Genomic DNA, 138,180 nt, shown 5'->3' with positions numbered 1-138,180 from the left:
CTGCTGTGTAGAAAAAAAGGGAAGAAATATGATTTATGGAGAACATCAGGAGAAGGAAGGAAAAGCTGTCTTAGCAGCTGATGGAAGGCTCTGAGGAAGGAAGGCATTGGAGGAACCATGAAATACAACCTTTCTGCAGGAGTTGTCAGAAATACTCAACTGCTCCCAGGCATTTTCTGGCATGCAGAGAAGCATGTATGGATATTTATGTAGGGATAAAAGCTATGCAGGTGCCTACATGCAATGGGAGGACATGGTCCTAATTATGCCTCTTCCCTGAATTTGTATGCAGGCTGGAATCACTCATATTAGCTGATATGCGCTTTCCCTCCTATCCTGCACAAGGATGTAAACTGAAATCCAAGAGAAGACAAAGAAGTCTCTGTTCTGTGTGCTTCCCTGGAGTGAGGCATCATGAGCACCAAACTTTTCTAAAAGGAAAAATGTCCTGTAAATAAAGCCATCTCACATCCAGCGTCGAGGAGCTTTGATTCCTCGTTGTGACCAATTTCATGGGATGAGCCAGTTACTGTTAGTGCCAGAGTAGCGAGAAAAAAGGAGGAGGTACCTGTGCTTATTATCTGTAGTTCAGTGTGCTGCAACAATACTTGGAGAGCTTCTGGTTATCTACAGCCAAAAAGTGCTCCAAGAGATAAGTATCATTATTTGATGTTTCTGCCAACCTCTTCCACTTTCCAAAGGCATATGTAGAGGCTTGCATTAGTTGTGCTCTAACATGGGATCAGGGCTGTCATCCTGGAACAGAGTGCTCAGAAGTACTTGAGATTTGTCTAATTATACTTCAGATGTTTGAAAGATGGAAGTGGTATTTATCTCTAAACTTTGCATTATGAAACTACCGTTTGGCAAATTAAAAGCCCTCCTTTTCACATCAAACATTTAGAGAAAAATTCAGGCAGTGTCATTTCACTACGTCAGTGGCAGCATTACCATTAGCCATCACAGTGAAAAATGGACTCTTGAAAAAAGTCTGAAAAATAGAGACTCAGAATTGGTGTTTAGCTCAGCAACTAAGAACTCATAAGCTGAGCTCTTAGGAGTTTTGAAAGGTGAGCTGCATGGCAAGATATTGGTGTTCAACCAACACAAATCATAGAATCACAGAATCATAGAATGGCCTCAGTTGGAAGGGACTTCAAAGATGATCTATTCCCAACCCTCTATCCATGGAAATTTTTTCCTAATATCTGAAGCAAACCTACCCTCCTTCAGTTTACAAACATTTCCCCTTGTCCTGTCACTACATTCCCTTGCAAACCATCCCTCTCCAGCTTTCTTGTGGGTCCCCTTTAGGTACTGGAATGTGCAATAAGGTCTCCCCACAGACTTCTCATCTCCAGGCTGAACAACCATAACAACAGGTTCTCAGCCTGTTATCACACAAGAAGTGCTCCAGCCCCCTGATCATCTTTGTGGCCTCCTCTGGACTCACTCCAGCAGGTCCATATCCTTCTTTATGTTGGGGACCCCAGAGCTGGGTGCAGCACTCCTGGTGGTGTCTCACCAGAGTAGAGCAGAGGGGCAGAATCACCTCCCTTGGCCTGCCACCCACACTGCTCTAGATACAGCCCAGAACACAGCTGGATTTCGGGGCTGCAGGTGCATATGCCGAGTCATACTGAGGATTTCATCCACAAACACCCCCTAATCTTTCTCCCAGGGCTAGTCTCAATCCATTCTCTGCCCAGCCCGTACTTCTGCTTGGGATTGCCCTGACCCAGGTGCAGGACCTTTCACTTGGCGTTGTTGAACTTCATGAGGTTTGCACAGACTTACCTCTCACATCTGTCCAGGTGTTTCTGGATGGCATCCTTTCTCCAGTGTGTTGACCACACCACACAGCTTGGTGTCACCAGCAAACCTGCAGAGGGTGCCCTTGATACCACTGTTTATGTTACCAATAAAGATATTAAACAGTGCTGGCCTCAGTACTGACCCTGCAGAGCAACACTTGTCGCTGGTCTCACTTGGACATAGAGCCATTGACTGAAACTCTTGGAGCGTGGTCATCCTGCCATTTCCTTCTCCACTAAGTGGCCCATCCTTCAAATTTAATGTCTCTCCAGTTTAAAGGCAGGGATGCTGTGCAGGACAATGTCAAATGCTTTGCAGAAGTCCAGGTAGATGACATCTGTTGCCCTTCCCTCATCCACCCCTGCTGTTTACCTCATTGTAGAAGGCATCCAAGTTTGTCAGACATAGTTTGCCCTTAGTGAAGCCATGTTAGTTGTCAACAATCACCTCTTTGTTTTCCATGAGCCTTAGCACAGTTTGCAGGAGAATTTGTTCCATGATCTCAGCAAGCACTGAGGTGAGACTGACTGGCCTGGAGTTCTCTGCGTCTTTCTTATTTTCCTTTTAAAAAATGAGGGTTATGTTTCCATTTTTCCAGTCAGTGAGAACTTGACAAGACTGCCATGACTTCTCAAATGTGATGGTTAATGGCTTAGCCACTTCATCTGCCAATTCCCTCAGGATCTGTGGATGTATCTCATAAGGTCCTATGGACCTGTGCACCTTCAGGTTCCTTAGATGTTCATGAGCCTGGTCATGTCCTATAGCAGGCAGTTATTCATTCTTATAATCCTTGCTTGGGGATGGCAGTCATGAACTTGAATATGTGGTTTTCTTTCTGGCAGAATATCACAAGTACGGAGTCCATCCCTAGAAACATTATGTGGAAAGACAGAAGACATTTCTAAGTCACCATCCCAAAAGAAAAGGCCAAGTTTAGCCCTGAAACAACATTAAATTCAGATATACAATGTTTATTTTAGCTTCAGTGATTGATATAGTCAGGCTGGTACAGCCCTCTCTGCAGTTCTGTTCAGGAAAAGTCAGATTTCAGAAGTAATTTACATCAATATCTCTTCAGTGTGCTTGACAGAACCATGAAGTTGTTGAAACTCCATAAAAATCCCATGTGTGTGTCATGTGGCAGCTGAATCCATAAAATGTCCTACTAAAGCCAAGAGGACAAAATTACATCTGTAGTGCTGTAGCATCCTCACTGATAGCACTAATGCCCCCTATTTATATGGGAGGGCTTCTGTATTTTAGATGTGCATCAGTGGATATGGATTGTATAAACATGGAGTTAAGAGAAGCACAAGTGTCTTCCAAGCTCCTTAAATCTCAAAATGAGACCCAAGGATTTCAAGAAAACATTCGATCCTGTGTTAAAAGCCTGAACTCCACCTTCTCTGATCAGCTTGAGAAATAAATTATGTTCCTGCACTGAATCACTCCCTTCAAAGGCAGTCAAGATTAACCCAAAAACAGCTAAGGGATTTCAGTGGGTCCCACAGCCATAAACCTCCCTTTACTTATCTCTCTGGTCTTCTTGGGAAAATCTAGTTAAGCTCCCCCACATTTATCAGATTGGGTTTGGGGAGCTTTGTTTTTGCAGGCTACTGTATAATACGTATCCTCAAATGCTTAATAAATCTTGAAATAGAACAATAGTGTAATTTTACAGTGAAAGCTTAAATTGAAATATTATCCCTTTGTGAAAGCCCAGACTGAAGCATAAACCACTGGTTGACTGTGCCCAAAAGGCTGTATCACATCTGCTCTCAGTCACAGCCCTGAGGCTGATGACACTACCTCAATCCCCAAGAAGGGCAGCCACAGCTTTCAATAAAATACCAAGAAAAAAAGAATTTTCTTCAACACAAACAAATTTTGCACAATTAAAGAGAATTCTTGTCTTTGCGGACAAGAAGTCTTTTGCTTATGGATGCCAAAGCCAAAAGATGAAGCATCTCACTAACTGCAAAAGTAAAAGGCTACTATCACTTGCAGCCTAGCACTGGTATCAGAACTAAGCTGCTGTATCCTCTAGTTCATATTCCCTTGTTCCATTTTGCATATTGTGTCCCTTTCAACACCCTTCATTCCAAAATACAGCATCTTCAGAGAATATCAGTAGGACTGGCTATTTTAAGTAGCATTGCTTCACTGCACACAGGCTGAGCTTCTGAAGATCTGAAGTGTGGCTGGTTTACTGGCATTCAGCTAAGACCCTGTGAAAGTGATGAGTGTCCTATTTACTGACTGAATAATAACTCAGAGCCACCAGATCCCACCACCCTCAGGGATCCCACCAACCTCAGGCACAAAAGCACTTAGAAATCCCCCCTGTTCTACTCCAAGTGTGTATGCACTGTGCAAGCCCACTGCTCCCATGTCCTAGAGAAGCTACACACCCCAAATACAACCCTTTCTCAGAGAATACTCTCTTCGCCTTTCTCAGGGAAAACACTGGAAATGTTACCAGCTTTCCCCAGGTCACCACTTTCTAACTACCTATAGAAAGATCTGTCACCAGTATGAGACAGTATTTTTAGCTCTGTCTGACAGTATTTTTAGATCCAGTCAAGGATTCTGGTCATCCCATCCCATCCTGTCCCATCCTGTGCCACCCTGTCTCACGCGTTTCTCACACCAGCTCCCTTCTTTTCTCTTTTGTGATAGCAAACTGTGCAGTGACTGCAGTCCACCAGTATGGGAAAGCATTTCAAGGCATAAGGAATCACCCATTGCTATGTTGCTAGCTTATTTTACTGCTGAAAATGATGTTTAATTATCAGCAGTGCATAACTAATGCAGCTATAAAAAACAACACTGAACTCTGCTTTTCCTCATATATCATTGATAAAGCTGTCAAGCTAAGGCTTTTCCTTTTTACTTTTCCCCCTAGAGATCATGACTGACCTAGAAGGAACTCAGTTCTTTTTAGAAATACTGGTATGTTCGAAGTCATGAAGAAGGGCAGATGGAATTAAAAGAAAATCCCACAGATCTCTTTTTATAAAGTGTCTTCTAATGACAGCTGGATTTTATCCAAGCCATTGTCTCTGTTTCTGAACGTTGACAACAGCAACACTTAGCAAGTACCTGTAACTGGTCACATGACAATCTGAAGAATAAATGCTAACAAATTCAGTTTCCAAATAAAAAATAGAAAAGGGAACAAAAAAAAGAGAAAAGAATTAAAAAAGGAAAGACTGTTAGGTAGTTATTCCTCCTTTTTAAAAGCAGTGTTTGTGCTTCACTGCAGCAGCAAACAAAAAATATATTAGAAAAAATAAAGCTGTATTAGAAAGAAAGTATCAATGGAAAAGGGTATGTGCTTACGAGGTAAGCACTAATCTATTCTATAAAGAAAACTTTGTTCTAAAGAAATGCTATAAGGGAACATGGGATGATGCTTAAAATATCCTTTTTCAACACTCATTTATAGATATTTGACTACTGGCACACAGGCCCCTTTCCTGTTACCTTCAGATGCAAGCAACATTGGTTTTTGGGTCAGACAACATTCAGATTTTCATTTTTATTTTTGGAATCACAAGCATTCTTAACTTCAAATTTGAATCGTTTCTTCTTTGGAGTTATTTTTTCTCCTCTTACCTACAATGAAGTGCCTTTCTGCTTCCATGCATTTTCCATGCCTCCTCTCCTCTCTATCCTTTCTTATTAGAATGCAATGCATAAGTCTCACTTACTGTCAACTCCAGTTTCATTTAAGCCACAATTTGGCTTTATTCTTTGATCAATTTTCTCATATTTCTTTTCCTCCAATCCAAACTTTTCCCAAAGACTGTCTTACAAAAAAAAGCAGAAGACAGGATTAGGAAGTATTAGGATCTACGCTGCTACCCCTGAGTTTGATCCTCTGTCCTCTGCTTGAGCCTTGTGTGTTACTCTTGATGAGATCGCTCATTCCTCAAAATCAAACCAAACTGAGAGATACAAGAACACTATCAGAGTGAATGTGAAAACCTCTTCTGTCAGGATCTTTTTACAAACTTTATTTTTATGAAATTATTTAGATGCTCTGAGTGCCACAATAGCTTTTTCAAAACCATTAGAAACTCAAGAACCCAATTTATTTGAATCAGGTTTCTCCTGATTGTCTCTTTGGAAGATCAGACTGATTTTGCTGTTCCATAGAAAGTTTATAAGCCATTTAAAGGTGTCCTCACATTTCTTTCGTGTAATTACACTGATGAGCAAGGAAGGCCACCTTCTTACCTAACCATTTGAGAAAACCAGAACTACAACACCATCTGAGCAGCTCCAGTTAACAGTGCCCATTATACCAAAAGTGAATTGGCAAGGCTACAGCAAAGTAGCTCTATCAACGAGTTTATCCTTGTGATACAGTTAAGCTGCTGGAATGTGCATTTGTGCTATTTTGTCACCAAAACAAAGTAAACTCCAGTATAAAAGTCACTATTGTTTTTTCTGGTACTGCAAAAGACTTAAACACTTCAGAGCATAATGAGTCCTTTCCAAATAAACCTGTCAGGAGAGAGAGAACTCGACTGTCGGTCAGAGAAAAGGCATAGAAAAAAGTTAAATGTGAGGACTTCACTCCAGATCAACTTTCTTTGCAACCTGTACTAAGAAATATGATCTCTTTTTCAGTGAATTTGACTGTAAAAAACCCAAATGGCTAAAGCTGGACATTTAGAACATTTCTAAATCCTTGCTGTTAAAGTGTAGCAAAGGTTCTCAGGTATGAATAGAAAACTAATTTGTAAAATCCTAAAAATAAGAACCTGGAGGCTATTTATTAGGACAAAATAAACATTTCTCATGCTGAAAAGAACATGACTGAGTCTTCATGTTCATAACACAGACAACCACTGAAGGAATGCTGAAAAAAACAGAGCTTACAGAGACATTCATCAGCTGGAAGCTAAATGTCAAGTCTTGCCATAAAATTCACAATCAATGCTTTTCAGATCTGGCATCAATGTTATTTTCCATGAAACATGCCCCACACCCTAAATACTTTATAGAGATTTTGTGGGTAAGGACATATGTTACAAAAAATGTCTTACCTACAAAGATTAAAGTAGAGGGTGAAAGCAACTTGACTGGGGTCATGAAAGAAAGGCAACTCCTAGCTCTTAGTTAAAGCTGGAGCAGCTCCAAAAACAATCAGTCCTTAGATTTCCAGATTTCTCCCTCTGTCCATAAGAAAACTAAGGCATTGAGAAGGAAATCAAATTACCAGCAAAAGGATAACTGAAGTTAGAACACATTTGCTTATTCAAATATCAGAAAGGTATTGTGTATAGTAGCCAGCATTCAAAATGTGTTGATACATTAAATAAAGACATAATTACTTGATTAATAAAGACCATAATTCCACTGTAGATATATTTATGCTGCATACTAAGTTTAATATATTTTTACTATATTTATATATATTTATTAATATATATTTTAATATATTTACATATATTTATTAAGTACTAGACAAATGGAAGGGTTTAGTAATGATGACTACCAAAGAAAGCTTATATCTGTATGGCCAGAAAAAAAATGTGAAAGAAGTGCTTCTATAATGAAGACACAAAAGAAAAGAAAAAAGTGGAAAATAGACAGGAGAGCCATAGGTGTATTTTTATAACAGGATGAGGAAGTTACATGGCTCAACATAATTTGCAGGTCTTACTGCATGGGAATAGTGTCTGCTTAATACCGTAAAATTGGAAATAAATTTCAGATCCCTTTCTGACAGGAAACATTTTATAAAACAAATGCCAGCAATATAATTTAAAAATTAGCCTACCTTTTGCTTTCTGCTATAAACAAAAAATTTCTTATATGCTCTTTCAATTTTTTTCATTTAAAAAAAAAAAAAAGACTCTTGTAGCCAGTATATTTCCAGTTCACTCATTCAAGTCCCATATACTAGTCTGCCCATGTATGTCTAGCTTATGAGTACCAGTGTAAAAATAGGAAATTCACTCCTGCTAGTAGTGTCTAAGGCCCAAAAGACTTTCCTTCTTTCATAAAAATCTCAGACCTACATTTCTAACAGGTTTTAAGGAGTTCATAATATCATAAATCTCTTCTACTGTATGGCAAGTGCAGCAGAGGGATTTTGTGACTAATTAAGCAAAAGCAGCTCATGAGCATGTCAGTTAAAGTTTATGTCTTGTGATCTGCTGCTTTAAAGGCAATCTGTGGTCACAAACAGGGGCACTTCAAAAGGCAGACTGCATTTCTCAAATAATGGCATTGACAGATGCTGAAAAGACCCTCCATTCTTAGCTCAGTCTCAGAAGGGACGGCAATGGTGTGATCTCACAGCTGTTTATGGCAAGAAATCCCGCATCTTTTGTGCCTGCACTGCGTGCTTAGAAAGAAAAGCAATCTCAGTAACTATAAAGCTTCAGAATTGGGCTGTGAGAAGAGTTTATCACCCTGCAACCTCAGACCTGGCACACAAGTTCCAGCCATTACACGCACTCATCCTCCAAGTGCTCCTAAAAGGGGGCTCCAGGTACTACAGTGAAGAGAAACAGTCTTCACAAAAATCATCATCTTCAAAGCCATTTTCCAAGCATAAATATGGGACCAATTAAGCCAAATTTAAGGACAAGACTGGGTCTAGGCCACATGCAACTTTGAGAACTTGAGCAGCTTCTCCCTGTTCCATCCTAACCATTCCCTCAACTGGTGAGATCTGAGTATGTAGAGAGAGGTTGTAATCATTTCTTGTGATGAAGATAAATGGCAGAAGATACAGCTTTCACTTCTGCATGTTTGAATGACCCTATGATGGTGTAATAGCTCCCTCAGTATCGGGTATTTCCACCACCAGTCCAAGATTTTTTGAGGTACCTTTCCTTAGCTTGTCTATGGAAAGCCTTCTACCTCTGGCTTTTCTTTTTACCTGTGGCTGAAGCTTCTACTGAAAAACTGTGAAAGTTTCTCCCTATTGCTGCAGAGTTCTATGCTGCCATATGTATGAAACTGTGATTTCATGTATACAAATGCATTTTCTCATAAACCTAGAATTCTGAATTTTTGTGGATGCTGAACTAAGTAGTCAAAAAACCACTGTGAGTTACTGAGGAAATCTTATTGCTGGGATTCATTCCTGTCTGGTCTTGATTCATGTGTGACTGCACTGAGTTGCGTTTTTCTTATCTAAAGAGATAGAAAGGCTGCACTGTCCCTAGTGGAATGAGATAAAGACCTGGAAGACCTGAACACAATTGTCAGAAATCTTCAGAAGCTTAGTCAAACGCACAGGAATCCTGCTGAGACTGAACAAGTTGTGATGAGTCTGCAGTGTACACAAATGTCATGCAAGATCCATGACTTTTGGCAGCACTGATCTCTCTTAATGTTTTCAGTTTTTCAGGTCATATCCTGTAGCATCTTCTGTTCGCACATGCAGTCACTGATAAAGATGAGACATGACATTTGTGCTGGGCAGTTTAACTGCAGATGAAAAATTCAATAATTTCTGGCAAGCCTTATCGTTCCTAATTTCTCAGAAGACTTGCAGGTGACCCATTACACTTCCTTCAACTCTACTCTAGAAAATAAACTGATTAAACACTTCCCGCCTTAGCCTGTGATTCTTAAATGCTTGCAGTGCTGGTTTGTGGAGACAGAGCTGTGGTTATGTAAGTTCAAATTAATTTCGTATTTGAGAAGCACAGTCAAGATGCCCCCTGCATACAGTTGTGTTTCCAACTTTTAAAGAAAGCTGATCAACTCTATAATTTCACTTTCATTCACTATTACCAAGCTGCCTACGTGTCAAAGAGCAATATGACCATTGGAAAACTCTGCTTGCCTCGTCATTGCAACAGTGTACTAGAGAGAAGAAAACACAGTGTTTCTTTCAATGCAGCATCTCTAATCTCATTCATTACAATCAGGCTATTGCAGGTAAGGTTTGACTGTGGGCATTTTTTGTTTGTGCTTGAGTTTGTAATTGCAGGCAGAACCCAACTTCCGTGTGCTTTAAAATGTTCCAGTTGTCTTCAGTGAAATCCTGACACAGCTGCCTTGTACCAGTATGCTTCTTGAAAGTCCTTCTGATCCAGGCTGGTAGCACCTGATACATTTAGTAAGCACTGATAAGGGCAGAGATACAGAGGATGGGAAAAGGGAACCAAGTGCTGTACAAGCTAAAAATCTATATTTAATAGAGAAACTAGAATCTATGTGGCTAATAATACAAAGAAAGCTCTTTCCTGCTCACATGCTAAAGCAGGAACTCCAGGTCACTGAAATGTAAAACCACTCTATAACTGGTAGGGCCCATGGAAAAGGCCTATGTGGGAGAGATCAATGGCTCTGGAATTACCGAAACCTCACAAACCAAAGCATACACACATGAATGTTCACTAATATAACCACCTAAAAGGTGGTGAAGGTCCATAAGGAGTGCTCATCTAGAAAATTATGCTGAAACACTTTTTAAACATTCTACTTAGTAAGAAACTGTTTTAATGGTTAAGCATACATGCTGTGTTGGAAGATGTATTCTGGATGCCTTCTGCAGATGCAGAGAAAACATTTTGAAAATTTAAAAAAAGCTTGCACCAAACTGCTTTTGTCAGTTTTCCCCAACTGGATGCTATCTTGCATTTTCAGAAAGAGTTTTAATTTTAAAATAAACATAAAATCATTTTTGTGGATGACATAAAATTAGGGGTGTGGCAAGTAAAAATAGGTTGGTAGAGAACAGACTCAAAATGCTTGGGTGAACTGGATTCCTTCATGATAGAAATTTAAGTGAGTTTAGATGAATGAAAGGAGGGTAAGTTTCCTAGATCAACAAGTTTGAAAGGAAACTCACTAGAAACATCAGTGATGCAATGACAGAACAGTAAAGAAGGAGGAAGAATAGAAAGAAGGAAAATAATTAGTAGTACTGCTTCTATATGTAAATTGCTGAGATCAGTGTCAAAATAATACATTTCTGCAGTCTGCATTCTCAGAACTGACAAGCTTCAGAAAGGTACCTCAAAAAAGTCTTTGATTGGTAGTGGAAATACCCGATACTGAGGGAGCTATTACACCATCATAGGGTCATTCAAAGCAGTGCAGAACCAGGATCCACTCCCCTCTTACTCCTAAAAGATTTGAAAGGCCCAAGTACTCATAGAAGTAATAACAACCTAATGGTTTACTTACACTGTACTAACCCGTAGGGGATTCAAATGACACCAAAAAAGCAACACGAACAAGATCTTTTGATATCCTTCCATTGTGACTGGTGATGGTGACAGATGAAGAACATTTTAGCCAAAATACAAATCACGCATCTGCAAAACCCAGATCACACAGAGTTATGAAATTAAATTTTTAACACATTAGGTCATACAGATTCTGAGATCTGAATTTAATCAAACACTTTCTGGATATAAAAAATCTCCTTTCAACAGCTAATTCTAATACCCCAGATCTTGTTCTCACTGTTTGCTGGTCTTATAACATCTTTCTTTTCTGTCTCTTGTCCATGATGCCCTCCTTGTCCAATATTCATACAACTACACTCTGTTTTCACTACAACAAGGTGAGACATCCACCATTAGGTACATTGTTGGGCAAATTTCAAGGTATCTCTCCAGGCATTTTATTACTGCATGTTACCACAAAGAAAACGTGCAGCTGTGGGCAACCACAAGAGAGTTACTGTGATCCTTTGATCCATCCCCATGAGTCAAAATTAACCAAACCCAGCACAACCACAGACTCTTCAAAGTACATCTAAACATTCACTAGATGCTCAAAGGATTAACACCACCAACTACGCAAGAAAGAAGTAACTTTTCTCTCACTACTACTTTTCTCTTCCCACATAGGATGTTTGGGATTGCTACAAGATGACATTCACTGAGCTCAAAACCAAAAATCTGGTATCATCAAGTTGTCATTCACGTATTCTCATGCAGGATTTATGCATCCTTCAGAAAACTTTCTGGGTGAACAGAATTAGTGAGAAAGCAGATGAGCTGGTATTAAGGTCAGAAAGAGTAGATAACACAGGTTTGCTGAAGGAGTACTTTCCTAGTATGACCAAATGAAGAAATGCTTATTTTTTTCTTTTTGGATAATTACTCAGAAGCATGATTAAGCAAAAAAAAAAATAATTTTTTTATAAGAAGGCTCACTTTCAATGGTGTAAAAAAGAATAAGAGCAAACTATCATACATGTAAAGTTACAAGATGCAAATTAGAAGGCCATTCAGTGTCTGGTACAGGAAATAGAAGTTGACAATGAAGCAGGGTATCAGTAATGATAAAAAAAGTATGGTCCTAATTGATCAGAAAATCACACAGTGCAGAAAAGAAGAGGAGAATGCTGTTGAGGGGAAGTAAAAGAAGAAGAGCATGGCACATGATTGTGTCATCAGTGAGTAAGACTTGGTGTTTCAATTATGTAAATGGATTTAACAGGTAAGTTTTGAGTCATAAACCATGGTAGAAAACGCCCAGTTATCATGAGTTCCCTGGCATAGTCTTGGTGTTACTATGTACCATAGAATAGGAAGAACAATTCTTGGCTAGAGAATGAACCAAAGCCACTTACACAATCTGAAAAAACAAGCTAACCTGTTCAGCAGAATAAACCCAGACATACAAATAATTTGTCCAGTTATTTTAATTGACATTTAATTCACCCTATTACTCATAATTTTTTTTTCCAATCTTAAACCATTTTCTGGTAAATTTGATGGCACTTGAACCTTCTCAGAAATCCACTACACTTCCCACACTCTACTTTTCTGAGATACATCACTTAAGTCTCACAAGTCAATAACCTAAGAATTATCATTGACTATACTCTCCCAAATATTTACTGGCAGGTTAGGTCTAAAAACTAAGCATCCTTTCCATGTAACATCTCCACAGCTTAGGCTCTTCTAACTTTACAGCTAGCTAAAACTCTTCCAAAAAGACTGCTGTCTCTCATGTCAGCACCTAAGAAACTTCCCACTCCAGCCTTGTCCAACTTGACCTGCTCATATCTAAGAAGTACATTATTCCAGCATTTTGTCTTTATCTCTCATTTTGACTGGTAACCTTTCTTTCATTACCACATCACTGACCTTCCCTCCTTGTGATATCAAATATCTTTTCATTCAAGGGCTTTCATGGACTAACTTAAGCACAGACAACCTTGCTGACCCTTAAATCAGAGGGCAAGGAATCACAAGTCACTCACCATATTCCTCAGAGACCTGAGCTGAGAAAGGTCATAGTTCTATAGAGAAGACAGTGGCTCCCCAGAAGACCCATAATTCTGTCTGTGGTTTGGGGTTAAGCTGGGTATTATCACACAGTGCCAGCTTCAGAAGTCCTTGCTGGCTTTCTCCCACAGAGAGGACCTGAGAATGCTCAGCAGCCTGGTCCACCACAGCCCTGGTGACATGACATAGACCTAGAATGGAAGCCATATTTCAATAGCTTGAGAAATGCATGTAGTCTGTTTGCTTCCCTAGAGTAACTTCATACTCAATATCATAAAGTCGTTGAAATGTCAACAATAGCTAGACTGTCATATAATCCTGCTAATGCTACTTATCACATGACAAGTATTTTTCTTAGTTTTTCCCTTTCTGCATGTAATCTTCATCTTTTACTTCAAATTTCCACAACTGTTTGGAATTTACATTTACTTTGTCCAGTATATGTGCAGGACCTGGCACAGAAGACATTGAGGTTCCAGGAGAGAGCGACTCCAATAATTTAAACACTTACCTACTGCTGGCATTTTCATCAGGATGCCTTGCCATTTAAACTCCAGAATATTTCCTCAAACAGCTTTCTGCATGGATCTCTTATGATTACGCTGTATAAAGTGTGTGGACATTTCCTCAATAAAAATGCTTATGGAGGAGGTATTTGCTGTTCTAAAGCAGCATGAGCTTGGTTCACATTTCTTTATACTCATGCAGGTTCTTTCAGTTGCTGTTGCTTCCCTATGGAATACCACTGTTACCTTCCTTTTAGTCTAAACCCGCCCAAAACATCTTTGTAGTGGTTGAAAATGCCGTAAGAAGCTGGCACGGCCCTTGCTATTTATAGGGTAGGAACCCTAGCAGACTACTGCCACAGGGAGTAGGTGTGGTAGCACCTATTACCTAAACCAGCACCTTCCTGAATGCTGTGACAGGACAAGCAGATTATCCTGGAAGGAAGAGGTTACAAATATGAGCTGTGAATGCTGATAGGAGCTGTGTGCTGGATTAGGTTGTTAAGCAATTGCATTTCTACCTCGGGGCAAAGGCTGGCAAAGGCTGTCAGCAGAGACCTTACACCAGTGCTGTCCACACACAAAGGAGTCCATCACACCGAGATGTCTGGAGCTGCCCTATGCTACAGAAATAGATTATAGCAAAGAGCTTAAATCTACCACATAAAGCTTTTCATGGCCTTTAGCTCACTTCAGTTTCCCTCTGTTGTCTTCAGCTTTTATGCTTCCCCTATGTCTCAGAGCAGACAGGAGATATTTTGCTTGCAGGCACTCAGCTCCCAGATTGGTGTTTATAGAGCATTGGCAACTTCCACAAGGCATTTCAGGAGAAGAAATTAAAAAAAATAAAAAGGAAATGGATTTTTCCTACTATCCATTACTGCCTGGATGATAATAGCTTTATTTTGCCAATGGCTGAGAATCTCCTGGAAGGAAGTGAGTTCCCTCATTATTTTAATGTAATTTAAGTGCACTCAGTGCCTTGCAAAGGCACTTGACACCTCACAGGAGCAGATGCTAAATGCTCAGTACATTAAACATCTGACTGTTACCCTCAACCCTTTTGAAACTGGGGTTATTTAAAATGCCACATGCTGCTCCTCAAATATTGGTAACTCTTCTCCTGACCTCTTCTGAATAATATCATCATCATCATCATCATCATCATCATCATCATCATCATCATGACTAGGCTTCACGAATGAAGATTTGAGAAGGGCTCTACCCACGCTTGCTACAAGCGCACTGATGGCTAAAAAGGCCAATGCGAGATAGACAAGTCCGGTTGCAGAAGGCACAGCAGAAAGACTCCCCAGGTGATATCGATGAGACACGATTCTTTCTGCTTTGTCTTTTCTCCTTGAGAGTGATCCTGCGTGTGTTCTCAAAAGCAGCAGCAGCATTATAGATGGTCTGAATAATATAAATAACTCATTAATCATCACTTATTTATCTTCAGCAAATAACAATGCATGAGACAAATACTAATCTTGAACTTTTTATGTAAACAATATTCTCTCAGGAACTTGTAGCAATTTGCTACAATCTAATTTGGTAACAAAAAATATTCCATTTAAAGCTTAGTAAGTAGCTTCACAAAACTGTCCAGGTAGTTCTGAGTTTTTCCAAGCAAAACAGAAATTTTTCACTGCTAGACTCAGCTTTTTTTCATTGTAGATGGAAGAAGTATTGAGGATACACTAATAATATATTTTCAGAAATCTTTCCTTTTCCATAGAGGAAACAGCTGACACTGAAGGTTTCTTTAATGTTTGGTAAGTATTTGGAGACAGTGGTTTATTGGTATACAAAGCATCTATAAACACACTCCTGTGGTATTCAAGAGGGCAGTAGGAACGAAATAAACTCTAATTTTCCCAAATTAGAAGCAGCCAGACTCTGCCCTCAGCTACACTTCTGCTTGGAAGGCAAGGTATAGAACATGAGGAAAGTGCTTATTTTGTTTTGTCCAGAAAGTATCTTGGAAGTTTTCCTTTGTGGACTTTTACTTGGATGAGTATGAAAAATCATAAATCACAAAACCCACAAAGAGCAATAGGTTCTTACACATTAATCAGTGCATCAATATGTCAATAAACATACGAGGCTGTGGAAATTTACAGGAATTTGCAGACCCTAAAACGTCTGAAAAAACTTCAATGCATTAACCTATTGCGCCACCTAGCCTTATTTGGAGGACATTTTCCTCTGGAATCTCTTGTCATGCAATAGCATATCAATCAAGAAGTGTATTTAAAAATTAAGTACACAGTGGAGTACTTCCACGGGTAAAACACTCTAGTATGATCGTGATATTTTCTAGCTTGTGTTTCTTGTCTTGAAAGGCTTTGTAGGTATATCACAAAAAGCTACTCTTTCAGAAAAAGACTTGATCTGCAAACCACGGTATACATCAGCAGAGAGAAAACCATCACACTGCCAAGTGGCACAAGCGTAACCTGTGCAAACACGCCCTACATCAGCAGAAAAGACACCAGATTGCATCATTTCTTTTTCTCAGGGAAGCAGTGTGAACAGGGAAGACAACAGAACTCTTTTGTCCTGGTTTTGTCGGGGATAAGAGGTAGTTTCTTCTCCGTAGTTGATACAGTGCTGTGTTTTGGGTTCGGTAGGAGAATAATGTTGTAACACACTGATGTTTTGGTCTCTGCTAAATCGTGTTTATCCTAACTCAGTGACTTTTTTTTTGTGTGCCTCACGCTCACAAAAGAGCTGGTAGGGAGCACGCCCGTGACAGGTGACCTGAACTGGCCAAGTGATATTCCACACCTTAGAATGCCATCCCCAGAATATAAAAGAGGGAGTTACCTGGAAGCAGGGCTGATCTGAGTGTGGGGACAGGACCTGGCATTGGTCAGTTTCCTTTTTATTTTTTTCCTTTTTTATCACTATTATTATTTACTGTAATTATTATTCACTGTAATTATTATATTTTACTTTTGCATCAATTATTAAACTGTTGTTATCTCAGCCTAAAAGTTTTAGTTTTGATTCTCCTTCCCACTCCACTGGGGTAGGGGGATGAGTGAGAGGCTGCGTGGTGCCGAGAGGCTTTGCTGATACAACATTAGGGCTGGAATAGCTGGTGTTGGAATGACCACAACACCCAGAGGCATGGACAATACTTGTGAGAATGCCCATGAACAGCTTTAATGACATTTTATTTGGGTTGCTCCTTTCAAAGTCTGCCTCCTCCCTACTTAATGGTCATTAACTGGCACTATCAACCACAGAGATCCAAACTCCCGGCACTCCACGCAGTGTCTGATTGCTTGGTGCTCTTAGTCCTCTACTCCAGGATGTGCTTCTAATGCCTCCTCTTCCACAAGCCAGACTTCATCAGCCTCACCTAGATGCACTGTGCAACACAGCACTGTGTTTGGCATAGAATCTTTTATTCTATGTGGCAGATACTGCACTAAATTCCAGCCATCAAACCACTGAGTCTAAGCACACAAAGAATCAAAGGTGCAATTTTCTTTAAATAATATAGCCAGCCTTTAACATATTACATCATGCAATCACAATATGTCATCTATTTTGAATTAATTATTAATTTCTAATTGATTAATTATCTTATTCATTTACTAAATACACACTCAGGTTTCGACCAGTAACACTATTCATGGTGTATAACTTAAATATGAGCATCTCAGCTTATTGAAGAAATAGTACATGACATTAACATATTTAAAATTTCACGACCTCCTGCTCACCAGTTTGTTCTTTCTTTAAATTTCATACATTTTACATTTTGGGGGAAGAAGAAAAAATAACTCATTATGAGGAGAGGCTGAGGGAGCTGGGGTTGTTTAGCCTGGAGAAGAGGAGGCTCAGCACTCTCTACAACTACCTGTAGCCAGGTGGGGGTTGGTCTCTTCTCCCACGCAATCAGCAGTAGGACAAGAGGGCATGGGCTTAAGCTCTGTCAGGGGAGGTTTAGGCTGGATATTAGGAAGAAGTTCTTGACAGAGAGAGTGATCAGGCATTGGAATGGCCTGCCGAGACAGTGATGGCTTCACCGTGCCTGGAGGTTTTTAAGATGAGGCTGGATGTGGCACTGAGTGCCATGATCTGGTAATCACAGTGGGGTTGGATCAAGGGTTGGACTTGATGATCTCAGAGGTCTCTTCCAACCCAGTTAATTCTATGATTCTATTGATTCTCACTGGTGGGAGTTTGAATTTCTGCTTCTAGCACATCCACATACCACCCAGCAGTTCTCATTTTTCCAAGAAATGCATCAGGTTTGTCATATAGTATGTTTCAAAACTTTGTAAGGAATCCTGATTGTTGGTTAGGTATCCTGAATTACACCTGAGAAAGCCTACCTCCTCTTTTAGAGTTTGATTCTGCTTCCCATGGACTTTCTACTGAAGAACATTTTCAGTAACAAGAATGTTGAATGCAGGAATTCAAAGGCAAGACATGGAACAAAACCACCTTTTTTTTTTTCATTTGTGTCACCAAGCCCTGTTTGAATTCTTTTTATTGACTACTGTGAACTGACAAATAAACAGGTATGTAACAGTAGAGTTACCATTTGAAGATGTTACTGCCACCTTTTTATTCCACTGAAAAACTCAGTTGGGTTAAAATTTTCTATGATGGTTGACTGCTTTAGGCTTCTATGTGTTTTCTTAAATTTCAGTCCAAGTGACTTAGCAGTTTCTGGTAATCATATTTAATGAAAACCTGTAGACTGTTTAGAGCTGTTCCACCACCCACAATGCTTGATACAGTGGAAATCCCCACACTCATTTTAAATAACTAGCAGAGGAGCTTGAAAACCATTTGGTTGCAGCAGTCCATGGAAGCTTCTAGTTCAGATCAGTGTAGACATATCTTGAAACTGTGTGAAAACCAACTAATTGTCTTATGGGCTAGAACAGTATAGTGTTAATTCAGGAAGGTGGAACATCTATGAAAAAACCTATTTTTTGTAGCAAGGCAACACTCACCCTGTCAGAAATAGCCCTTTGCCTCAGTCTCATTTGTTTATATGGCAGAGAACCATGCCTGAACTTCATCATGTCAGTGGCTTATTGCATTTGAGAACTCAGGAATGGTTGTAGGCTAGTCCCATGCTACCAGAGGGACTTTTGCAGACAAATAATCTATGTGTCATCTCTTGCTAGCTGTTATCTCCAACTGGCATGCTGGATTTTGCAGTCCGTACACTGATGTAATTTCTCCATCAGAAAAGGGGCAGCGAACTTATCATATGTTCTTACATCAGAGTGAAGGTCCATAGCACAGCAAAAATCCACAGGGAATATTCATACCCTCCTTCTGAATATGCCCAACTCCATTACCCAATCACTCAAAACAGGCTGTTGCACCTGGACATGGGAAATTAGTACTGTATGCACGTCCTGAATAAGTGATGTCTAATATAACCATAAAGGTCCTCAAGTAGCCCTTCTACCACTATAACTAATGCCCTGATCACATAGGCAGAGATACTGTGTCCCTTTTTCATCCTAGCAAACTTCCTTACCGGAAAAAAATTTTAAAAAAATAATAAAATAAAAAAAAAAGGAACAAACCGAATACAGCATACTTCAATACACAACAGAGAGCAGCTACTTTGTTCCAGTTTGTTCCAGCACACCACGCTGTTTACTCTTCTATCCTGAAATGTTTCATCACCCTCTCCATGTTTTCTTAGTCCAACGCTCCAAATACGGAATGAATTTCAATCCTTGACTCTCACGTAGGCTAATGTTTGCTCTTTATGCCTCTTCCTCTAGTTTCCACAAGGTGGAAGCAAAGAGTTTCTCCCGAGAAAAACTGATCTGAAAATATGACCGTAAAGTGTCTCACATTTGGGACCCGGAGAGTGCATGGTTTTGAGTTTACCCTGCTTTGGATGAGCCTGGAAACCACACGATTACATATCGAGGCTCTCAGGCTGAAGCTAATTTCCCCTCTGGAATTCCATGTAGCTATCCATTAACCTGAAAGTCTGAATACACTTGGCCTCTCTACATTCAAATTCCTTGAAGAACTAGACTTCACATGCAGAGAATCGTTACAGTGTGAGGAACATGCAGCTGCAAAAGTGCTTTTGGGGTCAAAAACTATGTGTGGGGATTCCCAGGAAGTTAATTTCTCAGAGTATGACTATCTCATTTTACATACAATTGTCCCTCTCAGAAAGATGTTTAAGACACCTTCTTTTAAAATGTTAAGGCACAGAGCCCTTTTATAATAGCCTACTGACCAGAGTGCTCAACCTGAAAGTAAAGAGAAGGATTCAGTTCTCTCTTCACTGGAAGTGGTTCAAATGCATGCTTGGAACAACCCCAGATATATAAACAGCACTTAATTTAATTAATTATTAAAAAGAATTAAACAGATTTAACAGTAGTGTAAATGGATACAGTCACTGCCCTCCAGCTAAAAGTCATCACTGTTTGAAAAGACACAGAAGCGTGGGAGTTGGAGAGGCAGACTACTTGTGCCTCATCTAATCCAGTGGGAAAGAATAGTTCTGGAACATGATCAGGTTGGAATTTATCTACTCAGAGAAGTACCTAGAACTTTTAAAAGTTCTTGGAAGGGGCTGGTCTCTAAACTGCAAACCACCTCAGCGATAAATAAGTGCACTCAGGATGCACCTGCAAAACAAGTGCAGGCAATTGCATCATTCCTCCCTCCTACATTTTGTGAGAGAGTTCACGCTGGTACCAAGGAATTCTAGCTTGACTCCAAGCTCAGGGCCTATTGAGAAGCAAAGAATATTAGCTCAGTGCAATACTAATATGGCTTTACAGTTTCAATGAATCCTTTGCAGCTGTGGGATGACCAAAATTACTCCCAGAGAAACTCCATGAATACTGCTGAAAATCTCTTGGCATTCTGCCCTAAAAAGTACATCTGAAATTGTTCAGTCCAGTGCAGTTAAGCTATGGGAAATTTTAAGAAAAAGTTCTGCAACTCGGGATGTGGGTGTGATTCATCCTGCTTCGGGCATAAAGATGGCACTTTCACATATCTTAAATATTCATTTACAACTGAAAGAACTTCAGATTTTTTTTCATAAAAATCACTGGCTTTTAAAAAGAGAATCAACATCTCTAGTAAAATGTCCAGAAACCCATGCATATGATCATTAACTAACTGGAATCAGAAACTCTTGAAATACGTACTAATATTTCTGCTTTACTTTAAGTAACATAGTAAAGGAAAGTCCTTCATTGCATTGCTTAATGAGAAACGTTTAATACCCCATTTTTCTTGTAACAAGTCTTGGATTCAGTGCCTGACAGAGGGAATTACCTTTTGTACATTATGTTTGCAGATTTTTTTTATTTTCCTTTGAAATGGTCCTGTTAGCATAGATAGCATTGTTCCAGTGGCTTCCTTTCTTCCTGAAGGGTGGATGAATAAGAAAATTACCTTTTTATTACTCATAAGGGGCAGATTTACTGCACTGTATAATTCAGTATGGGTAAAGATTACTAGTATACAATATCAGTGGTAATTTTGTAAATTATGCAAGTAGATTACAAGAACATTTTTGAACACAGATCTCAATAAAAACAAATCAGTTTTTTATGCCAAGAAAACCAAAAAATGACATACAAAAGGGGAAATATTCTATTTTAGGTACAGCTGATGCTAAAATATCAAAAATAAAGAACTACTGTCAAAAGTATCAGCAAAAGTGGATTTATTGAAACTTGTAAAAATGCTTTTCCAAAAAAGTTCAACAACAAGGTTTACTGTATTACTTATTGCACACAGAATCTAACAGTGACTCAAAGCTGCCAATAGAAAAATCAGAGGTGCCAATACAGAAAGCTTAGTGTGCTGTAATACCAGGTAATGCATGGTATCTGTCACTTACCAAAGACCTGCACTTAGTGGTAGGTCTCTCTGCCTTGAGGAGCAATCTTGAGAGGTGTCCCAGCTCAAGGGAAGATCCCATGCAGCCAGTTGTTCAGCAGAGAGAGCTCAAAAAATGCTCATTCAGGCTGTCATATTCATGGAATAAAGTTGTTGGCTTGTAGCCAAACTGCAAGCAATGGGACGGGTATGCATGAGACTTCTTGCATTCACAACTTTCCTTGTTCCTTGACAAATGAGTCTTAGAAAAGCCACCTGCTATTAACATGTTATTCACGGATCAGTGATCCAAGTTCATATGCACCAATGCTCATCCGCGTCACTCCATTCCTTTGTGGATTTTCAGAGAACAGACTGGAACTACACAAGTTCCCGGCCTTGTTATGGCTTAGGCTGTTACCTCCTTTTGGAGCCTGTACTAGCTACCCCTACTCTGGTTAAAGAGTTGAGTGTATCTGTCACACTCAGCCAGTTTGTCCAGGTACTTTCAGCCAGGCACAGAGACTCTATAAGAAGAATACAGATAATTCAAAATAAATCAGTTAGTTACTGGCTAACAGACAGAAGACTGGGTAGAGTTTAATGAGCTACTAGACAAAGCATTAGTATACTTGCCACTCATGTTAAGCTATCCAAGAAGTCCTTGCTGGGCAGGCAGGCATGAGACAAAAGGGAAGGAGCCACTATCCATCTATCCATGGTTCTCTGTAAAGGAATCCCAACACTGCCAACCTGCAATCCTCTGCCAGCTCCACCAACACTGACAACACAACATAAGGATTGACAAGTCTCCAGTTAGACTGGCTAGCTTGACGAGGTTTGTCCGGGTGATTTTTACCTTTGTGACTTTATACCTTTCCATGCTGGTATTTTCCCTCTGAAACCTCCGAATATCAACATCTCACGTCAACAGCCCAACTTTCAAATTTCTCTACTGATGGCAGACTTTCATAGCAGTCTGGATCAAGATTATGCAGCTGTGTCATATCAGAGATGACACATACACAGTCAACTCAGCACCTAGGAGAGGTGGGGTGAAATTCAGAGCTGTGGTTACAAAGGAGGAGTGTGCCAGGTTGGACTGGATGTCTTCTAGGCCTTTCCAGAGTTATGATTTGGTATACAGAGAACTTTGGTATCTAATTTTAGATTCTGTAGATTCTGTGGTACTTGACACATTGTGCTGCCAGGGTCTTTTGTGGATTTACCTTTGTTCTTCTCATTCTACTTCAGCTGGCTCTTCTCAAATATGAGAAACTTGGTAACCTGCATTTTGAAACACTTTATGACCAGGCATGAAATTCCTTACAGACATTATTCCATAACTTATTAGGGGTTCTGGGTACTAATTGAACATTATTTCTAGATAGCAGTGAATTCATACGTTCATAAGCAAGCATTCAAAGAGTATGCTAACGCATTGTTCATTCTGGATCTTATGGATCATGCGGATCAGTGTGAAAACAGCATCAGAGCCTATCACTGCTACCCAAAAAGAGAGGCAAGAGAGAGCCACAGCAGAGTTAAAATGATTCAGAAAATGTTAAATATATAAATGGATTTTAACAGGTATCTCCATTAGAGACATAAAAGAAAAATATTTTCGAACCAGATGAGAGTGCTCAAAGCAGAAAAATGAGTTAATACATTACCTTTAAAATAGTATGTGCAAAAATTTTCTAACTCACGTTTTATGTATTGCATGTCATTCAAATCCCACTTTCAAATATACAGCTGATAAATTTTCAGGAAGCTTTTCCAATTATACTGCCTAGAAATATTAGAGAAAAGAACTTACTAGCATATTGCAGAGAATTGTTAACAAACATAAGAGATAAAAAAAGGCAAAAATTTTGGCATCCAATTTTAGATATCTGTGATTTGCATTTTCAGTAAAACTAAGCAGTTAGATGACCTTTCAAGTACTTACTGCTCTGAGTCCTGACACAACAGTGAATATCCTGTCGTGGTGCCTCTAGACCAGCAGGCAGGCAATGAAAAATGAGTAACTAGTGACCCTCTGTGAAAAGTTCAGTTTACATGACTCACACAAGATGCACAGGAACTCTTGAAGCAATAGACACAATTCTCCAGAATAAGGCTAGAAGAAGAACAGAACAATCCTTTGTTTGAGTAGAAAGCAAAAGCCTCATAAGAAAATGGAATACCTAACTAAGAAGCAGGGTGTTACTTGACCGAGTGAAGTATGAGAAATCACTGCAATAAAACGTGGTAGGGAACAATTGGCTAGACAGCAATTCAGAAGAGAAGGATCAAGGTGCTCAAGTGATTCACAAGCAAAGTGTAAGTGAGCCACACTATGCTATTACAAAAAAAATGGCAAACTATATATTAGGAGATTTAAAAAGTAATATAACCTATAAGGCTGAACTTTGCAGATCACATCTTCCTGACCAAAAGCAACCAAGCTTCAAGAATATAAGATAATCCAAAGGAAAGTAAGGAAAGCAGTATCCTAATAGGTACGCTATGTTTAACCTATAAACATAGCTGAGGAAAAAGAAAATAAAAGACAGAAGACCTCTTTCATGTAGAAGTGCTACAAACTGGAGAAACCTTCACCACGAACACCATGACAAGGATAAGCAGCAGCTTTAAGCAAAACTTTCTTGTGTCACACTGTACTTCCCTGACTGAAACCAGTCAGCTGGTGACCCTCAGATGAAGGGCTGGGTAACAGATACAGTCAACTCCTGGTCTCCCTTGATGCTTTATGTGATATTGGGAGTGGAGAGTTTAACCTTACTCAACGTGGTTTCTGAGAGAGATTCCACGCGACAGCTGCATGCGAGAATGTGGAGCTGCACCAGACTGGTTACGACCCCGAGCCCTGCTGCAAACACCAGGACACCTCCTCACCCCGTCTGCCTTCCTGGCCAAAGGGACCGCTCCTGCCTCCCGGAGCCAGACCAGGGAGACACAGGTATCCCGGGCCACGACACCAGAGATGAAGGAGCCTTGGAGACATCATTCTTGCCTGCGGTTTCCGTCTGTTGGGAACTTGAAGGGTCGGGAAAGTGTCCATTCTCTGCCCCTCAAGGCTACCCCTGCCTGTCCCCCTGTCCCTGCTCGGCTCCCCCTCCGGGTCCCCGCCCGGACCCTGCAGCCCCTCCACGCCCCGGGGGCACCGCGGGCTCCTGGAGGAGGGGACGGAGGGCAGCCCGTATCCTGTCCTCGGGAAGCCAGCCAAGGGAACAGGCCGCGCTTCCCGGAGAGGGGGCGGGGGGGGAAATTCCCGAAGCTCAGCTCACCCGGCTCGGCGAGGTGGGAGGAGGCGCCGCCCTGCCCGGGGAGGGGCGGCCGAGCCGCTTCCCGGCACTGGCCGAGGGGCCGGCGCGTCCCGGCTCGGGGGTCCCGTCTGTGCTCGGTCCCGAGGTGGCTGCGCTCGGCTGCAGGTGAGTGATGCCGGTGTTCCCTGTCCCTCGTTCCCTCAGCAAAGCCCCCCTCCCCTCCCCTGCCCTCCCTCGGAGGTCCCGTCCGCCCCCGGCGAGCACCGCTCAGCCTGCCCCGCCGAGGAACACCCACCTTTCCACCGCGGCGCTTGTTTTGAAACGCGCGGTGGACTTTCTGCTTTGAATTTTAGCTCTTCTGGTGCCCGCTAAGCCCTCTCCACCCTTTGCTTTTCCTTCAGCCCGTCTTCTCCAGGCACCCCTCGACACGAGTGGGTGGGCTTGAGTGCGGGGAGCCGAAATTTCCATCCTCCCGAGACCCCGCCAGCATCATCACACACCGGTGAATTTAAGGCAGTTTATGATCGCCTAGCCTTTTCTACTTTCAAGATGTCACTGCTTAGCTGCAGCTTAAAAGCTCCTGATTTGACCTGAGCAAAAATTACTTAGGTGAGGTATCTCGTGGGACGAGGATGCTAGACCTGCCAGGTGATTAGGTTTGGTTTTAACATCTCTTGTTCCTGCTGATTCAAGAAGACTTCTGGACCTTTAAATCCAGCATCATACAGAGAAAAATTCTTGCTCTTAATTTCTTTTAAGCTGCTGAAATTGTTTCATTGTTTAATTTCAAAATCATTGGAGTAAGTGAGAAAACATCATAAATTCTAGTCTGGTTCCTGATTTTTTAGTTTGACTTTTTTTTTACTTTTTTTTTCCTTAAAACTTTTTTGGCATAACCTTTTTATTTCTCTTTCCATCTAAATATTGCATGCTTAGACCAGTCCCTACTCCAGGGCGGTAAACTAGATCCTAGCAGAGTTAAGAGTAGATGATGCCTGAAAAACATGGTAAAATTATTTTTCCTGTTGTATGAGTCATACCACCATGTTGTGTGATTCCTTCTCTACAATTTCTCACATTCTTTTTCTGATAGAGCAGGAGAAGAGTAGTTTTACACAGTTTGTTAATTGCTTTGGGTTTAGACCCCGTTTTTTCCCTATTTTAACTTTTTTGGTTTTTTTGTTCAGATTCTAGTCTTTGTGGGACCATGAAGTACATATTTTCTTACTTTGGCAAAGCTTTTTAGAAAATCAACAGAATGCACTAAAGAGCTTTCTGTTTACCAAAACACAGGAAACAAAGCTACCTCTAAGTGGTCAAATTATTATGCACATATCAGACCTTAATTATAGAAACTACTTTCTTCCATGTGCAGCTTTTTAAACTTCTTGCTCACCCATTAGATTTCAAAGGCTTATCAGGAGCTTTAATGGTGTTATACATAGATGTATTTTGTGCACTAAGTGTAGCTGAAAACATCTTTAAAAGAAGAAGGCAAGTACAAGGACTAATGAAATTATTAATCCACTTTAGAATGTGGTATCTCAGCTGTTGCCTTTTTTTTTTTTCATAACTATTGAAAAGCAGATATTCTATAAAAACTGTGATGTTTATTTTGAAGAGGGGTCTATTTAGTTGTAGGATATTTTAGCAGATGTTACTTTACCAACTCTGCCTAGATACCTGATGGTTAGACGCTGCTCCCTGTTTCAGTTAAAGCTGCCTGAGTTGCATGTCAGCTCTGCACTGCTGATTTTGCAAAGGATATACTGGGAATGGCAGGAATCAGGAGAGTGGAGGCACACTACTTTGTAGGGTCTTTTACAAATCACTGATTTGGGGCATTCTGGTCCTTTTGAAACGTACCTAGTTATCTGTTTATTTAAGAGGAAAAAAACCACATCAGGAGGGTAAGTTAATCTACTGGATTGGCTTACTTTCTAGGGGTGCCTGTTTGGAACCTATGGAAAGAGCTTATTAGGTTTTGGCACTTAAATGTCACTCAAATGTTATCAGTCTTGTGTAGTAGGAACTTGGATTGTGATTCCTATCCTCATCCTCATGAAATAGAGGAAATTAAAACATAATATGAACTATGGATTTATATAAATCCAAATTAGTATTATTACAGTAGTTGCCTCACTGACAGTCTTCTTCCATGTCTGGTTTAGAAAAATTTGTTTGATCCATGGTGGTTATGATTTGATATCTAAAACTCTAGTACTTTAAATAGATTAAGTTTTTTGAATGCTAGCCACTGAAAAAATTTCTTTTCCCAGCCGATGTAGAGACTGTGGTTCATTTAAGGATATGGCTTGTGTTGTTATGGCCTTGTTACAGCAGCTGTTTTAAATAAGCAAAGCAAGGGGAACTGAGAAAGGAAAGTTGTATGAAATATGATTTGAAATATGTGCCTGTAGGAAGATTGCTACAAAACAGATTAACACTGCAGTCAACTATGACTAGATGTTCACAGGAGGGGCTTCTTTTCTGTACATATCCAGGTATTCCAGGTACTGCAGCAGTGTGTGCACCATATGGCTCCAGCTCCCAGCCAATGACCCCTGGATACTGCAAGGCTGATATTGTAAAAGGTTTCAGTTGAATTTTGGTGCTTCAAATACTTCAAAGAGGGGTTTGATGAAATGTTTATCTTAGGTGTGTTTCACAGATGAATAATGAGAATTTCTTTTTCCTCTCATCTCTGGCATCACAAAGGCATTGGCCTGGACAGGACTACAGGGATCATCTAAACCAGACTTTTGCTCTGAATGAGAAATAGTTAACATGGAGATACTTATTTAAAATATTCACAAACTTAAGGATATTTCATTTACTCACAGGTAATTTGCTTCTATGCTGTCTCTACTTCTTGAGTGATTCTTCTTTAATTGTAAGGTCTCTGAACAATTCCTGTTGCTTCTGAATATTATTGCAATTTCTATCAGGTCTCCAAAATGATTCTGTTCTGTTGAAGTATCTGTCAGTGCTGATTAATTTCAAGTTAGGCTAGGGAGACCTGAATCCATCTGTATCTGTTTTGTCACACTCCAGGTTACGTTTTCCAACAGGAAGAATTACCAATAGACTATACAGTCATGGTTTTAAAAAAATCTATCAGTGATTTAGGCTGCAGACTGATAAAACCAAAAAGGTCTGCTTTATTTCCCCCACAGATTTTTAATTTTTGAAAGGGGAAAGAATATAGGGTAAAGTGAAAGATTCATTGCTCAGCCAACTTCTCTAGGTCAAACAGATCATTTTGTGCCCAGCTGACTTCAATTTGCAACTTAGTGCTATCCCCCATTTTATAGATCATTTCTCAATGTGTCTCAATAACCAGGTTCAACACAGAAAATAGAGATGTAATTAGTGTTGCTGTTGATGGCAATGAGTTGGAGCTTAGTGATTATTTCCTTCTATTTGGTACATATGAGGCAATGTCTATATTACTGTGTGCAGTTTTGGGCTCACTGTACAAAGAAGGCTGAAAAGACAGAGCTAAGATTTTTGCAGAGGTGCGCAGCAAAAGGGCAAAACAAATGGGTGCAAATTGCACCAAGGAAAATATAAGGAGAAATATGAATATAAGGAGAATATAAAAAGATATTCTCTTTAAATGAACATAAGGGGAAAATGAATGTTTGAATATAAGGAGAAAAAACCCTCACAGGGAGGGTGGTGAAGCACTGGAGCAAGTCACCCAAGGGAAGCTGTGGAATCTCCATTCCTGGAGTTCTTGAAAATACAATTGGACAAACTGCTCTGCAATTTTGTGATAGGCTGAAAAATGCCTTTCCAAAATTATCTCAATGACAAAAGTAGCTAGAAAGGAAATAAAGTATTCAAATAATGTGTTTCCAGACAATATTCAGAGTTGTTGACAAAGAACGTCTTGCTCTTATCTGCAATTCATGGACCTAAGTACACATATGTTTCAGGTTGGAGCATGGTGACAAAACATGTCTTCTCTTAGGCTTAAAAGGAAAGAGCCACCAGTAATTAATTCTCAGATTAACAGTGGCATAATGGTGTGATATTCATGTCTTTTCAGATTGGCCTCTTTCAGGGTGATAAATTGCTTAGACACTTAACCTCCCCTGACTACCTGTCTTCGTTCCCTTTGTTGTTCAATTATTTTCACTTTTGGCAAGGATGTTGTTAATTTATTGTCATCATGTTGTTGTTGTTTTGATGAAATTGATAATGTATTTTATGAAACTGTAACCAAGACACGGATTTTTAAACTATTATTTTATAAAAGTACTTAATTATTTATAAGACAGAATAAGTGCTTGATATTAGTTGGTGGTAAATGTGATGTGTGATTAATTTGCTAGTTGGAGGCAGATGCTTCTGCATAAAGATGATGTAATGCAAAATATTACTCATGTTTCTCTTACCATATTTTTTTTTCCTAAATAATGTTTCATTTATTTAAATTTACTTCATATTCTCTTTTGTTAGTGAATTCTAGGACTTCTCTGATGACAACTGGTTTGTTGCCTACAACTACTCATATTACCACTATTTATTTATTATGCAGTTTTAAACTAGAATAATAACATACTGAATAGTGAAAACCATTGTTATAATCCAAAATATATTTATATTTTGGTAATAATTTATTATATTACACTGCCCTTTAGTAGCATAAGGTGTTTTCACCAGTAGAAGTGATCTAGGCAGTGTCATTTGTGAACTGACAGTGGAAATGACTGGAGCAAGATAGTTACATTAGACATTTGTTTCATAACAATAATAGAGAATACCTCTTAAGAGTGTAAAAGAGTTTAGATTTGTTTTCTAAACAGGATGTAATTTAAACAAATAGTCTAGTATTTCATTACTTCCACAGCACTTTCCCGCTGTATTTGGTGTCAAATTTAAATGATGCCTAATAAATAGGCCAAATTTTGTGTGTCCAACCCGAAAGATGTTTACAAAATTACAAGTCCTGTGAGGCCAGCTTTTCATCATGCTCATATAATAAACTCAGAAGATATATTGCTGAATTAATGGACCACCCTTGTGTTAAATTGTTTTAGAGCAGAAATTGAGTCCCTGGACTTCAAGGCAGTTGTATTTTTACTGGTTTTTTCCAAAGAAAAGAGGAGGGAAAAAAAATATTCAAGATTTGGCTTTGTGTCTCAATATTAATTTCAAACAATTCAAAAGAATGACAATCTACTAAAGAGCTATCAGAAGTTTTAACATAATCTGCTTTGGAAGGACTTTTTGTGTCACTCGCACTCTCTGCTCTGTGAGAAAGAGCCATTCTATCTTGTTTATTCCAGAAAAAACGTAACAAATTATTTTACCTTTAAGATATAAAATTTGATCACGTGACAAAAGAGTCTAAATTTAGAAAATCTAGAAAAAAAATCAGATTCCCCTAAACCAGTTCTTGGAATGGTCTGTTAGTTGCATGTGAATTAGGGCTAGCTTCTCAAAAATATTTGGATTCTTCATACATGTTGATTTTAGTGTTATTTAAATACTTTTGAGGATATTGGTGTAATGGCAAGAAAGACTGCAGAAGCCTATACATCGGGCAAGACAGCACTCACACGTTAAGTACAGGGCCCTCCATGTGAAGCATTTGAACTCACAAGGAGAATTTGGGGCGCGCTGCAGCAAGGATACCTGCTGTGTACATTGAACTCTGGGTTACAGTGCTGTGTGCAGGACTCTTCTACACAGTGTTCATGTGACCTTTAAAAACACATTGAAAAAAAAAAGAAATTGGAATCTGCTGATCCTTTGGAGAAATTCAGAGCTTCTCAAAAACATTGAAGGTAACTAAATTTGGTGAAGAGTCTGTGGCTCTGAGGTATTAAACTGGAGGTTTTCTGCTGGAAATAAATTATGTAGTGAATTCCTGGCCCTTCTGAAATCAGTAAATGTTCTGTCCTCAGCTTTATTTTATGGGGACAGGTCATTCTGGTTATCTGCTGCTAAGCATTTTCAACTTCTGTTATGGAAGCAGTGATAGAAGACTCACTTTATCAGTATTCTACACAGCTCCAGGAATGTAAAACATAGAAGCTCTAAGTTAAAGATAGCTATGTCCATTGTCCTGTTCCTGTTGTTTGTACTCTGGTACCCTCTCTGCCTGAGATCTTTAACCATGCTTCTGCTGAATACTTTCCTCTCCTTTCTGCAGAGGGGAATTTGCAGGTGATTCATGTCTTCTGAGATCTGACATACGATCAGCCCTGCAGAACTGGGCTGTGCAAGTCAAACACAATTTCTCTCATTCTGTCAAAATATGAGTGTAAAAGCTACAAAAAGAATGTTAGATAGAGCTCTGTGTTTCTTGAGATGACAGTCCAGGAATTTGCTAAGACTTTGATATGTGTATTTCAACTCCAGTGTAACTAAAGCGCTCCATATAGTGTCCTCCTGAATACTTTTTTTTCCTTGTTAGGATGGATAACTTGTTACCTGTGCAGGAGGAAAGCCAAAATACATCAGGAGAAATGTTTGATTCAGTATTTCTTTGAAATAAGTGAATGGAAAACTTAGTTTAGTGATTTATTAGTTTAGACTCAATTGAACTTTTTGACTGTAGTGTTTCTCCCTATGCTCTAACCAGGTCCTAAAACCAGGAATGTTTTTTTTATTCCCTATCCTTCTTTGTCCATTCTTCCTGAATTTATCTTAAACTGCCTGGAGTTCACGTGATTAGGTTTTTATTTGTTCATTCTTAAATACTGTAATATTATCTAGTCTATTGTTTGGCATGCATTTTTTCTTAAAAAGAAAACAACAAACAAATAAAAATGTCTTCTTTGCTGATAAATCTTGTGCAGGAAAAGGTGGACAAAGGATGAATCACTTCATGGTTCTGGCACTTCTGCTCCCCCTACAGACTTACTACGCTGCATACTCACAGCAAGGTAAATGTCTGAACGTTTGATTTCTTTTTATTTGAAACCAGCAGTTTGAGTCTTTGGACTTGTTTACTTGTAAGTCTATGATTAAGAAACATGTTATACACTTGATAAATTATTCTCTTTTGTTAGGTGGTGGAGCAACTTGTATTATTACCTTTTGTGACCCCATTATGCAAAATTGCCTGTTGAATCAATAACTTGCAAAGATACGAAGCCAAAGTGTATTTATTTATTTGCTTCCCCTCGTTCTTTTTTTGACTTTTTTTAATGATTCCATTAGAAGAAAAAAAAAAAATTGACTTTTCTGGGACTGTGGTTAAGAAGGCAAACCTTACCTGGTTCTAATCTATATTATGGAAGTTTTATTGCCTTAGTTAAGTTGGCGAAGAAAGAAGTGAGATGGGTTTTTTTTTGTATGAATATATTTGTTGTCATTCTGAAAGGGGTAATGTATCTGTTTCAGACATTTTGCCTCTCTTCAGCCTTGAAATTTGTGTTTTCACATGCCGTTCACCCAAGGTGCCAGCTCTCCAGTTTTGAGACTTTATTACCAGTGCTCCCAAGAGTGGCAAAACTTTGTAATGCAGGCAAGTCCAAACAGTTACTGCATTACAGTAACTTGGTCACTTGTTTTCACATGCAATTGTTCAGGAATAAAATTCATCTCTGCTGTTAATCATTAAGCTATTCACATAGTCTTGAGTTAGCTTTCAAGTTAAAACAAGTCTTTTAAAGAGGCCTTGATCATTTCAGTTTGCTAGGAGGGGAATATTGTAACTGAATGCTACAAACGTTTCTACGTGTTAAAATTATGCTTCGAAATTCTTTCATACCCACATTGTAACTCAATGACCATCAGGATGTTGGATATAACCTTGACTGTATTGTTTCTTCTGTTTGTTGGTACTGTGTGTAAGCTCTGACTGGTGATCTAGACTGTGTTATGCCAGCCTACGTGGAAAACAATATTGTGTGGTGTCTGAGGTGATATGTCATGTAGCTGAAAAGAGATAATGTTTTGCACAGATGGATTGAAAACCAGAAACTAATGAGACCTTTCTGGTTTTTATCAAGTTAACTATATGTGGCAGGGAAAATATTCTCCATCTTGGAAAAAAAGAAAAAATATTTTAGTTTGGACAAAAAGAAACAGATGTAGAGAAGAGAGGAAGGTTCATCATCAATGCAATAGGCATAGTAGTGACACTTGCAATTAGAATTGGCTGAAGAAAGAGCAGAAAAAGGGTAGGGAAATTCAGAAGATACGCTGGGGTTTGTTTTAATGCTGCACCCTGAGAAAGGAAGTGTTTTCTGCCAACTTTTCTTTCAGGTATATTTGTTTCTTTTTCCTGTGCAATTTACCTTGTTCCTGTGAATCTCGTTGAGAGACCAACTGGATCACTTCCTTTTTGCAGTTCCTTTCTCCCCTAGTTGCTTCAGCGCTGCAGACAGAAAACATGATAATGTCAATGCCCAGAGCTCTAGATCAGCCACCTACTTGTGTATGTGAAATGAGATCTCTTAAGAGGCTTGGTGCATGGGGCTTCAGGTCAATGGATGATGAACATACAAGTAAGGTTGATCAGAAAATGAGCAGCAGAATTACGTACTGGAGAGGACCAACATGACAGTCAATTCCTTAGCATAAGTGGGATTTTAACTGCCTTTATCTTGTTTTGATGGTGAAAGTCCATAAAATATGGGGAAATGAAATGTGTCTTGTCCTACCTTCCCAAAATAAAGTGAGATACTCCATTTCCACAGTTAATTTTGTGGCTCATTGTGCTGTTTTGGTTGCTTCGGCTTCTTGCCTAGTCTGTTGTTGGCAGTGAAGCTAATAATATTTCTTTTTTCCAGTAAAACATAAAACTGATGCTCTACCATCATTCAGTGAAATTTATCCCCAGGCCTTCCACCTTGTTTATTCAGCTTCAGGCACTAGTTGTCATAGGTAGTTGGTTTCCTTATGGCAGGATAATACTGATACCTGTCACTATTCAAAAACAGCCATGAAGCAGCAGATATGTTTATTAAGGACGGTGTCATAACTATAACCAAAAAGGAAATTTTTACATCTGCACTTAAAACAATTTGCATGTACCTCACAGAAGACACTAATGCTGTCAAATTCTGCTTTCACATTATTTACACACGTAAGTAATTTCTGAGTAATTATTTAATAAGGCTGCAAGGAAAAAAGATAGAAAGTGTGTTTGCACATACGTATGCCTATATTTCTTCCTCCAAAATGTTTTTTGGATACCAAGTGTTTGAACAGTGAAAACTTGATTTTTCCTTCCCAGTTTATCTGAAGAAGTGTATACCAGTAGTTTCCTCTAGATTGAGAACATAGGGTTTTCATTTCGCTTTGAATTCTAGTACCCTTCAAATGGAATAGGTTAAAAATATACCAACAGAGTTTGTGGATGGTTTGCTAAAAGAGAATCCTTTCTTCCAGCAGGTACTAATAGTATAATGTATTCTTCGGTTATAGGCTGGACTTGTCTAAACAACTAAGCTGTGTCAGTGTCTATATTCTTATAATTATCAAATATGTTTTTAAGGTTTTATTTGCTTCCTTTGAGTGATCAGAGATTGTTACAACTGCAGCTTCTCTAGAGCCTTTCATTCCCTAAGCTAATGTAAAAATACATATGTAGGGAAAATGTTGCACAGAAGTTAGTGCAGAGTAGACACCACAGGATAACCTGTGAAGGTCTCAGGTAATTTAGTGGCTGAAGCCCATCTGGGTAACGAGTGGAGGTGGCAGCTTTGTAGGAAGGATCTACTGAGGTCTCTCAATCCGTTGTGTCCATGGGGACTGTGGTGTCACAGGAATGTGCAGAATGAGTTGTGTTTTATTAAAAGATGCAGCTAATTCTGTGACTTCTTTTCCCTGTTGTAGTCTGTATAAACATTCTGCCCCTGTCATTTGTAACAAGCAGAAGCACCTTGGAAAGCAACTGTGGCAAAAGAAAAAGCCTAGGTACTCGGCCATTCCAGCTCCCTGGCTTTATTAACAACCAGATCAAGCTTAGGGGGTTTCTGTTTGTTAATTTTTCAGGAAGGAAAGAAGTTACAAATCAGTGAGTGTTGTATTTCATCTCTTCTAAGACTCAGGATTTTTTTGGGAGGGGTGACAAAACAAACATCTAAAAAGAGGAACCACTTATGAGGTTATCTGAAGTTTTCAGCAGAATTATGTTCTTACAGGGCCTTTCCTTTCCTAAAAGCAAGAGACTTTAGTCTGACTTTTAAACTTTATTTTGTTATGGGAATTAACTCCAGACCCACAGAATGATGGAGGTGCCATTAGAACTAGGTGTCTAATTCCAGTAGAAGAATCCACAGCTCCAGCTAAGGTACCTAAGCTCTTTGTAGAGCAACCAGGAATGTGCTTAATACTAAAATGTCATCTGAGCTAGCTGCTGGAGGGAATCTCTTGATCTGTCCTCTTCAAATACTTGTTTTGCATTAATTTAATATGAATTATGTCAGAGATCAAAACTGAGCCCAGAGTTTCTGTCCTAAAGATAAGAAGGCTTGCTGGGATTGGGATTTCTTGGGATTTAATCTCTATTAATTCTTTATGTTGTTCCTCTTAAAAGAAAATATGAAATGATGGATCTGTATTCCCATAAAATAGCTAGTAAGTTGAGAACATAAACAAATTAAATAGCATACCAAATGTCATGGTAGGGAGAGCTACTGAGATTCAGGAACCTCTTTTTAGCCTGCTGGTTCTTAAAGATGAAAAATTATCTTTGATTTTTTTTTTTTATCAGCACCATTTTCTTGATCAGTTTTGGTTTTTTCCTTCAGAACCGTCTAGTGGGGAACCTATCTTATCTCTAACCACTGTTGTTTCAGATCTGTTTTGTAATTTAGCTAAACAGCGATGTTTTTGTGTCCTTTTTGTGCTCCTAGGATCCGATGTGTTTCCAGTAACGTACCTTAATGTTTCCAAGGATTTGGCTCTCCAGAAGCTGCTGGTGGAGTGGGATGTTGACAAGTCAGCACATGATGCTAAGCTGGCAATGTCTTTTGAAATACAAGTCAGTCGAACAAGTGAAACTACTGTGTGGACTGTAAGTGTACTTTGAAAAGAAGTATACCAGTCCTTTACAATATAAAGGAAGCTAAAGGAAAAGGAAGAAGTAATGATGTCTCTTTGCAAAGTCCCTATCCTGGTAGTGTTCCTTAACACTTAAACCAGCCAGATTTTCTGAAGAGGAGTAGATCACTCAATTCGTAGGCTTAGGCCTGTTCCAGATGTTTTCCCCTTTTTGTGACTTCAGTGTGAGAACAGTCTCCAAAGAAAATTTCCTTTCCTTTGAGTTTGACAAAACCTTTTGGAAATTAAATGCCTGTTTTAGTCATATTTTAACCTATTATGAGTCACCTGTTCAGTGGACTATGGAAGAATATGAAATGCTCATATTAAAACTTAGGAAAACTGGAAAACTGCACTGGCTCATTTAAAGTTGCTATTTGTGAGAAAGCACATAAAACAGAGAAGGGCTTATTTTGTCAGAAATCAGTGATCAGTAAATAAAATAAGAGAGGCACTGTTAAGAATCACAGTTTACTCTGATCAGCCAAATATTTGGTCTAAAAGTCTGAAGAACCACATTTCACTGCAGATGAGCCCTATGCGGTTGCAAAGATTTTTACCACTTTGATGTGCTGGATAGGATTTTTAACACCCTGTGAGTAGATCTAAACCTGAAGTCAATAACTTGGGCCTTATAGCTACAAACAATTAAGTTTTGGGGGTTTTGGAGTATCCTTCCATAAACTCTTATTAACTTGCTGGAAGGGAGTAAGAGCTTTTCAAATCCAAGGAGGTAGGGTGTTCTGTTACTTGTAAAACATGACAAGGAAAACAAACAGGTTGCTTTGGACGTCACTACCACACAAGAATGTATTTGCTTCTGTGTTTTTCTGAGGAATGCGTACCAAAGAAACTCTGTGAGTTTGCTCCTACCAAAGCACAAACAACCCATGTAACTTCCAAAGCAGTGATTGCATTTCTCAGGGCTGTAACTGAGAAAGTAAATTTTGAACTGATTGCAGAGTTTCTCTCAGAGAAGTAATAGTATGCAAGTGCAGGTGTTGCTGATGGGCAGCAGTACTAGAGAGCAGTTCTCTAGTAGTCAGTGTGAGCCAGGGCTTTGGTACAACCCATACAAATAGCACGGATCTATATGGTGAAAATCTGGTATGGTTGCTTTAAAAAGTACAAAATATATAGAATCATAGAATCCTATAGGTTGTAAAAAAATCTTTAAGATCATTGAGTCAGACTATTAATCTGGCGCCACCAAGTCCACCGCTAAACCAGGTCCCTAAGTGCTGCATCTACATGTCTTTTAAATCACTCCAGGGATAGTGATATGTAACACAGGGTACATTTGTAGGCAACATCTGTGCATGCTACTACTCATGTAATACCAAGCACAAATAACCTACTGAAGGTCTCTGAGAGCAAATCCATGTCATGAGAAGTAAGGCCTGACTCACAAATATGTCAGCATATCAGTCACCCGACTGGTGCTGGTACAGATCTGTAACTAGTTAATTAGCTAATAGTTACTTAGTATGAGATCATAGGTAGTGAGTGAGATTTCAGAGTTTCATTTTTCAAAAGCATTTTCCTCCTTTGAGCTTCCTCTCTCTCACTGCCTTTGATTGTATTTCCAAATGCAATGTCTACACAGTGTCTACACACTGTTGTCTTTTCAATACTTTGTCTTCCTGGTCTTTGTTTGTAGGGGTTTCATAATGTCACACTTGATAAATTAGGAAAGCCTCTTCACTGGACATGGCATTCAGACATACCTTTGGAGTGTATGTCTCATGCAGTGAGAATCAGGAGCAAAGCAGAAAGATCAAAAACCTGGAGTCAGTGGAGTCTGTGGGAAACCGTCTTGGGTAAGTAAAACAAGATTTTGCAATATTCACTTTATATTTTTCTAGTACAAAGCTAGTTTTTAATTCACCAGTGCCTGTAATTGTGAAGGACAGTTCAGGAGAGGTGGCATCAAATCAATAATCCATTTTGAACTCACAAATCTCTAAACTAACCTTTTTGCTGGCAATAATAGCAGTGCTTCAACCATTGTTAGAATTTGCAGACTCTTCCTAAACCAGTAGACCAAAAAGTTTCAGAGCTTTTTTTTGCCCATGCATTGAAGCAGTGTAGTACATGGAGTGGCATGGGATCTTGGATAGCCTGTAATATAATCTGTCACCAGGTCAAACACATCCCTTCCCCGCACCTGGGGAGAGGAGACGAAGTGCATTGCTATGGCTGCATGACCTGATGCATGTGTTGCTTTTGCCTGGCTTCGTAGTTTTGATTAGTGTTACAGAAGCAGAGAGAAAGGAGCAAGTCAGCTCCTTATGTCGCCTGGAATGAATAAGTCAAGTCCTTATGTCACTTGGAATGAACTTCTTACGAATTCTATGAAAGTAAGCAGGGAGTGAACCAATAACGTAATTAATAATAATCAGAAAACACTTTTTTCCCTTGATTACCATGTCTTACTAGAACAGTTTGATTTCCAGAGAATTTTGTTTAAACAAAATATGAAACTGCTTTAATAAAAACTACTATAGTGATTTTATAATGAAACACTATTCTCATTTGGAGCAGCAAAGGCTTTTAGTTGGGATGAGATATGTCATGGTAGGAAGAGCATCACATGTCTTTATGCTTGGATTATGACACTTAAATTGTCCATCTCGTTCTCCTTGTAAAATAGGAAATAGGATGCAAGACTCCTTTTTTGTCTCACTAATCTCAATCTTGAAGATCTTATTTTTTCAATTGAAATTTGATAGGGTTCAAAAATACTATTTCTTGGTCACGAAGTGATCCCACATTACAGACCTGCTTTAGAGCTCTCTGAGACACAGTAACTCTAGATGTCATCAGATTTTTTGGGTCAAATTCTTGAGAGTAGATTTTATCCATGCAACATGTGTAAAAGACTGTGAGTCACTTAAATGCCGCTAATTTTTGCACCCAGCAAGCAGTCCAACATTGAAAGCCATAGGAATCTCATTCCAAGTTGAGTGTCTCCTTACTGATCTGATTCCATCAACGTTGACTCCTTTTAGCTGAGCTCTGCATGAGCTTCAGAACATGAGGTTTTTCTAGCTCCCTGTTCCTAGTCTTCCAGAGCAGGCATTTTGGCTGTAAAACATCAGCCTAGGCATAGGTACAGGAGGTGATAGTGCTCTGTAAAGGCAGGTCTTAACCTCACGCTCTTTTTTTGCCTCCAAGTGAAAAACAGCGAGATAGATTTAGTCTCCATCTTGCTGGACTACATTATATGTTTGTGAGTTTTAATAGGTATTACTGCTTGTGAAGTTCATCTCTCTATGGGGAAGAATACTAAATAAAACTCTGTGAATAGATAATAAAACATTAACAATTTCTTGAATAAATGCTGGTTGAAGGCTTTTGCCCTGAGCAGATCTTGAACTGGTTTTTTATGTATTAATTTTCAGGCCTGGACACTTCAAATAGCAGTGAACCACAAATCTTTCCAAGTAAAATAATTTTAGAGGAAGGCTCTGATATCACTTTTTGTTGCATTGGAAGGAAAGGTCAGACCATTAGGGATTTCTCTGTACTGCCAGCTGTTCGTGTTTTCAATCGCACAAACAGTCAGCTCAGACTTCTCACTGTGAAAAATGTGAGCCATCATGAAGCGCCTCACATCCATCTCTGCTGTACTTACAGTGAAGATCACTGCTCAGCTCATAAAGTTTACCTCGTGGGTAGTAAGTGAACACATCATTACAGTTCTATTTCCCCATTGTTACTAAGTCAAGAATGACTGTGGGGGGTGGGGGGAGTAAACCTTGTAACCTTGTCTTGTCCAGCTGATCTCTGTTAAAGTCTAACTTGAGATCTGTAAACTTATGTATAGAAAGCATTAAAGAATAGCATCAAACATGTTCAGATGCATCTCATTAATTGATGCTAGGACAGGTGATTGATTCTTAAATATACCTACCCATTTAGGAGTTCATCTTCACTGTCTGTGTGCCTGTGGTAAAACTCAGTTTTGGAGGCTAGTAGCAATTTTTACAGATAAAAATCAAAACAGATTAATGAGTATATGAATATAAAAAAAAGTTACTAACAAAAGTGGTTGGATTGCTATTAATTTGTTGTATTATCCTGACTATCTTGCAAACTGGTCATTTAATAAATATAATTTCAATAACATTTGTAATAAACCAGACCTTGCGCTTATCCATTATTTCTTGCTTGTTACTATATTAAACGTTGATGATTTTTGCCTTGACTGCTATGCTGTTGCTGTGTTTTTGGTTATTACCTCTGATAAGGAGCACCTGATGCACCTAAAGATCTTTCCTGCCAAACTCAAGACATGAGAATAGTAACATGTACTTGGAGCCAAGTAGGAAGCACCTATCTCTATGGGAGGTATTCACCAAAATACACCTTGTCTGCAAAGTAAGTCTCATTGTTATATTAACTCTGGTCTGTGCTGTACAGAACTTCTCTTCTTTAGAATCTGTGGAAATGTTTTTTTCTTTTTTTGTAATTAGCTGCCTACCCCTTTACACCTCACTGATCATTTATTTAACAAAGCTTGAGTGATGTAGAACTGCTCTGATTTAGACTAACTATATAAAGTAGCCTGTCCTTTAGAGCAATTTCTGCCCGGTAAAGCTTGTTCTAATGATTCTTTTAGATTAATTTGTTTGGATATCTTCCAGTAGATATGAAGACACCCTGAAATCAGGAAATAGATAACTTAAAAGTGTAATGTAGTTTCTGAGTACAGACACAACAGATAACTAGATCTAATCAGTGGTAGGCTGAGTATCAGTGTGCTAACAATCCATTGACACTAATGCTGACTCAAACTGATGATTCCCAGCTTACTCCCAGTTAGCCTGATTAGCCTCCCTTTTTCTTTAGGATTTCAGGACTTTACATGCTGGTGTTATTCTTCTTGAGTCCTTGAGCTACTGACAATCCTATCTCAAAAATCCTACTTGTGTCTATAATTTCTGTAATTTCAGCTGGCTTCTTTACTTTTTGTTTGTTTGGTTTTGGTTTTTGTTTTTTAAAGATTTCTCTGTAGACTTTCTCACAGCTCTTTCTTAGCACTCTGAGTCAAGGTATGGCAAATCAGACATGGGTCTCAGATGAGGAGAAGGGCTTTACCCCAGAGCCTGCAGGGAAACTCATAAAGCGGGACAAATCATCACAGCAAACTTTAATCAGAAGATCTCAGCAGAAGACAGGTCGTCATTGCACGTACCTTCATGGTCTCTGCATCATTCACTTCTGTTAAGATATTATGATGGTGATTTAGAAATGGAAGGTTAGAAGGTGCACATGAAATTACAGCTTTATTTTAAAGCATAATGGTAGATGTGTAAATGGTCTTGACAAGAAAGTCCCTGGTTTACAATTTCCACGAGGAAATCCCTAAAATCAATTTAGCTGTATCTTAAGAAGAAAAACTTAGACTTTTAAGAAAACTTTCATCTAAGAATACCTATATTCATTGTACTTCAGGCTAAGGGGAAGAACTGGTTAGCTTCTTACATTCCCCCTCAACCTTATTTTTTTATGATGCTGCATTCTAGTTGGACATCAAAAATTTCAACATCTATGTTGATTGTACATTATGGAAAAATGTCTCTCTTTCTCTCTTCGCCTCTGTCCCACCCGCCCCTTTCTTTGATAGATCTTCCCAGAAAATGGTTCAGTGCACACCAAGTCGTTCCAAGCAGTATGCATGTTCTTGGGATATAGGCCAGCAGAGGATCTGGAATGTCACAGTGACTGTGGAAAACCCACTGGGAAAGAAAACTGCCACGGATGTTTTTAATGTAAATCACAGAAGTAAGGTCTTTTCTGTATCTTTGTTGAGGGCTTTTTGTTGCTCCTTCTGAGCTTGATACCTTGAGTACCCTGTTTGAAGTATGGAAGATGTTGATTTTTAACTTTTCAGTTTTGCCACCTGTCCCTGTGCTATAGTTGCTCTCTCTCTCTCTTCAGTTTCAGCTTTGGAAAGTCATATTAATGGTAGAAAACAGCTGCAGGTTTCATCTGACCTCCAAAGGTCAGATTTGGTTATTGAAATGACCCCTTAATGCTTCAAAATCTTCTGCTTTGCTGAAGCTGGTTCATAGTGTAGAAAGCAATAGGATGCAAGGATATAAAATGAGGAGTTTAGAAAAATAACTGTGTAGGTTACTTGGGAATTGGTATGATATGAAATGTGATACAGGTGTAAGCAGCTATTGCCAGGAAAGAAGTGATGGTGCTAATCTGTCTTCGGCCTTGTGGGACAGCAGTGTCCATTGTGCTGCTGTAAGGGAGGAAGAGTAGTTCATCAGTGAAAAAAAATAGGTTGTTCTGTGAGCAGTAACTGATGGGTGTGGTTCCTTCTCCTCTACTAGCTGTGTCCTTTATCACAGTGTGCCCCAGGTCCCATAAGTTCCTTCTTATTCCTGCCTCAAAACAACTGGGTATTTCCTTATGTTTTATACTTTTCTCTGTTACATTTGTCTCAGAGAGGCTTGAGAGTTCTTAAAGTTTATTATTTGATTGTTTCAGAGTGGAAGAAACAGGTCAGGAAGAAAGTAGAGAAGTAAACTGACAGGTTGTAGTGAGACAACACAATGTCATAAGCTAAGTTTTCATGGGAAGTCAGGCTAAAATAGGTTACATTCAATGTGCTAAGTATGGTGGTTTGTTTTTTTTTTGCTTTTACTGCTCAGCTAAAATACCTTAAAATACTTTTGAATATATTTTACATTTTACGAGAGCTAACTAAGATTTTCGATTTGCAGTTTATCCTACTGCACCTTTCCAGGTGTGGGAAAAATGCACAGATACAGAAATCACATTATACTGGAATTATCAAAGCAGTGGAATTGAACTCTTTTGTCAGACTGAAGTGCTCCACCCCGATGGGAAAGTTGAACTGGTATGACACCTGAGTTTCAAACACAAAAATGTAGTGAGGACCTTTCTGATGTGAGATTAAAAAATAATCTCCCAACAATACAAATATACTGTAAATCTTGTAAGCATGTTGATGTGTCCGTTTTCTGGATTTGTTTGCTCCCAGGCTCCACACTGGTTATGTGGTCCATGCGGGCAACCATTGCTGGCACTAATTCACAGTCCCAAAACTGCTTATACTCTGGATGAAGTGCACGGTGTGACTGGTTTGCATGTGTGGCTCTCTGCTCTGCTGGATGGGTTCTGAGATTTGTTGGAAGTAAATGAAAACACTTGTGGATCTTACAATGGTAGTGTTGTGTAATATATATTTTATATATAATGTATAAAAGCAGTAGCTCTTACCTACTGCTGATCTTGATTTTTTATTTTTTTTATTGTTCATGTCATCTTATCCACAAGTGGTGGAGAGCTGTGTTGAAGATTTATTTTTTTTTATATTAGTCCAGGAGCTTTTTGTGTACTCTACTTGATGGTAGTGTGTCTGGTTGGTAGTGAGGGAAAGTCAGAACAGTTTTTCTTCCCATCTTCTTCCATCTCCTTGAAGATTATTTGGGTAGATTCTTTGTCTTGTTCTGCCTCTTTTGCAGACAGTGAGGCTTCTATGTAGTCCTTTCCTTAGAAAGGCATCTTGCCTCTAGCACATTAAAAAGGCATAGTGAAGATCACAGTCAAGCTGCCTTCTGTGCCAGTATTGCTCAAGAGGTCTAGCTCAAATGTGACCATTGTGGGAGATGGTTTTGAGGAGAGGCTTGAAAGCATGCTCACTTTTTTGAGTAACCAGAACAAACTCTGTCTTTTAGGAGGGAGCAGGGGAGAAGGATGGGGAAAAAATGGAAAGAAAAGGTAGCTGTAGATTACTCTGTCTAGATCTTGAACAGGATACTGCTTGCATAAAGTCATAGCCCCAGGCTCTGAGAGGGCAAGATCTCAGTAAATTCCCTCCTTGATAGAAAGAATACTCATTTGGAGAGTTGTGAGTGACTCCTGCTCAGTTACATAGCGATGACTTCCAGACCTCTTTTGGGATCTCCCAGTCTCTTCATCTCATTCATTTTTTTAATTATTATTTTTTGATTGTTGTTTCATGATTACCTTTCCCTAGTCAAGCTGAACTTGCTACTGCGGGATCTAGAGGAAGAAATTTTTTTTTTAAGACAAGAATGTCTTGCTGATGAGACTGAACTGAGCTCTGATTGTTCTGTTTTTCTGTGTTGCAGCACAACAGTTCGGACAGGCATTCCCCTCACAAGAGCATCTCCGTGGGTGGGCTGCAGCCCTACACGGAATACACAGCGAGGGTTCGCTGCGGGGCAGCGAAGCATTTCTGGAGGTGGAGTGAGTGGAGCGAAGCCCGGACTATCAGAACAGAGGAAGCAAGTATGTCCTGCCCCATGAGAAGGGAAGTTAGAGGGATATTCTTTGCTTACCATCCATCTTTGCTATTTGTTGTTACTCTTCTGCTGTGTAGCTGAAGCAGAGCCCTGTTGCGCGCATAAAAGGAGAAGCACACTAGGCAGACTTCAGGAAGGTGACTTCTTAAATAGCTCTGATTCTACCTGCTAGTCTCTGATATTTCATCCAGTGCAGGCAGCGGGAAGGCCAGGTGACTGGGAGGATGGGCAAACTGAGTTACAGTGTCTGTGAGGCCTGGAGAAATGGTACAGAGGTGGGAACAAATATCTGGGAACTGCAAGCAAAGATTTTCTATGGAAGTTAACCAGATCTCAGTTCAGAAAAAAGAATGAAGGGAAAAGATGTTAAAGGATAATGTTTGGGCAAGACCTGGCAGTGATGGGGAAAAAGAGGTATTGGGATTTCTTCGAATGGAAGGAAGCAGTTAAACTGTCTATTCTTTCTGCACCTAAAACATCTTTGTATTTTTGCTGTGTTTATTGCAGCTCCATCAGGGAAACTGGACATGTGGAGAGAAATTGTACCAGTTCTGGGGGGAAGAAATGTGACCTTGTTCTGGAAGGTGAGACATCACTACAGAAATAGAAACAAAACCCTTCATAAAAGGGTTGGAAGTTTTTCCCATGAACCTTAACAACTTTGTGTGTACTTAATAGCAATTCATTATAAAATGTCTTTTACAAATCTAAGACAGATATTATATATAATGCATCTCAGAACACATGTAGTTGTGATGGTGTACTGTCTTGGCATTTCAGACATAATTCTGTTCTTGTAAGTATTATAATATGACAAATATCATTACTGAGATTTCTTCAATTTCCATTTCAACCAGTATGTGTATGCATGTATGGAAAAAACTGTTTATATTCTTACAGAAATAATACACCTGGTTAGTTATTTAAAGTTCTAAATGTTCCTCTCATAGTTTTCCAGCAAAATTTACTAAGTTACTGTTCTCTTCCTTTGTAACTTTTTTTTTCCCAGCAAACACCAGGTTTTCGAGCAAATGGAAGAAGTATTTCATATGAAGTAACCTGGGAAAAAATAGAAGATGGCTCTGTGCCTGAAAGCATCTCCTTGTCATCAGTCTACAATAGCACAAGGATTTTCATTGATAAGCATTCCTACAAAATCAGTATCATGGCAATGAATGGTGTTAATTTTTCACTTCCTTCAGTATTGGTCATCTCTAGAGCTACAGATAACAGTACGAGTATTTTCAGCTAGATTTCCATTATGATAGTTTTGTTTCTACCTGTTTTAAGTGAAGTCATAATTTATCATCTTGGGCAACAAGTTAACCTGGCCTTTAACTCACATCACTGCTGTTTGGAAATTATTACTGTGCTTTCACCTCCAGGGTGGTAATTGTATGTGTGTGAAGTTCAAGTGTACAGAGAGTGTCCACAGAACAAAACACATTTAGCCTAAAACTAGAGCTCAGACCTGTGGCAGGTGCCTTGAAGGTGCAGCCAGTGCCTTGTAGGGAACTCTCTGTGTGATCCTCCTCTTGTGACTCTCTGACTCTACATTTCTTCAACTGAGGGTCTTTTTTATGAATATGTAGTAACTTACTGGATGGTTTCTGAGCTATGTATGCCTTCAGCATACAAAGAGATCAGCTTTCAACATGTGAAAGAGCCCATATGTCATATAGTGAAGGAATGCAACTCTTTTATTATTGTTTTTCACAGTTTAGCATAGAAACTATATTGATCTTCATTTATGGATATGAAGTTTCATTCATGAAAGTAATAGGTATTCTGTTTTGTTCGTTCTAGGTACTGAAGAGCTTAAGGAAGAACAGGTTAATGGTACAGATGATGGTATTTTTATTTCCTGGAAGCCCAGATATATATATGACAGTTACATTATTGATTGGTGTAACTTTCCAAAGTTGCAGCCTTGTGATTTGCAGTGGAAGAGATTTGGGCCCAACACTTCCAGTGCTGTGATCAACTCAGGTGAAAGCCAAACAACTTTTCTTTCTGATGTCTGTGTAGCAGTCCTTCATGCTGTGGGCGTTAATTGAATTTAGGAAGCAAATCATGTGGAATATTGAAGTCTGTGAGGTGTAGGTGTAATTCTTTGGAGTCATCATTTTTTGCCTACCAAATAAATTAGACACCACAAATGTGCCAGCACCATTAAGCGTTGGAAGTCAGCGTAGTGTATTAGGAAAGTCAGCATAATATTTTAGAAAAACCTTTTCTGAGTGGCTTGTAGTAGCATCTTGAAAGAGGACAGTGAGGTTAATGAAGGAGTTAAAAACCTTTTAGCAGAAGAGATGTGAAATGGAGCTCTGCCCTAACTCAGGCAACTTAACAACCACAGTGGTTTAGTGCTGTCAGTGCGGCACAAATGTGTCTCAGCACCAGCTTGCTTAGGACCAGTTGCATGTTTTTTTACCCCAGTGGCAGCCAATAGACCTAAATCCTTTCTGGCTGTGTGAAAGTTGCTCTGATGTACTTCCACAGCTGCAAGAGTTTAGCCTTTCTGCAGTCTCTCAAACTGAGAGTTCATTTTGGAATGAAAGATGTTTGAACAAAACTTGACTGAACGCACGTCAATATGCAATGAAGGAACTGCACCGCAATTCATACAAACACATGGGAACATACAGTCCTAGTGAAGGAGAGTGTGGTAACACATGGGAAAAGGACTGTCCAACTCTTCAGTGGTTTGCACTTGGTTGATGTGACTGGGAGTGGATGTCGCTGAGAATAACGTGGAATCCTGGTGCATGGATATGCATCTGCAATTAAGAGTTAAAACATGGCCTTTTCCTGTGCCAGAAACATAAATGAAATTATCTTGCTCTTTCAGAGTCTATTATGTAGTCACCTTGAATACCATATGGCCACAAAAAAAATATATAAACCCCTCCCCCAGTTCTCTCTTTCAGATAATAAATGTGTTTAATTCACAGTATGCACACCATGAATTGGCTTACCCTGTGTCTCCTTCAGTTGCTTTAAGAGCACAGTGGCACATGGAGAAGATGTCTAATAGACCATTGACCTCTGTAGAAAGCAGTTCAGTAAAAGCAACACCGAAATACAAACCATAGCCTATTTTTGTAATCAGTTTGACTATTTTATAGCTGCTTTTGTTCCGGGGGTGAGATACAACTTCCACGTCTATGGATCTGTTGCTAATAGAGCCTCCTTACTGGAAAAGAAGACTGGTTATCTCAGGGAGCTACGTAAGTTAGCAACATATTTCAGGTTTGTGTATTTGCTAAATTGACCTGTCACAGACAGAACTACTTCTTCCCACTTCTAGGTAAAATTGTATTTTCTGTGTTCTTTCTATATCATCAGTGAAGCATTTAAAAGTTGCGTATCAACATACAGGCCCTACATGGAGGGTATTTGGCTAGTGCAGTGACCAGGTTAGAGTTCATGTGTATTAGAAGACCTAAACAAAGCTGTGATTATCAGTCACTACTTTGTGTATAATGTGGATGCATGAAGGCTCTGTGAAGTTGACAGTGTTTGTAGAGAACTTTGGCTTTGTTCAACTTTTAAATACAAGTAAGATATGAACATAAATGCCACATGAGAGTGTAGATTTTTCAAGTGCAAATATAAACATTCTTGAAGAATAATTGCAAGTTTAACTTGAATTTTCTTTCTTCCAGCTCCTCTTGACCTTATTGTGGACAAAGTTGAACTGACTTTCAATGCAGTAACACTGTCTTGGGATTCTTACCTCACAAATGAGTCACAGCCAGGTTTTGTGAGAGGCTACCATGTCTATGTGTCACCTGTAGAAGGGAACTGCAGTTTAAAAGGATCAAAAAAGCACATTCTTTCAGGTAACTGAGCTCTGCAGTGTAGGAAGTTGTGTCATTGACATAGGTTGCTCATACTGCAGCATTTTAGAAGATTCACATTAGGCAGTCAGGTTGGCTAATTTGGCCATCTAAAGATTTCAACATGAGCTGCTTTTGATTCCCCTCTGTGCTTGAGGTGCTGACAGACAGAAGTGGGCCCTGGCTTTATACAGATTTACAGCCCCCGTCCTGTCTCCTTTTTACCTCCAGAAAACATTCCTTTCGTACTGTAGGAGGATGTAAGTTTCTGCCTCTTGTTATGTGAGTTCTGGATGAATTTCAAAAAATATTTGTGGTCTACTTGGATAAAAGTCATAGGAAGCATGTTAGTCTTACTAGGATTTGGGGTATTTTAGAAACAGATGGGATGCAATTTATTTCCTTCGGAATTGGAACACTTTGTAAATTCCCCATTTAAATTCTTTTCTAGTGAGAGTATTTGTGTTTGTGTTCTGCAGTGGAGTTCCTTCAGCTGAAGTGAGCTGTGAAGTGGCACAAAGCCACATTTAAACTTTTATATCTGACCTTCCTGTTCCGCATGCAAAACTGCTCCAGATGACTTTGACTTATTATGATTTTCAGATGTTTCCATCATGTTAAAGGATTTTTTTTTTTCCTTGCCTCTTCTTCCATTTGGGTCATGTCCTGTGATCCTTCTGCTGATTAGACTAGTACCAAACTGAAAAGCATATTTTGCACTGAGGGAAGCTTATGTGGGAGTTTCTGTCAGAACTGAACTAACTATAGAAATACCATAATTCTGTAAGTAATCCCAGTTAGACTTCAAAAAGTTTAAATCAAAGATTTTTCTGCTTCCCTGTTTGTCAGAGTTAGCAGACAAGGGGTGTGACTGGGAACAGGAGAAATAAGCTAACCCATTTCTCCCTGGGGTCTGGGAGTTGCACAAGAGAGGTTAAAGAAGGGTTCTTTTTTCAGGCAGAAGTTTCTTGCTTTCGATTATCTTTAAAGAACTCGACCTAAGCTTAAGGGCTACAGAATTCTGGCAAAAAAAAAAAAAAAAAAAAAAGCAAATGGCAGAAGTCAAGTAGTTCTGTTAAAAGCTCTACTGAAAGGAAATTAAAATAAACAGTTGCCGTCTTTGACAACAAGTTGCTAAGTGTCTGCCAGAGGATGGGCAGTGCTGTGGACAGTCCAGCTAGAAGGGATGTGAGTTCAACCCTGTGGCAGTGAGTCAGGATGCATCATCCTTCTCGTAAGAAAGTGTGCAAGTTACAAAGAAGGCGGATTGCAAATGTTTTGTTATTTCAGTGGCCATGCATAAATGGGTTTGTAACATTTTGAAGAGAACTTACTGCAACCTTTCAAAATCTAAAAGATGGAGAAAGACTTTTTACCAGTGCCTGTAGTGACAGGAAAAGGGGTAATGGTTTTAAACTGAAAAAGAGTGGGTTTAGGTTATATATTAGGAGGAAATTTACCATAAGGGTAACGAAGCACTGGAACAGGTTGCCCAGAAAAGTTGTAGATGCCACATCCCTGGAAGCATTCAGGGCTGGGCTGGATGTGGTTTTCAGCAACATGGTCTAATGGGAAGTGTCCCTGTCCCTGGCGGAGTGGGATGGAACGAGATGATCTTTAGGGTCCCTTCCAACCCAGACTGTTGATTTTGTAATTTCTTGATTCTGCCTGATGTTTCATTTCAGATAATTCAGAGCTGTGTAAATACACAATTGAAAATCCAGAAAAAAAGAGATACACTGTGGAACACCTGATGTCAAACACAAAATACAAACTAGTGGTTAAAGCATACACAGGTGGAGGAGAGAATCACATTGATGACTTCATGTACATAGACACACCATATAACTGTGAGTACTGGCTGCGGAAAATGCCTTCTAGCAGAAGGATGGGATGATTTAAAATTTTCATGCAATTATTGACAATAATCTTCATTTCTCAAGGAAAAACATTTAATTCAATGCAACATGCACTTAAGAAAGAATCCAACTGAGAAATTACATGTGCATACCAATATGGCATTTTGATACTTTAAAGTAGATAGTTGTTTGTTTTGTTTTGTTTTAATTATAATTAAACTAATACATATCCTTATTTAAGTCTTATATTTTTCTGGGACATAGCTTAATATCTGCACACTTGCACACCTAGTGAGTCCTGTTTGTTAGAACTCACTGAAGAATTATATTTGGATTTAACTTGTTTTCTAATACAGGAAACACCTACAGACTTGTGTGCAAACAGGTAATTTCTGTATGGACTCTTGGAACTTCTTATTCTCATCAGTCCTTAAATCTCTTGCCAAGTTAACTACTTCATAAACCAGTATGGAAGGTTTGTTAGTCAGAGCACTGTATTTTGCTAAGTGGGCAGATTTGATCACCAAAGCAGAAGAGGAAATCACTTGCCTGTAATTCTTTTCGCTTGAAAATACCAGTCAGCAGTCATGATTGTGAAATTTATGATCCAAATTGGAGATGCCTGGCTTTGAGAAACTTCTTGGTGTTGGAGGTGAAGGGGGAGGGATAAGAAAAGGGGAGGCATTGTCTTATGCTAGGAGACTTCATGCTTTAGGCTAACTAGCAGAACAGTGTCTAAACCCCATGGTACCTCCCAGGCACAGTTCCTCTGTGTCCCATGTTCCAGCTCCCATTAGCCAGCAAGACATTTGTACAGCCATACGGAGAACAAAAATGAGGACTTAACTAACCACCCCCCCAAAAAAAAATATAAAAGCAAAACATAATGTGTCCATTCCCTGCTGTGGTGTGTGGTAGAGACACATAAACTCTGGCATGAGGCAGGAGCGTGCTGGCCAGGGCAGAGGGAGAGCAGGCACTAACTAGTGTTCCCCCTCAGCCCACTCAGGGCCTCAAGTGTTTGTGAACAGTGTAGCCTGAGGCTGTGTCTTCCATCTAGAGGGAAATGTTAAGATCCTTGTGTCCACATAAATCCTAGGAGACTTGAACACTAGTGTAGTGTCTCTCTTGCTACTTGCTTCTAGCTACTTGCTACTTGCTTCTATCCCTAATAGAAGTACAGATGTTCTGTTTACTTCTTACAGTAAAATCTGTCTTCGTTGGAGATCTGAGAGAAAACGTAAAACAATTTGTAAGTGAGGTTATCTTTGCCTTAGCTTTTAGAAATTTCCTCTCCCAGTGAAGATGCCAATATGAGAGCAATAAAAAGCAGTTTAGTAATAATTCAACTATGGACCACACAGTTTTACTGCTGAGTTAGTGGCAGGTATCCCACGTGGGCTTGATGTTATTTTTGCCTGAGACACTCAGGCTGATTTTAACATGTAAGGAATTAAAAGCAAAATTTTAAAGTATTTTTCTTTCACAGCAAACATGCTGTACTTCCTATTCCTGCTAGTGATAGTTCCAACCCTAGTAGCAGCTGTATGCCACTGGAAGAAGAAATGGTAAGTTATAATGCATTTTTCTGTTGTAGACAGGGAATGTAACTAACCTAATTCACAAACCACTGCTGCAGCTTGTTGCTTCCAGCCTGCTGTGAGGCTTCATTCATTTCTTCCTTTGGCTGTGAAACTGTGTGGATGTTGTATTTGGCTTGTGGCATTTCTGAGACACTCTTCCTCTGCTGCTGTGTCTGTACACATCTGTGTGTGGCTTCTGCTGGTAGAGTGTGCTTTTATAAGAGAACAAAAATGTCTTTTGTTTTGCTTTCCTATTTCTAGGGTGAAGGAGTGCTGCTGTCCTGCAATACCTAGTCCTAACAAGAGCAAAGTGCTGTCATTCAAAGAGTTTAAGGTAAGATCCTTGAAAATCTAGCATGTTTAATTTGTCCGTTCTTTGATTAGTACTGCTGAAAAAAAAATATTTTTGTGTTGACTACATTTAAAAATTAACTTTTTTTTTAACTTTTGTGTTGACTTCATTTAATAATTTTAAAAACATTAACATAGTTTAATAATACCCTTTAGTGGAGAATTTTCTTTCTGGCATTCATGTGACTCTGCAGGGACCAGTTTATATGCTGCAGTCTGTTACTGCAAAAAGCCAGTGCATAATTGGAGAATAAATGAAATCTTTCAGTACAGTTGGTGATTCCTCTTACTGCTGTTCAAGCCCTCACACTGAACGCAGCAGACCAGATGATACTGCATTTCACTGCAGCCTGTGAGCTGTGCCTGCCCACTCCTCCTGCCCCACATCTGTCTGCAGTAGGGCACTCTGGGCTTTTTTCATTGACTAATTGTTTTGTTTAATGGTTCTCTTGTAGATTGGTTCTGAGAAAGTGCTGAAAATAAGTGACTGCACTCCTGACATGCTGGCTGTGGACAATAAGGCTGAAGCCCAGAAACTACATCCATGGAGCAAGTTGTCTTCGATACCAACAGAAGATAAGACTGATGGTCACAATTCATCCTGGATTTACCCTAATGAAAATGTAGAGAGAGACCTTCCACCCACACCTACATCTCAAACTCGTAATTGGTTTGAAAATTTTGCTTATTTTTCTCATCTTGATGTTGAATCTGATCCCTATCAAATACCGGAGACAGTGGAAGTGAACAAGCCAGAGCTGGCAGCAATGCTATACCAGCCACACTGCTATATTGATATTGTTAATGAAGACACAGCCTCAGCAACCAGAGAAGCAGCTGGCAGAAAGAATGGTCTGAGATATATCTCACAGACAAATGTGCACTGCCTGGGGAGAAGGCTTTGATGTACTCTCCTCCACTGAGTCCACCCAGTGTATGATTACACAATGTAGATGAGAACTTCTTTTGATTAGGCTCTCACAAGCTCAACTGCCGTGCTTTGACTAGTTTTAAGTACTGGCTTGCACACAGGAATAATGTGTGTTATGGTTTCATTACAAGTTTATGGGGATTATATAATATTTATAGACCATTTTGTGGCCTGTATTGTGTAGAAAGCTAGATCACAGCAGTCTTGTCATAGCCCGATGTAGAGAACTGCTGTGTTTTACAGAGATAAATTTATTCATAAAGTAGAGGACCAAATTAAACAAGGGGATAGGTTGTTGTGCTCAAGGAATTTATTTCACTTGCAGTACACTACCCCATGCTCTGGCCACCCCAACCAGGGGTGCTGTGCTGCTGGGCATGGAGCATTACCCAGCCCAGTGATATTGAGGGATTTTATTTTCTGTCTCTTAAGTGATATAAGAAATCATCATAGAAAGGTTATCTGCATACGTGTGGCACATGATTAGAGATTTTAAGGAATTTGACTTCTCTAGGAGTGCTACCCAGAGCACCAAAATCCAGTAATTGCCATGCTTTCACTGCACCTGTGTCCTAATGACACTTGTTGGGTGAAAGAGCACAAGCCCTTGTTGGGTGAAAGAGTGCAAGCCCCTGCTTCTGTTTTTTGTCACTGGGGCTCATCACACTTCTGCCTTCTCTGCCTGGAAGACTGACCTTGTAAAGTTGTCTTAACTATACACTAAAGAAATATGGGGAACTATGTGGGAAGTTCTTTTTGCAGCAGGAAAGCTGTTTGCAGAGGTGGTACCATGCACTCTCTCTCTGCTTTTGCACATGAACTGAACTTCTTTTGGCATTAACGCCTGTACTTCCAGAGCAAACCCCAAATCACCAACATGTAAGCAGAAAGGGTAGTCAGAGGTGTATGTGTCCCATTTGTGAAGAATGTCATATTCAGGCTGTGTATCAGCTAATCTCCCAACACTGCTTTTGTATGTGTTAAAAAAAAACCAAACCAAACAAAAAAAAAACTAAAACCCCAGACCAAAACAAAAACCAACCAACCAAATTATTGTAACAATCAGAATCCCTACAGTAGGCAGCAGTGAATTTGGCCTTTCATTTTGATTTCAAAAAATCATATATTTGTAATGATGCAGTATATTTGGAATCGTAGTTGAAAGTCTCATTAACCTCCTCAGTGCACAAGGAACCCTTTAGTTTTTCATCCTTACGATGCAGTTTGGAATCTGTTACAAATAGATTTTTCAACTAAAGAGCACTGAAGAAGCGGTTCCCAAAGGTGAAAAAAAATGGAAGGTCTCTGCCAATTTGATCTTCAGTTAAGGAAGACTAGTAACTACATTTTAGCAAACTGTTTAACCAGCCAGCTAATCACACTTCCTAGGAACTAAGCAGCTGCAGGCAGAAGTGAGTTCTGATACTGAACCACATCTAGTTTTTACACTGCTGATTACAGATATTGTTGTAATGTCCACAAGCTATGTTGCAACAGGAAAAGCAGTAAGACCTTACACAGCCTATGGCTGAGACAAAGCACTCACTGCAGCGAGGGAAGTTTTCAGGGCAGGAAAAGGTGAGGTACAAAGGTACAGACACAGGGATGGCCAGCTGTGGTCAGAGGTGTCCAGTCCATGCACACTGTGCTGTGTGAGTGTACAGATGGCACAGACTCATTTGACAAGAAAAATTACAACATAGTCCTTCCTGTGAACCTTCCAAGGGAAACACGGCTGGACACATTTTGCTGAAGGGCAGTTTCACAAAAGAACAGGGAGGTAAGGGAGAAAGCTGATGCTGTTCAATGGAAACACCCCAAAGAAACTTTTCTTCCCTCTACCTCTGAGTTACAGTGAATTTGAAAGCTTGATACCACAGTATCGTTACAGCTTGGAACATTTCCTTCTCCAAAGTGTTTCATCACATCATATGTACTTTAAAAGTTCTACTGCTGGAAAGGCAGCCAGTAAACAGAAGTGAGCTGTTTTGTGACTATTGATATAAAACTTCTTAGCTGTGCATTTCAGAAAAAGGCCTGTTCATTCAAAAAAGTTTGAAAGGTATCCTAAATCAAGAGTTATGTAGCTAAGGAATTCTGATACACAAGTCAGTCAACATACCACTAAACATTTTAAAATTTGGCATTGCTGCAATTCCTTGTGTCAGAGGGGACAGCTGCTGCAACAAAGCACAAATCCCTGCTTTGAAGAAGCTGCTGTCACTGGGGCTTGGCTGCAGCAATTCCACCCAGGAAGTGAATGGGGGAGGTGACTGTGTGTGGGTTCAGCCAGTTGTGCCTTCCTGAAGGCAGGACGAGCCACATTAACCTGCCAACCTCTCAGCTCCCTGGGTCTTTCCTGGGGAGATGCTGCACTGATGAAACTTCAGTATCTGGACACAGTGAAACACTTGACCAGGTACCAGACTGCTGGGTGAGCTAAGGAGAAGCCAACTGCTCTTTCCCTATAAACCCTTTTGTTTCCCAGCCCTGATGGGTGGTGCTTTGTGCATAAAAGCACAGAGACAGAGGATTCCAGGGAGGATAATGCCTCTGTGCAAATCAGAGGGTGCAGTTGGGGTGCCAGAATTGAAGATTAGGAAAGTATTTTTGCATGCGTGGGGAAGCATGTAAAATTTTTATACACTAAGACATCTGTCTTGCATTAATGGCTGAATGAGTTCAAAAGTGTAATCCTCTTTTTTTTTTTTTTTTTTTTATAATTCAACTTTCACAGCTGCTGTTGAAATGCTAATACTTAAACCATCACATAATGGAAAAGTATTCTCAGTATCAGTATGATAAAGTTTTAAAATAAAAATGGTGTGCAAACTATTAAAGAGTCTCTATTTTTATATCTTACAAAGCACTAATATAAAATATATTTTTGACAAAAAAGTTTATTTAGAAAGCTTCTGGTCATTCTAGTTGATTAGTAACTTACAAATGTGAATAAAATTCCAACCCATTTCTAGTGCTGAGAGGTACATAAGAGACCAGAACAACTATTAGAAGTTTAAGTACATTTTATTAACAACGCATCCCTTTGATAAGACTACGCTTCAGGAGGCCTTTAATGCTCATTGACATGAACTGTACACAGTATACAAAAAAAAAAAAAAAAAAAAAAGAGAAAAAGAAGAAAAAACCACGAAAAAAATCAAGATGGGCAATACCATTTTGGGACAAGCCTCTGTTTAAATTATACACAGCTCAATGCAATATTCTTACGTAAAATATATAAATACTTTTTCTTTCTATGTTACAGGTATACAATATAAATCAGATTTCAATGTCTGTTCAGTGACCTAAAAACACTAGAACCTCCAAATATGTAGCAGCGTATTACTAAATAAAAAAAAGACCACACAGGACAGGGAGAATAAGTATTGAGATTTTCCTTGATCCCTTTCCTCAGATCAGAATGATTAATTTAGATAATCTCTTGTAATAAAGTTTTAGGGATGCTGACAGCCCAGTATTGGAACAATTTTTCAAATACAACTAAAAATTGTCTGCCTTTTCCCCCCTTAGACATTGCATCTTGTGCTGAGACACCCTATTCAATGGCAAAATGGCATGTTACATTTTTTGGCATAAATTACATTTCTCAAATAAAATAGTGTATTTTACAAAGCAACTCAAACAAAATGTGCAATTTCTGCATGCTGGCATTGCTGTCCATCTACGCTACAAAAATAGCCCAAAGAAAATCTGCATTCTTTACTGAGTATAAATCTGTTGAAAACAAAACTATCTAGGGAACCACCACCAGGATTTAAAACAAAACCCAAGGAGATCAGGGGGCGTCTAGAAAAAATACCAACATGTTTTCTAGCATGTCCCCATAGTTCTTTTACAGTTCAGGTTTTACTCTCACCAAGTATACCTTTAATAAGCACACAATATGAGAAGTGTTTTAATAGGTTTTTTTAAACTATTAAAAAAAAAAATAGTTAATGGACCTGCTTTCAACTGCCTCCAGTAAAGCTCAGAGTAACAGGACTTGTGTGCCGCCCTGCTGGGAGGTGAGCAGAACCACAGAGATGTTCCAGAGCCTGGCAAACAAGCCTGCGATCGCTAAACTGGAGCTTATGTTCCCTTAGAGGGAAACACCAGCCTCCTGCAGTCCAAAAAGCCAAATACCACAACCCGGACACTACTACAAAACAGCAAACTCTTCCATCTCTCACTAGGCTATGATTATTCTGTTTCTTGAATAGCTACCTTACTCTTCAGGCACACAGGAAAGGCGCTACGGTTTTGTTTTGTCTCACTGCAAATTAAACTCTCATTCGAGATCACTACGTGTGTTTCAAAATAAGATGACAAAAAGATAATCAGGATTCTCACTGGTGCCTTATAAGGATAGCTTACCTCAGTGTGCTGAGCCAGTGCACCCTAAACTATCACCACTTGGGAAAAAACCCCACCACCCTGAAATGAGAGCACATTTTGGGTAAGTATGTCAGATGTCAGTCAGATAAGAATGGTCAGATGAGGAAAAGCAACTGACTGAAGCCCAATATGCCAGAGGCCCCATATACAGGGTCGCCAGTACAAAGCCATCTCCAGCTCCAACTGATGTCTGCAACAGCTAAAAGCATGCTGCATCTCTAAATTTAAGAGAGCTGAAGAAGTCTCTGACTACAAAAGCAGACTCTCAGCACCGAGCTATGTCCTCCTTCCCTCCTTGGAGAGAAAGAGGCCCTCAGGGAGGTGCCTGGGGGCCCCACCAGTTCACTTTCTGCCCTTTGCAAAGGGCACTGACTGTAAAAGCCGACTAAGTAAATTGGACAGCTAATGCAGCAGACTAAATGTGACTGATTTCACATGCAGCCTCTCCTTCCCACAACAGCTTCTGCCTCTGAGCTGTGTATGAGCATGTGGTGCATTGGTATATAGTGTAGATGAACACTACACCCTTTGCCATTTATTCAACAGCATAATTCAGACTGGAAATATAAAAAGTGGGTGGTCTGTCAGCTTCCCTAGTAGAAGTGGAGGAGATTCTTTATTAGGGCTAAAACAAGCACAATCATTGCTTACTACAGTTTTCCTTTGAAGCTTTAACATGAACCAAATGAAACCCCAAAACAAGAACTCTGAAAGTAGTATTTGAAAAAAAGAAATCTACAGATTTAGAAATTCACAGTTTATAACTAGGCCAATATAAATTTCCTTCAATAACAGTATCCCCTTCATTTGCCAATTAAACAGAAACACCAATGTGAGCTCAATGTCAGTTCGTAAATTAATTTTCTAGAAATGTTGTATGCTATGTACAGTACACTCTACATCCTTGATGCATACTTGTTGAAATTACTGACACTCATACACTTTCAGAAGAAAAATCACACTTTATAACTGAATTTGCAGCCATAATTATTTATGTCAAGTTTCTGTTGTCATGGATCCCCACACAAGCAAGTACTTCAGAATGCATAAGCATTTCAGGATGGAAATTCTTTCAAGAGTAGGTTTGCTTAACTTTTTATAATCAGAGGCCTTTCTACATTAAGTGCTATGGGTTAAACTTAACAAATGAACAGAGGTGTTTTATTTAAATACAGGTGATAAAACTTGTTTATTTTGCTTTAACTGCAGAAAAATAACATGGAGTTGTTTGATGTAACCCCATTTAGTTATTAAAACAAATCTCTTCTACTCTAGCCTAACTGAGGTAGTGTTTGAAACTACTGTATAACATACGCTATCCCCATTTGTGGGAAAACTACATTATTTTCCTTTGGAGTTTATACCACTATTTGGTCTACTGTGATTGACATTTTGGTTTTAGAGAAGCATTTATTTCTTATGACCAGAAGTCCAATAGTTACTGGTGTGGTCTGTTTTCAGAACATTTCAAACATGTCTTGACACACAGATATATTATTTGTGTCAATGACCACAGAAGAGCTGAATCAGTTTCTTTTTGCTACTTCTTTCAGTGGGAACTCATGAAAAGATAATCTTAAGAACCAAATTTGACTATGAGCAGCAACTTACAATTTGCTTTACCGGAACCTGATGGTATGCAGTGCACACAAGAACTCAGTGAAGTGATAGCTGCAAAGCGGTGCTCATATGGCATGGTGAAATTTCCAATAAGAAGAAATAAATTCTATGTTTCACGAGGAATCATGTGTTACTGTTCACAGGACTACTTCTTGAAATCTCCAGTAGCATAGCTAGTAAGAACAGAGTTATGAGCATCAGGATAAGTTTCAGTTAAGTATTAATCTGACAATTATAAAAATGGTAGAAGTGAATGGATAAAAATACGTTCTACTCAGTACAGTCCAGCTGAATTATTCACCTATATCAAAATCAAAGGGTAATCCCTTCTATTACAGGCATTCTAACAAAGGTGGCCATGCTACTGTATATACACATTTGCATATATTTATACTACCTTTGTATAAAGGCTTCTGAATCTTTAGATTCATGACAAAAGTGACAGGGATTCTTACTTTTTTTTTTTTTCTTTTAAGCTTGCACTTAATAGTTTAGAAACCTTACTAGTAACATGATTGAGGCAACTACTTAGTCATTACCAGTCACTGTATCATTTAACTTTTGCAACAAGTCTTAAATACCAGTACAAAATTATAAGTACGGCTGCTCCAAAATTTGTTACTTAAGGCTTTTCACTACAATTATTAGTACTATCAGACGCTTGATCACTAACCCATTGAAAATTCAAATAAACCTTTGTTTTTATAAAAAGTTGTTTCCATGGAACTTGGAAAACACTCACATTTTGTCTTGTCACAAAAGCTACAATGATTAAATGTCTTCAAGTTTAGTTCATATAATATTTGCTTATCTGATACAAATCATGCTTTGTAGAGGATTGTAGTTAAGAGTAAGACCCACATTTGTACTATATGAGCATGAGTGTAGAAACTGCAAACACATGCATAATATTCACGGAAAACAATCTCATTTCAGCATTTTAGATTGAAATTATTTGGGTTTCTGAAAATCAAATTGTAGTGAAAATCCTTAACTGGTTCAGGTAAGATACACGTATGTAAATGTAATGAAACTGGAGAAACTGCTAATAAAATGTCTTACAACTATAGCAATATTAAAATAACTTAATGAAACCTCAGATTCACAGAGGCATTTCTTTCTATCTGAAGTTACAAATCCCCATGTTTATAGTGTTACAAACAGTACAAAACCAACAGAGAAGGGCTAACATTAATCCCCTAGTGCCCACAACTACAGCATGGCTCCCCATTGCTGGCAGTGGAATGCACTCCCATCTCTCTGATTCCTGGTATTCAGGGTTTAAAAAGCAAGGCATCATTCTGCTTCTCTGGAACAGAATCATAAGTCAATTAAAAATGTCTCTGCAAGTTGTTCTGTTTCTTCTTAATGTATGGTAGAAAATGAAATGAAAACTTGTGGAGGCGTTCAGTGCTTGGCTCTTGCATATACTGGTAATTACTATTATTAAAACTATGTAATGTTTAATAAATCCCCAAAGGTCTCAAATCATTGTGGCAGTAATTGGTTGAGGAAGAAAACATTTTCAGTTCAGTCTTCAGGTACCAGTAGCTTCTGGAACAGTTTAGAAGATGATGCTCCAAGCTTTTTTTGTCCAGTCAGTTGTAGGTTGTGTGAGGATTTCAGAAAGTCTGCATGAAATGCATTACATGGGCAGAGGTCAGGATTCAGCTGATGCATCAATTACAGGCTGTTTTGTCGGTGTTGCTAAAATAGCCTCTGCTTCTTCATGCATCTAAAAGAAAAAGATGGAAGTATTAATACTGTTAAGAGACTTCAGTTTCCTTTAGGACATACCTCTCTGAAAGCATCTTTTACTTGGAACATAAAACCTGCGCCCAGCTAGCACATTTTGGTACATTCAGTGCATGTGAACCCTCCACTTACTTGCAAGAACTGAACATCTTGAAACAGCTCCTGAATGAACCTTCGAGATGGAAGTCGAAATGTACAGTGTGCTAACAAGTAGGACACCTCAGAGTAAAGGCATATGTCGTCAAATGCTTGGGGGTACTTCTCCTTAATTCTGAACAACAGAATAAACAAAATTTTATAAGTCTTGAACAGATTTCCATCATATTTTAAAAGAACCTTTTCAATTTGATTATCATCATTAATGAAGCAGAACTCTGTTTTAGCAGTTGCCAGTTTCCAATGTCACTACAAGTTACAAAATTTTTTAAAATAAATTAATTTCAGTAGTTGTACTCTTGCCTAAAGCAGAGTTGTGTTTCTCAAGAAGTTACTTTCAGTTTGTTATTGTCCTTATTTATTCTTCAGCATAAATAAAAAAACTTAAGTTTCTTTTTTAAAGACACGTGATATACTGGACACGTAACAAAACATTACTACAGCTGAATTACTGATATTAAAAAGTCTGGTAAAGAGTACAATACTAAATGCAGAGCAAAAATGTTAAAATTATTTGTTTAGTTTTTACATTTTATTCAATCATTTCTCCTCAACAATTTTATGAGAAGTCAAATTATTCACTGTCCCTCAGATCTTAGTGAGAGAATACAGATGACTAAATGTTGCTAAAACATCTGGAATGTATTGAACTTACGTCAAAAGTCCAGTTTCATGGCCTTTAGTTCCAACTGAACTACTCAAATTGATTACCAAACGTAGGACTTCTTTCCGCAGAAGTATTCTGCACACTGGAGTATCATCTGGGATTGATTTTACTCCTAGAAAAACATATTAAACAGTATAGAATTTAAACAAAATTGTCTTTGATTGTGCTAATCTTATGCCACAGGAGTCTGTTTTAGCACTCCATATACATACATGCCCATACTGTCTTAAATGTGTATATAACATACATATTCTGAGTGACCAAAAATATTTCTACTGAAGTTCAAACTTAAATACTATTTTCAGGAATTTAAACAGTTTACCTTTTCAAATATTTCTACCATTTCATAATTGGAAAACCCTGTAAGATAAAGTTACAGTGCTCTCTCTACTACTGAATCACGCTGCAAACTGGATGAGTTTCTCTCAGATAGTGGAGAATTTAGCAACCAGCTACTTCATAAGAAATGATAAGCCAAAATGTAATACACAAGTATAAAAAAGAAATGTCTTTCTCTTTATGGAAATTCAGTCATTCTTAGAAGCTTTTTTTAAATTAACAGCTGAGAAAAAAAGGTAATCAATTTGCTTGTAATGTCAGATACAGAGCTACTGAATAGCCTGCAGAAATGCTTATAGCAAAAGAAGAGTTTAGAACTATGTTCTCCCACACGGAGATGTTCTTATCCAGATTTGTTCAGTTTTTGTTTAATAATGAGCATTACTCTGTTGCAGTGTATATAAGTGAAACATAATTTTTCCACAATACCTAAAATATACTTTAAGAGTTACAGTCTCTAATAATCATAAGGCTTTCAAACTTACCCAACACAAGTTCTGTACTCTTGGTGCTGCTAGCTGAACCATGGGATACTGCATCACTACAGCCTGAAATTCCAGAGAATTTGGAGGAATGCACATCTAAGTGATTGTGAATGGTCTGCCCACACCAGTCAGTATATGGAATGTCTGAAAAATCTGACATAAACAAAATGTTGCATCTTTGTTATTCACACTTTTCTTCAATTCACATGCTTTAGCTATTTTTCAACAATGGTAAACATGCAAGACATTGATGCACTAAGTACTATGCATAAAATCATCTGGAAAGTAATGTTGTATTTTGAACAAATCATACTTAAAATCTTTTAAAACTGCTTTTCTAGAATCTTAAAATACTCCAGTGAAAATAATCAACTCTTCTAGACACTGATGGAAGCCTAAAATGTTCACACATAAAGCTCCCTTTAATATAACATGATACAAATGCTCTTGCATATGCATACTTCTTTGTGTTCGTACAATTATCACAGTTTGCAGAAAGGTCTCTGACAAGAGCCTGGCTCTGCTGCACTTGTAATTACAGTTGGGATTTTCTTTGCCACCCTTTCTTGCTTCTGAACTAAACCTCAATCTCAGCTCTCTGAGCCATTCCTCACATTTTGTGTATCACCCCCCCTGCCAACATGTGCTACTACCTGAATGTGTGACATTAATGTCAAACAGTAAGGATTCCTACTAAGCATCCTTTTCACCACAGACATTGTAAAAAGGCATGAAAATGCAAGCTCTGCAGAGGACGTTACAAAAAATAATTCTGAATCTCATCTGAAGCTCAAAATATGAGGTAAGATGACTAAATCCCAGAAATTACAGCTCAACTTCAACCGACTCCTCAGACTTCCTTCATTGTATTTTAGGGTACAGACTTGAAGTCAGACTTTTCATTACTTGGACAGCAGGTGTCAGTTTTCAGGAAATGGATTCTAAGTACTCAATAAGGTTTCAAATTTTATATTTTGACATACTCTCAGAAATATTTAAAAAACACATGCAGGCACCTAATTATAGTAACACTAGAAACTGAAAAGCTGGAAAGGACCACAGAAATACCACTGATTGCACAGTAATCTTATTAGAGAATTAATTTTAAGGTCAATAGTCAGTTACACAAAAACCCTTACAGATTATTTAAAGATGAACAAAATCCAATAGGTTCACTTGGTTTTACCACACTTCTCCACAAGGAACACTAACCTGTACGACTATATGCAGAGTTCACCTTGTTGTTAGGCTGATAACCCAGAATTTGAATGCAGACACAGTAAAGACAGTTCTCATCTGTGTGCTCCTGCAGCCCAGTATCCTCTGTACTTTCTAAGAACTGAGAGGCATCTGAACGACTGGTATTCATGATTTCTGTGAGACTGATCTGCTGTCGTAGCATCTGGAAAGGGCTTTTGACAACATCACTTGCACCTGATGGAAGACCTGTAGATAAGAATTAGTTATCAAAAACCCCCACAAAACCAAGCAACTTACACTCTTTCAATTATTTTCCACTTTTAAGCCTTTTAAGGTTGGAGGGGGTGTGCACATGAACATCTATAACATCTTTTTTTTTTGAGAGGTTACGCTCCCAACACTGTTAGAGAAACAGACATCACGTTTTAGTCCCAGCTTACCATACATAACGCGACATTGCAAAGGACAGAGTTTAACCTCTAAACACCCATACTGTAAAAGATGATAAGTGGTAAATCCTAACATGATATCAACATTACTAATATCCACATAACACCAATACGTTACCAATTTTCATAGTGTGCAACAAGATTAATAAAATACACCAGATGTTTAAATTACACATGCACTAATGCACATAGAAATGCTATTTAAAAAACTGTAACTTAGTGGCCATGACAGGAAGAAACCAGACTCAACAATGCAGAAAGAAGCAGAAGACACTTTAGTCACATGCTCTTTCCTGGGTGAAAAAATCAAACAAATACAATTTTGAACAAGATTTACTTTACAGTGAAACTTAGCAATCTACAGAAACACACTTCCAGAAAAATCAATTTTGTATATAATACTAACAAAGCAAAAGAAAAAAAATCAGTAAAGTGTGTCTTTTTCAATGCTCCAAGTGGTTGTAAGGAAATTCCAGTTAGCCAGGAGGCAGACTACAGCTATCCTAATATACTGCTAGAGGACCAGTTTCAAGGCTTCTTTGTTTTCCAGCTGTCCTTCTTAAAAGACACACTGAGACCCTACAAATTTGACTTCCCTGGAGTAAACAGAAATTGTATTCCAGAACAAGCCACACATTAGAGTACTTGTAGTTCTCCTGTACGATGTCCCATCACCTTCATTGATCAACTGTGATGGACACATCACAGAAAGACAAAATTTACTTTCTGCAATAAACACTGAACACCGTTACTGGTTTCTATAGATTTACGTTTAATCAAAGGGAAATATAAATGTAACAGTTCAATGTGGCATTCACACTTTATCTAGTGTTACTTCCTTTAATTCAGTATCACTACCTATCCTTGATTAGCATTAGCTCACAATATTAAAGATATGCAGACTGTCCTCCTCCATATATTAGAGCAGGACCAGACTTGGAAGCAACACTATATTATCTCAAACTAAATAAAACAGGGAATTAATGGCCTGCTATCCAGATTCCAGAACACAGTTCTCAAAACTTAACATCTAAAAAACAACCTTTTCTGTAATGAAAACTAACAAATAAATCGACAACCCACCCAATATACCAACATACAACAGAAAGATGCAGGAGGGGAACAAAACCAGTACCTCCTGCATCAGGTGCAAAGACCCTAGCTCCACGGTCATCCAGTGGAGGTGTAGTTTTCTTCTGGAAATATGGAGTTTCCTTTACCTGGAATATTCAAATGAAAGTTAAAATTACAGGAGATAATCATACAAAAGGAAAAAAGGATTTTATGAGGAAATAAAATGTTGTTGATTTTTTACTTCAAGAAAAAGGTATAATTAGAGAAGAAAATTAAGAATAAACTCCCAAGTACTGAAAAAAAGCCAAATGAGAAAAATATACATTTGTGAATGGATGTTTATTAAGTAAGGCTTATTACCAGTTAGTAAATGTTCTAACAGTGGTGAGATGCTGTATGGGAACCAGTGACCCACAGTGGCTATTAATAATTTGCCCATGATGACTCTACAGCACTGGAGATCTTGGGAATGAAGTGCAAAAACATTCAGTACATCTAACATGCTGTCTGTAGGACACAGAGCTGAGATATGTCTCAACTACAAAAAGACTTCAGAGAGAAGAAATTTAGCAACCTAAATACGCCATAAAGAATGTGAAGGAGAAAGAAAAAGCAGTCATTTCACAAAGGGAAAATAGAAGCAGGTATTATAGAGCAATTTGCCTTTGGTCTTGGTTTTGTATTTTTGTGAGATTAGTAAGGAAGTGATTTACTACTGAAAGGCACCAACAAATAAAGAAAAGATAAGGAAGTCCACTGATTTACTTTTGACATAGACCATGTCCTGGTTTTGATATTTAAGTAACAGAATATTAAACCCTATCATGTATCAGTTTGTTAAACCAGAATGTGTTTTCTACCAAACAGAAAGAGGAAAGCAATTGATAAGACACTTAAAATAACCTGTTTTAACTTAAAAATACATATCTTTGAGGTTAAGTAAAGACAATATAATTTAACACTATGATAAAATATATACCAATATTTTATTATTTAACCAAGATCATGGTAAGCAGGGAGTTAACTGTTTGGTTATGCACATAATTTATGGTTGACCATAAATGGTCATCATGATGATCAATTAGTTGGCTAAAGAGGTATTAACAAATGTCCACAGACTATGCTAATTTCAGTTAAAAAAAATCAGATGTCAAAAATCTTATGACAGCAATTTATGTCACTGTTGTTTCGCACTCCTCTAACATAGTCTGTCTCATTATTTGACTAATAAAACAGACCAGACTAGTGACCTTGTGCAAACAGGGTTAGAAGAAAACCTCTTGTTCTCTGAAATGCATTTCTTGAAAGTACCACATCCGTTTTTGCTCATTTCTCCAGACTTAATCTATTCTGATGAAAAGGCAACAGTTGACTACCTACCTTTCAGTAAGAAAAACAATACAAACCAAATCAGTTAACACATACCCACCTGAAATATTTCATTGATATCCACTGGGAGAGCGAGGCCAATGTAATCATCAGAGCTACCATAGGTAGCATTAGAAACCATGGAGCGAACAGAAGAGGAACGCTGAAGTGTGTTTTGGTTAATAGGACTTAATAAATCTTCTTTATCTAACGAAGCATAACTTAAAGCTTTCATGAACCTGCAACGTGGAAACAATAAATCACAATTTTAGTAACTCTCCCATTCAGGCACATTAAAAGTAAGACTATCCCTATCACCACATTGTAGATCTCAGAGCTTGTTACAACAAATTACAGCTACAGGCTCATTGCTTTTTCTGCCTCATATTGCATAGTTTGGCAGTTCCTAGAGTAAAAATTTCTTCTTTGTAATTCCTAGTACAGGAATTCAAGCTAATTTTCTCCAAGTTTACAGGCTTTGAATATTGACAGCCCATACGGAGGCAGTAAAGATTTAGGCTTTTAAACTCCTAACTGCCTCATTTTAAAATGTACCTATACACTGAACATCATTTCCTGGATATTCACAAACTGTGAGCTGAGCAGGCACATCCCTGCAAAGGTAGGCCTTGAGCCTACCAGCAATGCGTGCAGGGAATATTTTTTCCCTGTACTCCAAAGGTGCCACCACCAGGTCACTGAAGCATGGAGGAAGTATTTGCTCAACATGAATGCACAAAGAACAAACCTAAACCTACACAGTGAGCAGAGGTGACTGCGAAAAATACCTCGAAGAATGAATAAAGAAAGAGGTTGGGAAAACAAGACAGGAGAAAAGAAGCAGGAGAACAAGTTCTCAGTGCTGATCAGAGCCCCAGTAATGGAAACTTCACATCTGGCCATCTTGTCATTTTACTTCTCATCAAAGATACAAAACTATAAACGTTTTCTGCTAATCAGATGGTAATGTAGATGGTCTATATGCAGTGGATTAAAGCTTTTCAATAACAAGACATACATCAGCAACAGTAAATTTTTATTGCAAATTATTATATATTGGAACGTAAAGTTACCATTTGCTTTCTTTTTTGCCTTCAAAATAGTTTTCTATCAATTTTTTGGTTTAGATGGGCAATAAAAAGTCTTCTTATTCCTAACAGACTAGCAGTCTTATATTTAGATAAAATTAAATTATCAAAATTTGATCAGGTAAGGTTCAAAAAATTATTAAGCAATAAAAATGCACGAAACAACTTCCAGGATATCAACAGTTTTCTTACTTATTCAGACCACTGCTAATTACAGTAGCAGTGGATTTCCAATAACAGTCAAGCCATACTTCAGAAAGAGAGGGAAAAGGTCTCAAGTTGTGCCAGGGTAAGGTTAGATTGGATATTAAGAAAAATTTTGTCACTGAAAGGGTTGTCAAGAGTTGGAACAGGCTGCCCAGGGAAGCAGCTGAGTCACCATCAACACATTTAAAAGGCATGTAGATGTGGCCCTTAAAGACATGGTTTAACGGTGGACTTGGCAGTGCTCTGTTAGTAGCTGGACTCAAAGGACTTTTCCCACCTAAAGATTGTATAAACTTAAAAAGTTACCAATTGCATTAATTATTTCATAATAAAACATGCTACAATGACTCTCAAAATTAAAGATAGAAGTATTAATCCTAAACATTTGTCCCTGCTTTTCTTAGAAAAGCTAACAGATGTATCATCAGTAGCTATAAACATCACTAAGTTTTCATGAGGGAATGTCTGGAGGTGATAGGATGAGAGCCCTATCAGGATTCGAGACATGCTCATTAACATTTTTGTTGGTCTCTAAAGTCAAAGGTGGGAAATTCAGCCTCACAAAACAATTCATGCAAATAAAAAGGCTTTTTAACCTTCTGAATGAAAAGAACAACTAAAATCATCACAAAAATACATCTATCGCTGCTAGTTGCTACTAACACATAAATCTGCCAATAAACCATAAATGAAAGTTTTCTGAAGACTGACAGAAATAGCTTTGACAGATAAAAAGAACAGTATATTTCTTTCTAATTTATTATTTAAACAGCAGTTAAGGACAATTTTAGTGGGAAATAGTAAACTTACTCTGAAATGATTAGTAAACATAATCTGAAATTATAAGAATTATTCAGCAGTGAACCTGAACTGTAAGCACTAAGAAAAACACATGTACTGGTTACACTGCAGTCCTTCCAATCAATTATATTAGTAACCAACACAATTTGAAAATCTCTTTTAGCATGTATGTCTGCAATTATTTAACCTTCTGAGTGATATGAGCACTCCAGATATTTCAGTTCAGTATTAAACAGGTCAGCCAAATCCTTGAGCCTATCCACTGATACAAGAGAACATGAACAGCTAAGCACTAGGGATATTGTCAGTATGACACTGCATGCAGAGTCTCTGTATGAAAGTCCACTGCTGCAAGGCTGCTCTGCACATCAAGGGCATGACTACAAGGAATGGTACAATACTATTTACAGCCCTAACAGAACATGTACCACCACTGAAACGACACTGATTTGTTCCTGCACTAGCACAGGAAGCCAGTGACAGAGCAAGGAACAGCACTTCCAATTTCCAGGATAGCACAGGTTAACTACTGAATCATTCTTAATTTACACTCATGTCTAGTTCTAACTTAGCTGCACAAAGGGAGAAGAAATTATCTTTTACAGCATCTTTTCAGAACGATGTGAAAATATCAACAAATGAATGTTGCTCTTTATCAGGCCAAAAATGCAGAGCAATCATCAGGCAGTGTATATACACTCATCTGGGTATGAGGAATGCAGCTCAGGAACTGGGCATTTGTGCAGTAAGCAGACGATGCATATACTGGTAGCCTCTCTGACTTCTCTCATCTGAGAGATGATGTTAAGGGAAGAACCGAGACAGAAAGTGTCTCTTCCTTTTAAACAGTAGTGTGAAAATCCAACACACTACATAAAAGATGATGTGAAAGGAAAAATCTGATACAAGGCCTTTTAAGAGAAAGTTGTTAAGCACTAACTGTCGCAGCTCAGAACAGTGTCAATGTCAAGAGCCAGACATCTTATGTAACTCTCTAATTAGTCTTCAGAACATCTAATATTGCTCAAAAATAAAGAGGTGACACTGCCACCTAAAAATAAATGCTATGAGTAAAATCTTCGCTCTGTTGTAGCTAAGAAGCCAAACTGACATTCCTATCAGTGGTACCAGTATCTCATCACTGGTCTCAATGCCACAGTGAACACAAATATAGCATACTGGCAGGAGTCCCTGTCCTAAAACCTCACCCAATGACATTGAGAAAATTCACTTCTAAAATACAGCTCTGACTTCATGGGCAATTTGGTGTGTTTGCAACTTTAACAGTAAAATTGCGTTTTTGCATTATGAAAAATAAAACAGGAAGGAAATGTGACAGATAAAAGGAAACATCTTCTTTTGTCACAACGGCATTAGAGGGGCTAAGCCAGGTTTCTCTGACAGTACTTACAAAGTTGATCATTATTCTTCTCTTATATTATTCTACTAATACTGGTACCGCTTTCAGTGGAACTAGGAATCACCTTGCAACAATTGCCCCTTTTAGGCGCAGACAGGAAGAAGCATTAGAAAGATATTTTTCTGATTTAACTGATTCTTTCAGCACTGAAGTAAGAAATGAGCACATAATAATCTCTTACCGGCTTGGGGTTAACCGAGAATCCAGGCTGCCAGACTTCATGGTAATAGTGTCAGTAAACAGCACGTCTTTTGCTGGAGATGCCAGGGCTTCTGAGTGAGACAGTGAGGGATGCATCCTCTGCTGCTGTAGGCGCTTTAGTGTAGCATAGCCAAAGGCATCTCGAGAACTCGTGTAGCTGAAGTTATAATCAGCAAGACTTTTTATCGTAGCAAGTGAAGGAGCTTTAAGAGACTGGGCTCTTCGGGGAAGGGTATGAGAAGAGCCTGGTGGTACCAGGGATACAGAGTTGGATTTTGAGAGGGGCAGGTGGTTAGGCTGTGGTGTTGAACAGTGACTTGGTTTAACTGTTTTTGTGCTTACCACAGTACTCAAACTTCCACAGTCAGTATCTACATTTGTAGTGTCCACACCTACAGTCTCCCTTGAAGGGCTGGAGCTCATTGAGCTTATGCCACTTGTTGTGGTATCTGTATTAAAACTTAAGCTACGACTCTTGAAATGTGTTTGTGTAGTACCATCTCCTATCAGCCTTTCTTTACTTGTGTTTTCCCGATGAATTTCATTTCCAAGACCTTTTGGCAGCTTCAGATCATTCTCTCCAATACTTGGGGTACTATCAGTGTCTTCCACGTGTTTACTTCCAACAAAAGAAGTTTCTAATCGTAAAGTCTGGATTTTTGGAACTCTGAAAACAGGGTTGAACTCTTCCCCAGCAGGAAAGTCTATGCTACCACTAGGTTCTGTTACTGTACGATTTCGCCTCAGGCCTGATTTACTGTCAGATGATGTCAGCTTTCCTCCTTTTGGATCACTGCTACTTCTGTGTTTTTTATTAGGTAGAGTAAGAGAGTTTAGAATGCGATTTTTCACAAGTCTGCTAGAAGAGAAAAAAGGAAAGGGACTACGGTCTTTGTCCTTTGAAGGTCCAGGTCTGTCATAAAATATTTGTTCTGCATCTTCAGTAATATCTAGAAAGAAAGTACTGGTGGAAGTACTACCAAAACGGTCATCCTCCATGATGAACATACCTGAAATTATACGAGACTTTGTCACTGAAAATGGACATTCCTTCAGAGTGTAGAAACTATGCTGCAAAATAGGAAGCCTTTCTACAGAAGCTAAAGTGTGAATCTATGCAATTTACAGCAACATTAATTCATAATTTTTTTCTGCAGAACGCAGTGCAAATTAATTAACTTGAGGAGTATCTGAGGTGAAGGTCTCATTGTTTCAAAAGAAAAGCCACACCATTGTATTTCAGTGCAAATATCCACCTACTGGGATTCAATCAAAGCACTCCTTTCATGGTATCTAAATATGGTACACTTCTGGATTTAAATTCCAGCTACATATAGCAAAAATAAAATGCATTAGATACTCAAAATACCCAAAGATTTAAATACAATGTTTTGTGTGTGTGTATGTATGTACATCCAGAGAATACATGAATCTATTTTCTAAAATACTCCTTTGGCTACAACCAAGTGTATCTTTATACCTAAGCACAGAGTTTTCTGCAGCATATTACGGGAAACTCACAAGACTTGACATAAAAAATTAGTAACTTACCCTAATGTTAAAATTTATTTCTTCTACACTAAATGTGAAGTTAAGACATTCTTTAATCCCTCTCACTTGTCTGCATCTCTCTGAATGCACATAACTGTCCTCTTACTTGCACTCTTATTATTGTACTATCACCTTTACACCATTTGTCTGAACCTCATCCTCCCAGAAGGTTGGTAAGGACACCAAAATACCATTTTGTCGTGGTTTGGGGCTTTTTTCCATTTGTTTGCTTTTCTTTTGTTCGCTTGTCTTGGTGTTTTGGTTACTTACTTGAAGGAGCAGATTCGCTTTCACTGTTGTGCCTAGAACTGGTGGACTCAGAGTTCAAGCTAAGAGTGCTGGGTATAGAAGAAAGTTCATTGCAGAGCTGCTCCATGTCATCAGGGACCACCGGCCAAGGCTGTCTACGACTGTGTCTCACTGCATCCCAGTTGTGATGCTTCAAAATGTCACATCCTTGTTTAGTTTTGGCTATTAGACCAAGCACGTAGACACAGGTTCTGTATTTAACGTATATATAGAAAAAAGAGCAACAATAATAGCATCTAATTTAACTAATCTTATTTCTCTTTTCAAAGGAAAGTTTCAAAACAATTCAGCAGAAACTTCACAAAATTGTCAACTAGTATATTGTTAATTTTTTATTTGTAAACCAATGGAAGCTTAAGAAATGCATTGAAGTATCTGAGAACAATACAGTATTCAAAAATAAAAATTAATTCTCACAAGAGCTGTGTTACATAAAGTAGAAAAGTACCTTTTGAAAAAAAGGACAAACACTACTGCAGTAGCAGTATTAGGAAAAATATCATCTATTTATGCTTTTAAAGATTCAAAAAGATGTTCAATAAAAATAATGGAATGATAAATTGATTTTCAAAGAGATAAGTGCAATTTTTTTTTTTTAAAGAAGAGTAGTATGCATCTTTTCTCGTAGGTTTAATTTGCTAACTGCATTTTCTTGCAAACTTCTTACACAATTCTACTATTGCATCAAACTGAGATTGATAGTTAATCATCAGTGATCTTTAACAGGTGGTTTCCAAAAAAGTACAAAGGTAAATTCATGTATATGGGGTAAAGCTATTTGAAAACTGATGGCAACTACCATCTGGAAATTTTATGTATAAATCAGATACACATACCCTCTAACAGAGAGAACCTCACAATGTTGAGCAAGCGCCATTATATCCGGAATTACATTCTCCTCTTGAAGCAAGTTAAGACCCCAGTTTGATGACCCAATGTTGCCCTGGAATAAAATTCGTCAAGTAAGTTTTGATCTTGATCTGATCTGCAGCACTGTCAGTGTAAAACTTCTGACATTTTTGTTTGTTGAGAGAGCTTCAAACCACATCTTCTCAAAGCAATTACGAGATCTGAGCACCCTGTCTGCATCTCCTAGTTGTGCAAATCCAAAAAAAGGACTCAGCACACTAACCTATAATACCTAAAAAAGCCTACAGTTAAAACTACTATGTATTCCTCACTTCTACTGCAGCCTGCAGTATGATCCTGGTTTATTCATTTTATATTCCTCTTACATAGGCATTTTATTACAACAAAGAAGCAGACAAACAGTTGAGAACAGTTTAGAAGTGCAGCTTGGATTCACACCAACACTAGGTTTTTGCCTAGTCCAACTACCAGGGGTGTCATGACCACCTACATTCTCACGCATCAACACTGGTAGACAATTTTCTTCCGGAAGTATGAGAGACTACCACAGTGAATACATTGAAATTAGCCCACAGCAACCTGTAACTACTTGTAAATCCATACTAATATTGTTGTTACATATGGCAGTGTGGAGGGTTTTTTGTTAAAAAGAATTTGTTAAAAAGAAAAAGTGACTATTAAAAAACTCAGAACAAAGTAGGTGCAGTGAACTACTTTTAACTTGAAGTCCAGTTATGGTACAGAATTCCACCTTGAAAAAATCACATACTTTTGGACAAAAACCCTAATTCATTATTTATATGGCATTTTGTTTGGTTATTTCAGAATCACGAGTCGTAACTAAACAACTGCAAAAGGTTTGTAAATCTGTTACTAACCAAAGCCCAAAGGGCTGCTTTCAGCTGCTTAATTCCTTCCCATTTATCCAGCATTGGGGACCGAACAGTGTAACTCAGATCTGTAACAATACTCTGAAGGAGAAAAACAGAAGAAAAAAATTAAGTTGAAAATGAAAAGGAGACCTCAGTCAAACAGGTTTTCTTGCATTTATAGTAAAAGTTTGAGCACTTATTTAAAGTATGTACTCCAAGATGAACAGCGGTAATTCTGGAATTATAACCATAAATGAACAGACATGATAATGCAAGAACTTGAAAATCTAAGTGAAATCACTGACTGTATGAAATTATTTCAGATTATATAAAGACAGAAGATTAGTCAAACCAACACACTGGAATATATACATTTTCTCTTGAACTTTTCAATTATCATAATCAAACCCACTTTAAAAGTGAATTTAAGCAATTATGGAGCGGTTTAAGGTTTTTCTTTTTATATTTTCAGAATATTCAAAAGATTTTATTCCCTCACCTCCACATTTTTGTATGCTTAAAAGGATAGGTACAGTTTTAATGCAGGTATATTTGTCAATATACAATTCACAGAGACTGACAAATTTTTTTCTATTTATGGATTACTTTCCATTCTAAGATTTTGCCAGTCATTTTAAGAAAAATGTTACAAGGTATTTTGCTGGTATTTCAACACCAGGAGGGAATTTTACATGAGATTAAATGGCAAATACTTTCATAACTTAATCAACAACAACACAACTTATTTTGCAATGACTGTTTAAATGCCATCTCTTTCAAGACCTATTTAAAAAGGGTTACAGTGATCTTTTTAAATATTTCAAGTTATAAACAATTATTATCCTCACCTGAGACTCCAATAAATGGCATCCTGTCTTATGGTGCACCAGTTGGCCATAAAGGTGAACTGGCAGGTATACATGTGGTCGTTGTAATCTGGTAGAAAGAGAAATCATATGTAAGTTTACGAGCATTTCTAATATTTTCTTTTAAAATAAATTATGCTGCAGTGTAATGCAATGAGTTACTCTTCATGTTTCTCAAATGAAGAGAATTCTTTGGAGGCATTTACAAAGGAATGGACTATTTTGAATGCAAGGAACCTACAATGATCATTCCAAGCCCATGCTTGACTACTTCAGGGCTGACCAAAAGTTAAAACCTGTTATTAAGGGCACTGTCCAAAAGCCTCTTGAACACTGACACTTAGGGCATCAACCACCCCTCTAGGAAGCCTGTTCCACTATGTGACTACTCACAAGCCTTGTGATAAAGAAATCATTCCTTATGTCCACTCTGACCCTTCCCTGGTGCAGCTCTGAACCATTCCCATGAATCCTGTCACTGGATACCATGGAGATCAGCATCTCCCTCTCCCTTCCCCTCCTCGTAAAGTTGCAGAGAGCAATGAGATCATCCCTCAGCCTTCTTTTCTCCAAAGTTAACATATGCCTTTCAATAATTTTCAGTGTAACCTTCTCCATAATTTTTCCAGGAAACGAGTTTAGACTAATAGGTCTTCAGTTTTCTGGGTCTTCCCTTATGCCCTTCGTGCAAACTGGAATAACAATTTCTAGTCAGAAGGGACCTCCCCAGGCTTCCAAGACCTTTGGTAGCTGATACAGCTGGGTCCTGCCACAACATCAACTAGCTCCCTCAGTACCTTGGAAGAAATCCCATCAGGCCTCATGACTTTGTGAACATTCAGCTGATAAAGCTGGTCCCTTACAATTTTAGTGTCCACAAATGGAAGTTACAATTCCCATCCCTACAAGTCAGGTAACCATCTTCAAAAATTATTGATCCAATGTTTTCTTCTGACCTACTCTTGCCACTAATGCATTTAAAAAAGCCTTTCTCATCGTATGACAGAACACTGGCCAGTTTCAGTCCTGAATGAGCTTTGGCCTTTTGTGCCTTCCCTTTAGTGCCTGCTTACGTGAATCACAGCTTTATAATCTTTCTGAGAAGCCTGACCTTGTTTCCAGAGATCATATAATTTTCTTTTCCTCTTGAACTCCATGAGGAGTTCCTTGTTCAGCCAAGGTGATCTTCTGCCCCACTTGATTCACTTACAACATAATGGGATTGCCTGCTCCTGTGCTTCTAAAATGCACTTCTTAGAGAGATCAGCACTCATGGAGTCCTGGGCCCTCAAAAGGGTACTCTGCTAAATAGCTCTCTTGAAGTTCCAGGCAGTAACTCTGCTGTCCTTTTTTTCACTACACTGAAAACTCTCAACTCAGCCATGACACGATCACTGTGGCCAAGACCATCACATCTCCCACAAGTCCTCCTGTATTCACAAACAGCAAATCTAGCAGGGCATCTTTCCTACCTGGCTCACTAAGTACCTGTGACAAGAAGGTATCTACTACAGACTTTGAGAATTTCCAAGCTTGCTTGTTACTGCAGTATGATATTCACAGTTGATGCCTGGGGAGTTAAGTCTTCTGTAAGAAGCCCATGAGAACAAGATCCAGAAATTTCTCCTAACTGCCTACTGAATGACTCATCACTGCTGACATCCTGGCTGAGCAATCAATAGGAGACACCCACTACATCTCCTTTATTTCCCTTAATCCTACCCAGAGGCTCTCAAACACATCACCACTAATTGTATAATCAGACCTCTTCCTTATGTATAGAGTGATGCATCCACCTGCTCTGTACCCAGCGTATCCCTCCTGAACCACTTGTAGCCTACCATCCCAGCACTCCAATCATGGGGCTCATTCCACCAAGCCTTGCTAATACCAGTGATATTAAAGCTCTGGGAACTGACCAACACTTCCAGTTCATCCTGTTTGTTTCTTCTACCGTGTTGTAGAAGCATTTCAGATAAGCTCCTGAGACCTCTGTGTTCCCAGGAGCAGTGTAAACTGAAACCCTGTTGGTATGCCCTTCCCTCATACGTTCTAGTTTACAGCTTCCTTGATCAGTCCCACCAGCTTATGCCTCAAGACCCACTTTCCCCAAGTTACCTTTGGTTGCTCCGACGAACATAGTTATCACCATCAACAGGTTTGCGATATGTTGTAAGTGCTTCATTAAGTTGTTCTTCAATCAGTTCAACATACTTTAGGTTATATTCCTATAAGAAGGCAGACGAATGTTGATACAATACATATAGTGGTTTATGGTCTCCTAGCATGATACTTTATAAGAAAGAAATAATTCAACTGCCCTTTAAGGCTGGCTGAATTCTTTTATAATTTGAAGGTGGGGCTCACCAAAATTAATGCACTTCATACATACAATGAATTTGCAGAGTCAACAATTGATTCTGTAACCATTACAGCGAATTTGTTAAAAAAAGGAAGGAAATACTTCACATCTAACAAACTCAAACAATCTCTTCAGCACTCCTTGAGAAGTGACAGTTAAACTAGTTAAAAAATTGCCCACAGGAATGAGACCAATCACTTATAATCGATTACAAAAGCAAAGTAATGTCTCGAGAGTTTTACTCAAGTTATGGCAACTATGAATTTTTAATGGTCTTGTGTTCCTCTTTACTTCCTAACAGAATAAACTAATTCTATCTTCGTGAGCTCTACATTTAACTACAATTAGCAATAACCAGAGGTAATAGGTATCTTGAAAAGTGGCAATCCTTTGCACACTCCTCTAGATAAGACCTTACAAACCAATCTCTTTTGCAAAGTCACCACACTCTGAAATATTTTCTAAAATATCAAAATTATATAAAGGCCTAGGTAAATCAAAAGCCCACATATACAGAGGAGCTACGGAACTCTAAGTCCCTGTCAACTTTTTTCTTCAGAAACATTAAGTCACTGAGGCAATAAATATATTTGCATTACTGAGGCACATACATTAATATACAATATTTTTAAGGTCTAAACCATATTCACACCATTCCCCCTCCTTATATCAAGCACACTTTCTTCTTAGCATTACCTTTTGCCACTTTTCCATCTGTTTTGTTACATAACCTCTTTCATTTAGATACGAAAAGCCCTTTGGGATAGACAGAAATCTGTAAAATAACATCAGACAGTTACCACTCTAAAAAAAAAAGTCACACAATACGAATAAAAAGCAACATTTATTTGTTTTCACAGAGTGAAGTCAAGTAGCATATTCAACATTTACCTTAGGAGTAGAAGCAAACCCTTGTCTCCAAGATGAGAAAGAGCTGGTTTCATTTGGATAAGGGCATGAAGATTGGCCTAAAATAATTAAGAACACATATGGAGTATTTGAGCACTATGTTATTCTGAAAGCTGCAGTAACTACATCAAACTGCCAGCAATGAAGTAGCAAGTTTTTCACAACAGGAAGTATAAAACAGCACCAAATGTATCCTAATATTATAAATTTTAGGTACCTTTTGTCATTAAATGTATATTACATCACAAAAAATATCATTAACAAAACAGCTGAATTAGTTGCAATTCTTATTTAAAATAGGCATAATCCAGAAGTCTACACTTTTCCTGTCAGTCATACTGCAGTATTTTCATTAAAGGGGTCTATAAACTATTATAAGACCAACAGCGACAACCAAGAAAAGCAACCATGAGTAACTTCTTACATATTTTTACTTTGCTACCAGGGAAAGGGGTGGGGAACAGACTTAAGAGTATCATACCAAAAAGACATTAAAAAGGGAAAGGATGCTCACCTTGTCTTCACATGCCTCATCTAGAATATCAAGTGCCTCAGAAGAAATAGTTTTATTTTTATCATGTAACTGGGTCACCAGTAACTCAATCCCCCAGTTGCTGAAGAACTCTACATTAGCTCTCAGCAATACTCGTAAGTGTTTTGTTGCATACAACCTGCAGCTCTGCAAAGCAAGGAAAATGCTTTCTTGAATGGAAGAAAAACAGTTAATGAAGTCAGTAATTTATAACTTTTACAAAGACATTTCAATTATTGTATCTTGCACCAAGCAGCTGTGATGAACACCTTATCTAACAAAACTACAGATTATTAGAGCTATTTCTATCTTATCAAATAGGAAAATTGAGTGAAATCACAAGTAAATTGGTCACTGCGAGTCTCACTGAAAAGCCCTTATGTGAGAACATCATACAAAGTCATCAGAATTAGCAACAAATATACCTTGCAAGTGGTCAGTGCAATTGCACGCACTTTCAAGTTTGCAATGTTTTGCAAAAGACTTTAAAAAGCAAATATAAGAACCTCTGGGGAACTTATTTTAATAAATTTTTATTTCTTTCCTGAAAATACTCAGTCTTCTAAACTTCTTAGAAACCCTCAAATGTTATTTTCTGTAAAAAGTTTCCCCTACTACTATGAGTTTCTCCAAAGGACAGCATAATGAACAAAGTACCCTGTCAATTTCTGTACTGCTGTTCAAAACTTACTGAATAAACAGCATAAATTGATCAGTTCATCTGTTCAGTGTGGAGAAGAGAAGAGGGGTAAAGACCAGAGAGGGGAAGCCAAGCATTGTCTTTCCAGATGAAGGAAAATCCTGAAATGTTTTTACATTTCATGAGAATGAATAGGAAAACCAGTGCAGATGATCTCTCTTTCCCTCATGCATGAACTACATGAAAAACATAGATAAAGCTCTAATCTGTCAGAAGGTTCTTACTTTTACTATTAAAGGGCTTTGAGACCCCCAGAAATGATGAATCAAGTCAGAAGTCACTGCTCATTGACTACACTCAGCAGAGCATAGATACCAGTACATGGAGGGTAATTCTCCCCCCCCAGCCACCTATAAGGATAAAACTTGAGGTCATGAACAGCAGCACCTGAGGGCACACTGGCTACTCTGCTATTTCTACCATGAACTGGCAGAAAGGCAGCTGAGGCAGCATTAATTTGCTTTAGCATGAGTTACCAAAGCACATCTGAAAGTAGGTTAGGACGTGCTTCTCCTTCACTGATCTGTAAGGATATTGCTCTGCAAATGTTTTTGTTGGACACAGTCACTCTAAAATGCTACTCTCCCCTTGTAATTTCGAATTGACAACAGAAACTAATTTTTATTGTCTGGAGACACTCTCAAGGAATTAAGATTTCTGAAAGAAGCAAGCCTACTGGAGATCAACTTTCTCCCTTACTAAACATAGCTTTTCAGAAATTATGTCAAATCCCATATATTTTCATTGCCTTTAAACAAAATTGAGAAGCCAATTAAAAAAAACCGTAGTCAGTAGTGAGCCTCACCCTCTTCTTCCAGTGAGTCATCCCTTCAACCTAACTATCTTCTTTACTTTTAGACTCCACTGTTTACCTGTAAGAATCATCTTATCTTTGACAGCCTCAGAGAAATATCCTGAATTCCCTTCCCCACCTTCCAAAACACCATGAGATATTTAAAGGTAGCACTTACTTTATTCTCTCTCATATCCACTCAAGAATACATTCTGTCTGTTCAGGTGACAGAAACAACCCCCCTTTAAGTAATGAATGTTCTTTCCTAGTTATATTTCAACTTACAAATTGTCATTTCCCTGACATCAACGCTTGCTTGTCTAATAATGTTACACCTTTAAAATTCAAGAGTTTCCTCTCCCAAGTCCTATTTCGGGGCCAACCCCTCATTCCAGGAGCTACAGCTTCTGCTCAGTTCCACCACGCTGAGTAACCTCACTCATTACTATAGCAATATTTACTACCAGAAGGTCAACCTGCTTGGTATTGCTAGAAATATAGATTTCTGTTTGTCATAACAATGCCTTCACAATAAATTTAGGATGTCCACTGACCTAGACAATAATGTTACACTTAGTTTATGTACAGTGAGACTTTAATCTCATTCACACCCAAGAGAAACCTCTAACTGAATGACTTAATTTCCTAAGCACAAATACAATATAAGGTATGAAGTTCTCAACAAATTCAAAAGCTAGACGAGTAGGAGTTTCATTTCCCAGAATACAAAAATAAAAACCTTTCTGTGTATCTAGTAGCTTAAAAATAAAGTCATACATCTTGAATAACAAAATAAATATCTAATGGCAAATAACAAAGGAACGTAAGTTGAACTGAACTTACATCAGTAGCTGCTGTCAGGATTTTAGAAAGGATGACTCTTGCCAATCCATCTCTGCTATAATCCAGACTAGAAACAGTCAATTTTAACAAGTGATCCTGGTTCTTCAAAGAACAAAGGTTAAGAAGACTGGAGGCATGAAAAGGGAGGAAGAATAAAATTAGTACTTGAATTCACACAAATCTGTTTATTTATTCAAGTAATAATTTAAACTTAAGCACTTTGAATTATCCTTCCATATGAAGTATAACCACAAAAAAGTAAATTATCATAAGAAATGGAGTATCTTTAAACTGTTATAGTTGTAAAGTCAAATGAGGACAAAATAATGCACTGAACTGCAATGGGGTAAACCCCAAACTAACATTTTTTTTTGTAACTGCTCTGTAAAATTTTGTCAGCATAATTAGTGATTATGAATATGAAAATTGTTCATGAAGCCCTGTGAACAATTCTTCATTGTAAAACACTGTGTATAAAGCTTGCCATAAAGTTAGTCCTATTAACTGTCTAGATTTTACTGTAAATCAAGTTTTCTGAAGCCAGTAAAAAGCTTGCTTTCTAATAATCAACAAAACCAATTTGAAAAAAAATGGAGTACATCCAAACACTTGCATTTCTGCTTGTATTTTACTATACTTAAATAAACTGGTATTAGTCACTAGCCAATTCATTCCCAAAGGAAGGTAAGTTTATCTGTACATGAACAAAATTTTGAACTTCACAACTTCACTCAAGTATACTGGACCGAGCATTAAGTACAACACATGTCAACACATTTCACAAACAGTATGATGCATACCAGTTTTTGGTGGTTTGTGTTTTGGGTTTTGTTTGTCTTTCTATTTACCCACTCCTGTCTTTTCAGCACACTATAATCCCTTCTGAGTCTGATCTCTGTCAGACAGGTGTAGACAGGAAAAAGTAAGCTGTTTATGCCACATCACATCTATCTGTTTATTATGACAGACTAAAAGATCCCTTCTTAAAAAAATAAAATAAAATAAACCAAAATAACTTCAGAGTTTCCAGCTTTCCAGATGGTGGCCCTGATGCACAGTTTACAATTTTCATAACTGTTACAGTGCAAGCACAGTTCAAACAGAATAAAAACACTCACCACTGAAACACGTTACATTTTTCAAGCATTTTCACTCCATGAGGGTGACAAGATAAAGTACCGAAAAACAGAAAGTAGTGCTGGCTAAGAGTATTTAATAACCCATTATTTTGAAGACTACGTTCAGGTTTCATTCCTGATGAAGAGTTGAGCCAATGTACAATATCTTTAACCAATTCCTCCAAGTAACCTTGTCCATCCTAACAAAACAAAGAGGAGTAACATCTGTTAGTAACAGAACTGCGTCTTTTGTCTGCACTGAAACCCATAATTTCAAATTTCTTAAAATGTACAAGCACAACATAGATGCAAAGTAGAAATGCAGGCTGGCAATCAATTCAGACTAAAGAAAAAGGTTCAAGGCAAATAAAAGGAGATAAGCTTGGAGATATTTTAGGAAATAATTCTTTCTTTCTAGGAAAAGCGACAAGTATTATTCAATGACGTTTTCCTCTGACCTGAGGCAAAAAGTCTTTAGCAGAAAAGAAGAAAGAAAATAGAAAAGGAAGGTTGCACATAGCAAAAACAATAGAAAAATTCCTCCAAATTCTAAGTTGCATTTAACAAAGTAGTTTTTAATAAAACTTCTACATAATCACAGTCATCTTTCTCAGTATTTTACATTGTATTTCTTACTTACACTGGTCATTTCAGATTTAAGAACCAGTGACTAAGAAGCCTTTACCAAAAATTAAGGTTTTTCCTCCAAGTGGCACACAGCAAGACTATTCATTTTACCTCTAGTCTTGTAGATTAAAATTTATTACCTCTTCTGATTCAAGAAGAAATTCAGTAAACTGACAGCCCACGACAGTGAGTTGCTTTGCCTTGGCATAGTCCAGATCCAGGTTGGCATAGAGTTTGCTGCTAGGCTTGTAAAAATACAGCAACCTCCTTACAAACCTACAGAAAGTAAAAAAAGAATTTGCTATTTTTCAGTATGACAAGGACAGTCTCACAAGACAAAGTAATGCTAGTAGAAAAAATAGGTTGTCATTAAATTGTTTTACTGGCAATAGACTATCAAAATCTGTTAGAAGAGTAGCAGGTAACAGCAAGGAGTCTATCCAAACAACTGCAGAGATGCTGTTGCACTGTGTTTTATAAAGGGTTTTCTAAACCATTATTTAATATAAGTAAAGGAACTTAAAACCTCTATGCTCTTAGGAGATATCGCTCTCCTCTCATTTTCATACTTATAATTTATTCTGCTGTAATGTATCCTGTGGCAAGTTTCAAAGGCTTTATTATCCTGACTAACAAAGAGTTAAAAAATAATCTTAGAAAGTGAGTTTTCTCCAGCTATAACATTTAACACTACTGAGAAAAACACATTTTCATGTTCTGACAGGAAATGGTCTTATTTATTCAGCAACAGCACCTTCATTCACCTAACTTAACCATTTCTGAAACATAACACTGATTGCAAACACAGACTCTCACTTTCTGAAATCACAGTAAGCAATGTAGTTTGAGTTTTGAATCACACAAATTTTCAGCAAAGATTCTCTGCCTATCTGTAGGTTAAGTTTTAGAAATGTGACATATCCAAGAAATATTTTATTGCAATAGTAAAAACCAGTTTTTCCAAATCTCTTTCTACAAAGGAAGTCTAAATAATTTTTACATACCTGTGTAATTGTTCATCTTTATAGTTCCTTAGATTTATATTTGGCCACTAGAAAAACAGCAAATATAGCATTATACGAAATTTGTATATCAGTATTAGTCACTAGAATTCACTTTCTTCTATCAGTTATATTTACCTAATAATTAGAAATACAAGATTCCTTTCACCTAACATTACATCTGTAAAAAGCACTTATTTTATTGAAAAGCCCACGCTTCCTGCTTCAAGAATTGTTCAATTTTTTTCTAGAGAAGGACAAGCAATGCTGGTCACGTGCTACATGCATGAGGACACAATTCTAATGAAAATAGAAAAACCACAAAAAGCTGATGAAAAATAGATAACAATTTTGCTCAGTTTTTTTCTCTGCAAATAAAAAAATTTAGTATGCATTAATAGGGAAATAATTTTTAGGTTGTTGTTTCCAATATTCGTAAGATTTGTTTTAAAAATAAACATTATTCTGTTACAGCTCACTTAAATTCTGCTTATTAAAACAGCACTCAAACTCCCCTGTTGATACTTTATAAGATGTTGTTAAGACATATAATGCATTAGTTAATGATCAGTAAAACTGACTACACTAATAATACTGTCAGATACAGATGAGGTTGACACTTCTGCCTAAGCTCTTTTAGCAGCTTACACAGCAAGCTGGGCAAGTAAAAAAGGCAGCACAGGACCACCTGAAATGCTCATAGTGAGGTGGTTAGAGAGCTAACCCTCCACACATGTAAGAGGCAGGTGAGTAGCCACATGAGATAGCAGATTTGAAACATCAGAATCTGGATTCTGCTTGTCTACAGATGTCTAAAGAGGACTAAAGATGGACCATTCTGATAACATTATCTCAGTTTATGCTGGTGTTGTGCAGTTTAACAGGAACAGAAGTGGTTAAAAGTGAACCAGAAAACACACAGACTTCTCACTCTGTAAGAACTCCCTATTTTTGAGACATTTGCAACTGTTTGACAGAACACTAGAAAATAAGCTGCTGGGGACGTCTGAGATAGCAGAGAAATTGACTGTTTGATGCAAATTGCAGTTCAATAAAACTAAAACACCTTAACTACATAAAACTTCCACTGTCAAAGAACTACACAGACTACTAGTGAGATTCTGAAAAACAGTTTCCTGATAATATTTTTTAATACTGAATGAAAGGAAAAAATATCTACAACTAATAATAATAGGTATCTAGTAAACCAGTAAACCTAATAATTGCTGTAAAAAAAGCCTGGAAATCTTGTGGAGCAAAGCTACTGTCATGTACATATTCAGGTCTTTATACCACAAAGATTCTTGCTCTTTCAAGTTTATCGGTCCCTGAAAGAAAGGTACAGAATTACTTAATTTCTTTTATTTTGTTTTAAAAACAAATGAACAACACAAAAAACCCCACCAAAAAATATAATCTTGATTATGATTGTTACCATCAATCTTTTTTTGTACTTTCACCATCTTTGTATCAACATAGTACAGACAGTAAGAAAATGTTACTCAGCCAAAGGATGGCTTTGATGCACAGAATGACAGGAACTATTTTGGTTTGAACTATACTGAGTATTTAGAGTTTTCTTACTCAAAGAAAGCAAATTTTCTGCTCACTAAAAAAGGCAGTATCTTAAAACCTGTGCATTAAATATATTTAAAACAATGCCCCCCCTCAGGTAACACCTTTATGTTGTAAAAACAAAGTAATTTTGTAATTAACCTGATGCTACGGAAGTATTTGTATTAGTTCAAAACATTCAATGAGATTGCATATCAGTGAAGTTTTCATATGTGGCTCAGACTAAGAATCTAAAGTTTGATCTAGAACCCATCTCTGGCTTTAACTTTCAGCTCAAATTATTTAAAAATCCTCTATGAAACTGAACAAGGCAGTATCCCTCCGCAGTTTCAAGTATTAGCAGCTTTAAAGACAATATAGCTAATTCTGTAAACTTGAATTCTATACAAGCAAAGATATATAACGTTTAAGACATGCTTATTAAGGAAACTTCTGAATTTAACTGTAGTGCATTTTTGAATACAGTTTAAGGGTTGCATACAAAGAGACTACATCAGCTCTGATTATGAGACCCTAATTTTCCTAAATAAAACAGATTATTGGATGTACTATGGAATTAACATTCAAAAGTCAAAGCTCAGAAGTGAAACAGAGATTTTCTCCCAAATAATTTCTTCAAAATATTATCATGCTTTTTGTAAGCTCACCTTCAGTATGGTCCCTATCAGATTCCAGTTCCAGTCAAGGTTCTCTTTGTGATTGAGAACTTGGCTGTCTCGAAGATTCATGATGAGTGCCTCTTCTGTATCCTGGAATACAGATGTGAAAAAACTACAGTAAGTTTCTTCATATCAATTTTTCAAGCTTGTCACATGATATACTTAGTGTTCATGTCACAATCATTAGAAGGGCAGTGCTTCACAATAATTTGCATTTGAAGTTCAACTGTATGGTTACGGTACTTCATTAAGAATCTAAAAGTAACTAGTTAAAAAAAAAAAACTAGTCTCAAAAACCATTAAAAATTATTGGAGTTTTGCACATCAATGTCTAGAAATACAATATAGTATCTATAAGTACCCAAAAGACAAAACAGATTAAAAAGAAATACTACAAAGAAATCATGTAAATGACTCAGAATTAAACGAGTGAAGCTTGGAGGGGAGGATCCAAGTTTCCAAAATACGATGTCAAATTCACTTTTGAATAATGAATAATGGTAATACCTTTAAAATAAAGATGTCTTTCTGTACGCGGTACTGATCCCTTTTTTGGTGTGTTGAGATTGCTTTCTGAATAATATGATCTAAATGCAGGCTGTAAGGTTTAGGTCCTCTTTTCTTCATCTCATGAAAACGCTTTAAGCAGTTGAGTGCTGCACTTGCTCGTCTAAGAGAAAAAAAAATCAGTTTTTGGCAACTATTATCAAACTAAAGAGCACCACTATCTCTTGAGTAAACAGCTCAAGAAAGACCTGACCAACTCTTCTGAAGCAAAGGAAGTTATTTTCTTGAGGTAAGTTTTCATATACCCATAAGCCTCAATCTCATACTGAAACAATACAGAAAATTATCTTTCAGAGTCTCTGAAATATGACCCTTATGGATAACTTTTCTTCTACTCTGCAAGTAGCAGTGCTTGTCACAGCTCACAGAAGGTATTGTATAGTTTAAAGTTGATTTACATTGTGAGATGCCACAGTAGATCAATATTCTGCCATTGACAGATGATGGGACTAGCTTCAATTTACAGTAACAAAGTTTTTCTCTTACATTCTATTCCTTCTTCCTTCCCCTGAGGGTGGCAGGACAATCAACAGTGCGCTTCCTGCTCTTATTATCTAAACAATTCAGCAGCAGCATGTAACAAGGGTTACAGGAAAAGATATGAAGTATCAGAAATGACAGCTGACAGGAGCAAAAACAGTTAATTAAAAAACAGTGGTAGCAGAAGACAAACTCCACCTGCTGAGCAAATAAAAATAAGGAAGTCTAAAAATGAGAAGTCTATCTTCCTTCCCCATAAACAAAAATTCTCAAAGTGTAGAAGAGTGGTTTTTTTTTTTTTTATTTTCAAACAAATACCTTTGAATTTGGTCACTTACCTAAATTATGCAAATTCAATCTGTAACAGGGATTAGTTTTTCAAGGTAGGAAACAATGCATAGTGTTGACCAGTATCAAGATGCCCAAATAAAAATTACCACTCCTATAAAATCACTTTCTTCCAACTGAAATGGGAATTCTTACTACTCTATCAGATATGTCCACAAATGCCAAAAAGCAAATGCACTGTAGGTAATCCACAAGCATATCCCTCATCCCACAGCTTTGAACACATGAAATATCCTCTGCTGAAGTTTCAGATATGTCTTTTTTTTGAAAACTAACTGTGCTTTTCCATATCAAAATCTTCTAGTGACAGATATGAAACCTTCAGATCTAAAAAGCAGAAGAGCACTGCACTTTTAGGAAGCACTCTACAAGTAGCATTCCACAGTGGCAGTTTGGAAACATTCTATAATTTATCAATAACAACAGAATGAAATACAAAACAGAACTTTATGATATTTATCAGAATACTGATTTGACAGGACAGATGCAAGAGTAATTAACAAAAATATTTCCTATTAGTAAAAATCCAACACACTCAATTTGTCTTCTACAAAGAAAAGCAACTAAGAACACTGAGTTGAAGAAATATCTATTAAAGATGTGATTCTATCAAATTATTTGATTTCTTTCATTAGGAGGTTTAAATTGTGTAAAGTATCTAGAAGATGGCATTTTGTGATAGAGCTTTATGCTTTTAAATGTAACTTAGAATTCTTACAGTCTTTTCTCTTTCATGATGTCAAAAGATGCTGCCATATTCATCAGTGTTGGCAAGCAGTGCAAGTGATGGCTGTGAGAATGGGGAAGAATTGTGTTTGCCTAAAACAAACAAACAAAAAAAGACCAGTTAGAATAACTTATTACAACAATTTCAGCCATCTCTTTAGGATCAACATTTGAAGAATCTACCACTTTTCCCAAGACTTTCACAAAATAATGACAATGAAACTACCTTTCACTTAATGTCACAGCGTAATACAAGTACAATTTCGAATTGTGATCTGACTGATCAACCTCAAATACACTTGAAAGTAACTTAAAATGATTTCAGAAGTTTATAATCCATATTGTTTGCACTGGTGATTTTTTAAGTGTTAACACGCAAAAACTTGCGAGCATCGGATATTCTTTATGTTATGTGCACAACAGTACTAAAAAAAATCTAAAATCTGAAATACAATTTAAGCTGATTTCTACTAAAACACTACTGCACAAAAACCCCAAGTGATTAATTAACATAAGGTACTAGATGTTCAACTGCTTTTAATAAACATATTCTGCAAATATTTTTGGAAACCGAAGAATAATGAAAATAAGGAAACTGCTTCCATCTCTAAAAACTAAACAAAAATACAAACATTTGTTCTTTTCCTGATAAAATTCATATTTGACTAATAAATCACCTCTTTAGAAAATCAAGAAATACCTATGCTTTCCAGAATACACCAATGTATAACAGTCATTACCATTCCAAAATTATTTGGAAACCAGAAAAATAACAAACATTATTACAGATTCCTCTTTTTAAACTTTGTAATGACTGACTGAACACCCAAGCAATTCCATCAATAATTTAAAGAAAAATTACTAAAAAAGCTAAAAAAAACCAAAAACAAAACCAAAACCAAAAAGATTTGGTGTGGTTGTGGTCCATCCTGCTGACCTGAGATGTAAATTACTATAGTAATAAACAATCCTATATCTGAAGATTGTGACTTTGGGTTTTTTGGCCTACCACTGAAAAGAGTCGACAGTCTAAACATGCAGACTATGTCTGATAACTTGTATTCGAATTTTTGCAAGACAAAGTCATAGTTCACAATCTTACTAACTCTTACAAAATAGTTTATTTGGAAAAAAAAAAGATTTAAAAAACATAAGAAAACTGTCTAAAATGCTCTGCTGTATATGCTATTCTCCTTGAGAGGACAAGACATCACCTCCGTATGAAAATAGTTTAGGCTGAAGGAGAGAAACTACTGTAAAAGCTACGTAAGGTAGAGTGAAGCAGAATGAAGCAAAAGGTTCCCTGCAGCTGGAGATACCCACAGCAGTGCTGAAAACACATTCCACCAAGATGGAGTTGCCTCAGTGAATAATACCAAGTACCTAAACTACATGGAGCTGAATGTGGAAAAAGTTTTACCTGCCTATCCTGGAAAGCAGAAAGCTACACACACTGTCAGAAGGCTACCTACCATCGTTCTAAGAAAAGGAAAAATCAGCAATGGTCCTTTTCCCAAACACAGCAAATGATGGGTGAGTTTGCAGGATTCCAGATTAAAAATAAAACTGGCTACTATGGCAAGGAAGAGTAGTGGTGAGAGACAGAGCTGGCGATGACCCTAGGAGCAGAACCTCTACCACTTCCAATTCTTTCCAAATGGTTTTTCTATTGATTAATAATGTTTTTAATACATGAAATGTCAAAAGATGTAATGTAAATTAATCCACTATTCTGATGAAAACTACATGTTCCAGGCTTGTAATACAAATTCAATGTTATAACAGCTATAATAGCAAATACTTTTACAAGTAGTTACAACAAATTCAACTTACCATGTGCAAAAGTTCTCCCAAAAGGATAGTTGCTCTAACAGACACATGGTCATCGCTACTTGTGATCACTTCAACCAGACCCTTCAAAAAGTTAAGAAAATTTTACAATATTAATGTATAACATCTTATTTGAATGCTTACAGGAAAAAAGTAGCACACATCTATTCCAACTCAAAGTCATTAGTTACCTCTAGAAGTCCATTAGTAATAAAAGCTGAAAGCACTAACGCCAAGTAATTATCCATGAGATCAGGCCTACGGAGACAAAAAGCATGGAAATGGTTTACAAAGTTCACTTCTTATTGTGCCTGTCAGAAAACAAGAAGTATTTTGTCAACACTACCAAAAAATAAAAACAAGAAAAGGTGTTTAGACTTAGTTCATTAAATCCTCACCTTGACCTGGCTCGATGGGGTAATACGGTTTTAGCTTCAGCAGCTACAAAGCCATCAGAAAGTCTCCAGCAGTCTTGAAACCTGCCTGGATCTATAACAAGAAAATATGGACAAAGGCAATTTTAACATTGGTTTTCATAGTGTTATTTTAATGGCTGTCAGTAGGCAAATAATAATATATGACAGCAAAGGTTACCTCAGGTTTCAAATTACAGAAAATTTTGTCAGAAGGGATCTTTAACAACATTCTAACCCACATTCCTGAACAAAGCAAGGATATATTGATAGCTAGGACAAAGACTGTATCTAAGAGTAAACCAAAATAATGACATTTCCAATTCATAAGCACATTAAACTTGTTTAACAGAAAATACCATTGGCACCTAAAATTTTACAATGTATGTACAATGTATATACACTGAAGCAGCAAGTTTGCAACAAAGAATGATTTATTCACTTATAAACATGGAACAAGGATTAAGCTTTTATAATCAATAGCATGACAAAACATTTGTAATCAGAGTTTTAAGAGGAGAATTGCAGGAACACTAAAAGGCTAAAACTTGTTCCTTTTAGGCTCATACAAAGTAGAGACTAATCTTGGATTTACAAGTAGTAATTCTAAAGATAAAACACTAACTTGGTTAAATATAAAGACATAAAAGAGCATGCACTTGCCCTTGAAAAAGTAAAAATCTGGTAAGGTGCAGTGGGGATAGCTAGCAAATACACAATATATAAAAAAAATTGAATAATAATTTTCTGTAACATTCACTAACACATCCGCATTATAAACACTTGTGACAGTTCAAAGATGTCTAATTTGTAGAGACATGTTTACACAATCTTTTGTGTAAATGCCTAACTATGCCCCACTGCTGATCCTTTATCAAACTTTACACTTAACAGTTGATAAAGGATTTTAAAGAGGACTTCTGAGTACCCAATGAATTCAGTGATAAAACAGCTAATAATAAGGCAATTTACAATACAGAGGAAACAGTGAAAGTTTCAAAGCTTAACAGACAGAATTTTTATGTGAACTCTTTTAAATACCTACCTACACTGAGAAGTGCCTCAATAAACTCTTCTGCGATAACAGGAAGAGGAAGGCGAAATATATCATAGAGAACTTCAAGCAGGCCTCGCTACCAAAAAAAAACCCCAAAACACGAATGTTAGAGATTTTAAAAAAAAATGTCCTTATTTTCATTACTAATAGTGAAGTTGAGATTTTTTATAGAGTGCTAAAAGTGGTGTATGTGTTGCATTTGTGTATTTGTGCAACTGTTTCTTTTTTCATAAACTGAAATAATCTGAAGACAAAAAGAAAAGAAGGGGCTTGCTCAATTTTGAACTGTACCTTAATGTCATTAATGAATTCTATAGAGGTTCAGGCTACTTGAATTGCAGATTTTTAGAAAAATTAAAACTGGCATCATCAACTTAATTGTTGATGGTTTAATTTGTAAAGAAATGTTTTTATTTCCCTTGGATTCAACTCTGATTATTATGCTTTAAGCTTGTAACTGCAGCTACTGTAAGCTTCCTTTGATTTGTGAACACAGTAATGATTAATTTCTGTTCTTTTCTCTCCTCCATTTTCTCAGAATACATGGTATGTTTCCCATTCTCACGGCAATTTTATAATGGAACTACAGACTTGAATTTGGGGGTTAAATGAACTTGAGGATTATGGTCTCATACCTGTGGAGTCCATGTTTACTGAATTGTTAGAAAGTTAGGAATACCTAAATTAAAACACTTAATATTATACCTACATCAGTAATAAATATTTATTACCTACCCGTATTTCCATATTTGGTATACAGAGTACCCCAATAAGAGATTGAATCCCAGAATTTCCAGGTTTGCACAGGCTGATAATACCTAGAAAACATAAAATACATAATAATATTCCCCCAAGAGACCAGTGTTCATCTCCAGATGTTTCAACACAGTACATTTAACATTACATAAAAGTGTCTCTTAAAATTGGTCATTTTACACTGAATTTTTACTCTTTTAGTTTAAAATTTCATTATTAACAGGGAAAACCTTTAAATTGTTTCTATAAGTTACAGCATATCACTTAAAGCTTACACTAAATTTATGCAGTCTCTTCATTAAACATGGCTGCAAAGACAGTAACCTTGCTCACTTCCTTGACCACTTATCTTCAGATTTCACAGAACAGATTAAACTTACAGAAACTACACTATCCAGAAAACAAACAAGTTCCTACAAAATGCAATTTTAAATTAACAAAAATAATCTAGATTTTTCCACCTTTTTGTCTTAAGATATCATAAACAAACCCGAACTGTTATTCTTTAAAAAGTACAGAGAGATGAAAATATCACCTACTCTAGAACTTGAACTTCTATAGTGTGGTTTATATGAATTTGAAGGAAGTTCTCAATTTCGAAAATTACATGTCACAAAAACTTCAGATATGCACATGTGGCCACAGACACACTACAGGCATTTAAGTATGTACCACGGTGCACCTCAGAGGCCTTTTGCAAGAGCGTACAGTGGCCACATCCCAACTGCAGTGCAGGAATAGATTTGGGTGTGTGCAGTCATTGTTCCGTGCCCCAGTTTTGTCTCTAAGGACAGGATCACACGTGAGCATAAAGCAGGTAGTAACCATCAGCTTTGAAAAAGAACCCTGACTGGTAAACACACAGACCAGAACAGCATTACATGGCAGATGTACAGACAGGTGAAAAGACACACAGAAGAAGTCAAAACAAAAACAATATTCTAAAGCATGTTCTTTCCCAAGGTTGACAGTGTAAGGACACTTTTGTAGTAAGAATATCTAAGACATTAGTCTCCAACATAAGTCACATAAAATAGGATGAACGTGTTAACAGCAGGAGTGCCACAACAAGTAACATATTCCAGGACAATTGTTCAGTCACTTGCACTTTCAGGCACAGGTTTTAAGTTCTAAGTGCCTGAGTACAGGAAGATGCAGCAACACTCCTGTCAGAAACTGTTTCCTAGAAGTTTCAATGTTGTCCCAGGCTTCCTACAGTTCCTCTCCAAACATGAAACAACAAATAAGAAACTTGAAGGATACTTGGATTTTAAAATTAAGTTTAGTGATCATTGTCAGAGCTTTAAAAATTAAAGCAAATAGTGTCAAAAAACAGCCTGAATCTTTTCTACGTATAGCCTGCAAAATTCCTACTCAAAAATTTGGTAAATAGTTATATTAACTAATTTAGTTTAAATTTGCAAGACACTGTCTTGACTAAAGACATTGCCAGTCCCTGAACCAGTACCTTCATTTTAGACATTGCAATATGGCAGAGAAAGGATTTAGAAACATTAAAAAACCACTATTTTTTAATTTAGATATGTTTTCTACATGAAAAATTGCAAACTATATCCATTTGCAATTTCTCTTCAGCTATGGCAGCTGGTAAAAGCAGGTTCTTATGAAACTAAATTCTGTCAGTATCTCTTAACATAGACATTTCGCATTCACAGTGGCAAAACCATCTCAAAGGTAAATTTTTATAATATGATGTCCTGTCACCCATTAAATGTCAGGTATGACCATCAAGATACAACTCATAAGGTATTCTACACAGGGAGGGAAAAAGCTTGTTAGTAGTCAAAGAAAACTATGTATGCATCCTCCAATTTTACAGTATCAAAACATGTAGCATTGTAGGAAGGTATTGATACAAATTAGAAACATCAAGTGAGACAGATTCTATGTCATTTATACTGGAAAGTAAAATCACCCTTCCAATCATCCAGCTTCAGACAAATAAACAAATCTTACCTGCCCATGATCGAAATGCTGCCACTATCCCCATTTTACTAGCTAGAAACCGTGCTTCTCTGTCCTCTCTGTCATTAAAACAACAAATGTCACAATGCAGGCAATTACTAGAAAACAAACAGTGCTACTAACACAGAAAGTAAACAAATGGTAGTTAATTGAGATTTTAGATGAGGAACAAAATCCAGAGCAAGATAAATACTTCATGTATGCATATGTATTTACACAATCTATACAGAATTTTTCAGTATTGTTACTCTTTCTCTTCCAGGGAAGTTTCCACAGGAGGAGGGTAATATCATAAAGTAAACACCTATATGAGGTCAGGTGAATCCCTCTGCACCTCCATGGACAGTGGGTCTACAGCAGGGACGTAAAAATTGGACCTTATTCAGTTTCCCAGACCTAATCCCATTTGATCCCATTCTAATCCCATTTGATAATTAAAAAAACCTGAACAATTCAAGTAGGAAGCAATCTCAGGTCTCTCTCTAGTCCAAATTCCTGCACAAAGAAGTTGACAGTTATCAAACCAGGCCAGGTTATAGAATCATAGAATGGTTTGGTTTGGAAGGGACTTTTAAAGGTCATCTAGTTCAACTCCCCTGAAAGAATTTAGCAAATGTAGTGTGGATTACACATGCCTTTTACAGCATCTAGAGCTTTGGGAACTATATAAGTTTCTGTAATTCAGCTTGGAACCTGTAAAACACTTAAGGCATTATCCAGTTGGGTCTTAAACTCTTAAGAATGAAGGCTGTAGGACCTCTCTGGACAACCTGTTCTAACTCTTGAGTGGTCTCACAGAAAATAATCCTCCTGCTACTCTCATATGAAGTTGAAACCTCTCTTGCTTCAATTTCTCTCTATTGCTTGTCCTCCCACCTTTCACCACCATGAAGGGCCACACTACATCTTGATAACATCTTCATAGGTAACAAAAAGTCTGCTATTCCGGGGAGGATGTGCCCCGATCCTCTCTTCTCTAGGCAAATCAAGTCCCTTTAAATCATAGAATCATATAATCATAGAATTAACTGGGTTGGAAAAGACCTCCAACCCTTGATCCAACCCCACAGTGATTACTAGATCATGGCACTCAGTGCCACATCCAGCCTCATCTTAAAAACCTCCAGGGAAGGTGAAACCACCACCTCTCTGGGCAGGCCATTCCAATGCCTGATCACTCTCTCTGTAAAGAACTTCTTTCTAATATCCAACCTAAACCTCTGGCAGAGCTTAAGACCGTGCCCTCTTGTCCTACTGCTGATTGCCTGGGAGAAGACACCGACCCCCACCTGGTTACAACCTTCTCTTAGGTAGTGCTCCAGCACCTCAATGTCTTTCCTGAACTGAGGGCCCCAGACATAGTCTCATAGACTGGACATAGTACTCAAGGTGTGTCCTCACCACTGTTGAGTACGGGGGAAGGATAACTTCCCTGCTCCTGCTGCCACACTGTTCCTGATGCAGGCCAGGATGCCATTGGCCTTCTTGGCCACCTGTGCACACTGCTGGCTCATGTTCAATCAATGTCAATCCAAACTCCCAGATCCCTTTCCGCCTGGCTGCTCTCTGTGCCCAGCCTGTAGCGCTGCAGGGGGCTGTTGTGGTCAAATCTTAAATGCTTAACAGTATTTTAGGAAGTTGTACTCTAGACTACCATATTCAACTTCAAGAAAATTAGTATTTGAAAAGAACAGCTTAATACCAATATAATAGGGAGCACAAGTAGCAGCACTAACACTTACTTGAGTTGTCCTTCTGCTGTGTCTGGATTATGCCTGTAGTGAAAATCTGTGTAAGGGGCTAAAATTCGCTAAACAAAAGAAAGACATGCATTATTTTCACATGAAAATACAGTTAAATTGCTGTTGCCCTTTCCTCAGTCCCACTCCAAACCACCATATTATTCCTGCTTTATGTATTTTAGGCTCTTAGCCTAAAATATTGTATTTTAAACACTGTGCACTAACACAGAGGGTGAAATCTGAGAGAAAAATGAAACATTTTCATTACCAATACAATGTTTAATTTCTGTCTCTAAACAAGTAAAACAGCACCCACCTCTAACTCTACATCTGCTTGCACATACTGTCAGGTCTTTGGATGATTAATGAGGTGCAAAACTGTAGTTATCAGAGCCTCATTTATTCGGCTTAGCTGACAATCAATCACATTTTTCAAGATGGTACTCAAACCACCCCGAAGAGCCACCACCTCAGGATTCTGAAGTGCTAAATAAAGACAAACACAAAGTCATTTTGGCCAGTAATAGGAAAGAAACCATTTCATGGCATACGACAAACTCGTCATCTCTTCAGTATATAAATCTTATTTTTCCTGAACCTTGCTGAGGCACATGTAAAGCTTCTAATGGAACAGGTTGACAATAAATAGATTTTGGAATAATTTATCAAATGCAAAAATACTGGTCAGTCTCCACCATGTGGCCATTTCCTAACTTAATTCCAAACAAGTTTCCATGTGTTAGTTTCTGGATTTCCCCACAGAGAGGTTTCATGCTTCACTAGACAGACTACAATATAACAGTAACTTATCATTTATTTCTTTAGAACAGAAGTTTGTATCTCAAAAATAATGCTGAAGTTACTTCCCACTGATTGACTTTGGGAAAACTTCAAAAATCAGCACCAAAATGAAAAAGTCTAGGGAATTAGTATAAACCACTGTCCAGATAGCCTTTAAACAGGAACACAAATACTGACTTCCAGAAGCCAGCTAAGTACAATACCCACTCCAGGAATTTATACGAAGATGTCTTGTAATTCTCTGAACTCATGTAAATTTGTCAGCATCTTGTGTATGGAATTTTCCCTACTTCCAGTCCACTAGTTTTAAGAAACACCAACTGCAGCACAGAAATGTTTTTAAAGTAAATAAAAAATGGGCAGAACTTAATGCAAAGAAGAGTACCTGAAACTTTCTGATACTATTCTTAAAGGGATTTTAAGTCATTTTGTTTCATATCATGTTAATTGCTAAAATCCATGAAACTGCCATTAAGAACTCTTAACAATTAATTTTAATTAATTTTAATATTATTAAACAAATACTGCTAATGACAATCACATCAAAACTGAAGATTAAGAAAAATTATTTACCTAGTTCACAGATAATGGCTATGCATGCTCGAACCATTCTGTCTCTTTCTTGAAGACCATCATTTCCAACTGCTATCAAAGAATTAGTTATAGAACTGGGGAACAATGAAGCATTCACAGTGATCATCTGCCAAAAAAAGAAAGAAAAAGCCCTCTGGTTTCTCCATAATATTTCTCTAAATACACTCATAAATTCACCAGCATTCTGTTTCCTACAAACAATTAGACAGACCACTCCACCTATAACTTGGTTTACCTGGTGAATCCTCATAACTATTTCTTTTGCTCCTGAAATTGAACTTCAATTCCAATCCATTTGTCAATTTAATTTAGCATTCTCTTCCTGCTCCAGTTGTTTATTTTCATATTATCATAATAAGAAAAAGTTAAAAGATGGTCGTTGCAGTGAGAATTATGACTACTTTTTTCAGGTTTTTTTCCATAATTTCTTTATAACAAAGACCACTATCCAATGACACAGAGTAGTTTACAAATTCATCTAGAACATTCATACTGCAGCAGATTATTCAATACCTACTCAACTGTTTAATTAGCCAAGACTAGCATCTCCTGCTTTGTAGAGATATCCTCAGACTGTTGCAAAATATAAAAAAAAGGACAGTCAACAGAAGCAGCTGTTAACAGTATTTGGAATGCAACTCTCACTAACATCCTTATATTCTTTTGCACAGTACCTGATCATCATAGAACTGCAACATAATTCATCACAAGTTACATATACACAGCAAAAGACAACCACATCCACTTTAAACAAGTTAAATGGAAAAGCAAAGATGGAAACAATGCCTGTGTCCATTAATGAGGTCATTCTTCAATTAAAAAAATTTAAAATAAATCTGAGACAGAACAGAAAAACAGATTTAACACCCAATGCTCATTTATACTACCGAGGATGTTCTGCACCACGGAAACCCTCAACTGCTAGTTGGGATACTCAGAATTCACACCAGATTAAGGACCCTGTGCACACACTAAAGACCAAGAAAGTCACTCCAAAACAAACAACCAGTACCACCAAGTCTTCACTATCCTCCAAGTGAGGCTTTGATTACAAAGGTTGAGTAGCTTTTTCACATTTTTTCCAATTTGTGAAAATTAAATACACATATACTCTGTACTATGGAACACGAATATCACTAAGCAGATGTATTACTAAGGAGGAAGTAAGTTTTTGTCTGACTGCTTAAAAAGGGAACAACACAATGTTTTATAGTGCACTCAACCATGTCACTTTTTTCCCACTATAATGAGATGTAAAAAAATATCCAACAAGCACCTAAAAACTTAGGGCTAGTTTTCCATGGGTTTATCATTCTTTTCATTTATAACAAAATCTTCATTATATTTCAAAAGAATGTTTTGTCCAAAAGAATGTACAACTGCCTTTGATGTGTTATAGATACTTCTTCAAAGGTGATTAATTTTTTACTTTTGCACAGATGTTAAAATGAGATCAACCTCTATGACCAATATATATAGGAAGAGTTTTAACAAATTTATTTTCAAGACATGTTTTTGAGAAATTTCTTCTTATATATAATGTTAATGCCAACAAAACAGGAAGCTTTAAGACAGGACTCTAAATTAAAAACAAATTCTTCCCCACCCACACAGTCTTTCAGTTTTACAACGGCATGAAGAAACAAGAATTAGTAATAAAATGGGTGTACTGCAAAACTGTAATCTGTTTCCTCCTGATACTGACATGTACTTATTGTGAGGACACAAGTAGCCTCTTAAGGTTGTTCTGCTTCACTATCTTCTTTGGTTTTAAGACATAAGAAAGACAGACTTATTTTAATACTCAATTCCAAACACATTAGTAGAATAAATAAATTTTTGTATTTGTATCTACCCTAGGTATTAAAATGCAGTTCTAAAGACTAAGGGACAGGTAATGCAGAGCTACTTACAAGTAGTTATCATGTAATAATAATAAAGACTATAAATTTGGTCTTTTAAGATTCCTTTAAGAAAGAGGAAGAAAGAAGGTGGTTCATATTGCATCTAACCTTGACTTCTGTTTTAAAAGGAAAACACACTGCCTACTACATAAAAAAGAAAAATTGTCTTATTGACTTCTGTTAGATAGAAAAACACTTCCCAAAGCAACTTCATGCTATCCTTTTCATCGCTGAACACATTACTAAACTGTAAAGCTCTTAGTAGGAAATTGTTTTTATCTTCCTCTACTACTTTAACCTGCACAGTTTTTAAACAAATTTATTAAGTGCCTTTTCTAAATTCATAAAGCAGTATTAATATTTCATATTTTGTTCTACTCTATGAAAATAAAGATAGGAGAGTGAGTGGATATTTTAATTTAATCTCTGCTATTCTTTCATAGGTATTTTTGCTACCAAAGAATTGCATCCACACATTGAAACTGAAAACAATAGTTCTGTGATGCTAGAAAAACTCAGTTCAATTCCTCCATGGCTCACAATTACCAAAAATTATCTTTCGGCACAAATTAGTTAGCTTCGTTTTATTTGCTATTTATTCTCCTTTTCTAGACCTTTATATAGTAATCCTGGCTTCAAGCCAGTGAGCCTGAGACACTGAGGGAGATGAGAGAGAGGTGACAAAAAGGTAAGAGTAGGGTAATAAAAGGAGTGTGAAAATACAGAGCGTGCCATTCAAGAAGTGTGTCACAGTATTCCTTGTGAGAGTCTCTCAAGTACTGACTGCCCTATGCCAAAGCATGTTTAGCTGCTGTAGCCTAAACAGCACACGAAAAAATTGTTAACTTTACTGGTAGCCAGGTTGGGTGGGTTTTTCATTTGTCTGAGATTGTCTTTCAAGAAAAAAGAATGTTGTAGATAGCAAGAGATGGTAGAAAACACCTTTCATCAACACAGTTCTCAGTGTCAAGGAACCATAAGCATCCCCATGTAGCATGTACATCTGATGCAGGTACCTGGTGCATGCACAGTACCCTGCCACAATGATGGACAAAAAAAAGCAGTGGTGGTCAGCTGTATGATTTCTCTAATGTTTATCTTTGACTTATCTTTATTGATTTTTCAAATGAAACTAATGGATTTATTTCCCTTGCAGTCTCTTCCTTCATGAAAGACAGAAACTTTCACTCAAGTAGGAACTGCTCAAAAAAGCCCAGGAATAATGAGGACAAATTTCTGACCTAAATAAAATCAATTACAAATGTGTTTCCACTCCATTTTCAGATTTAAGTTATTCTGACTCTACACTGAAACTCTTATTTCAAAGTAGATTGGAAAAAAACTTTTATAAATTGCAACTTTCTCAAGGACCCGTTCCATTATGGTTGTTTCTTTGTGCGTTTGTTTGGGATTGGAGGAGGTGGCCAATGCTTAAGATTTAAACCCCTCTTTTTTGGCACAATTGTTAATCAAGGATATTATTTTTTTTTCTGTAAGACAGAAACCAAAGGAGCTTATTACATGAAATCATATAGAAAACTTCCATATTTTAAAACTATGTATATATATATTATAAACACACAGTGCTCCCAAGAAACAATTGTTCCAACTACTTCAGCCTTTACTTGAGTTTTTGGTAATTTTTACATCAGTTGAAGAATGTAAGAACAATAAAAAATAGTGAAGTCCAGCACTTCCTGGACTTTCTTCTCTGAAGAAAATACATTTAGTAGCCGTATATGCAAATTTCTCAAGGATGAACTTGAAAATGTAGCTACCATAGCTTCAAATATCTCATGTATGTGGGTACACAGTGCAGTAACTGTCACAGATTAACCAGGTCTTGTTGACTATCTCAGAAAAAAATCCCTATGGATAGCATCAACCTCTAGGAATAAAGAAATAAGGCTATAAGCATTCTTTAACTGATTACTACAGTGACACCAATTTGCCTCATTCCTCAAATGGCAGAAAAACTCCCACCCTTGACTCACAAATGCTTAAACAGACTATAATGAAGTCAAGTCACTAAATGAAACTTAATATTGTTCTTATGCCCTTGCATTCACTCCTAGGTAAGTTTTTCCCAAATCTCATCCAGTATGACTTCTATCAAAGGGAGATCAACAAGAATCTAAATGGTAAAATATTACAATTAAAACAAGTCTCTTCATTACTTTTATTTTTGTCTTTTATATTATCTATATCCAAATTATCTAAATCTATAATTTCTTCTCATGTAAGGTAAAGGCATGTGAAAAAAACACTCTTTATGGAAAAAAACCAGGAGTCAGCACAACAGAGTGGCACAGCTGATCCAACCACACATAGCAGATTTTACCTTTCTGACTAATCGAAGTGCTTGTGTTCTTTCTACTTCATTACTCTGTTGTATGTCAATGCACCTAAAATAAATTAAAAAACACATTTTCTTTTAACAACAGTAACTTTCACCTTAACTGTTAACAACTTCAGTTAATATTTATGCACAGGAACAAACAGAAGAAAAAGAACTGACTTCCTGTTTAAAAACTATACATTTCAGCAAACATACTCATTATGATAGGTCAATTAGCTTTGTTTTATATTTTTTCAGTTATCCTCATTGTAATTAAGTCAGTAGAATGTTCTCAAATATACAGTGCAAAGCATTATGGTTTCAACAAGTATTTTCTGAGCTAGCATTTGTCATCTGCAAACGAGACTAAACCAAGTATTTGTAATGATTCACATCAACATGTTTTGTGAGTTCTCAGATCAGAAAAGTCCTTTGGTCAAATAAAATTAAACAGCACTAAACTTATATGTGTGTAAGTTTATTTATGTGAATACGTGTATAACTAAAATTATACATGTATATCTGCAAACAGAAATTCACACCCATCTCCATGAGTATATTAAATCCAACAAAATTTTAATACTGGAGGTACTACCATTGCTAGTATTTACATCTACTCATCATGCCCATCTTATTATCTCATTATTGGTTTGCCCTTTGGTAATCTTCTGTTGTGTCATCTGTTACACTTAGACAACAAGTTCTTGGGCATGAACTGCTTTTTAGCCCTGACTCTGTACTGGAGGCTCCAAAGCCCTGTGATAATACAAAGAATTAAACAACTCACATACAACGACTTAAGACATGAAAATTATTGTGATTTCAACTTCATTAATTTATGATTAATGGCATTTTTTTAATTATTATAAAAAAGGAATTCTTTAGATTACTCGTAGTATATCATAAATTAGGACAATATTTTATTTGGATTAGATGTGACGAAATACACTTCTATTGAAGAAAAATGGCTTTTTTAAAACTGCTTATTAAGAATGTAAGCAAACATGAAAACACTTTTCTCACCTGTGCTCAATCATGAAAAAGCAAGTGATTTACAACTGTACAATTTACAACAAGCAGAAAGAGAAAAATTACCTGGCTATCAAATAATCCACTTTCAGCTTTAGCACCTTCTGGAGAATACTGGAGTCTCGAATAAGATAGCGGAGGGCTCGCAATCCTGCTGCTCGCACCTCTTTTGCCTCATTCAGTAAAGCTAACCTCAGACTACAATGAAGAAAACAAGAGGGACAAACAACTAGTAAGCAGCAGGTAGACTTCATCATCTGACATGCAGCTACTACCTACTCATTTGAGATACTTCCATGAGCAGCCTAGAAGCTTCGTCAGCAGATGTAGATAATATACTGTAGGGGGTTTCTGTGGATGGGTTTTGGTAGCAGAGGAGCTACAGGGGTGGCTTCTATTAGAAACTGCTAGAAACTTTCCCTGTCTGGTGGAGCCAATGCCAGCTGACTCCAGGATGGACTTCCTGCCGCCGGCCAAGGCCAAGTCGATCAGGAGTGATAGTAATGGCTCTGTAATAACATATTTAAGAACAGAAGGCTGTGAGGCAGAAAGAATTCCAGCCAGGGAAGAGTGGAGTGAGAACATGGGAACAACAAGGCAGACACTGAGGTCAGTGCAGAAGGAGGGGCAGGAGGTGCTCCAGGTACAGGAGCTGAGGCCCTGCAGCCCGTGGTGCAGCCCATGGTGGGGCAGCTGTGCCCCTGCAGCCCATGGGGGACCACTGGGGTGCAGAAACCCCCCTGCAGCCATGGAGGAGCCCAGGCTGGAGCAGGAGGATGCATGAAGGAGGCTGTGATGCTGTGGGAGGCCCAGAATGGAGTCCTGCTGGGGACCTGCAGCCATGGAAAGGGAAGCTCACGCTGGAGCAAGTTCTTCCCAGGTAGGACTTGTGGTCCTTGTGGGGGACCCACACTGGTACAGCTCATTGGTGAAGGACTGCACCCCATGGAGGAGTGACGCACAGGTCAGCAGTGTGGGAGGACCTGCTGCCCGAGGGATGGAATCACATTGGAGAGGTCCATCAAGGACTGTGTCCTGTGGGACAGATCCCATGGAAGCAGGGGAAGGACTCCACTCCCTGAGCAGCAGCAAACAACAACTGACCATAATCCCTATTCCCTGTCCCCCTGCACTGCTAGGGGGGAGGAGGGAGAACATGGAAGGAAGGAGGGGTGGGGGGAAAGTGTTTTTAAGATTGCTTTATTTCTCACTCTTCGGCTCTTATCCTGTTAGTAATAAATTCAAGTACTATCCCCAGACTGAGTCTGTTTTGCCCGTGAAGGTAATCAGTAAGTGACCTCTCCCAGCTCTTATCTCAACTCATGAATCCTTTGTTGGTTGTTTCTTCTCTCCTCTGTCCAGTTGCAGAGGGAGAGTGTAAGAGTGGCTCTAATGAGTACCTGTAATCTGACCAGGGTCAACTCGCTACACATACTAATTTGAAAAAGCCACAAACCATTTTTTTCCCCAAAGATCAGCTTGTACATCCATAAAATGACACATGACCAAAACCTGTATATGATCTGACAAAACAGCTGAATACAATATTAGTCCAAGAAAATTAAAAGGCAAAGTAACGTAGGTAAGAAGAAATAAGTTTTGGAAGACCTCTAGAAATGGAGCTTGAAAGCAGTAACTAGCACACTGTCCTTCTGAAGGCCCTTAAAAGATTTGTCCCTCTTTCTTGACCACATAAAGGTGGGGGAGGAATCCCTCAACCTCCCAATGGCATATTCTAGGAGGATCTTTCACTGTATACCTAAAATGTAAATCAGGCAGTGACACTGCATTTCTACTTATACAAATGGATTATTCTTTTCTTATTCTAGGATCATTACGTGTGGTAATCAGCCTCTCCAAGACAAAAAGTCTCTTGAGTCTTTTGGTGATTAACTGGCTAGGTAACTGTAACAGAAGCCTAATTCCAGGTGATATCTACACAAAGTGAAGGTCTGCAATGTCATATGCAGATAAAGATGAACCGATTATTACTTTCAGCACCAAAGAGTGAATTACTCTTTAAGCTGAGCTGTAAGCAAATAAGATACAGATTTTCAATACTGTGATGTTAAGAAATAGTACTCCTGTAAAACAAACTGTACTAGAGAAGATATTTATTTTCAAAGTCATTCAAGAAAAGCATGTAAGTAACCCTTCAATTGTGCTGAGCAGGTAATAGGTATTTTTTTAGGTCACACATTGTGCTTTGTTTCTAGATTTGCAGCTTTGAAGAGGTGGAAGTCTGATGGATGAATATGTAAGAGTCAGTGGTATTTTTTCTGTCTGGACATTTACCTCACAGTTTACAACTGCTCTGGATATGCCGGTTTAAGACTCTCCAGCAGTTTCCTTTTAGGGCAGAATTTACCCATTACTCATGCAAGTGGTGTTATTGCTATCCATATAATTTCACACTAGGACAGGCAAAAACTAATTCTGGATTTTTTTCCCCTCAACAAGTAGAGTACTTTACTTTTGTATCTGAGAGGAAAATGTTTCTTGAATGGCAGACCAAAACAATCTTTAGACAAACAGTTCCTCAACAGAAATCAATGCTTTGAGAGCTTGTTCTACAACTCACAAGAAGAAGATATTCTTAATTTGTAGACTGAAATTAATCACAGAATCATAAAATGACCCCACTGCCACAGACAGGGATGCCTTCTACTAGACCACGTTTCTCAGACCTCCATCCAGCCTGGTCTTGAACACTTCCAGGGATGTGGCATCTACAGTTTCCTTGGGCAACCTGTTCCAGGGCCTCACCACCCTTCATAGTAAAGAACTTCCTCCTAGTATCTAACCAAAACCTACTGTCCCTATCTGCCTGCGTAAAAAATTTCCTCTCAGTCTTCCTTGTAGGTTCCATTTAGGTACTGCATGACCACAATTAGGTCACCCTTAAGCCTTCTCTTTTCCAGGCTCAACAAACCCAGTTCTCTCAGCCTCTCCTCGTAACAGAGGTGCTCTACCTCTCTGATCATTTTGGTGGCCCTCCTTTGGACTTGTTCCAACAGGATCCATGTCCTTCCTCTGCTGGAGACCCCAGAGCTATATGCTAGTGGGGTCTCTGGAGAGCAGAGTAGAGGGTAAGAATCACCACCCTTCACGATGGACGCATCGCTTTGGATGCAGCCCAGGACACGGTTGGCTTCCTGGGCTGCAAGACTGGACATGGGACTGCTGACTCATGTCCAGCATCTCACCCACCAGCACCTCCAAGTCCTTCTCAGCAAGGCTGCTCTCAATCAGCTCATGCCCCAGTATGTACTGATAGCAGGGGTACTCCTGGTATCAAGGATCATTGAGTCCAGCTCCTGACCCTGCACAGGACAGCCCCAACTATCACAGGATGTGCCTGAGAGCATTGACCAAACGCTTCTTGAACTCTGTTAAGCTTGGTGCTGGCTGTGACCACTTCTGTGGGGAGCCTGTTCCAGTGCCCAAACTACCAAAAATGGATGCATCACTATATCTAAATATTGAGAAATGTAATGAAAACAGTGCAGCTAGCCAGAAAGACAAGACACCAGTTCTATTCAGGAAAATTACTTACAATATTTCCATAAGCAATTACACAAGATTTCCCAATATTTAACCTGAAGAGTGATTAGTTTTTCTAACCTTTTTTTCTTAAGTGAGATGATAAAATTGAAAGAACACAAAAATGTATTAAATACTAGATCTTCTTGTGGTTGTTTTTGCCACCACTGCTGAGCCTCAGGACAAATTCACCAATGTCTGTGTGGAAACATGCACGTCACTTGACTGTCAAAAATGGCCACAAAATAAACAGAAATTTCACTTAAAAGTACAAACGGAGGGCATTTTGGTAGCAGGGAAAGCAATGCTAAAAGGACACACACATAACAAAATAACAAAATATTGACCTTTAAAATCCTGATTCTACATCAAGAGTATGATTTATATTTTGTAGGTGTACATTTTTACTAAAAGTGCTTTCTGCAAGTACTGAAATATTTAGAGGTCCTTTTACATCTAGGAGTAATATAATAAAGTGAATAATGCATTTCTGATTTTACTCACTAAAATATTTGCATTGCAATGTTTACACTGAGAAATTTCAAACACATTATAAATACAAAATACTAGCTCAAAAGGACCAAATGAAGTTAATTTCATCACCATTCATTTCATTTCATTCACCAAAAAAACTGAAGCTCCCTAGGATTGCTCTAGTGCTCCTTACTACTTACCATATTATGATGCTGTCATAGGTAAAACCTAGCTTTTCTTCAGCATGGCCAGTATTACAGAGAAGCTGGAAATAAAAGAAAATTTATATGTTATTTATGGGTCTTTAAAAACAAGTGTGCAAAACTGCAGATTTTGGGAAATGGTTTCAAATAAACCTCAGAAATTTTATTTGTAGCAATTGAAAAAGTACCAACTTCAGACTTGTCTGAGAATTTCTGCTGTCCATATTCTGTTCCTATACACATCAGACACTGAGACCTATTCGTGGCCTCCCATACAAAGAAAAGGTTGCACAATAATGCAAGCTGCGTACTGGTCAAGTTTTTCAGCTCCAGATTGCTAGCTGGGCAACTGGTAACCTGAGTAGAGATGAAAAATGACTGAAGTTAGAGCATATCTGGATCCAAGCAGGCTCAGGTGAGGATTTTGAAGCAAAGACTGACACTGATGGTCCACTGTCATGTTTTGCCACAGCAGCACAGGTGTACAAAACATCAGAAGGCATTACCAAGTGCTCTGTAACTGGCATTTGGCCTGTCATCCGTTGCACAGGGCTTGTAACTCCAGAACATCAACGCAGAGGTTGAATTTACGCACATAAAAAGACAGCAATAAACTATCACAAACTCTGAACATTTCAACCATATCTATTAATTTGGTACACAAAAAATTATAAGTGCAGTTTTAAAGTCCAAAACCAACCTCAAAAGGAGCAATTTAGTGCATGCCAATGTTTTAGCCTCTTGAAGAAAGGAAAACAATCTGTTCTGTAAGAAGAGATGATGCTGTCCTCCTTTGCAAGAACAACAAAGAAATTCCTAGTCATCTCACTTACCACCCCTAGCTAAAATTATAAAATATTATCATGCCCAAATCCCAATGCACTTTTCCAAGCACTTCCAAAAACTCAAGTGACTAATACTGATTGCAATAGGTTTGCACTTTGTCCTCTGTTTTCGAAACAGACGTGTTCAGTTCTAAGTGAGTGCAGTATTAAGTTTCTCCTCAGTGAGGTATTCAGGAAGTGTTTGTGCTAACTAGTCAAAAGCTCTGCTCTAAAAGTACTATAATATATCAAACTCTGGGACACTCCACTGCTAACAGTAAGAAATTTATAATAAACAAAACGAACAACCAAATTAAGGCTACTGTAAACTAAAATATTTAGTATGTTCCATGCTCCAATTCTACTCTTCACCTCTAACTGAATAAACCAGCACATTGCACACACACTCTGCTTTTAAGTAAACCCATTTTTATTGGCATGACTATTTAAACTCAAACAATACTTAAGTTTATGCTCAACAAGTACAAATTCATCCAAGGATCACATTACATTTTATGCAATTGTTTTTCATATTGCAAGAAAAACGCAACGTTACAATGCTAAAATCCAAAGCTGTTAATGAGAGATTATTAAACTGGTCTGGATCAGCTCCGCGTTTGGGTCCAAATAATCTAAGTTAATTGAAGTATTTTGGATTTTGCATTTTTCTTAACCAAAGATGATCATAAAACATACAAAAAGTTTCTACATAACCTCTTTCTCCCGACCTTTCAAATTCAAGTGATAAAACTAGACAATTGATGCATTAACTGGTTATGACAGCATGTCACTTCCTAACATCAATCTATTTTTGTGCCATGCTGTTGGACTGCCTAAGGCCACCACTGCTGCTCTAGCATTTCTATTGACATCTTATGAAGTGTAAAAATTGGCTGGTAGAGTGTAAGCAAAACAGTGTGAGAAGATAGTGAGTAAAAACAGTTCATTGTTCAGTTTCAGACAATTAGATCAGTACTTGTTTAGGCTAATAATTTATATATCTAAACCTCTCCCTAGCATTCCACCCCAGACACAAATGAGAAATCCTAATTTAACATACCAGATTATCCTCAACAGTCTATTTTTTTTTGCTTTAAAAAATACCATAGAATTGTAATTCTGATGTAGGAAAAAAACATTTTTTAAAAAGTTGCTATCATGTGCATCAGTGCATTTCTGAATCTCATCTCGTAGCATCAAACTTACCATTGGTTTGCATCTTGAGTGGTCCTGAGATGAAACTAAAGCAGCTGATGTGTTCCAGGAACCCACTCAATCTGCTGCAACTGCTAAAGAGCATTCAGCTCACTAGACCAGTTCAAGTCTAGTTGTTGTTATCAGCAAATGTATACTGTGGTTATTAGCCCCTCGATGCCAACTGTTATCATTTCTGAATGTGCTCCCAACGCACACACTTTCACTGATGCAGAAAAAAAATTAGACCTAACCCTGAAATTCCAAAAGAGTTAAACCTGACAAAGTTAAAATTTTCATCAAGTTTAGCCGCTGTGCAGATTCAAATTTCTGAATTTGACGGTAGTTATTATAGACGTGTTTGATAGCATCTGTGCATAAATGTCAAATATTTCTCATAGGGAATGAACCAATAAAATTGGCTAAAGAAAAATACATAGGTTACCTACTGCAGCTACTCATTTCTTCTCACTTCAACGGGCCACCAACACTCATGCATTAGTTTTCCTTGCAATTTAAACAAGGTAGTGTGCTTAATAGGATTTCCAGACAAAAGAAGAATCTAAAAGATTGACAGCAAGATCAGAATTCAAAAATACATCAGTAACTTGAAAGGAGTGACCAAACTCAGAAAGAAAATTCGATTAAATAAAAGGAAGAGTGTATCATATCCTTCAGGGTACCACACATTAACAAAGGCATAAGAAATGAAAGAAGTCCAGCAGAGAAACAGTGGATGTCCAGAAAACATTCATAATGTTAATTTAAAAGAAAAAAGAAAAGAGAGATTTATCTTTGGGAAAACTAATAGGACTGCACTATGTTTGAGATTAAGAGACTTTTTTTTCCCCACTTGACAATAAGACTGTAAGAACAGAATTTTGTGTGCCATATTTCAAGAGCAGACAAAGTGGGGAAAGTGTACCCAAAACTAAATTTGGTTTATTTTGTCCAGGAAAAAATGAAAGGTTAGGCCAGACTGTTGTATCTTTGAAAGCAGAAAAGTCATGGAAGCTGCCATGAAGAAGATACTCTTCAGCTGGTCTCAATGCTTTGGGTATTGCTGAGTTATAAATGTCTGGCCTTAAATACATGAAAATTTTTGCCACTTTCTTCTCATTTCACCTTCAAACAACATTAAGCAGATCAAAGATTCTGGCTGAAGTGCAGTGATATCTGTAGATGGTTGAATTCCTGACAAAGCTAAGTAACTGTCCTATATTTGACTGTAACATGAGTTTGTAGGCAACCAGTACCAGAATACTAAAATCTACATTTGGCCACACATTGACATATTTCATTAAAACAGCAATGGATTATCATATAATACTTGGAATTATGTAATGCGTTATATTTTTTATACTTCTAGTATTTTCCATACATAGATCTTATATATAAAAAAATATTTTATACACACTATAACTTTTATATATTTTTGTATACATATATATAAAAGAACAAAACTAGAGTATACTTTGCAAATTAAAACTGCCAATGAGTCAACATTAAAATTAAAATTCTGTGATAGAACAGACAATGAATAGGCATAGCAAAGACTCTTTGAGGGTGAGATTTAATATGAGGGCAAAATGATACTTACACTAGGCCAGACAGTGACTAACTTACAGTGAGGGTTTTTTTCATGTTTACTGTCAGCTATGAGCTTTTCATGCTACTCAGATGAGTCATAGCAATATGAGTAACATATCAACATGTCTTGGAAACAGTAGCTCAGAACAACAAAACCATAGGAGGTCAACAGCATATATAAGTGGAGTGCACATTGAGACCATTCAATCTTATATTTAGAATAGCCACAGCAATTACTTGGTAAAAATATTACATTATTCTATGCATCCAAAATGTAATTATTGCACTGTAACTTTGGAAATACAGTTTGAACTACTGCTGGTAATATTTAAGGAGACTACTTTGTAGATTCTAGTCTTAAGAGAAGCCCCTACTGAAATTGTGGACTCTGGATTTAGACACATTCTCTCTCCAGGTTTTTTACAGCTGAATGTCCCTAAGCACATTCTTTTCCAATCTGCTACATCATTATGAGATTTCACGTTTTGCCGACAACGGTTTATCTACTTGGATGAATGTTACAGTCTGAATTTACATTCAGCTTCTAACATACTTAGATTTTGCAAAAGACAGCTGAGACTGTAAAATCACAGACTATAATCGAGATACAGTCTGTGAAAGCTTCTATGGCTATAACGATAACCAAGGCACTCAATCCACATCATAGTGAAAGTCAGCAGCATGGTCAAAAGCTAACAGACATATACAGCAGAACAGCAGAGTTTCATTAAATAACAAAAGAATTAGTTTTGAGCAGATTGAAAACATGATTTTCCTTATCACTGTATCACTGATGCTATTCAATTGCTAAGTTTAAGCTAAAGTGAATTAAGTTTGATTTTTGTCCTTTAAAAAGCACCTTTCTGTTTGAAAGAAAACCAGAAATCCCAACAACATCTGTGAGTTTTTTTCTCAGTTCATTAGTAAAATACCCTTTTAGTTCTACAACAGTATAAAGGATCTCTCAGAAACTCCCAGTGGGATAAACCTCCCATAATACAGGATTATAAATAAATACTTCAACTCACAAAGATATTTTCCACTAGGTAAATACAATTGTACAGTTTCTTCTGGTTTTCAGTGATTTATCACTTACTACTTCTCATGGGGGTGGGGAAAACCCCCAAGAAGTAACCATGATGTTTTGGTATTAATCAGCAGAAGCTGGGAAACTTCAAGGCTCTTGCCCTACGTAGGTGGCCATATAAATGAAAGATGGGTAATCCTACTCAGCTTACTGAAGCTGAAAGCACATACCAAGCTTTTGAACTGCTGTGACAACTGGAAGTGTCACTGACCAGTTACCAGAGGTCAAGTTCTCAAACAGTTTTCAGGTCAGAATTTAGGTTAGCTTAAATAGAGATAGAGGTAGTTTGAAAGGAATACAGATTGAGATAATACAAGTTTTTGACCACAAAACTGCAACTCCACTTACTAGGTGACAAACAGCAGAGGAGGAGTCTGCTCTCATTCAAACTAGATAAAATTCCTCAGTCTGTCACTGCTGCAGTTCAAAACTAAACATATCTTTCCACAGTCCGTGTATCACCTGACTGGGAATGCTGATTTCTTAGATCAGAAAACTTAAAACACCTGTTGGGCAAGAACAACCCACGTTCTGCAGCTAAAGAGCTAAGAAGTAGTACTAGCTAAAACTTTATGAATGAAATGCAAGTTTTTGTAAAATATCATGCATACAGCATACTCCGCCCAGTAATAATGGGTGTTGTGGAGACGTGAAAGTCACCAGTTAACACTTTTCTTGAAGGGAAATAAAAATGAAAAGGGATTTATATCACCCAGGCACAAAGGATCTGCTTTACAGTATCACTCTTGCAGATGAAGTAATACATCCTGGTGACTGCCGATCACCATTATTTTTAAAAAATTTAATCATAGTATCTAGTGTCTGCATAAAATCCCAGAGTGTAGTTCAGTACTAATTCAGTAACTTTTAAAAGGTGAATACTTTCCTCCTCTTTAAATAAAGGGAGGTGAGAAGAACAAACCTCACCTTAAAAATCCTGCCCTCTTTCAAGTAAAGAAACCTGAATCTAAACCACCTCAGATACCTTTAAACTCAATCAAAATTTGGTGCCTATTATGATCCCTACCAGTAAACTCCATGTTAACTTCCATCACTTGTTTCCACATGATATAAACATTTTGCTCCCCCTGACCAAAGAACTAGAACAGTGAGATTTGCAGTCTTTGACGGAAAAATGTGACTAGTGCAGACATTTTCTCTTAAGTATAATAATATTCCTAGCAGGAGAGTTAAACTTAATTGATTTTCCATATTATTTTATCCAAAATATGCTATTGAAAATTTTCAGAGGTCCCTCTCCTGTCCATAGTACAAATATCTAAATAAAAAGTAGTCCTTCAAAAATGGATTATGAAATTCAAGAATTTACAAATAAATCAAGGTCATCTTAAATATAATTCCAAGACAGGATACAAACATCCTCAGCTCTTAGCACATCAACCTTACTCTTTTGTCTCACAGAGGGGGAACTGCGACTACACTAATTCATGGTAGAAGAACAGAGTGCAAAAAGGAAATAAAACCATTTCCCTCAAGCTCCAGGCTTTCACTTTTAACCACTGGAATGAAAAACACAGAATTGTTCCAACCACAAGGCAGACAATACAGTACAATTTGCAATTTTTATTCTATTTTCATAACTGTATTTACAGTTTAAACAAAAATAGGAATTGTTTTTAAAACCAAATGATCTGCTGTAGATTTATAAAGCACATATTGCAGGGGGGTGAATATAAGAACAAGTGTTAAATATTAAACACAGTCGTATGATTCCCTTATACAGGGTCACTCTGATTTAGGATAAAAACCAGGTTATGATCTACAGTCTCCACCTTCAAACTTCATATTTCATTTTAGAAAGCTGTTTCTCATAAACTCATAATTTCCTGCCAGTCTTAAGTCCAATTAAAAAAAAAAAAATTCCTTCCATTTCTGTAAGTATTTTCCATTTTTAATGTCAGGTTAAATAAAAAAAAAAACAAATTCTTCAAATATTCAATTATGGAATTACTCATTTTTTTCCAAGCTATCTTTTAAAAAGCATTTTTGGTTCACCTTTCAATTACAATACACTTATTTATTAATTTATCAGTTACGGGTGTTTAACATCTGATTTTCAATGGCAGAATTTACATTGTTTAAGATCCATAGTTTCAAATATTGACTTTTCATTAGGAGTTGTGCATCTACAAACATAATGCAGTTCTTTAATTTTTAAGACAACAAGACGACATGAAAGCATTCACATTTAAAAGCTTCCAGATTATCACAAAAAGAAAATACAGCTATGCCTCAGACTTTTTTAGTAGCATAAAGGGCTTTCTTGCAGTACAGTTTGGAATCCCAGTGAAAACAGTAGCTTTCTGTCAATGGGCAATGCCTGACAGACACAAGGCAATGACCCAAAGAAAAGATTTCAGTCTAAAGTCAGTGCCTCAGTGAATGCTGCGCACCTACACGTGCTCTGAATCAATCCAGATAATGGAGCACTTACACATTTGCTATTAATGCATTAGAAGATACATTTATTTGTCATTGTGATTTTGTTCTCAGTACTCACTCACCTGTTAAAAGAATTTCATACACTACCATTGAAGTTGTCAATCTTACAAGGAGTGCTTTTAATAGCCAAAATGCACGAGTCCTCCCCACTCACCACATTTGATCAGTTTACATCCAGAAAGTTTGGTATTTCACATTTTTTATTCAATTCTGTTGTGCAGGAACTAATCTTTAGCTCTATTTATGCAACTTACCTTATTAATTGGGAATTTTAATTTTCTAAGCACTAAAATACTACAAAAATTCAGCCATCAGGACATGTGCTCAAACTTTAGCATAACTCTGCACATATATTCCTGTCTTTATTTGATACCTTCTTCTCCCATAGTATGTATGTAGACCTCAAGTACTGCTCCATGATATTAAGTGATTTCATTAATCTCACAGCCAAAATCTGAGAATAAACAGAAAATATTTTGCCTATAGGATCACTAGTTCTATGACACAATTAGAGTTCTTACCTTAGTAAAATTATTCAAGTGACCTAGTTTTCTCATATTTGACACGCCTTGTAATTTGGCCACATTTTGGAGAATCTCTCTCATATTATCACAGGGGTCTGCAAAAGAAAACAGGTTATTAGCAGATACACTAAAACAAAACAAAACAAAAACCCCCTAAACATATATTCAACATGCAGTTTCATAAATACAATAGGTGTGCTCTTGGCCTCAGTTATTGATACAGAGCATTTTTGCTCCAAGAAGTACCAATTTGATTTATGCTTGGAACCAAAAGCGGGCATACCTGATTTCTGCAGAATAAATGCTAAAGGTCATGGAGAACAGACACTCTTATTTTAAAGCAGATTTTAATCAGTATCTTAGATTTACAGCTGACAAAGAAATCCATTTAGCGTCTGAAACTCCAAACCCTACATCTCATAAGTGAACAACTTTATCCTTAATCCCTTTGCAATTGAAAGACAAGAAGTAAGCTTAAAGACAGAATGAAAAGGACAATATGTTACTGACACACCACATTATTCCTTTTTTCCCTCCAGACAAAGGGTTGGAATGTGGGAAAGAAGGGCCTCTTTTCTGCTCTCCATATTACTTTCCACAATGACCCTAAACTTTAAATAGAGGGCCAGGCATTTCTAGTGACATGGGAAGTGAACTACAAGGTAAACAGAAAGGCTAGGAATGTCTTCTTTCTTCCTAAGGGTCCACCTTCCCAGCAAAAACAAACAAAAAGCCCACCCACAACAACAAAACCCCACAAATCAGAGTTCAGACATGAACCTATGACCCTGCATTCTGCTGGAAAACAGAAAAGGACTACGATGGTGAGAAGAGATTTTGGGACTGAGGCTGGAAGCTGAGGCAGAGAGGAACAAGCAACACAGAGTGGGGTTGGGTACACAGGGAGCTCCTATAGCAGAAACTGCAGTAAGCTCTGCACATCATGGTACTGCAACAGGACAGTTTTCAAAGGGAAATATATTTGGCTACAGGATTCTCATGTGGTCTCGGTTTATACACTGGGGATAGGTATTACAACAATACTATCGGCAGTTTGAAACAAATGAAATACCACGGTTATGCTGGAAATGTAAATGTACTGAAAGTCGTACATTACCATAAAAAAAAAAAAAAAGAAAGAATTGTGTTACATAAAGTGAAGCTTTTAGAAAACACCTGAAGAGTCCAAACATCAGACACACGATGGAAAGCAGGACAGAGAAGGACTTTTGTGTGTGGTGTTCCACACTAACTTCAGCAAGAGAAACTTGCCTCCTACTGCAGAATGGACAGTTAAGAGTTGAATTTGTGGCACATATATTGTCTTTTATTTTCCTGTTTTTCCTGAAAAGATACGTGTATTTTTCATTATACAAACGAAATGGAGATATAAAGAAAGCATCATTGTCACCATCTCTCTACAAACCAAGCTTTTATATCACTTGTAGCTTAAAATCTTAAACCAACAGATCTACAAAGCAAACATAACTAGCAACCTCATCAGGATATATCTTGAACATATGTTAGAAAGACAAGATCATGTACTTGAACTTGGGAATCAAGACAGCATTTAAAGATTATGACATCTAAAGGCAGGCACCCGAAATAAGGTGTCAAACCAGTTAATCCACTGTAGTCAATGAATATCTTGTCTATCAGCCAATGAAGTCGAAAGCAATTAGCCTGACAAGCTGCTAGATGCCTACTCAAGGGTAAGGTGAATCAATTGTATTGACCATGCTGTTTAATGAAACTTTAGCACATGCAGAGACATGCTACCGTCACACCATATAATTCTGGCAATTTTCAGACAAAGGATCCATGAGATTTTAGGAAGGCAGAATAGATTCTTAAATTTGGGCATCAATTTCTGCTACTGTCAGCTTGATGTGAAACATCCTTTTCCACAGACCTTACCACAGCATAAGCAAAGTCAACAATCAGATAGTCAAGTACAGACACACTGCTGAACAGTATGCATAGTAAAACCAAACATCCTGTAACTCTGAATTTAAATTGGAATATAGGTATGCACATCTTTGAACCACCTCCAATCCAGAAAAAAATAAAAGAATCTTTAAAACGATCACAGAAATTAGACAGTGAGAATCTTACTAGATCCTAAGTTCAGGATTCCTCTGGATAGTTTGCTTTTCCAAGGCTTAATTATGTTTAAGAGGTTTGCAATAACTCAAGCCATAGGATAACAGAATAGTTTGGGTTGGAAAGGATCTTAAAGATCACCCAGTTCCAACTCCTCTGCCATGAGCAGAGAACCTTTTACTAGACCAGAGCCCCACCCAACCTGGCTTTTAACACTTCCAGGGATAGGGCACACTGAAAACAAGTAGTTTGGCATGGTTATGGCACTACAAATCATAGCCCCTAATTTCAGGGGTACATAACAGGAGAGGAAAATAACTTCCTCATAATTTGGCTTCTGTGAAAATACAGTTTGGCTGACAGTTATGCTTTGGTCTGCCTTGGGTAACATATGGGAATTTCCCTGGCTCACATCATTTCTGGACCTGTAAAATACCCCTTTATACCACAAGAAAGATCCCAGGTGAGCAGTCTTAGAGCTTCCCAGAGTTTTTTTGCTTCAGTTCCCTGGAGAACAAGCAGCAACAGCAACTTTGCAAAATGCGTGCAAGTATGTTTAAAAGTTTTATTTCTAAAAGTGCAGATGGCTTCATATGCACAGTAAACGGTAAACCAGTAAAGCTCTACTAAAACAAAGTTCGCTGTATGGACAGGAAAGACCATGAGAGGAGCCCAGAAAACCTTTTGTACTTTGGTGGCAATGAACATTCCTATTCTGCTATCTGAGAAAGCAGGTACTAATTCAGAAGTCCGTGAGTTGCACTGCCTTGGAGAAAGGCAGCCAATTTGGATGTGAAGAAACCAGGACACAACGATACTACAATTTCCCACATTAACAATCCTGTAGCAATGGCAGAGTTGTGTAACGAGGATGCCTAATTAAAACATGCATTAAAACCATTTTCCTCTATTTATGCATGAAAAACTGCAGTTACAGTAACTTTCCCTCACATTGTCATCTTTCTGCTGAGAAAAACTCTCATTTCTAGAGATGGAAAAGTTTGAGGAAAGCCCGCTCTGCAATGCTTAGCAGGGCAGCCAGGTATTTCCCAGAAGCTTCACTGGCAGATCAGTAATGAAGCAAAATGGGGACTCCAGAACAAGATCTACAAACCCGTGAGAAAACTAAGATCATGACAGACATTTCCAGTATTACTACCATTTTAGATAAACAAGGCAGTAAAGAAATAAATACCCTCTAATAGCATACTACCTCAGAAGGAACTAAAATTACAGAAGACTTTTTGAGTTAAAATCTTGTTTCAACTCCAGAATCCTCTCACTAAAAGTATTTTATTAAAAAAGTTAATAACTCTGACAGATTAACCTCAAGGAAAGAGAGGTTATCCTGTTTTTCCTCTCCTGAAAATGCATCATATATTACAAAGAAATAGAAAATTTATATTAGTTACTCCAGCTTGACTCATTTTTTATAAAAATAAATCCAGTAAAGAAGGTAGGAAGGCCTAACAAAACTTGTCTCAGATGTAAAAAAATTTAAACAAACTAATGTGACAACACAAATGGGAATATATTCTTTTGCTAGTCTGCCCCTCATGTTGAAATGGGCTTGAAAATAGACTAAATACATTCTGGAGTCTAACAATTAAGCCATGTGGCCTTCCTGCAACCAAAGATCAGATCCAGCAGTGCATATCTTCCTGTCACAAAATCTCATAACAGCACTGTAAAATACTGATTAATGGAGAAGCGGAAAAAAAGCATGGCACAAAATCAGATGCTGAACTTCCAAAAGAAGAAATGTCACGGTCTTAACATTTCATTGTCAATCTTAACAGTTCATCTTGGTGTTGACAAAGACTTTTGTGTGTGTGTGTGTGGTATTTCTTGTTTGGTTGGTTTTTTGTTTGGTTGGTTTAGATATTTTATTAATTTGGAGGGGTGGGATAAGGGGGCTGGTGGTCGTGGTAGGTGTTCTTTTTTGGATTTTTTAAGAACCCCAGTTAAGACCGCTTCTGCAGAGATTTCTTAGCATTCACTTTAGCTCTTCAAAAGTTCCTGCTTTTGTATCTGAAACAAAGGTCGAGAAGCTACTTATTATTTAAGACCCCTCAAAAAGTCTATTCTTTTCTGACTCACTTCATTTATTACTGAGATGCTGACTCGTATTAGGAAAAATTTCTTCACCGAAAGGATTGTCAAGCACTGGAACAGGCTGCCCAGGGAAGGGGTTGAGTCACCATTCCTGGAGGTAATTAAAAGATGTGTACACGTGGCACTTAGGGACATGGTTTAGTGGTGGACTTGGCAGCATTAGATTTATGGTTGAACTCGATGATCCAAGGTCTTCCCAACCTAGACAATTCTGTGATCTCCAGCCGGCCCACAGAAACGACCAAGTATCTTCACATTCTTTCCCATGGTGCTTCTGAGGGCGGAGTTGTACAAAATGACTGAGCTGATTCTACAGCTTTTTTCTGTCAAAAGATGCGCAACGCCTTCCCTCTCACATCCCACTATGATACATCCTATCCTTTACACTATTTTAGTACCCACTGAATTTACATTAAAATTATCCTGCTAAGTAACTCAGCAGAATTCTTTGTGTTCTTTTGGCTATCTCAGTTGCCTAGTGAGTTACCAACTCAAACTGAATGCTAAATTCTTACAAAATCCACACAAAAGTGGTTGAACCACTGAACCATTCACAGGTAGAGTGATGGAAACAGAATGTATCTGTTCCACAAGACACTCAGTAGAAAAATGGCCAACTATCTTTTTTTTTTTTTTACCTGCACTTCACAATTGGCAAATTGTGCCAGTGACCGTACACAAAGCCACTTCGCTCAAATGCCATCATAACGCTCGCTGGTATATATAAAAGTTGCAAGCAAGCCCACTTGTGTTCTGCAGCAACAGTTTTGCTTGCTAATCATTACTATCCCATTTTCTGAATATCTGTCTGCCTTTTTTTGGACAGCACACACTTTGAAGTAGCAGCAGTTGTTCTGTTTACTTGTGTGACACCAAACACAGTTTCTCACCCACAACTGTCTGCACTAATACCCAGTACTTAAAATTGTAATCTTTAGCACAGAGCAAAGTCAGTGTTTTTAAAACATTAGCCTCAAGAATTGCATGACCCTCTATGCCTAAAAGTAATTCACAGAAGCATGTATATCAAAAATCTTCAACGTTGTGTTGTTGTTTGTTTTCAAACTCCCATGACCTTTTAGGGCTTGACTCATTTTTCACCCCTTCAGGACTGTGACATTGTTTTTTCCCAGTGAGAATCATGATGCATTCTGACAGATCCCATTCTCCAGAGAGAAAGAACACCACAGAGGTCCATCTACACAAAACAGCGAGCACTCCATCTAATGCAGGGATGAAATAGGACCAGCAGCAGCTATATTAGCACAAGTGACAACTCCTTTCCCCTGACAGATTTAGCAGCATTGTTTGACCACATTCAGTATGCTAGCACCATGCCAACTCGTTATTCTGTTATGCCCATGTGAATAAAAAAACCAGAAAGACAAAAAGAATGGTAGGCTTTAGCACACAAATAATTCAGTAACTCTGAAGTCAGGCATAATGAGTTAAACTGAGGAGTGTGTATTTCATATGCATCACTTGGTAGATGCTAAAAAAGTAGCTGTACACAGCAGCCAATGTATGTACAGTGAGTAAACAGTAAGTGAGAGATTGCACTGGCAGCTGATGTCACACCTACTAGAATCACAGGGCCAGAAAGTGAAGTAAAAGACTAAATACACCTAAAGATTTCCTTAAAAAAAGGAAGCTGTACTTCACTATACTCAAGCATCTCACCATTTACCAAGAAGACAAGAGAAACCTTCCTCTCACTGAAGGAAAGAATCACAATACAAATGGATGATCCTGGTGAACTTCTTACCACCTTCACATGTATTAAGAGATTTTTCAAGTTTAAATGCTATGCCACTGCATATTGCCAAGCTGCTCTTAGTTGAAGTACATTCTGCCAAAATGAAGGAAATTGAAGGAAACAGACCAACTAGAAGCATTAATGCACGGTTCTCCATTTCTTTTTAATCAAGACCTTCAATAATGACATGAAATATCAATGAGAAGGCATATCAAACCAGTATCAACTTGTTGGACAAAAAAATCAGGGCAATTATGTAATCTTCATGATATGAAAGTATTCTTAACACACATCTAATTCAAAAGGTGGAAACTGCACAGAAAACCTAAGAACAATGAAAGAAGGGAAAGCTACATAAAAAAAAGCAAAATGCATGACACAGAGATCACTCCTGAATTATTTATATTAACACATCAACTCCACTTTGCCAGATTAAAAAAAAATTGGTGCATGAATACTTTACACTCAACCAAGGATTTTCAAAAACACAGTAACACATGTTTTGACTGAAGATATGTCTCAGTTTATATGGTAAAAACTTAAATGTCTGTTAGCAGTATCAAGTTAAGGTAGCTATGCTGAAAAATTTATTGAATACTAAAGCAAACAGATATCCTCTACGATCACAGTTAAAATTCTATTATGACATATGAATCAGTGAGGTGTGAAATACTTTGCACTGGTATAACGTAATGTTTTGCCATATAAGTCTTATAAATTTCAGATTAAAAAATCCACATTGTATATCAAGTTTTAACAATTGAGAACAATTCCTTGAAAAGTGCAGTGACCAAAAGCAAGATTTCTGAGGAATGAACCTAGTGATTTAGTTTGATTCCTATATCTTTCACAGGATTCCTACAGTTTTAACCACACAAAGAGCACTTTATTTTCAATACAGGTAAGTTCCAGTAACTCAGGTTCATGAAAACAGAAAGCAAAAAAAAGCTAAGAATTCAAATTATTTTCACCATTACTAATTAAGAAAGCTATGAATAGATGAAAGGGGCTCAGTAATAGGGGAAAACAGCACACCTCCTCTCTTTCATGACAGTCAGTAAAGAAAGTAATAGTATTACTCTTCTTCCTACATCAATCAGGTAGAAATCACCCATCACATACACAAGAATGCATATCAGCTAGAAAGCAGTGAAAAGACAGCATATTCCAAGTAGAATCCAGGAATCACTAGAAACCCAAATAAGAAGTCATGTATCAGGATTACTTAGGAATCTAATTCTTAAATATTTAACTCTGTACATCTAGACTTGCACAGACGTGCTTCTGAAAACAAGAAAGTAAAATTCAGATGCCTATTGTGACTGTCCAGATTTTTCTTTTGCAGATGAGCATAAAATATTGCAAATTAAAGGTTGATTTTTTTAATGTTTCTAAGTACAGATAAAGTTGGTAGGAAATAAAGAGTCTAGTGTTATACTCAGTTTGAAGCAGCAGTTCAAAAATGGACCACTTTCCAAAATACTGTCTTACAATATTATTTCTAACCAAGACACTGAGATAGTATATGTAGAAAAGCCATTCTTACATCTTCACCTTGGTATTATGCTAATTGTTCCCATTGTGTGTTTTTGCATACCAGATTTGTGAACAGATTTGCTTTACTGCTAAGACTTCTAAAAACCAGGTTTTGTAGTTGAAATGTTAACAGCTTTCCTAGCATAGAAGGAGAAAAATGAAGGACAGTTCCAAAGGACAGTTACAATGCTGACTTGAAAATTATTTACATACAGTTTCTGATAAACAAAGAAACAAACTATTCTTTAAATGCTTTACAGCAGTACAAAAACCTACTGTCCTGCACAAGTTTCCTCAAAGACCAATTATGAAAATAATATTAAATAATTACAGTTAGGACTACATAACATATCAAGGCATGTTTAAGATACTGCTGTTATTTAAAAAAAGTCTTGTCTATTCATGGAGAATAAACTACTCAATTTAGTCCTGAATTTGTATTTGCAGTTAGGTCCTGAACTCACAGAAAGACGAGGTGTTAATGCCAAAATCACAGTAATAAGTCTTGATATATACAGTCTTTCTGTATTATAAACTTACACCCAGTGCCACCCCCACAAAAAAAAACCACCACCGCAATGCCACCTCTCTGCATTATTACACACACAATTGTAACTATGGTATACTACAATGATTAAAGTCAAACTAGGATTATAGTCTCCTAACAACATTTCTTCATTACCAATTCATAGTAATACACATATTCCAGAATACAGTGAAACTCAAGAAGAAGTTCCTCTAAAACTTTCAAAAGTTTAGCTATTTCAAAGAAAAAAGAGAAAGGAAAAAAAAAAGACAAAAAAATACAGAGAGTCAAAATGCTGAAGGCCGAGGAACACTCTGTAACTGTGTGACTATGTATTTATTCGCCCTGTTCTGCTCTCTTCTCTGCAACAATTATCAGCTGCTGCCAAGGTTGGAGTGACCCAGTACAACCGTTCTTATGCTTGAAAGTCAGTAAAAGCCTTCCCCAGATACACAACATCGGTCATGTCAGTACACAAATCAAATTAATACTTCCCAGAACACCAATGATGGATTTGAATGGTGAACATAAGTTTATGGTAATGGTTTAGAAAATTATGTTCATTTCTTCCAGCCCATTTTCTTCTTTTCTGTCACCAATTCTAGAAATTGAAAATTCAGGGTGATCAATTTTTAGTTGTTTTAACAAAGCATATAGCGTGCCTTCCTCACATCATATGCTTACTGTTTGGAGAGCAGATCAGGTAACTCTGATTTCAAAACTAGTCAAGAGAATTCTGATCACCTACTTCTCTGAGTATTATCGAACTGACAAGCAAGGTAATATAACTAACATTAGAGGAAAATTTGTGAAAGAGAAAAATATCTTTCTGTTCTAAGACTATTTTCTCAATTAACATTCTGATTCTTCTCCAAATCATTTTGATTTGTTCAAGAACCCAAAATCACAAATGTTACCTGGCCCTTTCTGATAAACTCTAAGCTTTCAGGAGATAGCCACAGTCTCCAGAAATATCCTATTATGCAGAGTGTCATGTAAGAAGCCCAGTACATCAGCAGATGTAGGATCACCCAATTTGCCAATCAAGACATGAAGGCCAATTTGGAAACATCAAAGTAATAACATACTCAAATTCAAACATTAATAAAGGGACACATTTAGAAACTAAAAGTAATTCACAAATAGCACCAACTTCAGCAGGAAACCTTTAAACTGTGGTAAATATATGATGTGCTAATTACCCCACCTTAAAATGCTATAACCAGAAGATTTCAGAATAGTACTGACTGTCTGGGGACTTCAATCCCTTGTATTAGGGACAGGGCCCTGCCACATCTGTGTCACACAGGTCATACAGTCACATTGCTGTGACCACTCAAGACTTCTATACTTTCTCCTGAAGAGGTAATTTTCAGAGGAGGTATAGTAAGTGTCATTAATAAATTTCAGAACAAGACCTAGGCACAATTCTCTGAACACAGAAGACACACAATTTGTTGGTCAACTTCTACTTAGGAAAACCTATCCCACTGAGGTAACATGCTAACCTAAAATACTCAGCTGCAAACACCACATTTATGAAAGCAGCAAATTTTTTTGCATTTAATTTTTTGTATTTCATGGAAAAAATAACCAGTCTACCCATGACACACACATATGGTTTGCATAAAGAAATAAATGAACACATTCTAAATTCTCTAGATATGAGGTTGCTCAAGCTGAATTCTGACTTCACTGATGCTCCAGGATGTAACAAAGAAATCAGATTACTTACAGATTTAATAATTCATTTTTAAAGAAATAATTTCCAAGCAACAGCTGTTCTTGATAGTCCTCTATTTTTATGAAGTAATTATTTTTAAATATATGTATTTATTTATAGTCTATGTGCACTTCAAGCAGGAAACAAATATTTTATGCAGCTAAAAAAACCCAAACAAAATCCCTGTGTTGTTCACCATACATTTTTACATGAAAAGATTAATTATTCTTTGTTACTCTTACAATTATTGTGTATTTTTCCATAAATCAAGGCCATATTGTTTTGCTTTAAATACCTTACCTCTATGCACAAGTATCTCCTATTAATCATTCTGTAGTCTTAAATCAACAGCTGTAGTTCATTTCACAATGAACAGTTATGCAAATAGGGCATAGAGATGTAGTTACTTCATTTCAACCAAACAAGTGCTAACTGATAGGAGCCATTTCAAATATGGGCAAGTAACTGTCCTTGCTCATCATTATCATTTTGCCATCCTTTTGGCCTAGGACTTGAAAGGTTATTGAAAGTATCACTTACAAACAGCATAAAATTATGCTCACTACTAATTCTGACTGAAAGAGAATTAAAAATCTTTCTGCCTTTTCATTTTACATGTCAGATAATGAATGTCAGAAAAAAGCCAAATAAATAGATAATTTTAAAAGTATTGTTCTGAAATGATGCAGGAGAAACCATCTAAATAAATGGTGGTATGCAGCCTAAACCATAGCAATAAGTAGCAGTTGAACTAAAGTGAGCTTAGAGAAGTCCAGATAGCAAAAAACAAAACCAGTAAATTTAGAAACAAAATCTCCCCTTTTAGGAAAACTTTCATAAACACTCCATCACTCAGACTAATTTATTAATGAATAACACTGATTCATAAGCTATTGCTAGTTCAGGCAGAATTTCGGTGAAGAGACCTCCTGATTATATTTATTTACTCAAACTTACGCAGGACACCATTGAGATGCATACTAGAAAGCTTTCAGGTATGTGCTAACAGTAAAATTTAGTCACGTAACTAAAAAATGCAATGGTCAGTTCCTTTTTTTTTGTTCTTGGTGATTGGGGTTTAGGTTTTCTTGTTTGGTGGGGTTTTTCAACTTCATTTTCTCACTTATGCATCTTTAGCAGTACTCCTCCTCCTCACTAGATGCAAAGTCTCAGTAAAAACACTCTTCACTAACCATGTTCTGAAGTTCTGCTTCCCAAATTTTCCATCACCAAACAGATGACTGGCAAGAGAAAAAAAAATCACTTCTGCATTAAATCTGATATTACAGATTTTTAAACTGAAATAAATACTTTTTATTGTGACAGTTATGAGTGCTCTAGTTAAAAAATTGACAAGTATCAGCCAGCACTAGTGTAGCAGTGTTATGTCACCTTCCCTTCTATATCAGAACTAATCACAGGAGTACTGTTCAGTGTACAAATTCACCTGCACTCTTGTATAGCCATCTGCTTATAAAATGCAGTTAAAAACACCTCCAAAGAAAAGCAAGGCTCTTATTTTACATAATCTTTTGAGTAGTTATCAAAGCCTCAAGACACATGCTTATGCCTTGGTTGCAAGAAGATAGTTGGCATTAAAAGTAGATGTCTTGTGTCACTTACTGTTTTAAAAAAGAAGTTTCAGACGGGATTCTCAATTATGAAGTCAGAGTTAAGAAAACCTTATCTGATTTTTCAGCATATTCCCCCAAGCCAGTTGGCCACCATTTCAACATCAATTCTCAAGCCATCCTGTAAACCTCTTGAATGTTGCTCTCTTCTGTAGGTTTCAGTTTGCATGGATACAAACAGTAGGAAAACTGCAGTTGTAACTATAACTGACTACTTCGCTACACTTAAAAGAGAAAAACTTCTATCTGATATTAAGCATCTCTTTATGTTATTAGGGGAAAACTTCCAAGATTGCTAAGTAACTGGTAAAGTATGCATGAAGGTCATCAGTTTGGCAAGTGATGCATTTATTTCTGGGCAGGCTATCCTTGACACAGCTTCCTTATTTACTGTAATTATGATGAGGGGTGTGTTTCTTTACACAGTATCTACAATGGATAGGCTCGGACACAAAATAATGCTGAAACCAGGCACTGCACTAACCTCAAAGTGGGGTAGTGGGAAGCAAAAGAGAAAAACCTCAATAACATTTATCACAAAGACTCAAACATATCAAACATATCAAGAAGGCAGCAGGAGATTTTGATACTTCACTGGTTGGGGCAAAGAGGGAGGAAGCATGTTGTGGAATGTTGTGAAAACACAGCATTGCCTAAACACCGAAGATGATATTGATACTGATCCAAATTGCAGAATAATCTCTTTTGTAAAACAGAAAGTACAAGATATTTTATTCTCTGAACCACAGTAGAAAAAACAAAGAACCTACACACATAAGCAAGTTTAGAGATGCTGCACACAAGAACTTTAAACACAGATATGAGTGCAAATCTTCAAAGACATAGCAGTATCCAATTCCTAGAGATACCTTAATGACAGATAAGCAAGTCATAAAGTTTTAAAGTAGTCTTTTGTTAACCTTTTTCCTTCACTAAAAATGCTGTTTCTATTTTCAAGAAATGAAGAGTGAAAATATTTTAAGCACACACTACTTTTGTAACTCTGATAAGTCTAAGGATTACAAAAGCAGCACTTAGGAAGCAAAGACAAAGGTACATAAATGTTATTAATCTAACCAGGCCAATGCACTATACAATTCCAAAGCAATAGTCAGCTAAAGCCCAAGTGCAAGCACAAGTGCAGACGGGAAAGTTAAGTGCACGCCTTAATTCTGGAGTGCATGTACTCAGCACTTCTAACTCTCTTACTTTAAAAACCTATCAAAAGCTTGCACATTGCAAAAACGTTAGCAGGCCACCCTCGTTATCACTTTCTTTGGTCCCCCTACATAAAACCCTCAATATACAAGAATAACACAGTAGAACATTTCTTAGACAGTAAGCACAGTAAGATCTCCCTCCGACAGCTTTTTTCAAGTTGCCCTTGTATTTCAGAAGAGCTGAAAAAAATGTTACTAATTACCTCTTTGCTACTATTACAGCTTCAGTTACAGATTCACAAACAAGGGAGAAAAAAACAGCTCTTGCTCCCTGTGACCTGCTCTAAGAAAACATCCTGCTATAGCTACCCATCAGAATGGTGGCAAACTGCAAAGTGAGGGTGAAAGGTGCCCACACATTGTGATTACTTGGCTATTTTAAAATACTGTTTCTATGCTGTGGTGAAGCCACCCTTCTCTGCATTTTCAAGCCAGGCCACATATCACAAAAGAACGCAGAGAACCTACAGGCTTTCCAGAACAGTCTTACCATTGGTATGGAAGAACTGCCTCAGAGCCACCAAAAAGTAAGTACCAGCTGCCCTCTCAGTACTAGTTCCCTACCACTCCAAAAGGGTTTTTTTCCTTCCCCCACTACCTGAGCTTTCAGTATCAGGCAGGTGCCCCATATTCCTGCCCTGCTTCCTCCATACTGATGAGGGAAACTGAAAACAGTGTGGTCATCAAATCATAAGCTGCCTTTGGAAACAAAATTCATCCAGCCTTCTTTGACTATCCCACAAATAACCCTTAAAAATGCCCGACATTTCTGTGGGCTGTAAACTGCAAATAGTATCCCAAGATGTTTGCCCTGCATGCAATGCACTACGATTTGCCATGTGGGAACATGGAATCAAATACTACATGCTTTAAAGCGATGGAAGCACAGTAAGAAAAGTAACACCATTTAGACCTTGTGATGTTAAATGGAACTTCTGTATGTATTATTATTACCTACATGACAGGAGGAAATTATTAACCATGAAGGCAAAAAAGGAAAAGGGTATTTTCTCACATAACACCAGTCAATTGTGCGATACTTGCTCTCATGGAGAACAAAAAAAAAAAAAAGCCAGTTTTCTCAGCTACTTTGTTCATAAATGTCCTGTATTATAGCTAGAAAACTCACATTTACAAGATAGAGAGAATTAGTTGCACAAGAGAAGTTGATAAACCAAAGTATTATCTTGTAATGTGTGTTTATGAATAGCAAATGAAAACACTGATGTTTGAGATAGGTACACTTCAGTTGATTAAAGGGTACAGTACCAGAAAGTGAAGACTGTTACCCTCAAAAAGGAGGAAATGAACACACACAGCACTTGACCATCAGCAGCTGGTACCCCTCTATCCAAAAGTAAACATGCTCCTAATAGCCTAGTTCCTAATAGCCACTGCAAGCTCTAAGCTACAGGATTCCCAGAAAACAGGGATCCCTTGAAGGAAGATGAACCTGACTACTTATAATGCACTATGCTCTCAACTAAGCAAGTTCTAAACTACCTCAGCCTTCCCAGCTCAAAGGCAACAGCTAAAACTCCAACAAAGGAATAGGTATTGATCACCCAGCAGAACAAGGAAACTCAGCTACAGATGTGAGCAAAGAATCACAGAATGGTTTGGGTTGGAAGGGACCTTTCAAGGTCACCTAGTCCAACCCCCCTGAAAGAACTTAGGAGCAAAACAAGTGTGGATTACACATGCCTTTTACAGCCAGCCCAAAGCTCTGGGAGGTATATGAGCTGCTGTGATTCAGCTTGGAATACCTATAAAACAGCCAGAAACAAAGATGAATTACACTAAAAACATGTAATACTTGAATTGTCCTTTCTGGCCTTAAGAAGTTACAAGCTTGATTTCAGTAGTCTAATTAAACCAGCCTCTCTCATCCCATTGCTAATTCCTTCCAGATGACTGCAATGGGAGTTGCACTGGTGGCAAGTCTGTCCTCCTTTTCCTTTCCTTTTCTATTCTAAATAGGTAATATAACACAAGGCCAAAACCTGAGTGCTCTAAATCCCAATTATTAATTGCAATTTTATAATCAACAAAAGACATGACACATGACCTTAAGCAGGCAAAAGCAATGAATCTAACTTGTATCTGCACAGGTTTTTTCTTCTTATACCACCAAAATTATGCCCAAAAATATTTGTGCTGGGGACAATTCTTCCAGAGTTGATCATCGTGTCAGCAAACTGATTTTCTTAAGAGAAGATTTATCTGAATCCCTTTAAAAGATGGGGTACAGGCAGGGCCAAGTGACTCAGACATAAAAGAAAAGAAAACAAAAACAAAACCACCAAGAAAGAACCAATCCCCCACTTAAAAATAAACAAAAAAAAACCAAACCCCCTCCCTGCCTCAAAACAGCAAACCACATACTTACTTTACATTATTATCTTTTACCAGGCTAATATTTTACACAGAAAATTCACATACAATGCACCATCCACTGACATATAAAATGTCATTCACAAACATTATTATGTATAATTTTTAAAAAGGCAGAGCACCAAGGATCTCCAAAGAATAAACCCCTACTAAAGCAGTCATAGTAAACAAACCAATATGGTGTCTTCTGAGAGAACATCAGCAACCCTGAAACTACTGCAGCAAAGAGCAAACCAAACACATGCAGAGAAATGTAGATCAGCTCCACATGCAGCAGAGCACTCTTACAGCCTTAAGCACAAAATGCCAGGAAGGTGCAGGACCCAAAGCAGCACCAACAGAAACAGTGCTCACACCACATCTATTATTTGTTTTGAAATTCTTAATAACAGCACTGGCTGCTTGCATGGGAAAACCATAGTCAGAATACAGTCCACAGGCACAGATGAGTGAAGGATTGACCTGTATGCTAAGTCATGCTCGTCAAACCATCACTAATGGAAACCTACTCAAAACAAGGCAAAGCCCATATAACTTCTTGTGTTTGTAACAAGGAGGCCCCTATAACCAGAAGCATATGGCTGACACACTCTTTATGGTGATCCTCTACTTGGCCCAAATCAGGTATTTCACAGTAATCAAAGTTCAGATGTACAGGGAAATAAAAAACTTTAGAACATTCTTTTAAGTTAATACAAACGTGAGCCCTACGGAAAACTCTGCGATCTGCACAACACAGTGAACCAAAATATTGTACTATTAGTACCGAATTAGGGTAACAAAATATTTCAATGAATTGCTTACATAACCATTGTAACAGCTGGAAAAACAAATATTCATTGTGTCCACTGTGGAAATCAAGTTATCATCTAGTTTAGTTAATGTCTTGATGTGACTTTTAAGCTTCTTACTTTTGATTCCTCTTTAAAATGATGTTAATACTCACTGTGGATATATGGTGCTACATGACTAGTAAGATGTAGTTTTTCCAACAAAAAACCAAGACTCACACTTTTTTGATAAGGTAGGACATTTAAATTTAAAGCAGCTTTTTATTCAACTGCAACCACTGCAGTGATTTTTTTTTTTTACTGTTGTTAATAGGAGCTATATAGTCACAGTGCAAAATATTTTTTATGGCATTAAAAATGTTTTGCATCTTACCCAAGAGCCTCTTTTCAATACAATACAGGTCAAGTACTGCTACTACTACAGGACTCTTGAAACCAGTAGGTGGCTGAAAACAGCTCACGGCAAAAATCAGTATCACAAGGATGGTTGCCTATGGAATTCTGAGTAAAAGATTTCAAAGAGACCACATCTAAAAATTACAACTCCAGCATTTAAATTCCATGTATTGTTCTTCCACATCAGAACACTTCAGTATGCTACAAAACATAAAAAAGTTACTAAACCCACTGATTAAAATTCTGATTCTGCAGATTTCATAAACAGGTAACACTGCTTACAGTAATAATTTTATCATGTGTTTGAACTGTTAAGGCCTTCATTCTGCATTTTTTTGTTAACAGTTTTCCTTGTCTTGGTTTTAAAGACCGCATTTCACTGGAACAACTGTGTTCCAGTGAAAGAGAGGAGAGAAGAGACATAAGAGCCTATTTCTTTAAACTGATTTCTTAAACAGCTCTCTTCCCAGGAACTAAAACATACTTGAAATTATGATACATATACATGGAGATAACTTTCAGCCCATTCTAAGCATTCATATTGGAGGAAAAGAGACTTAGAGAAGGAATTGTTGATCCTGCATCTTACTAAATAGAAAACAATACTTATGCTGCTAATGCTTTTACTTCCTTTACATTTCAGTCTACTTTTATCTCATTGATTCTGTCATTTCCCTGCCTGCTTCCCCGTAAAATTGATCTATGCAGGGTAAAAGCAGTCCTGAATCTCCTGAAGCAGATCAGTTATACACCAGCATCAAATTTATTCCTTCCCCCAGACCAGGATCCTCTGCCCCAGGAAATGTCACTGCTTCTAGAGCTTACTTTTTGCATTTTACCCACCTCTTTGAGAGAGCCTAACCCTTACCTTAGTCCTCAGCAAGGCAAGACCAACTACACATTCAGGTAGGAAAGGAGAGTTCCCGATCGTCTGCGGCAAAATCTCTCGGTGTGTAGCAGATACCAGCGCTGCTTCCTTCCTCTTACCTCCCCCCCGCACACACACGCACATCTGAGGGCAGCGGAGGATGTTCGGAGCAATTTAACAAGCAAAGGGGAGACGAATGCCTGCCGGTCTCGGAGCAAGAGGCTCACGGCCAGCCAGCCTAAGGCAGGCATGGATTCACGACAGGCAGGGATACACACGAAACGCTGGCAGGAGCAGCCGCGGTGCCGCCCGGAGCCGCAGGGCGCGATCAGCCGGAGGGCCTGGCACTGTAAACACGAGCACCGGGGGCTCGGAGCGCAGCGCCCGGCGCGGGACCAGCCCGGCGGCCCCGCCAAGCCCGAGAAGCGGCTCCACCGGCGGCCCCGGCCCCGCGGCCCCACCAGGCCGCTCCACGCCGCCGCCCGAACCCCCCCGCACCGCACGCCGCGGCCGCAGCGAGGCTCGGGCGGCCCCCCCGGCCCGGCGCCCCCGCCCGTACCTCGGCTGAGATCGAGGGACACGTTCTCCTCGCCGCTGTCGTTCCGACCTGCGGGGAAGGAGGGGGGGGGAGAGAAGCGCGTTAGGCGGGCGGCGAAGTTAGAAGCGCCGGGGGTGGTGGGGGGGTGAGGGGCAGGGCAGAGGGAAGGCGAGAAGGGAGGAGAGGCGAGGAGCCGGGGGTGCGGGCGGGCGCGGGGCGGCCCGCGGGGCTCCGCTCACCTCGGATGCGGAGGTGCCTCAGCGAGCGGGCGCGGAGCGTCGCCGCCATGTTTGCGGCCCCGCAGCCACAACACCGGAAACCTCGCCCGCTCTCGCGAGGGGAGGCGCGCGCGGCGCACCCCTCCCCTTCCCCCCCCCAGCCCCGAGGCGGCTGAGGCGGCGCGGGCGAGGCCGGGCTGAGGGAGCGGCCTCGGAGGTGGAAGGGGATTTGCTTTCTCTCTCTCTCTCTTTTTTTTTTTTTTTTTACGAGCTTTGCCCGCTCTGTTTATTTCTTTCTCTCTTTTTTTTTTTTTTTTTTTTTTTTTGGCCTTGTGACGAGGCGGTAGTTCACGTGGGTGCTGCGTGACCGTGGGGGCTTCTGTACGCCGGATGTTTTCTGCTTTTTTTTAATGCGTGAAGTAATTAAAAGAACCAAAACAAACAGGAAAAAAAAAAAGGGGGAAGATAGCTTTTTGCCGCTTTGTTGGGTTTGTGCGCGGTGGGTGTCTCTGCAGCTCGAGTGTTGGTCTATTTCTTGCTACTTTTATATTTGTTGAACTTACTTACCTAATAAATGTATATATTAAAAAAAAGTTGGAAATTCCCACTCTAAGAAACCGTACAGTTACATTCTTGATCATGTCTTTTTAGGCAGGAGTTTAAATATGCAGACCTTACGTTGTGCCCTGACACTTCAGACAGACAAAGCAAATTCTTGCACACAGACTTCCCAAATTCTCAGGAACAAAACTCAAGCTTAAGTGTAGAAGTAGCCAGACATATAAAATCGTTTCACCAGCTTAGATAATTGCTTTCCTGTTTTCTAGTCAATCATTTTCCACTCTGAATTTTCCCTCTTCTCCAGAGGTCTTTCAATTCAGATCCTGAACAATAAGTTTCACTAAAAAATTTGTAAATTAGATTTCACAGTTACTCACATACTTCTAAAACTTTAATACTGATTTAGATGAGTAAAATAATTATTTATTAAGCCAGAGTGGAAAAACTTTCTGACATACCGGTTAATATCACACATATGAGAACCTTGTTTGAATAGAATTATATCAAGTATATTTGATTTAAAATACCACTTAAAAAACCTTCTGTATGTTTTTTGCTTCTTAAATATGAAGCTAATGTTCCAGAGGAACCACAGGTTCTCAAAATTAAAAGCTCTACACAATAAAGTCTCATCCATCCATGGGACCAAAACATGTCAAACATCCTTGAGGAGTTTCATCAATGTGCTTCAGAGCTGCCTTTTAAAATTTCATGTCCAGAGACCCCTTGACACTCTGAAAATGCCAAATTAACGGCTGCTGGTGGTATTAATTTTGTATCCTGTTTATTACAAATTCTCCTGTGTGTAATTATTTTTACATGAGCTTTGAAACACTACTAAGCATTGACCCCCTCTGGATTGGATTTGAACTTGTAACCTGCATGTAAAACGCTTTGGATGCTTATGCCAAATGCTGTGAGTTAGTGTTCGTTATTATTGTCACACAACACTTATTTCTTCGCTTCTAGATATAAAGTCATATAAACGTATTTCAAAATAACCTGTACATCATCTTGCAATAAGAGAGAGTAAGAAAGGAGTAATGTTTAAATTCCTGAGTACCCTTTTGCAGCTTTCTTCCCGTAGACACCCTTTAATTATAAAAATATTACATTTAACTTGTGGAGCTTTGGTTTCCTCTTTCTTTTTCAACGTAGCTATGTTTGAATTCTTTGGACAAAATTGAGATTGTCTCTGATATTGACACACAAAAGACTGCCATAATGTCAGTTTTAAGTGTTAAAAAAGGAAATGGAACATGAAATTTTTAATTTTTGTTATGGTGAAATGGAAAATAGCAAGAATGCATTAACTTCAACTACCACTTGGATATACAGGAGCTTCCCACAAAAAAAACCATCAACCAACCAAGCAAACCAAAAAACCAAACAAAAACAACTCTTGTGAGGATGAGTAGTCCTCACCCTGTGAGCGTAGAGGACATTATGGGATCTGTTTTTAGAGCTTTTCCTATGTACTATTCTTCCCTTGGATGTGGGGAAAGAATCACAAAAGTTTAATTAAAAAATTATAAAGCTTCCTTACACATCAAATTTGCTACACATTTTCATCAGCCACTGTTGCTCCTGAGTATGCAGGGGGAAGAAACACAGAGAGAGAAAAAAAAAGCTATCTCATTCATTTGAAGGAGGGAAATTAATACAAAAGAGAAAATTAACTTCTGCACTTTGCTTGCACAATTACAGTTGATCCAGCATATGGCAGCCTTTTCAGTTTTGTTTGTTTGTTTGTTTGTTTTTCAGTGTGTAAATCCCAATACATTTAATCACCATAAATCCAGTTAAAGAAAAGATGGTGTAATGGCCAAATGGGGAATAAGAATAGTTCAGTCTGAGTTCCTGCTTTATAATTTTATGTGGGTATATCTTCTCTGTATAGATAAGTAAATCTCCTATAGATGAGGACACAGTGTGAAAGCAGAATTTCCTGAGCTTCCTGTGAGCTGCTGGTATATTTCCTTTCCCACCTAAAAAGCATGTCATACAAAGCAATAACAAAGCTCTAGTGTCACCTGGAGGTTTGAAAGGCAGGTTAATCTTGAAACCATGGTAAAATGTTTCTACATGTTCAGGGAGTGGAGAGGGGTTTCTAAAGCTAGAGACATATTTTTGTGCATATGTGCGAAGGACTCATAAGAAAACTTCTTTGTTTCTTTTGTTTCCAATCAGAACATTGTCCTTTATGCCCCCTATGTGTGGGGCAGCCTTTTTATATGCTAAACAGGGATATGCAGTATGCTGTAGAAGATACTACTATGTGAATTATAAATCTTTAAGATTTAAACTCAAAATAAAGACCAAAGAGAAGAGCTTTTCACTTGTTTGGGGTCAAATGAAGAAGCATGGGTATGAGGGACAAGCTAGGGGCAGAGCCTTAACTGTCCTAACTCATTTAAACTCCATGGAAATGAATAAGGATGTGCAATGTACACCAGCTGCAGCCTGCCTGTTATGTAGATGTAGGAGAATGAAAAACATGAATCAAGCCATGAAGACAAGAAGTTAAATTATTGAATTCAACTGAGCTACTGCGATTTGTAGTTGAAGAGCATTTTACCATATGCAAATGTATTTGTAATGCAGTTCCTTAGTTTGCAATATCATAAAATTGGCTATAAATAATGATAAATCCTGAATTACAGGAGAGGAGAAAATCTTATGAATGGGATCAAAAGGTTAAAAAAAAATCCCTTCTTTGCTATCTCTATATTAGTAGTAAGAATTTTTATAATCACTCTATTTCTTTAGTCTCGTTCTTCACATGAAGCCCATCAAACTGCATAGGAAAGGATAAGACATGAGCTCTGTTCTCTGCAGCCAAGAAATACTGGTAATGGAGTTATAAGAAAGGAAGGTATAAAGAAACCATCACTGATTGAATGAAGTATCTCAGAAGTTTGTCAGACACTGGTTTGTCCATATGATATTACAAAAATCACTTGACCGGGTTTTCCTTATATGAAAATGTCTCAGACTGTAAAAATGTCTGCTTGAGCAGCAGCTCAGAGCCAGGTCAAGAAGGACATTGATGTGCTGGAGTGTGTCCAGAGAAGGGCAACAGGGCTAGTGAAGTGGCTGGAGCCCAAGTCCTGTAAGGAGCAGCTGAGGGAAATGGGAGTCTTTAGCCTGGAAAAAAGGAGGCCCAGGGGAGAAACTATTGCTCTCTGTAACTTGAGGGCGTAGTGAGGTGGAGGTCAGTTTCTTCTCCCAGGTGTTAGGACAAGCAACAGAACAAGTGGAAATGGTCTCAAGTTGCACCAGAGGAGGTTTAGATTGGATACTAGGAAAGATTTCTTCACTAAAAAGTTGGTCAAGCATTGGAACAGGCTGCCCAGGGAAGTGGCAGAATCACCATCTATGAAGGTATTTAAGAGGCGTATAGACATGGTGTTTAGGGGCATGGTTTAGTGGTGGACTTGGCAGTGCTGGGTTAATGGTCAGACTCAATTATCTTAAAGGCCTTTTCCAACCTAAATGATTCTCTGAATCTAAGAATGGGTCCTGCCAGGCATTTGATTTAGAGGTTCCACAGTTTGAGACAAATAAAATCCAGCTCATCAGCACATTTTTGTCAGCTGGACAAATGCATAATATCAAATTAAGTTATTGGCAGCTCTGAAATACCAGTGGTCACTCTGAAGCAACACACAGGTGCAAGAGCAGACCTGCACAGTACTTGACCTGTGGGTAACCACAAAGTGATACTCTCAGACCTCCCTGTGCTTCACAGTTGGTATAAAGTAGTGAAGCCTGAACACCATGTCTCCATCCAGTGACACGGAGCAGTGTGCTGGAGGATGGAGCTGCAGCTCTGGGTTTGTGTGCAGCAGAAGGTGGTAGGATCTGCTAGGGAGAGAGTTGTGCTGCAAGATGAAAACAGCTGAGTCTTCAGAGGATATGGGAAAGGAAACAAGGGGAAAAGGGTGACCCTACTAGTTGCAGTTTATTCTGCATAAATCAAAGTCCTTTAATGTGCCATTCCTGGGATTTTTGTTCTGTGTCTCCATAATACAGCAAGAACCAGAAATAGCAAAGGTCCTTCCTCCCGCGTATAAAATCGTTGGCCTCCTGGGAACAGAGTTTCTTTGCTGTGGATGTTGCCAGATGATCTGAGAAAATGTCAGTGTGTCCAGAGCTTGGTTGAAAACCTAGCAGAATTTGGGATATTGGGAAGGAAAGAGGTCTCGAAACTGAATTGCAATGTGAAATCAAGGATATTGCATTTTATACATATCTGCTCCCTTGGGAATCCAGCTGGTCATGATGTCGCTGGGAGTGAGCAGTGGTGCCACAGAGATCCTGTAAATATGTGCTGGAAATTCTTTGGACAGCCTTTCACCGGTCATGAGCCAAAACTGTCTAATGAAGCCAATGTGACAGCAAAGACCATAAAGGTCCTATGCCCAGGGATGTTCACTGGTACTGTTTAAGTGACTAATATGGATGCAGCTTTGGGCTGCATCTAGTTTATAGGCAAGGTGTAGGTTGCCAAACTGCTTGGACTGGGACAGTGCAGAGAGCAAGTTAAGCAAGGAGGACCTTAGTATTTAACCACTGTTTATACATGGATGCTGAATATTTTTTTGCTTAACTTTTGATCCATGGGTTTAATTTTTTTTTTTTGTCTATTTTGGTCTCATATTGACCAGCTTGGAGGAAAAGAAAGGGCAAATTGCAGTTTTCTGCCCAGGGAGGTTGTTACCTCTGAGTTTGCTTTTTGGGGTGCGAATGCTCTCCTGGCTTATGTGGTATATTCCTAATATATTAGTTTGCTAGCCTTTTCAAATACAATCCAATAGGTGTGTTTCTACATATATTATTATGCAAAAAGGGTTCTATATATAGTATTTTAAGTATCAGTAATATAATTTGCAGAAGTAACATGATTTACTAAAAACAAATCCCCAATTCCTAACAAAATTTTTAGATAATCAGTTTTTTTCTAGAATTTCTATGATATTTAAAAATATCATAATCTAAGCTAATTCATGAAGACAGTACCTTTAAATATAGATATAAATAAAAAGTACTAATAAAAATCAGAATTGATTGTAGTTGTGTGTAATGTTAATATTTCCTCAGTATCCCATATTGGAAGAAACTAAAAAATGAACTTATAGTGCATAGCATAAAATTATGCAAGAGTTCCAATAAATATCATACTAAAGTATTAACAATGAGCTGCAAAATAACAGAATGACAAGTGATGCAACAATCTTCCTGATTAAGTGGGCAGGTTGCTAACCAGATTGTTAATTAGTGCAACCTTATACCTAGGCACCCATTCATGTAAGATTTTTCACAGCATTCTGCCCTGCGTAATCCTATTGAAGCTGTGAAAAGCAACAGGTGTTGAGTTTGGGTATGTTTGGCATATTAATTAGACCTGAGCAAAAAAACTTTTAAAAACGCAGCTGTTAAGTGTTTTAGTCCAAATAAACTCCGATAATAGTGCTGAAGCTCTATGTAAAAATAATTTATTATCAAACTATTCAAAATCCATATGGCAGCAGAAGCTATTTCTTGTAACACGTTGTTTTTTCTTAAAAACTGAAAAGGCCCGTTAACATCTTCTTTGGGCACTCTGCTGACAAAGGCTGGCTAACATTTTAGTAGCAATGCTGTTATATATCACAGTATCCATGCTGAAATATTTGGATATTGGAGATTCTCAGCTATCAGTGGCTGTCATTAGAACATGCTTTAGCCTCTTACATGGCCAGTAGAAAGTAGCTTGCTATGAATACAAAAGCAGTCAAAAGGGATGGGATAGAAAAAAGTTTTTTCTTAATTTTTAAATTTAAACTGGCAATAGTAAGGTTTATTTAAATATATATAGCATCCTAGTTCAAGTACTAAAAAAACCTCCCCCAAATACTGAGCGCAGAAGGAAGGTGTGTTTGACCTGATTTTAAACGCTGTGGGA

General features: G+C 37.8%; 2 protein-coding genes across 5 annotated transcripts; one reads left to right on the top strand and one right to left on the bottom strand.

The window, feature by feature from the left end:
- Positions 1–24,721: 24,721 nt before the first annotated feature.
- OSMR (oncostatin M receptor) lies at positions 24,722–55,409 on the top strand. Of its 3 annotated transcripts, none has more exons than XM_050329492.1 (20): positions 24,783–24,843; positions 25,080–25,287; positions 27,397–27,521; positions 31,494–31,580; positions 35,505–35,665; positions 37,352–37,511; positions 39,096–39,371; positions 39,945–40,074; positions 41,324–41,481; positions 42,435–42,571; positions 43,830–43,989; positions 44,511–44,587; positions 45,013–45,235; positions 45,810–45,992; positions 47,132–47,233; positions 47,672–47,848; positions 49,531–49,695; positions 51,194–51,272; positions 51,549–51,621; positions 52,094–55,409. In XM_050329492.1, the coding sequence occupies exons 4-20, from the start codon at positions 31,511–31,513 to the stop codon at positions 52,541–52,543; spliced, it is 2,781 nt and encodes a 926-aa protein (XP_050185449.1). In that variant the 5' UTR covers positions 24,783–24,843; positions 25,080–25,287; positions 27,397–27,521; positions 31,494–31,510; the 3' UTR covers positions 52,544–55,409. The 3 variants fall into 3 exon arrangements, with proteins under 3 accessions (XP_050185451.1, XP_050185449.1, XP_050185450.1); XM_050329493.1 differs by having other exon boundaries at positions 25,080–25,326; XM_050329494.1 differs by lacking the exon at positions 25,080–25,287 and having other exon boundaries at positions 24,722–24,843.
- A 42-nt stretch (positions 55,410–55,451) lies between these two features.
- RICTOR (RPTOR independent companion of MTOR complex 2) lies at positions 55,452–95,682 on the bottom strand. 2 transcript variants are annotated; one of them, XM_050328838.1, is made up of 31 exons: positions 95,606–95,682; positions 95,290–95,357; positions 93,539–93,606; positions 91,541–91,623; positions 90,794–90,881; positions 89,734–89,824; positions 89,527–89,593; positions 89,339–89,419; positions 87,498–87,598; positions 85,892–86,054; positions 85,373–85,474; positions 83,154–83,200; positions 82,290–82,425; positions 81,523–81,722; positions 80,405–80,531; positions 78,051–78,215; positions 77,519–77,595; positions 77,324–77,402; positions 76,384–76,493; positions 74,248–74,335; positions 73,406–73,498; positions 72,494–72,600; positions 71,619–71,848; positions 69,778–70,807; positions 66,142–66,319; positions 64,774–64,858; positions 63,202–63,435; positions 61,990–62,142; positions 61,154–61,277; positions 60,475–60,613; positions 55,452–60,322 (listed from the first exon to the last, which is right to left on the bottom strand). In XM_050328838.1, exons 3-31 carry the CDS (start codon positions 93,570–93,572, stop codon positions 60,248–60,250), a joined length of 4,287 nt encoding a protein of 1,428 aa, XP_050184795.1. In that variant the 5' UTR covers positions 93,573–93,606; positions 95,290–95,357; positions 95,606–95,682; the 3' UTR covers positions 55,452–60,247. The 2 variants fall into 2 exon arrangements, with proteins under 2 accessions (XP_050184795.1, XP_050184794.1); XM_050328837.1 differs by lacking the exon at positions 95,606–95,682 and having other exon boundaries at positions 63,202–63,423.
- Positions 95,683–138,180: the final 42,498 nt, after the last annotated feature.

The sequence above is a fragment of the Myiozetetes cayanensis genome, unplaced genomic scaffold (assembly GCF_022539395.1).
Source record: "Myiozetetes cayanensis isolate MyiCay16 unplaced genomic scaffold, myiCay2020 scf4, whole genome shotgun sequence".
In the NCBI taxonomy this organism is placed as follows: Eukaryota; Metazoa; Chordata; class Aves; order Passeriformes; family Tyrannidae; genus Myiozetetes; species Myiozetetes cayanensis.
This window is presented reverse-complemented; position numbering and strand designations above follow the sequence as displayed.

Excerpts from the sequence above, each read along its gene's own strand:
- OSMR (XM_050329494.1), top strand. The coding sequence starts at position 31,511 with ATGAATCACTTCATGGTTCTGGCACTTCTGCTCCCCCTACAGACTTAC. Across the intron at positions 35,666-37,351 it reads GTGAAACTACTGTGTGGACT|GGGTTTCATAATGTCACACT; the intron begins GTAAGTGTACTT and ends CTTTGTTTGTAG. Across the intron at positions 43,990-44,510 it reads TATCAGAACAGAGGAAGCAA|CTCCATCAGGGAAACTGGAC; the intron begins GTATGTCCTGCC and ends TGTTTATTGCAG.
- RICTOR (XM_050328838.1), bottom strand. The coding sequence starts at position 93,572 with ATGGGGATAGTGGCAGCATTTCGATCATGGGCAG. Across the intron at positions 70,808-71,618 it reads AAGCGAATCTGCTCCTTCAA|GTATGTTCATCATGGAGGAT; the intron begins GTAAGTAACCAA and ends GTATAATTTCAG. Across the intron at positions 61,278-61,989 it reads GAGTACAGAACTTGTGTTGG|GAGTAAAATCAATCCCAGAT; the intron begins GTAAGTTTGAAA and ends ATGTTTTTCTAG.